Source organism: Molothrus aeneus, chromosome 4 (genome assembly GCF_037042795.1).
Source record: "Molothrus aeneus isolate 106 chromosome 4, BPBGC_Maene_1.0, whole genome shotgun sequence".
NCBI classification, from domain to species: Eukaryota; Metazoa; Chordata; class Aves; order Passeriformes; family Icteridae; genus Molothrus; species Molothrus aeneus.
In genome coordinates, this window is record NC_089649.1 from 25583657 (window position 1) to 25716976 (window position 133320).

The following is a 133320-nucleotide window of genomic DNA, read 5'->3' on the forward strand; positions in this document are numbered from 1 at the left end:
ATCTCATTTGCCAGATTTCTGTTTCCCTTCTCAACCCCTTACAATTGTACTGACTCAGCTGAGCTGATGTAATTATGAAGTTAAAATTACCTCTGAGTTTTGATACTGCTCAGTTCTTTGCTTCATCTTACAAAAAATGCTGGAGTTTAATGCACGCATTATGCATGTATGGTACCTCCAGTAGGAATTGCTTCAACTAGGGCTATGTAGGATTTACTTTGAACAGGAAATTCTAGGAGATTCTATGCAATCTAAGACTAGGTGTAGTAAATAATAGTTATATTTCTTTTATGCCTATAGTCAGGATCTCCCCTTCTCCTTGCAAACCTTGTCCTGGAGCATTTATTCCACTAAATTTTGGTCATGACTTACTGAAACCAGTGAAAAGTTTTTTTCAGTGACACAGCAGGGATGTAGTACAATTGTCTTTAAACTACTCTTGTTTTGTGTCTCCTTGTTGTTGTGATTAGCATTCTCAGTGTCACCTCTTAAGCTTACATAGAGTTCTCTTTTGGCAATAGAAGTACTGGCTGGCTTCCGCTAGGATTCCCAGGGTTGAATTTGGCCCATAACCTCAGAGTGCTCTCTGAGTGAGTGTGATTTCCTCCTGAAAACTTCGATTGTCCTAAAAATATCGTTTAAATATCTAAAAACCTACTTGCCAGATTCTTGGAAGATGAGCAGTGGTGTAGATCTCCAGAGTTCATCCACTGGCTGCTGCCAGAGTTCAACACCCAAATACCCTGAATAGCAGAACTAGATTGATGTTTGGATATGGAACTAGTGAACATTTGTAGCACCAGCACATAAAATATCACACTGCATCTTTTCCTCTTCCTCACAAGTACAAATAGTTTAGAATATCTTAAAAGTCATTAAAGAGGCAGAGAACTAACAGACCTAGTTTTAATTTAAAAATAATGGTCATTTTAAAAAAAGTTCCTCTTGCAAATCTATTAGATCAAATCCTCCAGTCTCACACCTCTGCATCCTAACATTTCATCTTAGTGTCATCACTTTCCACATAAATAGCAACAACCAAGTGTGTAATCCTTAATAGTTATGAGGAATTTCTCCTTTTCTGACTCTGAATTTTACTTGTGAGGAGCTGGAATTAAATTCTCATCCACCAAGTGTTCTGTCTTTCAAAATAACTAAGTTTTCATTTACCCACAGATTAACTCCATGAGTGTATCATCCTCAGGACTGATAAGGCTTTGATGTCAAAGAATTAAATCATTAATCTCTCTTGCAAAGTCAGTGTGCATTTCTAGAACTCTTTGGGGTTTTCCTAATTTTTATCAATTTATGTCCACATTTTACATTTCATGTGTCCTCTTTTTTTTCTTCCCTAAAACTTTGTACATCTTTGTCTGCTGATTGTAATTTCTTCCTTGTCTTTTCTTCATTTATTGCTTCTTTAAGGAAATCAATTCTTAAATTTTTAATTAATTATCCTACCACTGTCTTTATATTGGGCATGACCTTTGAGATTTTACAGTTTTGGCTGATTTAATTGGTCAAGTAACACCCTCCTCCTGTTTACTGAATTCCTCTCCTTACTGTAGAATCCCATTTGTTACATCTGGGTGGCAGAGTTCTCTCAGCTGCAAACCATGTCAGAAGAGCTTTTTCTTTCTTATCACTCTCTCCTTTCTTTCAAAGAAAAAAATTCTATTAATTAGTTTTTAAATCACAAGTTTGAGCATCTCTGTGTAGTCTCATTCTTATCTCTCAGTTCTTTACACTGAGGCTGTCCTCAATTAGTCTTGATGGCTATTTATATCACTCTGGAATGTTCATCTCCAATTATAAATCTGTACAAAAGGCCAAGTCTGAATTTACACCGAGCATACTTCACCAGTTCTCATCATATAACTGACTGAAATGTGATCAAATAAACTAAGAGAGACTTGTGAAGACAATTTAAGGTTCTCTTGAAGTTACTGAGGCTCTATTAAAGTGATGAAATCAGGATTTGATGCCAGAATGGGAATTTTACATTAGATTTGGTATCCTATCTGTCAGACTGTGAATTTTTCTATTATACAGAATAGAAATAAAAACAGATCTCTTAACATCATTGCAACTAGTTTACACAAAGATTTTTGTTCCTCTATACAGATATAAATTCTAATATTTGTCTTGGGATTGTTTTTTTTTCTAGCTGCCTAAGCTTGAAAAAACCCTCACCTGTCTCTTTTGTCCCAGCTGAGTATCCATTAACTTCAGGTGAATTTCATATAGTCAGTCTTTCTCATGAAACATTTATTTTTAATTGTAAATCTTGTTTTTAAATACAGTACAAGGGAATTGCATACTACATTTAATGTAATAAGCTTCTGGGTAAAAGGTAGATGCAATCAATAGATTCAACACAAATGAAACCTAGGTAAAGATACGTGGGGATATTTTTCTACTGTTATCCTTTCTTTCTCTTTCCTTCTTTCTCTCTGTCTCCTTCTACCTTGTTCTCCAAATATATTGCAAGCCAGGCTAAAAGATCCCAGTCAATGCCTCAGTAAGTGCCTTATATCTGAATAAGTTAAAGTTGGATAACTTTACCTTTTAAAGTTTATGAAGTACCTTACTTTGTCTGTATGTTGTTTTAAATTTTGCCAAGTACATTATTCTACCTTAGTGTTCTAAAGTTTGCAAGTAAAAGTTTGTCACTGAAGCTTCTGAGAATATTGTTGTTTCTCCCACACACCACCCAGAGAGAATCAAAGAACCTTGCCCTAAACCCACTGAGCAGACCAGGGCATAACAAGGTGTTTAAACCCTGTCATTCACCATATGATCCACCCACAGATGCCTTTTTCCTGCTCTTTTAATGGATTGGAATATATTCTTCAGTCAGATTCTGTTATGGAGGCTGATTTCAGGATTTCTACAGTAATCTAGAAATATCTACTGCACTGATTTTTAGCTAGAAAACTGCTTATTTCTGAATCCTTATTTTGCTTGGACACTCTATAGAGCTGTATTTCTCATCTGTGTCAAGACCAGGGATGAAATATCTATGGAAAAGCAGTGCCTCCATCACTTAGTCTATTTTATCCATTCTTTTTCCTCTTTGAGACCTGTGTGCTTCCTTGATTAGTCTCAGGGTGAGGAAATTAGTCTAACTTAAGTTGTAATAACTGGAAAGCCCCAACCAGTGGTTGATTTTCGTGCCTAATGTCATTGGGATTACACCAGTGATGAATTTAATGCAAGTTTAACAAACACAGTCCAACTATAAAAATGTCTTGTATAAAGCTGAAAATCTCTTCACCCAGTTCATTAAACAACCTCCATATTGGAGAGTGACACTTTTTCCCCATTTGTAAACATTTCCCTCTTGCTTTGAAATTCCCAGTTATAATGCATCCAATTGTAGATCTTATCTACAGTCCAGGGTGAGCTGTACAATAACACCCTTTAAACACTGCAGTGTCTTCCCTCTAAGCATTACTGTCTGGACTGGTTCTATTGTGAAAGCTCCTGCAAGGGCTAGGACTGTTTTCTTCAATACTTTGCACTAGACCACAGAATCTCTCTCCATTTTTCCTGCTAAACAGGACCCTGTCTGGGCTAGCATTGGCACTGAAGATAACTGATTCCTGCTAATGAGGCACTATAAATTTGTGTAGAATTCTTCCAACAGCAGAACTGCCTGGGAGTTCAGGCTTCTTCATAGTAGCCCCAAAAATATTGAATTTCTAGAGGGTTATTGTTCTTGAAATTATAGACATGTGAAAAATATTGTTCTATGAATGGCAGAAAAAACCAGCAGCTGCACTAATAACCCTTTTATTTCTTATTTTCCAAGTCAATATCTCTCAGGCAGTATGTTGGGGATCAAAGAGGAGGAGTCAGAATTCTTCACAACTGAGTCTAATATCCACCTTGGTGTGACTGATGTCGTGTCGGCAGTTAAAAGTAGTTCTTATCCTGGCTTGTGTAAACTGCAAAAGGTTTAAGGAATACTGCTTTAGAGTTTGTATAGAAAATGACAGTTTCCTGAAAACTGGTGAACTGTTCTCAGTCTAAAGTCTCAGATAGGATTCATAGAGATGAAGAATTTGATGTTAATTGTGAATTTTTATCTGAAACATCCTGTTGAAAATGTCTGTTTTGAAGGAGAAACGTGTATTTTCCTTTTCTCTGTGAAGACCTATAATGTTTTACTCAGTATAGCTGACTAGATCAACACACTCTTGCAAGTCTTGCAAGCTTTTCATGACTTTTCATGATTTTCCTACAAATCAAGTAGGAAACTTTCATCAATAGTTGCCAGCATTTTAATTCTGATTCCCACATCAAAACTAATCAATCCCCTTTATAAGTCTACCCACACCCTTTGTTTTCCTGTCAGCAGATAGCACAACAGAGCTGAGGGAAATAAATTTAAACAGACCTGAGGGAAAGAAGTTCAGTTTGAGTGATTATTATGTCTTTCTTTCCATTGTCCTTGTTTCTATCCTTTGCATGGAAGAGCAAATGGATTGTGAGACTGGGAGGAACTGAGAAGAAAAGCTGTCCCTTTTTTCTTTCTCCTGGTGAAGGACAGAGTAGCAGGTGTGAAGCAATATGTATCCAGCCTACTATTAGCAATTCCCATTCACCAGCACACTTTAGCTTGGAATGCACTGTGTTCATTTTGTACTTACATCTGCAATTGATGCACAGATCCTGTAGAGCACTGCCTTGAGAAAATAAATCCTCTTCTATTCCTCTAATGGTGCATTTGATTTCCTTTATTTGGGCTCAGTTTATTTAAAGCTTTCTGAGCATTGAATCTCTAGTGTGTAAATAACCTCAGGCAGTCCAATCTATTGGGAAGAGCATCTCCAGTTATTTATTGCTTTTCTAAAATGGCACATATGGAAAAGCAGACTGTGAAAAATATCACTGTGTAATAACTGGTTATTATATAAGTGTGTATATCATAAAGAGAGTTATTATATAAGTGTGTATATCATACAATGTGCTATGTACTCTTAATTGCCACTTCCACTGTAGTATCCTGAGGCACAGGCCTCTTCTTTCAGTAGTATACTTGTTTATGGAAGCAGTAACTCCCTGCCAGAAAAATGGTGCTTCATTATAACAACTTCATAGTCATGTCCTATGTGTAGTATTAGGGCAGGATTTCAAACTGCTTTGTTTATCTACATGTGTTTCCCTTGTTGTGGATATCTGTGTTTGTGGGAATAGCTAATATGAAGAGATTGGCAGCATTTTTGCACTGACCTCCCTTCAGTTTTGTAGGGGTCTGCCTATGGGTGGCTCAGTGCAAAGCAAAAGCTGACTGTAGATGTTAAGTATTACTTACTCTGTATTTTTAGTAGTGAGTGCACAGTGTGATCCTCTGTCTGAAACAGGCAAAAGAAAAATGAATTCCAAAGAAGCAAAGAGCAAACTGTGCCATGTAGGAGGCCATTCCAAATTGATTTTCTCTAAAGAAAAATACAGCAAAATTCTTCTTCTTGTACTTGTGTGAAACAAAAGGTGAGCCTGCATACTGCTGAGCTTTTTTGCTTTTCCACATCCAACTCCCTAGTAGCAAATGTAGTTAACGTGTTTGGTGCAGTGGGCTAAGCTCTGTCAGTACCTCTCAATAGAATCACAGAATTATTAAGGTTGGAAGAAACCTCTATGCTCGTCAAGTCCAACCATTAATCTAGCACCACTATGCTCACCACTAAAGCATATTGAGTGCTGCATAGAGCCAAGCTGCCCTGTCCCAAAGGCAACAAACTTAAAGCACATCTAGAGTTTCAAGGGGTACCAGGGAGTGATGATATTGTGTTGCCTTACCTCCACAGGTGTTACATTTGCAGGGAAGTGTGATTTTCTTTAGCTACTCTTTCTTAAGCTCTTTTAGGGCACCTAATGAAGTGAATTGGGAGGCTTAATAAACAAGACCTCAGAAACAAATCATTCTATTAGCTGAGCACCCTAGCTCTGTTGAGGAGGAAAAGATGCTTTGAATGAAGATTTCCTACATGAGACAGACCAGAAGCAGTGAAGATGGAAGGTCAGGCAGAATCTGCAGGATGGGCAGCTATAGCCCTGAACACTGAGATCTTAGTTTTGGCTGACCTGTATCCCATTAAGAGAAGTTTTGAGGCATTTCAGAGTTCATAGCTGGTCTTAGCCATGGGGACAACTGAGAGGGAGGAGGTCATTGCTGTTGTGCAGGGATGGCTCCTGCTTGTTTACTGAGAACATGTGTGTCTGCTTCAACTCTCTCAACCTGTCTTTATAGGAGAGGTGTTTCAGCCATCTGATCAGCTCTCTGGCCTCCTCAGAACTCACTCCAACAGGTCCTTGTCCTTCCTGTGCTGGGCACCCCAGAGCTGATGCAGCCCTGCAGGTGGGGTCTCACCAGAGCAGAGCAGAGTAGAGGAGCAGAATCCCCTCTCTGCCCTGCTGCCCACGCTGCTCTGGATGCAGCCCAGGACAGGTTTGGCTCTCTGGGCTGTGAGTGTCCATGGCTGGGTCATTTCCATCCTGTCACCCACCAGTACCCCAAGCCCATCTCAGCAGGGCTCCTCTGATCTGTTCCTCCCCCAGCCTGTGCTGGTACTGGGGGTTGCCCCAACCCAGGTGCAGCGCCTTGCTCTTGGCCTTGTTGAATCTCACAAAGTTCATATGGGTCCAGGTCCCTCTGGATGACATCTTATCCCTCAGGCATGTCAACCATACCACTAACCTTGGTGTTGGGAATTTTAATTTAATTCAGTTTCTTGAATAGTAATTTATTCAGCTGGGACTAGATCTCATTAAAATACCTAAAAAGATATTGACTGTACAGTATTGACTGTACTTTTGTCCATAAACAACTGCTATATTTCTCTTAAAATATGACAGTACAGTGCATGTTTGCAAGTGGAATTTAAGCTCCTTTCTAAGCTGGATTCTTTTGGACAGACATAGAGAGATTTGGGATTTCTTCAAATAGAATAAAACTGTACCTGAAAATATCGTCTCATGCTTGAACACAAGCTGAGTTAGAAAAATAGCATATTTTACAAATAGTGAGAATTAAACTTTAATTAAATAAAACAAAGGAGGAATTGCCAAGTGTAATATGCAACATTAAATTAGCAAAGCATCTGGCAAGGATACAGTATATTCTGGAATATCTTTGCAACAGCCAACTATTTAAATTGTTTCATTATCAGCAAGGTAAAGAAAAGTAAAATAGGATCATAAAGTTGGCAGAAAAGAGTAAGGGTGAAAAGAAATAGGAGAGAAAAGTGAGTTATGCAGCAGCAAGAGAAAGGAAGTAGGCCTCCACCCATTCAGCTGACTACACAGCAGCTTGAAAAAATAAACTCGAGCTGTGAAAGGCCACCTGTTACTGGCATCATCAGTGGCCTTTGAAGACATGAGGGAGAAAGCAGAAAAGCTGTCATGCATCATCCTGTGCTGTACCAATTCGTGTCTGCTGCTGGGGACAGCCCAGCTGGCAGTGGCAGCTGCCTTGGTGGTGAAGAGGTGCTGCTGTCCTTATGCCTCTGCCCCTCAAGGCTGGCAGAAGGAGCTGTGCAGCAGCGACTGTGTGACCCTGGGTGTGCTGGAACAAGGAACTTCCTTTTCACTGAGTCCAAAGTTACCTTCTCCTGAGTTTAACCAGGCTCATGCAAGTGGGGGGGTTTTGAAGCTTGCCATGAAAATAGGTCATTGTAGGAAACAGCTACTATGTCAACTCTGTGACACTATTTTTGGATACCAAAACTCTCAGAGTTACTTTTCAAAAAGTAGATGAGAGTAACAGAAGAGCATCCTGCTCCTGCAGGATATGATCAAGTCTGTAATCACACTACTTTTTTCTTATTAATGTCTTTGATAAACTTATTTATGAAGTAGTAGTAAAAGTGAATGTCCAATGTATGGTTTGAATTGCAGTACAGTCAAACCACTACATTTTAGCAGACTTGCAGCTATTTTTCAAGTGTTGGTGTCAAAGGTTCAAGTCAAGTGTGGGAAAACAAATATTCAAAGCACATATTGGGGTCTTTTGTAGGCTCTGCAAAGGCAGATGTAGCAGTATCAGGCAGAGCTGACCAGAGAACTCCTCCTAGCATGCTCTGAAGCCTTCCTTGAATCTGCCAGCTGCTCCTCTCATCCACTCTGTCCTGTCTCCTTTGGCGCAGTGGCTGTCCTTTGTCATGTGCTTCTGGTGTCCTGTGGCATCCCAGAATCACAGAACCTCAGAACAGCCTGAGTTGGAAGGGACCCACAAGGATCATTGAGTCCTACTCCTGGCCCTGCACAGGACACACCAAGAGTCATGCCATATATCTGAGTGTACTGTTCAAGAGCTTCTTGAACTCTGTCAGCCTTGCTGCTGTGACCACTTCCCTGGGGAACCTGTTCCAGTGCCTAACAAACCTCTGGGGGAAGCACCTTTTTCTGATATCCAATAACCTTTTTTCTAATTTTCAATTTCAACTTTCTAGTATCTAATAACCTAAACCTCTCCTGACACAACTTCGGGCCATTCCCTCAGGTCCTGTCACTGGTCACCACAGAGATCAGTGTCTGCCCCTCCTCTTCCTCCTCTTCTTCTCTACTGAGGGGAGACCTCATTGCAGTTGTAGACTGCAATGAGGTCTCCTTTCAGTCTCCTATTCTTCAGGCTGAACAAACCAAGTGACCTCAGCTGCTCCTCATATGGCTTTCCCTCAAGGCCCTTCACCATCTTCACTGCTGTCCTTTGGATGTTCTGTAACAGCTTAATGTCTTTTTTATACTGTGGTGCCCAAAACTGCCCCCAGCACTCGAGGTGAGCCCACCCCAGCTCAGAGAAGAGGGGGAAAATCCCCTCCCTTGCCCAGCTGGTGATGCTGTGCCTGATACCCCCCAGGACAGGGCATCCTGGCTGCCAGGGCACTGCTGACTCAAATTCAATTTGGCATCCACCAGGATCCCCAGGTCCCTTTCCACAGTGCTGCTTTCCATCATCTCATTCCCCAGTCTGTCCATACACCAAAGGTTGCCCCATCCCAGGTGCAGAATCCAGCATTTTCCTTTTTAGAACTTCATACCGTGGGACTGTTAGAGATATAACTGGGCTACATCTGGAGTTTTGGAGGAAGTCAGGGTAGGTAAGCAAACTTCAACTCCAGCACTTTCATTTAGTGGTATTATCACCTCTTATCTCTAAGCTATATTAAATCTAAGGGCCTCTCTGCCTTATCTGCTGCCAAATAAAAAGGGAGTCCAGATATTCTGGCAAGGTTTATAGGCAGGCTGTCGGATAAAATCTGAAGAAATACAGGCATAAAAAGACTACAGACTTTGTATTACTAGCCCTTCTTTTTATGAAGTTGCTTTACTGGAGAAAATGGTTTATTTTAGGTAATAAACCATCTTTTCTCTGTCTCTGTGTGTTGCAGGCAGACAGTGGTAGCTGTAAATGCCATCCTCTTCCTTCCAGTGACTTAGCAGAAAGGCAGCATGTCTGCCAGGCAAGTACAATAGAAGAAATTGCTAAGATGGCTTTAAAACACTGAGTGAGGTCACAGAACCTGGAATGGCAATGCTTCTGCAGGTCCTTTAGCACTACCTTCCTGATTCACTCAAATAATTCATACATTCAAGTCTGCTCCTGTATATTGTGCCTAGTGATTGTACCAGAAGGTCTTTGCTACCTGCCTACATCCATTTTTAGCAAGTACCTTTCTATTTTGAGTTGGTTTTTCAAGTGGGAAACAGTCTCATGAGAAGCTACAGCAATCTCAAAGAGCAGTAAGTTAGTTAGCAGTCATGAGATGCTGCTGGGAAGAAATGTAATTCCCACAATTTAAATATGCAAAACACAGCCCTGCCATTTTGATCAGAAAATAATCTTTCAATTCTGATTATGCTCCATTCAGACAGCAGGTCACCAGGCAGGGCTGCAGTTTTGTGTTAGCAGAAGGCAGAAAGAAACAAAGCCAAATATTTTACCACACTATTTCCCATTGCTTTTTTATCAGGTCTCTATAGGTTTGCTAAAGTATGGCTGCTGGAATCACCCATGCATTTAAGCCAGTCCTATAAACCTGTTCAAGGAAATAGAGTACACCAGATGTATTTTTTCATACCTTTTGCACTTAGTTGCCGAATAGTAAACAGGATTTGCCACCTATTTTTATCTGATTATATAAACTGAGCTTGGTAGTACTGCTAGGCACTGATTTAAAGCTGAGATAGTCAAGGTCACAAATCCACCATTTACTTGTGAGGTCTGTCAAGTGTTGAGGCATATTTATGGGAAAGTGTGGGAGGAAGTTTGTGCATTTCCAGTGACTCTCTTGGACTGTCGGTCAAGGTGCTTTGAGCACAAAATTAATTTTATGTTACTTTTAATCCCATTCATTTCTGCCATGGCAGTAGGGTTTTTTTCTCAGATAAGGTTTTGAAACAAGCAGTTATACTAAGGGGAAAATATGTGAGGTGTTCGCATTTTTTGAGACCATTGACCTCCCAGCCTCCCTGTCAGTCACACCAATGGAAGTGTGCAAGGAATTAACATTGGTTCAAATTTCCATCATACTTTGTAGACTTTTTTTTAATGAAACCTGGAAGCTGCTTAGCCTTAAATATCTTAATGACCTGGAAAAAGCAAATGCACCTTCTAACTGATTATGGATAAAATGTTATGATAAGCATCTCTGGGGGTTTTTTTAAAGAGTAAGATTGATGGTCAACTTTTAAATGGAAAGAGCTGGCTGAGTCAGACCAGCTTTGATGCCAAGTTCTATAATGGAAGGAGAAGATACTATCAGTTCCAAAGTATTACTACTTTATTCCTAAATTGACAACACCATGCACAAGGGTGAAATCTGTGTTTCCCATCAGGACTATATAATAGGAGTCAAGATGTGGTTTTTTCAGGACAGCGGAGTAGGAAATGTAAGAGCAAAAGGGCTCTTTGCATACTTGAATAAATAATAAATATCCAACTGACCTAAAGCAAAGAAGGTACTCACTCGTACCACAGAGTATGTTCACTCTGGGAGAAGAAGTGTAATTGATTTAATTTCAACTAAAAATATTTAACTAACCAATAGTTAATTACAGCCCACTTAAAACACTGTAGGAGACATTGGCATGAAAGTGCTTGTAGCTATACCCGATAGACAGTGATCTAATACAATATCCTTCAGCTGTATACAGCATCCAGCCACAAATTGGGATTTTTAATTTCAGAGTTCAGTTTGGTAGGAGAAAAGTGGTCAACAATTCTAGAAGTGTAACTTCCCTTTCATTACATGAAAAGGACTCAGGCATAACCAGTACTAGCACTCTCAGGGACAGCCATGGGCAGTGTTCTACAAGAGCAGCTAATTCAGTTCCAGCCCCAGTTCTGACTGTTAATTTCAGCTGCCAGCATTAACTGGGAAAAAAACCCATAATTTTTGAGTGGAAGTTGGCGCACAATATATACTCTGTGATGTTTTATTTTTTTAAGTTTTTCTAAATCTTCTAATGTTTACATTATTATAACGAACTTTCTCACACGCTTTATGTAGATAACTTATTATTTTGCATTCTTTTATGGAAGAAAAAAAATTGAATAGACTGTTAGTTTGCCCAGTGTCATTGGAGAGGTGGCACTATCATCCTCCAATCCACTGTCACTTTTAAAAATCTATAAATATTAAAGTCAGAAATTAAACTGCTCTCTTTTTTACCTTAGAAAGTTGCGTATCCGTGTCATTTTATTTCATGTCCTATAGCAACACTGTGATATTCAGTTTAAATTTTTTTCTGGAAATTGGAATTGAGCTGGGCCAATAACAGCAAAAATCAGCTTTTTGTTTAAGAAATTGCTATAAATGGAGGTGTAAAGTACTGGGCATATACATTTTTAAATAGATAAGGAACTGCGCTTGAAAGAGCATGTAAGAAGGGGATGGGATCTCCCTTGGCAAAGCACAGATGGAGCTCCATGACTCAGCTTCCTTGTTCTGCTGAAAAGATAGGACAAGTCCTTGGTAAATCCAAAGTGTTATTCTCCCTGTGCATAGACAGCTCCAAAGACAAATTCAGTTTGGTGGTACATGCAGCCTTCTGCCTAGACCACAGTTCTCTCTCCCTACCTGCTTACACAGCAGATGGAATGCTGTCGGCATTATGTTGTATAACTGTCAACATATTTTTCCCATACAGCTACTGCCAAGGTAAAATTGCTACTTATCCATAGGCTAAAACTCTAACTCATAGATCTTCATGCCCCTTAGACTCCTTAAACTGCTTGCTGAAAATGAAATATGCAGTCTGTATGGACACAGGCATTTATGACTGACTGGTGATACCAAGTCTTCAGAGAGAAACATTATGCAAGCAGATGGTAGCTGCTTTCAGCTGCCTTTAACCAGGAGAAGAAGGGACCAGCTGGAGTCGTACTAGTGCTTGAAAAGCAAAGGCAGCCACTCATTGACATTTCCCTGAGCCACCCAGTTTCCAGAAAAATGTATTTTGATGTCTCTTCTGCAGTGTAGAGTTCCAGCCAGGAGCTACAGCCCAGCAAGTAGAAAAGGAAGAAGAGGTTTTATCGGCTGGGACTGATACTGATGCTGTCACTGGCTGTGAGAGCAGAAGTTGATTGCCGTATAGGCATATGAGAGGGAGCCATCTAAATCAGGAATTCATTCTTAGCCAGGCAACCCACTGACAATGGTAAAGTGCTGATGGGGTTTCTACACTGAAATGTGCAGTAGTTTAAATGTGGACAGCATGTTCACCATGAAATCCAAATTTCCCTAGTGTAGGATGGCTCGCTGGTTTTTCAGACTGAAAACTGGAAATCAGTCTGTTTATTTTATATGTTACTCAGGAGTTTCAAAATTTCTCTGATAGCTTAGTGCTGATTGCAAACTATGCTATGCTGCATATAAATGGCCGGTTACAATATTAAAAAAAATACATGGAAACTTGGATTGCTTGGAATTAAGCCACCCAGGTTATTTCAATTATATATATATATATATATATATATATATATATATATATATATAGAGAGAGAGAGAGAGAGAGAGAGAGAGAGAGAGAGAGAGAGAGAGAGAGAGAAAGATAGAGAGAGATGTTTTCTCCTTTCAATTTGGACAGTCCTCTCTCTTATCCAAGCATCATGTATGCCAGGGCCAGCCTAGAAGCAAATCTCAGGCTCTTTCCTTTCTGCTTGCAATCCTTCTAATGACTGCAGGCAGTATTTTGGCTTCTGTTGAAGTACAAATTTTCAAGTAATAGGATGGATAATTTTGGAAAACAGCTGACTGAAGTTCATATGTATGCATGCAAGGGCAGTGAGGAGATATTGCTGGTTTGGAAATATTGTCAGCATCCTCTTCACTGCTGCCTGGGGAGCAGACTTCTGCTCTACTCCCTCAGAAGCTGAGAAGCAGGGGCTGGAGGAGCTCTGCTGCAGTGCTGTGCTCATCTCTGAAGCCTCCCTGTAGTGTGTGCACCTCACCACTTGCATAACCAGTGCCCAATTGACCACCAGATGGCCTCTGCAGAAGCAAGAAGCTAAGGTCAAAATTTTTATTTCCAATTTGCGGGGTAGACACTGTTTCCAGTACTGCATAATCAGATTCTCTGTGCACCAGCCAATTTCCTAAGGCGTAATGTATTTAGATGGGTAGAAAATTGCTTACATTTTTCCCAAAGCACTACAAAGGTAAGCAACAATCCTCAGTATCCCTCTTGCAGAGAGGCAGCATAGAGACATGAATTGTTAATCACACAGGTTCTCCATTCACTCCCAACAGGCATTGCAGGGTTGTGGTGCCTCCAGCTGGCTTAGGAGGGCTTAGTTTGCAACAGAGTGGGTAACATCTGTCTGTTGTATTCACAACATCAAGGACTGCAGAAAATGCTGCAAAATGGGTTGGAGAAACTGAATGAGCAGTAGGGTGGGTATTTGAACACTGAGTTTTACAGCTACAGCAATAGCTAAAGAGTTTTTAACTTATGTACATCTGCTGTATTCTGTCATTGTAGCAGCAGAGTCACTGTCAGGAAGCTAAACACTGAGCTGTGCAACTTTCACCATTGGTAACGATTATGAATCTGCACCTCAACCTTTACATCTGGTGTAAATAGAAAATAGGAGTGTGTACTGGACTGCACTGGAAGAAATTATGTCTGTTTTCAGGGAATTGGATGCTGAAAAGCATTTCCAGGTGATTTCAGTCCCATTTAGAAATTGCCATTCCTGCGTCAAACATAAAGCTCCCACTCCTCCTTCCACATGTCCCCTCAGATCTACAGAATCCCAAACCATTCTCTATTCCCATCTCACTTTTGCTTCTGCTGCAGCTCCAAGCCATCAGTCTTGTCTGCATGGTGTGTGAGTGTGCAGTATTGCCTCTCACAGCAGCCCCAGGTAGTCTAGGTGAATATTTCATTGTTCAGTTTTCTCAAGGACTGTGTCCTTCTTTCTCATTCCAGGTGAGGCAAAGGATGCTTGTGACTCTGTGTTTGCATTGCACGGGGTGCTGCTGAGGGAGGGACACAGCATTTCTGGTTATGAAAAAATGAGGATGCCTAGAATTCCCAGAACTATCTTCCCTTTGTCTTTTTCCTCAATGCTGATGGGTTAGCAGTCACCTTAAAGCCTTCAGAGATCCATAGCCAAGGGTGGGCTTGAAAATACAAAAAGATTAAATTGCTGTTTTTAAATTAGATGGCTGGAATAGTCTTCATGCCCTCTTCCAGGTTCAAGGAAAAGTCCAACCAAAATACTGGTGAATTTTGTCTTTCACCATCAATATTGATTTATGAAATGCTCTTGTATGTCCTGTGATTGTGAGTTTATTGAAGTGAATCACCACCTATTTCTTGTCATTGCCAGACATATGCCAGGATGTGTGAATGAGTAGGACTGCTTGTGAACTTCTACATATAGAATCATGGAAGCATTAGGGTTGGAGAAGATATTCAAGACCAAGTCTTGGACCAAACACCACCATGTCAATCAGACCATAGAACTAAATGCCATGTCCAGATGTTTCTTGAACACTTCCAGTCAGTGTTCAAGGACTTTGATCAGTCCTGCATTTCCCTGGGCAATTTCTGTTCCAACACTTAACCACCCTTTCACGGAAAAAAATATTTCTGATGTCTAATATAAACCTCCCCTGGTTCAGCTTGAGGCCATTTCCTCTCATCCTATCACTGGTTGCCTGGGAGAAGAGACCAACACCCACCTGGCCACAACATCCTCTCAGGTGGTTATAGAGAACAATAAGGTCTCCCTTGAGCCTTCTTTTCTCAGGCTGAACAACTCCAACTCTCTCAGCTGCTCCTCATGTGAGTTACTCTCTAGACCCTTCACCAGCTCCATTGCCCTTCCCTGGACACGCTCCAATGTTCTTCTTGTTGTAAGGGGCCCAGAACTGAACACAGCATTCAAGGTGTGGCCTCACAAGTGCCATGTACAGGGGGACAGTCACAGCCCTGGTCCTGCTGGCCACACTCCTGGCAATACAGGCCAGGATGCCATTGGCCTTCTTGACCACCTGGGCACAGGTGGCTCATGCTCAGCCGCTGTCAGCCAGCTGTGCCCAGGTCCTTTTCCTCTAGGCAGATTTCCAGCCACTCTGTTCCCATCCTGTAGTACTGCCTGGGGTTGTTATGACTCAAGTGTAGGACAGGGCACTTCACCTTATTGAACCGCAAACTGTTGGCCTCAGCCCATGGATGCAGCCTGTCCAGATCCCTCTGCAGAGCCTTGTTAACCTCCAGCAGATCAACACTCCCACACAACTTGGTGTCATCTGCAAACTGATTGAGGGTGCCCTCAATCCCCTTGTCCAAATCATTGATAAAGATTAAACAGAACTGGCTCCAACACTTAGACCTGGGGAAGCACCCTTGTCACCAGCCCCAGCTGGATGAAATCCATTCTCCCCCACTCTTTGGTTCCAGCCATTTGGCCAGTTTTTAACTCAGAAAAGAGTGCACCTGTGTAAGCCATGGCCCATCAGCTCCTACAGGAAAATGCCATGGGACATAGTAATCAAAGGCTTTTCTAAGTCCAGCTAGACATGTCCACAGCTTTTCCCTCATCCACTAGGCAGGTCACCTGGTCACACAAGAACAGGTTGGCTAAGCAGGACCTGCCTTTCCTAAACCCATGCTGGCTGAGCCCAATCCCCCAGCTGTCCAGAACATGCTGCATGATCACACTCAAGATGATCTGTTCCATAACTTTTCCTGGCACTGAGATCAGACTGACAGGCCTGTAGTTCTCTCCATCCTCCTCTAACCATTCTTCTTGTAGCTGGGTGTCACCTGGGCAGCCTCCAGTCATCTGGGACCCCCACAGGTGGCCAGGACTGATGATAAATGATGGAGAGTGGCCTGGCCAGCTCTTCCACCAGCTCCCTCAGCACCTTCATGTGAACCCCATCTCACCCCAGAGGCTTGTGAGCTTCTGAGTGGCACAGCAGATCGAGTAAGGATGTCATGGGTAGTGTTCTCCTTGAATATACCCTCCAAAAAAAAGTGAGGGCAGAAGGCTATGGAGGAGCTGCCAGTGGACTCCCACAGAACCAGGAAGAGCACAAGAAATTCTTCTCCCAGAGAATACCACTGTCACAGCAAAGGACAGGGTTGTGGTGCATCTTATGAGAGAAAGCATTTTTACAGTATTCCTTACCACACAGGTTAAGATGTCAAACGAAAATCCCAACTATTAAATGGATAAAAGTGGGAATCCTGAGAAGAAGCTATTATAACAGCTGAATTCACAGATCAAATCTGCTTAATTCTGTGCCATCACTAATTGTTGCTTCATAGGGTGCAATCAAGCTTTGGATGAACAAAGCCACAAACAGGGGTCTTACTTGTATAAGCTAATAATGTGCTTTTTGCTGGGTGGCAGACCAAAACTGTAGGAGATGTTTACATTTTTTTCCAGCTCAACTTGGAGGCCTGTTTTGGCACAAAATCAGCACATACCTCATTCAGCCAGAAAAATTCACCTTTTTGGCCAGCCAGGAAAATTCACCTTTGGTTTCTGAGCAGAGTTCTCCTCATTTCGTTTCCTTCCCAAAGCCAAGTTTCAATTAGCACATTGATAGCAAAGACTTGGGCCCCACATGACAGTGTTTACCTCAGTGTGGAAACCACAGGAGATTGCTGAGCAACCAGGACTGCTAAATAGTTCTTGGGAACTAGTGCAGAAAGAATAATTGAGGAGCAGATGAGGAGTTTGTGTGGAGCCCGTTCGTACAGGCATACACAAGCCTGCTCTCAGTTGCAGTAGCTGAAGTTGTGCCTATTAACAAGTCTCAGCTGAAAACATTGGTTTTATACTTGACAAAGGATGTTTGTGCAGTGTCAAATAGTTGAAACATAACAGGTTTGGGGTTTTTCTCCCCCATTTTTGTTGTACTATATGTTTTGTGAAAGCAATCACTTTAAAACCTCCATTACGTAATACTGTCTTAAAACGCTCTTAAGCTCCATGAAAAGAATCTCTTTTAATTACATGATCAATTTCTTCCTTTTTTTGCATGCTACATGCCTCATGCCTTCCTTTCTGCCACATTATCTTCATGGGAGGATAAAGAATAGCACTATTTACTGTTCTGGGATTACAGTTTCATACATAAAACATATAGTGAGAATTACCATATCTAAATAGGATTAGCATTATTTTTCTACTTATTTTTTAGATGGATTATTTTTATATAATTTATTCACACCCTTCTTTTGTGTAGCAGCAGAACAGTGTTAAGCCTCTAACCCTCTTCTTCCCTTCTCCTGCCTGCTGAATGTTTTCTTAACATAGAAGTTCCTGAATAAAGTTAGAGGCCAGTTCACGTATGAAATAGGATCTGAACCTTTTTTTTTTACTGGAGATATAAACTTAGAAGTCTATATCTCTCTCTTATCCTTCACTTCCCACCAGAAAACATGCACTAAATGGTGCAGTTCAGGAGGGGAAATGTGCCTTTCCTGAGGCTGAATTTCTAAGAGGTATTTTACAGGCTCTGTCTAGAGCATGCTGCTGGTGGGGCTCCACACACTCTTAGCTTGGGGACAACTGGGCTATAAGCAAATCCTGGAAGAGTGTCCTTGCTAGACCTTGGCCCCAGCTGTGTGGACAAATGCTTTAGGGAGTGCAGCTTGAAGCCTTCACCTCATTTTAAATCCAGGCTGGTGGTAATCCACTAGGGACACTCCAAGTAGGAATGGCCTCTGAGAATAAGGGCAATAGCTAGCTCCCATCTCCTCAAATCAAACTGAAAAGCCCCCAGGAGCAGGTGCCTCTGCCTTTCACCCTGCAGGTCACCTCCTGGAAAGGGCAGTGAGGGCCCCGAGTCCCCACTGATCTTGGTGCAAGAAGCAGGCTCAAGGGGCTGCTGGGAGATGCCTGGAGTGTTTGCCAAGATGACACCAGTGAGAGCTGCTTTTGCAAGTATGACACACAAGCAAAAGCACCAGTTTGAATGTTCAGAAGAGATTCATTTCAGAGACAGAAATACAGATGCATTGGGATACTACTGCTTCCAGGGGTAGGTGACAACTGAGAGAAATCTTGAGGGCACCTGCCTGAAACATGGAGCCATCACTGATGGTTTTGTTAGACAGTCTGACTGTGTTCCCAGGGAAGTCTGGGACACATTGGACAAAAACTTTGTTAAAATATCCATTAAAATGAGAGAAAGAGAGTCTTTTGCTTTCTCAACAGCCCAGAGTTTTAAATGAGCTGGTTGAGGACCTCAGTATTTCTAGGATGAATTTTAAACAACTATTTAGAGACAGAGGCATCTTCAGCTCTATGCCAATGTTTACAATCAGAAGATGGCATGATTCAGATGCTTTCAACTGCTATTTCTCATCCTGACATTCATTCTGTGTAAAGTATTTTAAATGGGATATAAAAATAAAATAGAGGAGAGAATTAATGAGTTTATAATTATTACTTCTTGCTATTTATTAAAGAGCTTAAATGGATGCTTTCATATTTGAAATAGATTGCTAGATAAAAGGATAAATTTGGCTAGCATTGGGGAATATAATGTGCTCAAACATCTGGTAAGAGTTTGATTAGATCTTACATAATATTTTGATACTAAATAAGACTGCCACAAAATTACCAAAGCACATCTTAAAAAAATAAGATGGGTGACAAGTCTTCAGCTCATATAAGCAGGTAACCATGACCAAACATATCTTCTGCCAGAGTGGTCAGCTGGTGGCAGCTTCTTGATCATTGACTAACTGCCAGAAACCAAAGAGGTTTACAACAACAGCAATGTTGAGCTTAAAAGACAGACAGAACAACGTGGTTCTCTGAATAATCTGAGAATAAGCTAAACAGTGTAGGTCTTAAACTGAAGTTTATTACTCAAATACATGGTCTGGGTGCAATTTATAATAATAAAAATCAGTGGAGGAAATCTTCCTCCATCTCAAAAAGCAGCATTTCTCTAAAGGATGGGAAGGGTAATTTGAGCTGCTGGGGTAATAAGCTTCTCCTTGACAGGATAGGGTCTAATGCAGTCCTTGGATGTATAAACAGAGGTAGTTCAAATAGCAATGGAGCAATGATATTTGTGTTTGGCACTGGAGAGAGCACTAATGGAATCTGTGTCCAGTTCTGTCATTAGAGAAGGATATTGGCAAACTGAAATGGGTTAGAGAACAATTAAGAAGTTGGAAAATACTTATTATGGGCAGAAAGCCCACAAGCCAGAAGCTAGTGTGTATTTTATGAAAAGAAAGTTAAAGGGTGCCTAATTTGCAATCCATGAGTTTACAGGGAGGAAAGCTTTGGTGATGGCTTCCTGCAGCCTTGAAGCCAGAAAAAAATGGAACTAGAAGCATGGCACAGGATCTAACAGTAGGGCTCTCATCAAAAGTTATGGTAGCAATTATAAAGCTTTTTTTTTTCTTGTTTTTTTTCTTACAGCTACACTTTAATAAGAGTCAACACAGGGGAGTGCTGCTCCAGAGTCATCCCCATTGGCCTCGGGAGCCACAAATCTAAGAAAACTACTGAGAGTATCTCAAACAATGAGTGAGTTAAAATTGCATGAGCATCCACACAGAGCCATAAATGCAAGCATGAAGTAAGTCAGGGTCTTACCTGAAACCAAATGCTTTGAATATTGAGAAAACTGTTCTAGACTGTTCACATGTACATAGAAAACAGGTACCTTATGGCACACTGGCTGCCAAGAGAGAGGTAAGAAAAAGTTCCAGTGTTTGAGACTGAAAAAGGAATCCAATATTGCAAGGGAAAAGGGTTGGTTGGGCAAATAACATGTGTAAGGTGTGGAGCAATGAGAGTAGCAGAGAAGCCAAGTAACTCCCTGCCATGAAAGGAGAACTGAGAAGAATGGGGTTTTATACAAGCACATAAGGGTGAAATTAATCCTGAAAGGAAAATGGATGAGGTAGGGATTTGTGTTAGGCTCAGTTTTTATGCAGGTGTTCTCATTAATGTGAGAGTAAGGAGAACTGCAGATGATGTGAAAGTACAAGTAACTGCCCTGGAGGAAATATAAAAGAAGATACAAAAAAGTGGTAGAGGATAATAACACAGGCACAGAATAACAGTGTGAGATTCAGAGGGAAAATATGTAAATTAACTCATTGAGGCAGAGGAAAAGATGGAATTAATCCAAAGGAAGGGAAAATTGTACAGAGCAGCTATGCTGAAAGATAAGAAATGTGCAAAGATGGAAATACAGAGCCAGTGAAATGAGTCTGCAGTGTGATATGGTAGCTTAAAAGATGGCATTAGTTCTGAATTTCACATGTAAAAACACAAGTTCAGAGTCTAGACCTGTAGGAAGGTCTGCTGCCAGGCCCTAAGCACAGCATGAGGTAAAGATGTCCTCCTAATGTTGTTTTCTTGGGAAGAAAAATACCATGCTGTGAGTTGAAATATCAATAATACAAGGCAATTTTGGAGTAACTGAAATTAGTTCAAGCAGGATCCAGCAATGGGTCAAAATACATTTGGATCAGAGTTTAGCTGAGGTATTTTGATATTGTACAGGCTCTAGCCAAATTCCCATTTGCACATTGAAGAGTGACACAGATTGGATTGAGGCATGTTGCTCAAGAAACTACAGGATGAAACTTGGAGAAAATTTGTTCTGAAACTGATCTGGAAATCTGAGTCTTCCTTGGTTGTCAGACAGGACATTTCCTTAGAAAACTTCAAACAACATTTTCACCGCCTTAGACACAGCACTTGTACAACTGTACCATAAAAATGTTTCAGAGGCAAGGAGATGGATTAGAGTATACCCAATGGGTTTTTTTCACGTTTGTGATGACTTCATGAAAGCACTTTGTCAGCCCTCACTAACTACTGTATACTTAGCTCTGATCTTTCCTGTCAGTCTATGGTTTGGGAAGTTAGATTTAGCTATAAATTCCAATCTGTCTCTCTGAAATCTAAAAATGGAATAGTTGAGAATGTATGGGCTGAATTATGGATCAAATGTGTCACTGCAGAAATCAAGGGCAAAATGTGTGACATTAAACTGATGTAAAAGAAAAACTCTTTACTTGACTATTTCTGTACTCATAGAGTACATTTTTCATATACAGAGCTCTGTGAAGACATTAGCTAATTAATCTTCACAGGATGTCAGGGGACCATTACTCACACTTCCATTTTTTAGGCAGAAGAGAAAGTTTAGAGAATCTTTCCATCTTCCAACTGGAATCAGGAATATGAACGTCTTGCGCATTGCCCCATGCTGAAGTCTCCAGCCCACACTGCCACCTAATGCCTGTCTCGTACATGTGAGAAAATGCAGCCTTGACACCTTGACTGAACAAAGTAGACATTTTCAAACTATTGACAATTTTTAGTATTTAAAAAAATTATATGCTAGATAAATTGGCTCGAAGGAGGGTTTGAACTGGTTTAAACTGGTCTGGACTGGTTTGAACTGGTTCAAACCGATTTGAACTGGTTTGGACTGGTTTGGACTGGTTTGAACTGGTTTGAATGGGTTTGAACCAGTTTGGACTGGTCTGGACTGGTCTGGATTGGTTTGAACCAGTTTGGAACAGTTTGGACCAGTTTGAACTGGCTTGGAACGGTTTCAACTGGTTTGGACCAGTTTGGATCTGTTTGGACTGGTTTGAACCAGTTTGGACTGGTCTGGATGGATTTGAACTGGTCTCGACTGGTTGGAACCGATTTGAACTGGTTTGAACTTGTTTAAACCTGTCTGGATGGGTTTAAACTGGTTTGAAATGCTTTGAACTCGTTTGAACCGGCTTAAACCAGTCTGGATGGGTTTAAACTGGTCTGGACTGTTTCAAACCAGTTTGGACCAGTTTGGACTGGTTTGAACTGGTTTGGACTGGTGTGGACTTCTTTGAACTGGTTTGAAGTACCAAAGGCCGATCCAGCACACACTGAGAAGCGTAGTTCCCTCTTGTGAGCGGTTGCAGGCTGCCTCCAGTGCTGGTTTGGTACAACGTGATCCACAGCAGTACAGGCACAGCCTCTGCTCATCACTGATGCAGCACTCAGATAACTCCTGGCTGTGGCCAGCAGTGATTGGAAGAAGCTTCCTCCTCACTTAGGGGGCTTCAACATTGATATTCCCCTCTATCACTGAGGCAAGCATTGGTGTATGAGCTCCACCTTTCTGGGAGAGGGGGAAACTAGGCCAGCCTGTGATTGCAAGTCTTCTCAGAGAGCTCAGGAGCCCAGGAGTCCCCAGCCATCATTCGTGATTACAGCAGCTGCTTTGCCCTACATACTGATGAGGCCAAAACTTGTCCTGGGACCACAACGCTGAATTGCTGCTCCCTCCGTAGCAGTAACTTCTACCACATCATCAGTCACAATTTCTTCAGTTTTCAGATGTGCCACAAGCAGTTAGAGTAGCTATTATTCACAGGTCCATCCCCAGCACAGTGATATTCATAGGCACACAGGCCTCCGTGTGCTGCCCCTGGATTGCTGGCAGCTGCTGAGGCACACACGGCCATGTCCACCCTGGGCCTTGGACCAGGGGCACACCACTGACACAGCCATCGACTGCGAGATGCCACCGTCCTCAAAACAGAAGGAGGTGGCACACTTGTTGTGCTGAGTTAACGTTCCTGATGCACCTACACCCTAGACTTGCTAAAAAGATATGCTTGTCACTACGGCATGCAAGTAGCCATTGCCCAGAGGCAGTATAAAGCAATTGTAAATCTTTTTTCTCAAATTCTCCAACAGTTAGAATATTCCATTAACAGTAATATTTGCATGGTCTTGCTACTCACTGAGCAATTTTCCTGTAACTATTAGGTTTAGTACTGGTTTAATGAACCCTGATATTTTATTGTCTCAGCAGTTCTGACAGCATTGCCACTGGAAGACAATAACAAGGGAGAATGAACTTCTATTGTCATCTTGTTGCCATTGTTATAGAGGTGAAATTCTGTTCTACTGTGGTTGAATAACCTTTAAATTGGGGGAAAAATCAGGCCTATACAAGTACTATCGTGTTTTCATACACAATATGATGAATGTAGTGGATTGCTGACAAGCAAGGGAAGCAGTCATAGTGAAAGCCAAGCTTTTTGCATTGGAGAACATTTCTTTATGACCATCATTCAGAAACCCCTTATTAACCTAATGCATGACATGTCCAAAGCTACAAACATATGCACAGAAACGTAATGCTATGCCTTTGAGGACTTGGAGATTAAACAGTTTGCTTTTGTCCTAATTCAAGTGGAAAAACAAAATGTTTGGAGTCCTTTATGTCAGCACTTGAAGGCATCCTTACCCTTGACTTATGTTGACTGCATAGCGGACATCACTAGAGCCTTCAGTCCTAAAAGTACCCAAAATTTGTGCCTGCCAGAGATCTGTGCACCAGGCAGACTAGCTTACCTGGCATCTTTTCCTTTTGAAGAGAGCTGCCAGCTGACTGGGAAATGGGACAGGCAAGAAACCTGCTGAAGAGACCTTGTTTGTTTTCTTTCTCTCTAAATTTCACTGGCACAGGCATGCACTTGCAAAGCATTTCAGGTTCAGTCAATTCAGCAGCTTGTAGTGAAAAGAGTTTTCTCTGTTCTGCCCTCCCCACAGTGGTTCTAATCTTACCAGAAGATAGCTAAAATTACTGAGTATTAACTTTCATTGGAAACTGTCAAAGAGAAAAATTCATAGCCTGATTTTTAAAAGGTAATGACTGCAAACTTTCCCATTGGAGTGCACATGCTTGAAGAAATTAGGTTATTTTCCTGTTTCAGTATCTTTCAAAATAGGCCTAATTCAGCTTGGGAGGAAATAATTGTATTCATTACAGAAGAACTCAGTTTTCTGGGAAGTCAGTGGCTTTTTTCCAGGAAAACTTCTGTTGTTGTTACTATTATTGTTAGTGGTGTTGTTTCTGTTAATTCTGTATGGCAGTCCCACTATGTTATATAATATAAGATAAAAAATACTCCTTACCTCAAAGGAGGTAGATCTCAGGAAGAAAAGAGCAAAGCAAGGAAAAGAAAGAAAAGGAGAGAGGAAAACTGTAGTTTCCCCACAGGATCACATGTATAGGCCTTGCTGTTTCTTATCAGTCATCTTCTAACTTTGCCCCACTGCCACTCGAGTTTAAAAAGGAAATGTTTTTGATGGCACCCACCCCCATCTCAGAGCACCACAGTGTCAGTGCTCTGTGCTGGGTTTCCAAGTGCATTCCCAAGCAGCCATTTAAAGCAGACAAGATAGGTACCAAAGGAAAAAATAAATATTCGTCAGCTGCCACCTCGTTATGGAATGCAAGTGCCTGTCTCCTGTCAGAATCACTGGAAGGTTTTTGCAAATGCATAAGTGCATAAATTGTGCCTGGGAAATTGTAGCTACCATTGCTCCCAGAGAAGTGCATTCTGATAGCTTGCTTTTTAGATAATATAATTAAAGACGTAAGTGAGGCTTGTGCAAAATTCAGACATACTGAATCTAGACTTTTTCAATATTAACAGGGCTTCCATTCTCCACATACCTTGGCAGATATCCTCCTTTGCCAAACTTTTCCATTTGCTGTTTACTAGACATGGGACAGGCTGAATTCAGTCCTGGTTTTGCCTAAGAGTGCAGACACAATTTCTTGCCTGCAGTCAGGTACATGTAGTAGCCACTCAAATGTTGAGACAGTATGTTAAGACACACAGAATTGCCCTTCAGAAGGAATAATATCTTACGCCTATGAGGCAGCAGACATCAATTTACATAATTTACCTTGGATCAGCCATAATTATCCTTTGAGCACATGATAGGCTTGAGCATTTTATTGACAAAGTTATGTGGATACAGTATTTGTATAACAGGAATGCTATGCTTTTTGTGTTGTTGTTGTTGTTGCTGCTGCTAAAACCAGCACATTACAGTGTTATTTGTACTGAGTGGCTGTGGGTAGTAGACCTCCTCTCTTCCCTTTGAGCAAAGGGTGAGACAGAGGACATTTTGGACTGTGATTTCTACCTTTAATTGCTACTGTTTTGTCCTTAGAGGCAGGTTAGACAGAATATGTATTTCTGAGCCTGATAAAAGAAGCTGAGATCAAAGTGTTGATCTTTTTCTTCTCAGCGGCATTGCTGTAACTCACTAAATTACTTGGGAATGGACAGATAATGAATACAGAAAATGGATTGGAAATGTTACCAGAATACCTTAATGAAATTAAAATTTTTAAAAAGCAGTTCAGCTACACACTGAATGTCCCTTACAAAGTCACACATAACAGTTAGTGTGCAGTGCAAAGTACAGGAGGAGGAAGGGCCTCCCACAGTGACCAGCTTCCACTAAGTAATAACACCTAAGGATGAAGGTTTTGTCCTTGACCTCACCTTTGATGAGCCTTGGTATTCTCCCTGAACTTACTTATGAAACTTTAGGTTTTTCAGGTCATTTTAGGGGACAACAGGAGTGAAAATCTTGCCATTGTAAATTGTTGATTTAAAGATAATCCCAGTTGCTAGTGGCCAGAATTCATGACTGTGTGACAGCTGCTTGCTGGCACACAAGGCCAATGCTGGCATCCAGGCTCTGGTGAGATAAATGTCCAGCTCCCAGTGGTCACCATGACTGGCTTTACTTGCATTTGCAAGGAAGGGATGTAGCTGGAAAGAGATCTGCATTTCCACTTTGGGACGCCAACATGATCATGCATACTGCTTTTGATATTTCTTTCCTGGAGGCAGATGATTTGCCTTCAGTCCTATTTGAGGCTCTCAAAGACACCTCACTGCCTTGATGGAATGGAATGGCTCGTGCAGCAGAAAAGCATGTTTTCCCACACACACGTTCAACTCTCTGACTCCACATAAACACAACCCTTACAGAGTGAGTACCTCGTAATAATGCAGTAGAAGTAGAGCAGTACTTCAACTCTGTCAGTTCCCAGGTGTCTTCATGTAGCTCTTAAAAGCCTGGCACGTTCAGCAGTAAAACCCTGCTTTGTAAAATCTGAGTTGCTGTTTTTCTGGCAGAGCTGAGGAAGTTGTTGGCTTCCAAGCTGCCCAGAACACCTTATTGTTCTGCTTGTCAGCTCCGATGCCGGGATCATTGCCTGCACGCTCCAGTGCACCTCTCACAAATTATAGCTGTACCTGTATGCAGGCTCAATTAGATTTGTTTGTGTACAGGGGAGCTGAGACATTTCAGTGCTGCCTCTGCCAGTGCCTATTCCCAACACTCTGACATGGAAAGAAAGAAGAAAAAGACTCCTTTTCACAAGAGACAGCAGAAAAACCAGAAAGGAGACCTACAGTAACACCAGTCACTGCTTCCCATTGTATTATCTACAGAACAGAAAGATCCAGGGTAGTAGCAAGGACCTGGGATGTGCACAGGCAACTGGGAAAGCAGGAAAGGGGCACCAGTGATATTGTGGGGAACCCAGGCCAGACCTTTAGGGCCAGAGAGAGGTTGGGAATAGAAGCAATAAGTTTGAAGTTGATTTATAATCATCTGTTTGGGGTTTTTTTCCTTACCTCTCCTCCCAGTTAAAGAATGGGACAACAAATTAATATTTCTCTAGTTTTCTGGTAACCAAGGTCTTTAATTTTACTCATAAGCTGAAAAAGCAATGAAAAAAAAATTTTCAGAATGAAAATTTGAACCTTTAGGTTTCAAAGGCATTGAGATGAAATTTTGGCTTATCCTAAAATATGTTATTGGGGCAGAGGAAAACATGGGATCCAACCTAATTCGGCTGAATTCGTGTGTGATCACTTGAGACTGAATTCTCTATTACATTTATCTGCATTTGCTACCAAAGCTTAATCCATCTTGTTTTTTCTTTTTTGTTTAATAATTAAAGTTTATGGTACAACTATGCTCATGTTGTAACCTAGATAGTTCCCACATGTGGATGTCTGGCTCTAATGCTATTTCTAATAAATTTGGACTCCTTTTTATTTCTCATTTCTTAGTACTTAAATGAAAATTATTTCTGATATGAAATAGTTCTAGATGTTGAAGAAAAGGTGCTAAAAATGATATATTGAATGTTTGAAGATTTGATTTCAGTAAATACACATGGGTTTGGACAAATTAAACAAATCTTGCCAGAAGATCCATGAAATATTTTTTATCTAGGTGGTGAGAGATGCTTTTAATTTATATAATAGGACTTGCCCTTAAAATGTCTTTTACAGTTAAGGTTCTTATGTCACCTGTATTTATGAATTATTTGAATGAAGGGGAAATCAACCAGTTCCTTAACATGTGACTGAGGGGAAAATTTGTCCGCCAGGCTCTGAAAATCTGAAGATAGTGAAGAAACAGTTGTTGGAGCAAGGAGGTGATTATTATGGCCAGCAGGAGGACAGGAGCTACAGATGTGCCACTGAGCCTGAAACCTGCATTTTCATCATCATGCTTGTACTTTGACTCAGTCTTCCCTGCTGCTTGAGCTACAATGCAGCTTTTTGCAGACAGAGTTTGTTCTGTTAGAAAAGAGGGTGGTGACCATTCAAGCTGGAATTACAGATGAATGCCTTGGGAAAGGCAGCAGGAAAACTGTCCTTAGTTTCAGCTGTCAAAAATGAAAGGCATGTCTATGTCAGTCATGATACATACAGGCACACACAGTTCTGAATTGATCTCTGGTCCTACTTAAGAGTAACAAACAGGTTACAATACACAAAATGCTAGGAGATATTTTACATTGAGGGTTAATGTTGTTTTCCTTCAATAATGTGTATGGTAAGGAAAGATGCATAGTAACTTAAAACACAGGCATAAAAAAGAAATTTATTTTTTCATTATTTCTATACAAAAAAATCAGTGGTGAAAAAGTTGAATACATATAACTGTCTAGCACTTTCCCAAAAATAATTCCCCTTCTATTTCAGTTTCCTTTCTCTCTGCTTTTCAAAGACCCTCAGTAGTTTTTGTCCCTGCTATTTTTCTTTTAGCTCAAAGCATGGCTTCCCTGCAGAGAAAACAAATGAAAGGAGTTTTGCCATTGATTTCAAAAAGGACTTGATTTGACTCCAGATCGTCTTCCTGGCTATCACAAAAAAGAGTAAGGACTGAAACACAGAGTCTAGGAGCTTTTATGGAAACTCAGGGCTTTATTCTGAATGTACTCAGGTGCAGCATTTCACAGGAAATTTCCAAAGGTTCAGCCAGATGATAGAAATCAAAAGTACAGTCTCACAGCCAGTCTGACCACTTTGCCTGAGACTGAAAATCATGAAGATCTTCTTTGAGCAAGGCTGATCCCAACAAGTGCATCAGGCCTTTGAGGTTAAATGTATTGAAAGGCAGTCATTAATGTCACTGGAGTTATAGCAGGGATGTATTTATGCTGAGAGAAATCTGTGTAGTAGAAGTACAAAATGCCAAGCTCAGTTGAAAGGTTTTGGGGCATGTGTGTGCAGATGGGTAGAAAGATGTGATTTCTTTCTGCTCTGTTTGGTATTTAGTTTTTTATTTTATTAAATTTTTGGAGTAGTAATTTATTCTATGCAGCACGTAGTGCTATTTGTCATCCTTATTCCTTCAACTATTCCAAAATCAAGGCTTACCCACTTTGGGTGGCACATTTCAGGTCACTAAATTGAGAAATGAAATGAAACTGGAAGGCCTGTAGAAGCAAACCACCAGGAAAAACTCCCAAAGGAGTGCTATTATCAGAGCATTGAAGAACAAATATGGAAAAAATATGCTTGTGTTTCCTATTTATGTGAGCAAAACTGACTGTGACCTACGTAAGTTGTGGACAGGACAATGTCTGTTTGTCTAGACCCCAACCACAACATGGACACATACAGCACTTTCTTCATGGCTCCTGAGGGAGCACCTTAGCCTATCCACAGCAAGCCAGGCTAGAAGCTTTCATTTATAGATGCCAGAATGCCAGTAATATGGGAAGGTTTTCCAGTTTCGATCTGCAATTGGAGCAAAATCTCTCCCATCACTACAGAGACCATAGTAATTGTGTGTGTGCATGAGTATTAGCTTTGTTGGAGCACAATCTTCCCACCAAGGAGTGTCCCTTCAAAATGCCTTATTATTCTAAGGCAAATTCAAGGTGAACCCACAACACTTCTTGAATGTGAGGGCAGAAACTAGCCCCAAAATGCAGATCAATGAAAGTGTCAATGAAGTATCTCAGAAAGAATAAGTCAGTTACACATTTTATTATTCATTGTGATCTCTCAGGGGTCTTTGCAAAATAATTTAATGAAAATGTGACTTGGGATGTTTGCACTGGATGTGGAGGCAATATAGACTCCTTCTCTACATTGCTGCTGGCAGAGGAAAAAGCTGTGATGAAATTCATGGTAGACTTGAACCAGCTGATGTCAACAGCCCTACCTCCACTGACTTCCACACAGCCAAAGTGGTTGACCCTCATTAAAAATCTGTCCCATAATTCTGGTCCTTCTCCAAATCTGTCTCTTATTAGCAAGTGAGTTTCCTGAAGTACCTTCATCCATCTTGTGCCCCTCTTTTTATCTAATATTTTCCAGAGTAAGACATCCTTTGGTAGAATACATTTCACTAGGTTCATTCCCCTGAGGTTTATAAATAATAAGTTGCATAAGTACAGCATCTTACTTGCTGTATCTGCTTCATTTATTTCAATACAATTCAGTTGTATTTCCCTGCATGGAAGCAGCAGGAAATAGCCTGCAAGTACCTAACAATACTCAAGATAGTGCAAAAGATTCTACTGAGTAACAAGCTCAGCAGAGCTCAAACATCCAGTGAAGCTGTGACAAAAGCCTCTCACAGACCACAGCTTACAGATCCAACCTCCAAACTACCTCTTGGTGCAAGAGTCTTGATTGTCCCTGCAAAATAGAGGAGGAAGCAACACTAAAAGATAGTTCAGCAGCTGGGCCCACTTATCAGGGTTTTTCAATCCTAAGGCTGGTGCTTGCCATCCATCTATTCAGTGGAGAGAAATGGAGTTGGCACTGGGGAAGAAAGCCTGCTAACAGGCTGGAAATTGATGTATAGACTGCAGGAATTAATTAAACTTCCACTGGAGCAGAGAGGAACCAATTGTGAGAGCTCTTGTGCTCTGCAACTAAAATTTAGCTGGGAGCAGAACACCAGAGCTCAGGTGCCTGACTCTAGGGTGTATTCAGTGTCTATCCCAAACCCAGCAGTGACACCATTGCAACCAACAGGACCTTAAAACCAGCGGGGGAGAACTGTTACTGGCCCCATCCCTTGAATCAGCAGCCTGGGAAAGCCCTCAGGGACACATGCTGCTGGGAGGGGGGCTGTGGAGGGCTTACTTGGATTGTAGCACTGACTGGCACTTTTGCCCAAGCCTGGTTTTGGGTCTGGTCATTACCCAGTAGTGTCCAAAACAGAGGCTCCAGCAGAGGGCACAGCCACCCAGCAGAAGCAGGGAGCAGGGCCAGCAGCAGGATGCTCCTGGGAGCTGAGATCACAGAATCACAGAATCACAGAATCTGCTGAGTTGGGAGATACCCACAAGGATCATCGAGGCCAACTCCCAGCTCTGCACAGGGCCATCCCCAAGAATCACACCTTGTGCCTGAGAGCATTGTCCAAACACTTCTTGTGCTCTGTCAGGCTTGGTGCTGTGACCACTTCCCTGGGGAGCTGTTCCAGTGGCCAAACACCCTCTGGGTGAAGAATGTTTTCCTAGCATCCAACATAAACCTCTCCTGACACAACTTCAAGCCATTCCCTCAGGCCCTGTCATTGGTCACCACAGAGAAGAGATCAGTGCCTGCCCCTGCTCTTTCCTTCATGAGGAAGCCATAGACTGCAATGGGCATCTCCTCAGTCTCCTCTCCTCCAGGCTGAACAGACCAAGTCTCTTCCTTCTAAGGCTTCCCCCTTAGGGATCCTCACCATTTCCATTGCCATCCTCTGGACACTCTCTAACAGCTCAGTGTCTTTCTTGTGTTGTGGTGGTGCCCAAAACTGCTCCCACCACTCAAGGTGAAGCCACCCCAGTGCAGCGCAGAGCAGGACAATCCCTCCCTTGCCCAGCTGTGTCTGATGCCTCCCAGGACGGTCCTGGCCCTCCTGGCTGCCAGGGCTCAGTGACTCATATTTAACTTGCCATGGACCAGGATCCCCAGCTCCCTTTCTGCAGTGCTGCTCCAGCCTCTCACTCCTCAGTCTGTACGTACATCCCAGGTGCCAAATCTGGCGCTTTCCCTTGTTGAAATTCATATGGCTGGTGAAGTCTCAATGCTCAGCAGAACTGGCTTCTGCTGACCCCAGATGTACCCTAAGAGGAGCTGGGGTCCTTTTCTAAAAACACTCTGGTCCCTGCTACTTCCAAGAGAGGTGCAGCATCTGCTTTTAGCACCACAGCATATGAGCACCTGGTCTGGGCAGGTTAAAGGAAGGTAGCACAGCCAAAATGTTGGGGTGGGGTTTTTTTGGTGGGTTTTTTTTTGTTCGTTTGTTTGTTTTTTTGTTTTGGGGTTTTGGGGTTTTTGTTTGGGTTAGTTTTTTTTTTTTTTTTTTTGGTGCGGGGGGGTTGGGGTTTTGGGTTTTTTGGGGGTTTTTTGGGTTTTTTTGGTCTTTTTTTTTTTTTTTTGGTGCAGAGGGTTGGGATTTTGGGTTTTGGGGGGGGGGGGTTTGGGGGGTTTTTTGGTGGTTTGGGTTTTTTTTTTTCAGTGTTATGTTTGATCTTATTTTGGATATGTGCATCAGGCAGGCTTCCTAAGCTGGCAGCTGAGGTTTACCATTTCTTCCCACTAAACTCAGATTCTAGATTCAGGAGTATTTGATAGTTAGCTGGTTAGAAATTTGCTTGCCTTGCAAGAAACAGAAAACCCACCAGCTCTGACCTGTAACTAGCTTTTCTGCCTAGTTCAACAGGGAGCCATGGGCCTGAGGTGAAGTGGGGCATGGAGGCCCTTCCTCTCTGAGCTGGGACAGCTCTGCCTCCTTTCTCCTCTATTAGCCTGTTCAGCATTTCAAAGGGACCAAAACAAAGGGAGGGCATTCCTCCTTTTCATGTGAGGAGAAAGTGATAAACGTCCTTCAGGGAGTTACAAATCAGGAGATGTGCCTTCCTTGTGCGAGGGAGACCTCAGGGACCACTTCTTCCTGTGATGGCTCCCAGCGCTCATTTTAGCTCTGTGCTCTCCCCAGTCAGGGCTCTCCCTCTGTGGCATGATTGAAAGCACACTGGAGCTTTCTGCTTGTCTCAGTAGAGCATCATGGCAAGTGCAATTGTCATATTATACAACATGACAGCAATTACCACCTAGCTACAGCACTATGGCATCTAGGTCTTTCTTCACTGATGACCACAAATCATAGACAAGCATTCACACTATGAACATGATCAATAGAGCACATTTTAATTATGGGGACAACGTATGTAACAGATATGCAGCATAACAATTATGCCTTGTACATAAACACTTTCCTTTTAAGGCTTTCCCTACATTTAAACCTCAGTAATGAATTTAGCCTTCTGAATCAGCTGTGATGGGAGAGTTTTGCTCTTTAGAGAGAAAATGAAGCAGAGAGTTTTGCTCTTTAGAGAGAAAATGAAGCATAGAAGTGACTTTTCAGAAGCATCTTGGAAACTCTGCCATTGACCCATTTAGGCTTAATGAATAAAACCCATAAAGTTCACAGGTTTGGCATGTAACCATAAATTGTGTTTGCATATGCCTGCTTCTGGGGCCTGACAGAAGCCCAACAAATATTCTGTTGATTTCTGTAATAAAGAATCAGCACTTTGACCTTCAGAGATCATGCCATGACACAAGTTATAAGAAGCAAGTGATGAAATTTCCTGTCTTCTGGGTGTTGATTTGAGCACATGAGGGGTTCAGATAGGAAATACATTGATTTGCTGTCCTTCCTAAGGGAGCTAGTGAAGAGGCCCATACAAAAATGCAAAGAATCTTCCTCTGGTCAGTTCCTCGTTCTGATTAGTGCTCATATCTGACCTATCCATATTCAAACCTTCATTCAATAGTCATATAAGCATGCTGGAAAATTCATCTCTCTTCTTTGGACTGTCCTAGACAAGGGAGAGAGAAATGACAGGGAAAAGTATCTTGGGATCAAAGACAGTGGTATGTTTCTGTATCTTCCTATGGGAAGGTAATTCTTATCCCTAGAAGGATCTTTCCCAATATCTGTACTTTTTAAAATGCTGGAGAAAAACCCCATAGTTCCAGATTTTATCACCCTTTTTTCATAGTCAGTATTACTTAAACTGATATAATAATGTCCTACCTTATGTCCATATGACAACTTATATATGTTCATCACACCAAAACCCTGAAACCCCTCCTTTCCAATTGAGAGCCAAACTTTAAACAGAGCCCTCTCCCACATAAGCTGAGTAAACCCAAACCTATCCCTCTCTGATCAGAATAGTTGGCCCAAGGCTAATCTATTTCAAGCACTCTGCTTCTCTGAGTGAGAAGTTGTGCCTGCTGTAAGCTTGCAGTGCTGTGGGCTTATCCTTGGACAGCACCTGGCTGTAGCAATATGCATTTCCCAGTTTACAGATTGGTAGATAGATGACCACTGAAACAGGAAAACAAGATTAAAACAAGCAGATAGCTGGAACTGAGGAACAACCTGTCTGCTCAGTAATGTATAAAACCCAGAGAGAGAACTGACACCTCACACTTTAGCACCCTTGCCATACTTAGCAGGTGGTCTTTCTTCCCTGCCCATCCCACAGCCCCTGGAGATGTTTCAAGAGTTGGCCACTACAACTTGCTGGCTCACTTGGCCCCTTTAGAAGAATGCAAGGGAGCATCCCAGTTCCAGCTGTATCACCCAAGCACACTACTCACCCTTTCTACGGGCCAAACCTGACCTTTCAGGGAGCCAATACAATTCATTGCACAAGCTATTTACCTTTCTTTTTTTAGATGAATTACCCACCCACTGTAATGAGCAGCATCAGCTGATGGAGGGGCCAAGGGAATGACAGGATTGCAGAAGCAGGGGGGATGCATGACCAACAGGAAAGCAAGGTGCAGAAACTCCCCTTCTGTGGCAACCAGGCTGGTTCAGCCCTTCCACCTGGGCAGTCTCTTCCTGCCAGTGTGGCAATCGGTTGGAGTGCAGAGAGCAAGATGACACATTATTTTGGAACACTCCCCAAATAGCATTCATCCTCCAAACAACTGTAATTCCTCTGGCTCTTCTGTTGGAATGCAAACAGCTTGAGGCACACAGGCATGGTTGTGTGCCCAACTGCAGGTGATTGCATCCACGGGTAGGTAGGCTAGGGTATCCAGCACATTTCTGGGGCTGGTACAGAGGACGTGAGATTTAGGGGAACAGCTGCTGGAAGCTAAGAAGAATACTGGAGGGTATCTCAAATAGCAGTACCAGACGCCTATCTCTCTGAAAATGAGTTGAGACAGAAGCAACTTCTGTTAAGGGTCCTCATTCATGATGTAAGATAGCTCCAGCTACACTGATGAAACTGCTGGGATATAGAATACCCCAAGGCTTGAGTAGCAGGGGCAGAGACTGCTCACAGACTTCCCCAAACCTCTGAAACAGTGACAGCAGATTTAACATACAGTTGGGTACAAAAACTTACCCTTGACCCCACTGACTTCCTACAAAAATTCTTGTAGTTGTATTAGCATCATAATTTGTTCTCCTTTCTTCATGTATTCAATCTAATGCTGTCATAGACCACTTTTTTATGCCAACAAAAAGTACTTATGAAGCCAAAAAACACATGTGCAGAAGATGTTCAAGGATGTGTTTAAAAATTAAATGAAGCCCTTTAAAAACAGCTTATGTCTGTGCAACTGTTACTATAAAGCATTTCTTTCTTGTACTTTAAAGTGCATGCATCTCTAAAATGCAAAGTAAAATTCTTTCCTGTAATATTTTTGCACAGATTCCAGATGGCACAGAGCAAGTGACTTTGCTATTGAGAACTAAAGGTTTTAGAGGAGGTGACTATAAAGATTTCTTCATCTTTTGCACTCCCTTCCTCATTGTCTGCAGGGTTTAGTTTGACTGATGAAGTGAAAGAACAAGAGAAAATCTCAGCAATCATTTCCCATTTTCAGTCTTGAAGAATCAGCCAAAGCATTATTTGAGGCACCATTACTTTTTTGATTAGTTTTGAATTCCCTAAATATGATCAAATATTTGTATGGTTTAATATCTCATTATAACATGGAAGAGCGAGACCTTCTTTTTCCTCTTTTTAATCAGTGAGCCTTTGTGCATACCTGTATGATCTCAGCAGCAGCAGGAAGATTATGCAGCACACCTATGACTTAGTTCTGCCCTTCATTTTGGTAATCTCTACATGGCACTCGTGTAGCACATTCGCATTTGATCTAATAACAGCAGTAAGTAATCATAACCTTAACAGATAAGCAATAATTAACAGAAATTAATCCTGTTCCTGCTGTGAAGGAGCCCAAGTGATAATTTTCATCTTCAAACAGGTAGCAAGTGGGCACCATTTCCAAATCTCTGACTCCATTACCTCAGACAGTAAGTGTGCCACCACATCTAGTCCCTGCTGAGAGCAGCAGGTCTTTCCAGAGCCACTGCAAGTTACAGCCCAAAACTCTGCAGCAGAATTGCAACCTCTTTGTACTGCAAGCTGAAACAGTCGGGATTGAGCCTGTAAGCCATTTGGCAACGCCACTGTTGCATTATCAGGGGTTTTTTAGGGAAGGGAGTGAACTGATTTGTTCAGGACTGATAGCAGTATCAGTTGCATTGGCTCTGGAAGCAGTTAAACCTGCACAGAGCAGAAGCAGGTGAAAAGTCCAGGCCTGTTTGATGACACTTTCCTAATCACAGCTGGCAGGCAATCTCACTGCTAGAGGGTGAAATCGTGAAGAAAAAAACCCAACCACAAGATTTTCAGGGTGCCCAGTATTTTGTTCTGCGGCCACTTTATCAAAGCACCTGTCAGCTTTTTCCTCCCTTTCCAAGATCGTGAAATATGCAGAAACAGGTTTTCAAGAAATCCAAACTATAAAAAAGCATGGAAGGTAAAGATTGAAGTACACACACTTGTTGCTACGTTTACATCTTTTCACTCTTTACCCAAAATACAGGCATACCTACCCAGACACTGGCAATAACAGCACTAGGCATCTGAAACCATGTTTTCTGCTTCTGTCTCTTTTGTACTGTACTGTAAAATTAAAATAGTCTGTAGAATGTGATTGCACAGACCCCATTACTTCAACCATATTTTTCATTTTTAACTTAATTCAATTAAAAAGTAATACATAGGAATGTCAAGAAAATATATGGAATATATGGAACATCAAATACCATAAGTCAGTTCCTATTCCAATCTCTGCCATAGACCTTTATCATGTCCTCAGCATGGAAACAGGTAGTTCAGCATAGGTATGCAGCTCCAAAATTATGTGCCCATATTTGAACTTTTTTTTCTTTTGCTTCTGCATCTTGCCTCCTTGCCTTACAAAACAGATTCTTTTTGTTGAGTTCTGAACAATGAAAGTCAATGTATTTTCTCTCCCATTTACTGATATCATCCTACTCAAGGTATTAGGGAAGGAAGGACGCTGTTGGTGTTGGGCTTTCCCCAGCTTGTATGGTTGCAGCACTCCACAGGTCTGCAGATGTACAGGCAGATAATGCAGAAAAAGACTGGTGTCTTTTGCCTGTGAATGAATACCATCTGGGATATGCTGCGAACTGCTACTAGTGTGTGCAAAGATAGCGAATACAAAATTGGTGATTTATATGGAAATGGCTGTAAGGAGGGAGATCTTGCTGTTGGATTGTGCTTTATATACAAGATGTCATGTGATCTAAACCCACAGATATTTTCCACTTCTTGCCACAAACCACAGGCTAGAGCTTCAGCTCAAACTGAAGAACACTTCTAGTCCTTATGGCTGTGGAGGAAATACTGAGAGGGCCCGAGGAGGCGAACCATGTGAAGACAAAGATAAAATTACCACACTTTCAACAGTAAGCTTTTATCGAGCCAGTCTAAACCATAGCCCTGACAAGGAGGAGAGGCAGATTTCCATCTGAGCTACCCACAAGGGCTGCTGCCCAGGCCTAGCATGCATTCTGCAGCTTGCTCCTGCCCATCATCTTTTATGTGATAACTGGCATGAGCTGCACTAAAAATATTTCAGGAGAGCTCAGATCTAGGTGGCTTCAGAGCACACAGGTGACTTGTAAGCATGTGATCGAGCTGAAGTCCCTGGGTTCTGTAGCATGACAGAAGGGAGTACATTGAGACAGACTATTTTACAGGCCTTAAAGATGACACAATGACCCTGCTTTACATTTCTTTGTAACACTGTAATTCAGGTTAATGTTTACTATTAATTTATTATGTGCTAACACTTCCTGTGTACATAGGGTTGCTTAGACCTAGCATGGAATTCATTCAAGCAGCTTCCCAGCTGCCCATGGTTGAGATCAGGAGAAATGCAGTGGCACAAACAATTTGCAGGCCTGAGTTATAAGGTAGACTTGGGCTGGACATCAATGCCCTTTGTCCATTTTTGGTTCATTGCCTGGCACTTGATGAAATCTTTCTCTATGTTAGGACCATTCATTCCTGATACTATCTCCCATTACCTTATCTAAGAGCATCACTGATTTGTTTCTAAATAATGGGGTATATAGAAGAACCCAGTTTTCCATGGCTTCCATTATTGCATGTTGCTTTCATTTCAAGTATGCCAAATCACAGACTGAGAGATTAAATCCTTTGATGCATTAATTGATAGAGCTGGAAATAAGCTCTTGAGCACTTAGGCCTCCTTCAAGTCTTTGTGTGTTTTAGTAATCAATGTCACATTTAAATCACAATGTCAACTCTCATTGCCACTTACTATACCTTATGTTGACTTAAGCAGTGTAGCATCTCATTTCCCAGCAGCTGCTAAGAGTTTAGTTGAGACCTAGCTATACATCAGCAAGACAAACTATTCAAAATTACTTCTTACAGCAATAGAAGCCTAATGGTTTTTGCAATAAATTAACTCTATGACACGGAGGGAAAAGTATTTGCTTAGTAACAGAAATGATAATGGTTAGGTGCCCAACCTGATTAGAGAGTTATCTGTAAATCCTGAATGAAGCTGCTTGCATTATTCAACCAAAAGGTCTTGGGTAAACAGAAACAGCATAAACATATATCTGGCAGAAAATGTATAATTTACCTGCTATGCCTTCTACACAGCCTTAGGAGACATGCCAAATAAAAGGAATTAAAAGTAATGCTCAATAACTATCCACTTACTAAACGAGATGGGCACCCCATAAAAAACCACAATATAGAGGTATGCACATGAACAAGCGCATAGGGACTAACATTGCACTCTCTGCCTCTTGAGACCACATAATTCTCCCCACCTCCTTTCTCCTGAGAGACATTTCCTACTTTCACTTCAAGTTTTTGCTGTTATGTGTGAACTAATTAAATTACTTCAAAAATGGTTACATAATAGTTATTTTCCTTTAAAATAGACTGTATGTTTTTGTTTGCTGTTCTTGACTGTGATCAGTTTAATCAAGTAGAAGCAGGTCTTACAAACTCCTCAAGGCTAAGAAGGTTTTTGCTCTTCCATTGTTCACACAGATTTTGCAAGTGACCCCCAAGCTTGAGGATTAACTTGTAGATAGTAACATGCTAGGGGAAATTTTTAGGTAGAGCAGGACAGGAAAGGAAGTAAGATTCACTGCAGATTGTTTAACCTATGCAGAAGTTGTGAGAGCTATGGAAAACTTGGAAAAGTCCCTAGTGAGTTTTTGAGACTCACATGAATCTCAGTAGGCTTTTGTATTTCCAGGCTGTTTATGTAGTTCCTGAAACTGTTCCAGTAAATTTTCAAGTCTTGCTGTGACTTACCCTCTACCTGATGTCTTGCACTCTGCAATGAAGGCTGAATGCCACATGGATGCTTTGCGAGTCTGGTTGGCAGCTGATCTCCCAGGTAGACAGAAACCCTGCAGGGGCAATAGTCAACCTCATCTGAAGCCCCATGGCCATCCTAATCCTAAAGGAGCCCTTGTCATAACATTTCATAACCTTCAGCTTCATCCTGTGCACTCCACCAGCTCTGGCACCAGCTTTAGGAAGCTGCCAGTCTAAGGGAGCAAGTCTTCAGACGTTCGGGCTAATGTGCTGAAAAACATGACTTTGAAGAGCATGGTAGTCCAACTGCAAGCAGGATCATCAGACTGGTTAGCTGTTGATGTCTCAATACTTGAGAGCTCTCTTTTTTCATTTTCTCAGTGCTTGGGTTTAATGATACTAAAAGCTTCCATGTCAATGAGTACTGAAGTCCAGGAAAGTCAAGAGAGTCCTGACCTTGCTGGACCTGCTTGCTTACACTGGCTTTGACCCTGTTTTCCTCTTGCCTTAAGACTGCAAGTTTAATGGGGGCTGGGACCAACCACTCTTTTAGCTTGGCTTGTACTGCAGTGCACGTCCAGGATGCTGTTGGAGTCGGAAGAGCACAGCTGGAAACATCAGCAAGTGGCAGATGAGACGGGAAGGAAAATTAAGGCTACATAAACACTGTGTGACCCAACTGCGAGAGCGGCTCAGCAGGTGATGGTTAGACTTAGGGTCTCTGCCCCATGCTCCACCAGCCCCATGCAGACTGTAACACCCAAAAGCGTGTCTGTGCACAGCAGGGAGCTCGGGGCAGCCTGGCTGCAGGACGGTGCCCCTCGCATGGGGACACCCAGCTACAGCCCCTGTCCCCGCAGCAAGCTGGACCGGCTGGGCAGGGGGGCCGAGAGCCCACTCCCGCGGGATGAAGGCAATCGCAGCAGGTGCGCTGGGGTCTAAATGCAAAAAAGGACATGTCGGGGGTGTGTAGGCTTCTTCTGGGGGAGGGTATGCGTCTGCCTTTCTGCCTAAATTCGAGCCCGTGCTTTTTAGCTCCCGGCTGGCCGGCAAGGGCACGCAGGGCGCTGCGGCATGGATTCAGCACAGGGGTGGGGGCTTCCTATTTTTGTAGCTATTTTTGTCAGCCTGCGGTGTGTGTGGGGGGGTTCCTCCCTGCCAGGAGCGCAGCCCCGGCGCGGTGCACGGGGGAGCGCCAGGGCTGTGCGAGGGGCGGCGGGGGCGGGTGTCCCGGGCGGCGGCGACGGCGGCGGCGGCGGGCGGGCACTAAGACCGCGCCGCCCCCGGGCGCTGCGCGGCGGCCGCAGAAGAGGAGGAGACCGGCGGGCCCGGGAGGAGAGGCGCGGAGGGGAGCGGAGCTATGTTAAACCCGGGGTACCGCTGAGGCGGGGCGGGCCAGGCCAGAGGCGGGGGCTCTCCGGCGGCGGGCGCGCAGGGGCCCGGCTCCCGAGGCGGCGGCAGGCAGCATCTCGGCGCGGGGAGCGGCTCCGCAGCCACCGGGCCAATGAACATGTCAGTGTTGACTTTGCAGGAATACGAATTTGAGAAGCAGTTCAACGAGCATGCGGCCATCCAGTGGATGCAGGAAAACTGGTGAGTGCCGCCCCCGGGCCCCGCCGCCCGCCCGGATCGGGGACGCGCTGAGCCCATCCGGGTGCGCGGGTTGCGCCCGGCCGGCGCGGTGCGGCTCGGCTCGGCTCTGCGCCGCCGTGCACGGGCACACGGGCGCTGCCGCCGGGGCTACCTGCGCGCCCGGGCGGGGTCCACCCCGCCGGGTTACACAAGGCCGGAGCATCCCGCCGCGGGCGCGGTGCGGTGCGCTGCGGGGCCCGAGCCCCACCGCCGCCCCCTCCCGCCGCGCCCTGGCTGGCCCGGCGGCGCAGAGCCGCACACGTGCCCCGGCTCTGCCCTCGGCCTCCCTCGCCTCCAGCCCTGCCCGACCCTGCCGCTCGCCGCGCTGCAGCCTCGTTCAAACAAGTTGCGCGTTTGCCCGCGCTCCCCGCGGAGCCCCTCTGCCTTCCCCCTCCCCTCCCCCAGCTAGTATTAAACTTCATTTGCAGCCATGCGGTTTTTAACTTTCCCGGCGTGTGCGTGCGGCCGGGGAGCCGGGGCGAGCCGAGCCGCGGCGGGACCCGGGCTGCGCATGGACCGTCGGGGCTCCCCGGGTGGCGGCGAGCCGGAGCCTGACGGCCCCGCAGAAGGACCCACGCTCCCAGGCTGGCCCGCCGAAGGGGAGTGGCTGTGCCGGCAGGCTGCTCTCTGCCAGGCACTGCCCCGGGGGCATCCCCGGGCCTTGGCCGGTAGCAGGGAAACGAGGATGGAGAGAGAGCCCCAGCTGCCCTTCCCCCCTCCGCTGTGCTTGGGGCCGGGATCCCTCTCTCGATGACACTTGCCCACCTTGCCCCGGTTCTTGTCCTGGCTTTGTCCACCTGCACGGGCCTTGTGTTCACAATCTGCCCCCACTCAGCTGTGCCTTGCTGGGGCACTGTCCCTGACCACCCTCTCCTAGTGCCCAGTCTTGCCCTTTCTGCTGCTCCTTTCTGCTGCTCCTGTGGTCTCTCTCTCCAGATAGCACCCAGCTTTTGCATTGCCTGCATGCTCTCCCCTGGCAGGGCTGTGTGCCCTTTTGAGCTCCTGAGTGAGACCTTTCCCCATGGCACTCTCATGGGACAGTGGTAGTATAGGACTGCCTCTGGGCCCAGGCTTTGGTGTCTACATTTGTAGGACAGAGTGGTCCGGGATCCTAGGTGGATCTCAGCCAGGGATGTGCTAGAATCCTTTAGTGATTTGTCTGGGGAATTTTAAGGACAATATCATTAAAATGACCATTTAAGTGCATGTATGTCTCCCTCTGTTCTGCAGGTGAGCTCATCACCTCTTGAAGGGTGCCTGGTGTCACTCATGTTTCAGGAGAAAGGAGGCCACATAGATATTCTTGGGCTGGGAGTATTGGATGCTTCCCATTCTGTCCATGTTCCAGAAGAAAATTGGCATCAGAATAGGACATGCTGGTGAAAGAGGATGGAGGGAGATACATGAGTATATATAATAATCAACCCAGGAGAGATACAGTTTATTTTAAAGAACATGCCTAGCAACTAGCACTCCTGCATCTTCTCCTTGACTCTCCTGTGCTTCATGATGTGACCTTGGGAACATTACATAACCTCTCCTAGGCCTCAGTTTCCCCAGCAAAGAAAGACCAGAGGAGTGGGGGATAATAATGCTGAAATGTTATGGGGTGCTTTAATTACTTAAGTAATATTTACCGAGTGCCTTGAAGATGTCAGGTACCACATAAATACTAAGCAGTGTTATTGAAATCCCTCTGGCAGTTTGATGTGCTGCAGAGGTTGTCAGCTGGGATTCCGTAACGCTGGGCTCCCACTTCCCGGGTTCAGAGGAGGAGACTGTCAGTGTTACACTGCTGCTGTACAGCTAGAGAGGCACAATCATACATGTCCACATGCTTTTCAGTCTAGTTTCACCTTCTCTGAGGAAACTGATCCGTTAATGTCTTTTATTCTTGTGAAAGTGAAGGAGAATGATCTTCCTGTGTCCTGGGAATGTTTTTGGAAATTAAATAGAGCTGTAGCCTCTGAGGTCTCTGTTGTGGCAGGCTTTTCCTGAAGATGCTGCTGAGGACTCTTAAAAGTTTCAGGTTAAATTGTGCATTTTTATCTTGAAGAAACACTCTTGCTTAATGAAACAGGTGCTGTTCAAGTATTTGGGTTTTGCAGGGAGCTGAACTGGTAAAATACAGCAGATTTTTTTTACTTCCTTGAGGATGACTCAATAGGTCTGTGTATGCAGACATCAATGTCAGAGTACATGGCTCCTGCACTTTGTAGGTGTAGCCTTAATGTACACATCCTTAACATAAGAGCCATCAGACATGAAGTTGTCAGACAGTAGTATGTAGGGATAAGCATGTTCCTTCATTCTTGGAGCAGGAAGACAGACTGGGGGACATGCTTAAGGAAAGACTGGCAGGATTTTATACTGTAATTGTTACTAAAATATTTAAATCAGGGTGCCATACCATTACAATGTCTAACATGAAGGTAAACAAATTCTCTAGGTGTGGCATTTGCTATTTTACTCATCTCAGAACTATGTCTTGTTACCTTACAACATGCACACACACACAAAAAAAGGCAGTAGGGTGTTAGGGGGCATGAATTGGCTCTAAGGAGTTGACCATGACTTTTGGATTTTGAAATGTCTGACTAGGTTGCATATGAAGATGTAGCCTAGTTCGAGGAGGGATGTGAATCCTTTTACATATCCTCTTGAGTTCTGAGCTGGTTAAAACACCATCATGCCCTTTTAATTAAAACTGTGTAAGCCTAAAGCTGGAAAAGCTTGAACTCAAAGCCTGGGGGTAGTGGCATACACCCCTAGGTACTGGTATGGTTGGTCAGGAAGGATCATGGTGCAAGGTCTGGTTCTGTTCAGCCAAGGCTTGCCCCTCTTTGCCTTGGTCCTTTGAGCCTGATCCAAGTTTCATCACTCCCTGAGGCAAGTGTATGTCCTCTGCCCTCACCAGTAGCTGGCACCCAGTCTTTTCTTTCCCATCCCAGGGCTTGTTTCCTTACTGCCATTTGCCCCTGAAAATCCCATCTGAGGGCATATTGGTCTAATGGCAGTGAATGAGCTCCTCCTTGCTTCATTCCAGATGGTCCTGCTTCACTAGATGGAGGACCCCATCCTGAAACATGCATGGCACTGAGACCTCTTTAAAGCTTGGGCCTGGATTAGCAGTGCTGTAAAGAGGCTGCTGTTTTTGAGGAGAAATGAATAGTCTGTTGCCTGATATTTATGAGCAGATAGGTTTCATGCCTCCCTGAGTGCCTGGCTTTATATTTACGCACACCTTTATGGTATAGCCCCCAGACTGCCTGGTTCTCATGCAGGGAGGCAGCTTGGAGACTGCAAAGATGGACCTGCAGTCTGCTGGTCTCTGATAACAAGAGCTGCCAATTAGTTGCCTTCCCTAAATTAACAATGGCAGGATTTCAGGAGGTTAAGGAACAGCAGGTCAGCAGGTCCACTTACTCTCATGAAACTCCTTATACTTTATTTGGTGGGAAAGCTGGTATTGGTACATGTTTAAATATAGTGCCATAGAGTAGCTTTGCATTTAAAATAAAGTATCACTTTAAGATATTGTCACGTTGTACTCAAATCATGGGAGGTGTGATTTCAGCATGTTCAGGATTAAGTCAAATGTTTATTAAAATAATTGCTTTAAATGATTTCTCAAATCAAACTCTCTCAGCACCTCCTCCCAAACTTCTTCAAAGAGGGAATTGAATGAAGTAAATAGTCTGCAAAGGATTTTTTTTTCTTTAAACTGCTGCATGAGAATTAATGCAACTCTAATCCTTTATTTCTTATGAGTAAGTATATTTAATATTTGTGGAGAAAATTCACAAATGTTCTGTCAGACATGCAGCAAAAAGTGTTGTAGCACTGAGATACTGATTCCCAGCTGCAGCCAGTGAGGCAGCAAAAAGCTGGCGGGTGCTCAGGAAAGGCAAAGTGACAGAAATGCCTGGATGGAGTAGTGACCGCCGGAGTCCTTCTCCATCGTGCTGCAGAGCACCAGGTTCAGGCAGCAGCACGAAGTGACAGTCGTTCCTGTTATAATTGTCTGGCCAATAATAATTATCTTCAGATGTCTGCTGACGAGGGGCTCGCCAATGGGGAGGCAGGAGGCCTGTGCTGACTGCGCTGAGATTATCTGGGAGAGCTGACGTCACACCGGGGCTTGCCTAAAATGACAGAAACTTTTCCTCTGCTCCTCCACCGGCTGCTGCAGCGCTCCGGACATCCCTGCCCCAGCTTGTTGTCCTCCTGCCAGCTGCTGCCCTGGGCAGACTCTCCTCACTCCTCTCTCATTCCTCTCCTGTTTTGCTTCCTAAAAAGCCAAGGTTTAACCCTTGGCAGCTGGCAGCATGCTCGCAGGTAGTATTGGGAGGAGGGATGAGCAGGATGAAAGTGAAACTGGTTATTCCCTAAATATGCTGTTGGGCACTACTGCACAAACTGGCTGGTTTTGTTATTACCTGAAGTAATGATTCAGTAAAGAGAGAAGGACTGCTGGGAATTTTTTGGTACCTGACAACTCAATTCTGAAATCAACTCAGTGGACCTTAGATGGGGATAACTGTTTATGTATTTGAAAGAAAACATCTGTGCAGGAAGTTATTTTTAACCTTTTGTTACCAAAACTTTTATGTGAAAGAGGCAGAAAATGGAGCCAGTGCTGGGAGAAATTTGTCCTTTGGTGTTATTTTCTTTCAAGTCAAAACTAGAGATAAATGTGGAAAGTCAGAGGGTCAGCTAATTTGGATTTGTAAATGCACTTGCCTTTTAATAATTCACACAAGCACCATCATCCTAGACAGGTTTGTTTCCTAAATGCAGAACAAGCTCTTCTCATCCACTTAAGCTGCTCTTACCTCATGCAGAAATCAAGAGTGAGAGGCTGTGAGCGTATCTCTCCAGGCATATGTACGTAGCAGCCAAAAACTGATGTAAATTACTTTGCCCCCCCCCAGCCCTGAGTTCTTGCTAGATGCCAAGTGAAGGATGTAGAGAGGGATGCTGCAGTCACCCTGTACTTTCCTCTGTGCTGCAGCAAGGACTCAAAGAGAAGATATGAATTGGTTCTTTTCAACAGAGAGACTGTTTTACTTGAGCAGAATTCAGTTGGCCCAAAAATTTAGCCTACCTCCTCCACATGTCATTCTCCAGACAGGATTTTTCCTGCTCTCTTGTGCAAATTGGCTATAAAGCTGACAGAGCCACCAGTGCATGGCAGAGATTAGAGGATCCCACTTCTTTGCCTTTCTTTCATCCTTCAGGCCTTTCTGAACCAAAAACTGGTGTTTTGGACTACCACAGGGTTTTGGCTCTTTGAAAATAAAAGGATGGAGTCTATGAAGAATAAGAGTAGATGTCCTTTCAGAGTTCAGGTGTTTTCTGTCTCTGTGGGTTTGGGGAAGAAAAATTTTTAAAATATGGTGGACACCAAAATGTCATCCTGAAGACAAAACATCAGTGTCTTCTTGATTCAGCCTACCACTGAAACATAGGCATTGACCTTTTGTTTACTCTGTTCCTATAATATGAATGTATCAGTCATCATGTTGCCTCCGTGATTTTAAACCTCTTGAGAGTGACAACTTCTCTTCTACTTTGTGAAACACCACATAGTTCTGGGAATAATAAACTTATAGGAGTGGAGCCAAGAGTAGTTTAGGAGCTTGCCATCATCTTCAGAAGTGAATATGACATTTGGGAACGTTGACGTTCCAAAACACTTTTTGGAGAGCTTTGTTAAGAATTTAAGTGCTTTTTCTTTTAATGGAAAAGAGCAGAGATTAAAACATTATTTTTAACTGTAAATTTGTCTGAAATATGAAATAAATTTTTCACTTGCCTAGGCTATATCAATATGTGAGATCTTTGTGTAACAAGATTACCCGTGTGGTGCTACCCAGTAATTTTTTTCTTACCAACAGTTTTGTCAGCCCAGTTGAGCCTTCTCCTAGGTTGGCGTGGTAGGGTTTTTTTCTTCTGCTGTGCTGCCAGAGTGTCCCAGACTGCTGCTACTACAAGCTGTGCTGTTCCTGTATGCATCCCAGCATCACATCTCCTGGGGCTTCCTGGATTCACTGGGGAAGGCTGGTGCAGCCCCATGGGGAGCTCTGCGGGGACAGCCAGGTTAACGTTTCGCAAGCTGTCAACAGAGCGGGAAACAGAGAGGCTGTGGCTGCACCCAGGCTAATAGAAGGAGAAAATTGTATCAGTTTGTGTGCAAGGTTTGCAAATAGTATGATTGCTTTCAGTGCCAAAGTAGCAATGGTACTGATACTGCCCTTCACGGTGTGCCTTGTACTATGTGCTCTGTTGCAAACCATCAGTTGCGAGACTTGTTTGTTGACTTTTGTGAGGACACAAACTTTTTTTGGTGTGAATTTTATTTACGTACTAGGAGCAAGGTGGAAGGACTCCAAAACCAACATGACCTCAGTTTGCCTGGAGAGGGACCCAGGTCCCACAGAGCAGACATGCCATGAAATGATGGGCAGAGCTTGCATCTGCTGAGCAGTCTTTGACCTCCTGTGGGAAGAGCTGGTATTCAGAGTGGGGAACAAGAGGGGGAGATGCAAGTCAGTGGTTTACCTTATGCCAGGGCAGTAGGGACCTTGCAGAGCACAGGCAGTGGTTTATGGGGTGCATGGCATGCAGGGGAATGATATCTCTGAGGATGTGGAGAGCCTGACTTCAAACTGAAGGCAGCCATAGCCACTTTTTAGAAGATGGGCATCAGTCAGGTGCCTGAGTCCCATTATTTCAATGGAAATTAAGGACCTGTGTCATCTCTGAAAATTTCTCTTTGTGCCTTAGTTCCTCTGCTGTGAAATAGGGAATAATAAATTTGTGGGAATAGTCAAAGTTGGCTTTCTGCTGTGCCACAGAGGTGATCCTGAGGTGGTAAGATCTGTATATAGCTACAATACAGCAGTACAGAAAACATAATGGTCTTACACTATTGCTATGCACCTTTACACTTGTATAGCAGCAAAGAATACTTTATTCTTGCCAAGGATGTGGGGCAAAGTTTGTCTCCTTGATTGTGGTAACTGAGGACTGAGAAGAGCTGCTGTAATATTAGAGGCAAGACAGTTTATCATGGGATTAAACTGCAAAAGTCTAGACCATTTCTAATTGCAAATTTATGAAAGGAACTGTCCTTCAAATTGTCCAGTAAAACTTCAGGCATCAACATCTGATGATAACTTTTAAAAAGAATTTTTAAAATTTGTTAGTAAATAGTTTCAGTATGTGAAGTCTGCAAACTGAATAAAAAATGAATTGGACGTCATCCAGGTTGTGAGCTCATCAGATTGAATGTGTTGATTTTGGTATCTGATGGCCTCAGTTACCCCTGGACATAAAATTTAAGGTCAGTCAAGAGTGTTATTAAGGCCAAATGTCTGCTCAATATGTCTTGAGCCATAAGTAGTATAAATACACCTGGAAAGAGCAATCCCAGGGAGTGCCAAATAATGTTTTAAGGGAAAGAAACAATGGGCCAAGTTAATTTTTGAAAAAAGAGGCCTCTTATCTTTTGACTAATAAAATTTCCTGGGTTTCAGTTCTCTTTTTTTTTTTTTTTTAATATTTAGAGCCATTAAGAACTACTTAAGATAGCAGTAAAATCCCCTAAATATAAACAAAAGTGGGATGCCAAAGTTGTTGCACTGTGCCATTCAGATAGTGGGTTTATTAACAAATGTTTAGAAAGTCTGTCTTTTTCCTTATGTGATTTTCCTTTTAGCTTTAATTGGGGATTTACCCTCTGGGTCCCCTGATGTGATTCTTCTGACTGCAGGTCCTCTGTAAACATAATTAGGAATTTTGTTGTTGCCAACATACATCATCTCCAGGCAGCTGAAAGCCATGGCTTTTCTTCCTTTTTGTTCTCCCTGGTGGAGCTGGCTGTCCAACTCCTTTTCCATGTCTTTGCAGGTCACAAGCAAAAGAAACATTAGTTATTAGCAGGACATTATGTAGACACCTTGCGTTTCAATTTCTTCTTGTTTCCTCACTCACCTTGGCTTGACAGCCAAGCAGAAAACTCCAAGCTGCTTTGTCCACCACATGGATGTCTAGATGCTCTTGTTTACCTCGACTTTCACAAAGACTTTTGCTTGGCTGGCACAGTAGCTCTGGGGCTGCCAGCTGCCCTGGACTCTGTTGCAGCTCAGCCCTGGTCCCAGCTGTGGACAAGGATCCATCCTGTTCCATGTGTTCATGGCATCTTCCGTGCTCATGAGCATCCAGCCCAAACCCAGCCAAACCTGTGGATGATATCACTGCCTTTCCCAGGTAAAAGCAGAAGCTGTGGGGATGTGCTAAGGAGAACTGCTGATGAGAGTGTGCAGCATTCATTTCAGACTCATGATGAAACAGGTTGTTTAGCAGGTAGAAGTATTTCAGGATGCATAATGTTGTCTTTACATTATTTGGTGAGGGCATTTCCCCATTATAGGCTTTCATAAAATTCTGCTATTGGCACTGTCTGAAACAAAATACTGCCCAATTCAACCTTTGATCTGACCTGACTGCTCCTGTGTGCTTAAATATCTTATTTTGATCACATGTCTGATAAAGAAAATACTATTTTTGGTCACACAACAACTGTCTGGAAGTGACATTGCCTCTTGAAATGGCAGTGTACACAGATGATCAGATTATTTTGTTACGCCATTATTTGGTGTTTTAGCACTCTGTAAATACTGTGGACTTAAATACATTTTTTTAAAATCTTACTTGGGAGTCTTATGCTAGGCAAGATTCCTTCTGGGCAAGGCACTGCCCATGGATGCAATGAAAAACTCTTATCTTGCCCCTAACTTTGGGTTTAGTTTAAGACTAGTACTCCAAGCAGACAAAACTCACTATTTTTTAAAAGTTTAGGCAAATTATTGCTTGGACTGTCACAGCCAGATCTGTGCTGCTACATTGCCACCATCTCTGTGACCCAGTGGGGAGTTTTGCTTCTGTTCCACTGGGGAGAGAATGGCTCCAAACAGCCAGAGACCATGAAGTTATATTATAGCACTGAAAGAAATCTTCAGTGTCCTTGTTCACTAACTTCTAATATCAGGACTGAAATGCATATCTTTCAGTTTTAAGAAATGCACATAAGCTTTCCAGCATTTTCCAAGATCTCCTCTCCTATATCAGTGCTTAGATCATAGACAAATTTTAAAATTTTGTTTGAAAGATAGGATCAACACCAGCTATTCCTATTGTAATTCTTGGAGCCTGACTGTCTCAAGGCTGTTGTGCCCAGGATGCTCACACTTTTTAGGAAATAAAGGAAAACGTTTTGCTGAAAGAAAGATTCTGAAAACCAGTCCCCTGATGTTTGTCAGAGGTGGTCCTTGTGTAATGGTGCCCCTGAAAAAAGATGGTAGTTACAGTGGATGTGCTTCCCAGATCCTTCCAGATGTGATGTTTTTTGATCCTGCTTGGGATGTTTAACGTCTGAGATTCTGGTATTTGATGATTACAGACAGCTTGTATTACTGTTCACTCAGTCAGGTCCTAGGAGCATCTTGCAGGCACTGGTGATGGCATTTGTCTGACCACAGATGCCTGCCATGTGAGGTGTCTTGACTCATCAGGAAGTGGGCAGCTGAGAGAACTAAGTTTTATTGTAAAACCACTCCCTCCCTTACCAAATGTAGAGACTCAGGGAGCAAACTAGACCATAGTTATTTCTCCTGATCCTTCTTCCTTCTTCTCCCTCATAATGCATTTTTCTCTTTTTTCAGGTACCTATTTGGTTTTTACTTTCTCCCACGCTTTTCCCATTCCTCTTTCATTTTCTGTATATCTTTTTCCCCTTTAGGAGCAGTTAAATCAGCAGCACAAGTGGCTGGGGAAGGCCCTGGATGTTTCTGCATAACACCCTGCACAGTGGGAAACAGCTGGTGCATATTTTGGTGTTGGGCTGGTGGAGCTGGGCAGCACGGGCCTGGCCTTGAGCTGTCTCTGGCTGAACGTAACAAACACTGCATCAGGGTAGTCCCACTGCCATCTTCTGAGAAAATCACTTTGTTTCTGGAATAAGGCAATAATAACCGAGGAAGAGTACTTGCTTGTACCTTTGCACAGCCCCATGGTATACTGGTATAAAAGGGCCCTCTCTTTTAAAAGCCACTTCCCAGTCACTAAGTGGAAAAATACTAAAGTTAGTCTGTAGTAAAACGTAAAAGATTTAGCTCCCGAACTTATGTGTGTTGGCTAAATGTAATGTAGCATCTGGTATGTAAAACAATTATGACAATTCACATATTTTGAAATGGTCATTACTGTAAATGGAATAATTGGAAAAGATGTTAGGAGAAAATGAAGAGAAAAGTTGTGCCTACATTTAGAAAAAAATACACCAGGCTGATAATATGGGCAATCTGGAGATTGGAGAGAAACTGTAACTGGAAGAGCTACCACAGCTTTTTATTGTGGGGTGAACAAGCAGAGCTCCTTCCTCTGCTTTCTGTAGTGGCATGCCATTGATGGGAGGAAAATTGGATGAGGGTAACAAAACAGGATCTGTTAGCATTGATCGTGTATTGGCATTAAAGCTGGGAATGCAGATTTTGACCTCAGGCTTTCCAATTGTTCTTGGCTTAGCAGTTCTTCTGACTTCAGCTCTTGGGGTGCCATGGAGCATCTTTCCATATAAATTCTGGTGGCTCTGGAGTAGGCATACTAAGTGTGTAAGATACTGAGGGTGGTCCTTTGCTGTGCCTCAATGAACTGTTGCAGGTACTGTGACCAGTTTTCATTGCTTCCAGTAAAATGGCATATAGGATTGAGGGACATTTTTGACAGACCACAGGTGTCTTGCCTATGCTTTTATGATTGTGGTCCAGCATTTTGTCTTTACAGGCTGTGTCCTGATGACCTTAGTTACGATCCATATTTATTGCTGGCCGAGTTAGACTCCTTTCCATAAACTAGATAGTGTTGTATCTGTTTGCAGGGGGTACGAATTTGGCTTCAGACATCTTTAACCCACTTACCTTGTTTAAATTTTCAAGACTGAGTCTTGACTCAATGGAGTTTCAGGTAGTTCTTGTGTTGTAAATTAGCTGTACATCTTGAAAGAGGGACACTTGTGTTCACTGTATTACCATGAAGAGTTATGGTATTTTAAGATTCCTTTTCCCTTTGCTAAGATCAAGACAGAATCCCACAGTCTCGTTCCTGGTGTTAGATGCCTTAATGACACAAAGTTCTGTAATGTAGCATTTCAAAGAACAGGAAGGATGCCTTGAAAGTGGTGGATCCACACAGCCATGAGGGCTGGTCTGAGAGCTGCATGAAGCCATTGCAGCTGGAAGTCTTTCCCAAATGAAAATGACCATTTCCACTGCCTTTCCCCAGAGGTCTCTCATCTTAGCTCCCAAGTCCTGTGTGACAGTAAAAGAAGGCAAGACTTGGGTTCCCAAAACTTTGGAGAGTCTCCCATTGCATGGACAGACATAAACTTGGTACCATCATGCATTTTTCCTGGCTGCTGGATCAAATGCTCCCTCTTGAATGTCAGCCAGTTTGTGAGGCAACAGGGACAGTCTCCTGGTCAGCCAGGTTGCACAAGGGGGTGACATCAGGGTGGGATGCTTTGGGTTTGCTGGCAGTGGAGCAGTTTCCCAGGGCTGAACTTTGGCCCCATGCTGCACACGTGGAAGCACTGCCACAGCTGGGTAAACTGAGCTGCCTTTCATGATTCTTCCTGGGACTGTGATCTCCTGTGGCCGAGTGGAAGGGACCAGCAGAGGCAGTAAACTACCACACTGCTCCAGCTGCCTTGCCTGGAGGCTGCCCGTGTAGCTGTCCTGAAAGCAGTCCTGGAGGAAGCACAGCATGGAGGTGATGTGTCCTAGGTAGTGTAGTATCCATGGTGGCATCTGCACTCAGGTGCTTGTGTGCCCAAATGTTGCACTCATGCAGTCTGAGCTGTTTTGTTATGGCTGCATGAGGGGGGATAAACACTCTTAAGTGGTGAACTGAGCAAACTTCCCTCTCTAACTGGATCCCACGGTCTGCTGTGATAATGCCCTGTGGTGTGGTTCATAGACTATCCTGCTCGACCTGCTTCATTCAAAGAGTGGGTAAGGCACCCATCCAGAGACCTAGAGACTGTCAAGGACCTTAATTATTAAAATTGGAGCCTGGGATTCATCCAAGTCAGTGGGAGACATACCTGTGATGGGAATGGGAAGAGGATGTAAATTTTTGAGGATGAGTAATGAGATGGCTCTACCATTACCTGTAGCTTTGGTGCAGACAGAGATCTGAGTGCTGCTGAAGTTGGACTAAGCCACCTTCCCACAGGCTTCCTGCAGAAATACCGATGGAGAGTTTTAAATGCAGGAACAGGGTGGGGAGTAAATGATTAAATATGGGAGAACGCTAAGAAAGCATGGAGACTAAACTGAAAAGGGCTTGTTTCCCAGAGTCAGGCTTAGATGCAATCCTCTCTGTGCAAGTGTTCTTCCTCCAGCATAAAGCTACCCAGTGTTGAACGAGTTAATATGAGCAATGGCTTAGGCTGCCTTCTGCTGCGCTCTGGGGTAGTGGCTGTACACTGCAGAAAGCCTTACAGAACAGAAAGAGGAAAGATGTCATTTTAAGTCAGGCTGTGTTGACTCATAGGAGACATTCTGAAGGTTATGGATATATGTTAAGCAGGTATTAAATAGCTCTTGCTTTATAAATATCATTTACAAAAGCAAGTATTCTTCAGGCACCAGAGTATATAAGCATGTCAGTTAATTAGAGCCTGCATTTTCAAAGTGGCAGAACAACAGGATTTAGATCAGAAAAACTGCAATAAGTTTGCTGATGACGTGAAATCCAGTGACTTCTGTAAAACTTCCTGGCTTTGTGCCTTGCTTTTTCTCCCCCCTCACTGCTTTCTGCAGCTGTGTCCCTATGGACTCTGTGCAGTGGGTTGTGATGTGTGTGACCCCAGAGAGGAGCGGTGCAGTCCCATTCCCCATGGCTGTTGTACAGGTTCAGCACCGATGGGGACACGGCAGCACTCTGAGGCACTCAGTCACTTCTTTTGCAGAAAAAGCAGGCTGGCAGGAGGAAGAGCCAAACCACAGGCTAAACAGGCTCGGTGGAGCATTTCATGGCCTGCAAAGTGACCTGGCTAATCCTGGAAACCTGCAGCCTTTATTGTGACACCTGACACAGCCAGCCTCCTCCAGATTTCCATGCTCACATCTCTGTCTTTCTAAACATGGCACAGATTTTTTCCTTTCTCAGGCTTAATGATGGGGGGAGGGTGGGGGCAGTGGAAAAAAATCTACATTAAAACCTTCCCAAAAGCAGTATGAAAATTTAGAGGTCCCTCTGCAAAAGGATGGGGGTCCTCACATCAGGATGGTCTTCCAGGTTATCAGGGCTGTGACTTTGCAGCGTGAGCAGCCTGGTGGTGCATTCAGAAATGCTTGCCTGACTAACATATTGCTTACATTTGCTGACTCACTCTTGCACTGCCTTTTCTTTCTTGTTCCCTGCATGTGTTGATTTTTATCTCTGCTACTAGGGCTGTGTCCCAGACACTGTATAATCATCGTGTTTGTGTTCGGCTCCTGTGTCGGTGGGAGGTATTTACATTTGGATACAAACGTTAATATCGTTCACTCACAAGTGAATAACAACAATGAAATACAGGGGTCTGAAGACCCCTGGGATGGGAAGGAGTGCAGGGGCACTCTGCTCTTGGACAGGGCCATCCCCAGCCTCACTGCCTGGCATTTCACACCACCACCTACATTCGGTCTTGCTGTCTCTTCAAGCCCTACTCGCCCAAACTGTTTTGGACAATGAATTTAAATTCAGAATCACAAAATATTTTGAGCTGGAGTGGACCCACAAGAGCCATCAAGTCCAACTCTTCATGAATGCCCTGTAGGCAGCTTCGTGTTTCACCTGCAGAAGACTCTTAAGACAGGCAGCCTGTGTCTGAAAGCACTTTCTAAGTGGGAGCCGTACATGGCATGGCTAAGAATGTCAGCAGAGCTTCTGGGTCCCACTGTACTGCTTTTCTAGGACAAGTGTGGGTGATCAGAGGCCCTGCCCTGGTTGTAGCTTGCTTCTGGAATGGATTCATCTGGCTGCTCTTCACCAGCTGTGCTGCAGCAGCCCTGCCTCCTCTCTTCCCAGCATGCTTTCCCACTTCCATCTCTCACCCAGAGCCATTTAGTGTCCATGTCTCTTGCCACTTCAGAGTGCCTGTTTTTGATATGCAATGTCCATATACTTCTGGAGGTACAGCTCATTTCTGAGATGTCTTTTCAAATACCAGTGATCCTAAGTGATGGTCCTAAAATGTTTGAGGGTCCAGGTTAGTATGCAAGGACATTTTGTCTTCAAGTTCTTTCCCTTTAAATCCCAGGCTCCTAAACTTTTTGTATGAGTAGCACAGATGATTGCAACTATCTTGTCTTCTCAATGGTGGCTTCAACAAGCCACCATTTATTTTTCTTGTCCAGCTTGTTTAGGTCTAGTTTGAAGCCCATCTCATTAAGTTGTCATTACATGATGCCCTTTCTCTTGTTTTAATCAGATGATGTTCAGTATATTCACATAGTCCTCATGCAAGGACATTGCATGGCCAATTACCAGGGAACTAATTAGCAGCTTCTTCCTCATGGTTCAAAGAGCACTATGTATGAGTTCCCATAAGATCATACCACACAGCATCACCTTGCAGCAGCATTGCTGTAAACAAAACATGCTGTTTGCCTCTCTGCCTTCTCCTTCCTGCTCACCACTTTTGTGTCAGCCTAGCTGCAGACAGACAGCGCTCCCCAGCAAGAGGAATCCAGCTTCCATGGTGCCTTCAAAACCCTCCCTGAGTTGGAACTGCAGCCTCTCTGTGCTGGTTCTGCACATCAGCAGCTGAGCAGAGCCAGGCTTCTGAGTGCCTGGACACTTTGAGGGCCTTTAGCCTGGAAAGGGCTGCCTTTCTGGTTCTTCTTAGGCATGATTGTTTTTCTCAAGTTAAACAGTATTTATAGGATTTCTTTTTGCAGGTTTCAGTATTCCAGATTCAGTGAGATCAGTGATATTTAGCATCTGCAAACAGAAACTTCAGAAAAATCTTGGCATTTTTGATTGTGATTTTGTAAGTGCTGGAGGGAGTTAAACATGCAGCTTCTCTGGTGTCTTCTGTTATCTGTTTATTCATAGTGGAAATGACTGTCAGCTTCTTGAATCAAGCTCTGAAAGCCCTCCAGGCATTTCAGTGGCAATGCTAAGGACTTGTGCCCAGTTTTACTCACTTTACCATTTACATTTTTGTCATTGATTCTGAATACATAATGGACTGAGTATATATTCAAACAATATCAGGACAATGTGTGCTTGTACACATAATTTTGTACACTTGTTAATGCACTTTTCTCAATCCCTTTGACAGCAGAAAGCAGGCTACAGTCTGCTTTCACTTGGAGGGGCATGCGGTATGCCTGAAATCCACTGTCCCAGTAGTAGAAATACAGCCCTACCATCTGCCATGGACTTACCCAGACTGCACTGGAGTGGGATAAAGCTTTGGAACACCTGCAGTACATTGATGGTATCATTGTGGGGGGCAATAAAGCAGAAGTTTTTGAAAAGGGGAAGAAAATTGTCCAAATCCTTTTGAAAGCAACTTGTTTTTACTGGGTCTCAAAAGCAGTGCCTGGCACCTTGAACCCCTACGGTGGGAACTAAATGATGAGCAGAGCTTTTGTTTTACATTAAATTAGCCCATCTTCTCTATCCCAGCTTCCTCTGAAATTGTGTTGTACTTACTGGCAAAGAGCATCTAGCATGACCCATTTGTAAGCCATATATTTAGATTTATTTTGCCCAAGTGAACAGAAGCCAGTTCCAGAACAGACAATAATACAAGGGCTTTAATAATGATGCCTTATCTTTATCAGTTAGTGGTAGTGTGTATCCTGGTGAGGTCTGCTCTACTGAAATATTTCTTCATTTCTGTTGCCTAAGGTGAGCAGTAAGCTTTTTCTTCAGTGTGACACACTCTCACAGGACTGGGTGAGCAGTGGTGCTGGAACAGATGAACCCCCTCCAAACTGCAGCACCTGCTCCCAGTAATGTTTTATGTTCCTTCGTGCAGCTGGATGATGAATTTCTGCGATGAAAAGCTGCTTCAGTGCAGAGTTTAAAATGGAAACCAGGACTTTGCCACCCAGCTTTCAAATCCCCTCTTTTAGAGAGTTGAGGAGAAAGCTTTGTTGCCTTACCAGAGTACCCAGTAGCCTGGAAACCCAAAGCCTGCTCCCACCCTGGTTGGCCTCCAAACTGCCGACCCTTCAGTTTTTTGCCATATGCCTTCCCCTGGCAACTTGGCTTCTTCTGTAAGAAAAAGAAAGAGGTTTGTACCTCTGGAAGGTGCTTTAGGCTGCCAGGCAGCATCAAGGAAATATCCATATATTAGTTATATGGATAGTTAGATCAGATTTTCCAGCTGTTTATTTTACAAGCCTGTTGCGGCATCACAATGCAGTTAGAGGTTATTAAGTCCGAGTTGTTAATTTTAATGATTTTAATAGACCTGTAGCATTCCTATTTGATCCAGTACTACTTACTGGCTTATGTTGCATGTTGATACTTTAAAAGTGTCAGATTTGGCAGCTCTCTGAAAGAGTACCTGTATTTCCCAGATACTTGGATGAATTTCTTTCTGCTGCTGTTAACCAACATAGACTTCTGTCTAGGCATTTATATCTGCATTTGGACTAAAATTGAAAGCCATCTGCAGAAAGAACCCTGATGCTGTTGCTGTAAGCAGCGTCACTGGCTGATTTTGAAGATGGTGTCTGTATGTGTCTGCCAGGTAGAGGCATTGGGTGGAAGGCTCATTGAGAGAGAAAGAAAAAGATTTGGTTTGGTTCAAATGAGGCATAAAATATTGTACCAGCCAAGGAGGCCTAAGAAGCTGCCCAACAGACCATGCGACCTTGTTCACTGAAGTGAAGCCTAGCACAAGATGCTTTCAGCCCTCTCCAGATTCCCTGGGAGAAACATCCTGCTGGCTAAAGCACAACAGAATAAGTATCAGCCACCACTTTTTTCTGTGTTAGTTAAACATCTTTTCTTTAGGCTTAAAAGTGCTTCTCCACTAATTCAGTTTTAAGTTTCAAAGTTTCTAGAATACATTAGCATTTAATCTGCCTTCTACTAGCTGGCAATTTCTATCCTGATTTGCAGTGATTAAAAAGTAATCTAGGTAGGATTTGGTGGTACTCCAGGATTCAGGCATTTTGATCTTTTAAGTCAGATTTTAAACTAAATGTACATTACATGTACACCTTATTTAAAAAAAAATAGAATCAGATTTTTAATGTAAGAACTATTGATGGTTTTCTGATTTACTTGCAATTGTATAACTGTAGCCACACAATGAGTACTTTTCATTTGACTGGTGGCATCTTCTGGGGCTGGTATCAAAAAAGTACAAAAGCAGTTTGAAAGTCTTTACCTGTGGCTGCTATGTTTTTGCTGTTGTGTTTTAGGAAACAAACTCAGGCAAAGCTTTCACTAATGCCATAAGGACAAGTTTTTTCTATACCATGAGCAGCCATAAAAGAATGCTAACTCAAACAGAGACTCGAGGCCATATGAATACTTGTTTCTCTTATAGAGATTATCCCAATGTGGCTTTCGTAAATATTTTGTCAAGCTTTTCTGTCTCTTGTTTTCTTTAGTGTATGTTGGCACTACATGTCTGCTGACTTATTAAACAATGAAGGATCAGCCTTTGTTGTTTAATAACTTCAGGTAATGTGTGCAAATCCTGGACTTTATTTATTTGACTGGTTTATGAGTAAATCCATCTCAGTGTTTGTTTAAATCTGCTTGAGTCTTAAGCGGTGAGGATGTTGATACCCTATGGATGTATTGCAGATACTTGCACATGACAAATTTTGTTTAATTACTACAAATTACTACGTGGGAGTGCTGATTGGGGTACATGACGTGGACCTGTTGGAGTGAGTCCAAATGAGGCCATGAAGATGATCAGAGGACTAGAACACCTCTCCTGTGAAAAGAGATTGAGAGAGCTTGATTTGTTTCTTCCTGGAGAAGAGGATTTTCTGGCGAGACCATAGAGCAGCTTTCCAGTGCCCAAAGGGGGGCTATAAGGGAGAGGGACAGTTTGCAAAGTCATATAGTGGTAGGAGAAGGGGTAATGGCTTTAAACTGAGAGTAGATTTAGATGGGATTTAAGGAAGAAATTCTTTACTGTGGGGGTGATGAGGCACTGGGAACAGGTTGACTGGAGAAGCTGTGGATGCTCCATCCCTGGAAGTGTTCAAGGCCAGGCTGGGGGGGGGCTTTGAGTAATGTGGTCTAGTGAAACATTTCCCTGCCCACAGCCAAGGAGATCAAGGAGATTGGAAATAGATGACCTTTAAGGTCTCTTCCAACATCAGCCATGTCGTGATTCTATGGTTTTCCATAAATACACCATAATTAGTATTCATCTAAATTCTTCCTGGCTGCTTATTAGTTCATAAAGGGCTACACAGCACTTTTACCGGGTAAATTCAGTGATTAAGCATGTATGAGGAAACCCATCTAACCAAAGCTCTAGTCTTTGGTTCCTGGTGTCAGTGCTTTGTCCATATGACTTTCATCGCTTGCCTCTCACTTTCTCATGTTATGATCTGTTTAGCTTAATATATCTTTTGATCTTTGGCTTGTAAGCGGAAGCAATAAACACTTCTTTAATGTGTCAAGGGCTTTGTAGAGAGAGGAGTCTGTTGTGCCATTAGGTAACTTTTTAGTGAAATAGCTTATCCCACTGGACACTGAAATGCATTGAAATGGTAATCCTATTTCTAACCTAGGTTAGGCAAAAAACTGTATTTGGACTCCTCACCAAATGTTAGTGTGTTATCCAGTAGGCTGCAGTCACACGAATGTGAGACATTGATTTATCACCCTTGAGTAGAGAATAGTGGCATCCTTGAGTAGCATCATGCAGTATCTCAGTTTTACGGCACCACTCAAAAGCAGATGTAGTGAGCATTGTTTTGTTTTTATTGTGCCTGCAGTCACTGACACATGGGGATAACCCCTGTTTCCATTTCACTGTGCATGGTGTGTACTCTTGTGTTTTATATCATTGCATTTTACTTGGTACCAGCCTGGACTGTGGTCCTGAATGAGGTAGTACCCTTTCTCTCACTCTGGGAGCTGCTTCCAGTTCACGTCAGGGTGAAGATGCTGCAAATCTGCATGCAAAAAGTGAAACATTCAGGCCCAGGTTTCAACCATATTAGAGTTTTTGAATATTGAAAATCTTTGATTTACATTCTTCAATCCTATTGTGAATGTGAGCTACGTCTAAATTTGCAACATGCTGTACATTTTAAAGTTCATATAAGTTCATTGAATTCAGAGAAGATTTAAAACCTTTTAGGGTTACTTTTTCAAGTGAAATACAGAACAATGCTGTTACTGTTCTTTTGTATATAATTCCATTCTGTGACTTCTTCAGTTATGTACAGTACATTTTTGGTATTACTTGGGTAATGTTCCTAAGTCTGATAAGAGGTTAATTTAGAAGATCTAATTTTTATACTTCTGTCATTTTAGCAATGTGGTCTGGAATATATTAGCAGAGTTTTCAGCATTATAAATTTGTCGTCTTCTGCAAGTAGATTCATAAGTCAGAACCAAGTTCTAAGTCAAGTAAGTAAGAAATAAAGTATCAAGTACAGACATCCAGAATCAAAAAGCACGAAGGTTTAAGAAAAAAAAAAGCACAGGGTTTAATGAGATGTAATGTTCTTACCTTGTAGAAAAAGGTCTCTAGGGAAAGATCACTGTTGTCTTTAGGTTATTATCTAGAGTCATATGTTTTTCTACTAACAGCTTATCTCTAATACAATTGCTGTTCAGTTATAAAATAATTTTCCTTGAGACACAAAGGCTCTCTTTTCTTATTTAGTGTTTCTTGTTTTTGCTCTCCATAGGTGGGACCATAATAACTGTCCTACTACACAACAGACATAGCAGACCAAATAATGGCACAGCAGTGTTTTGCCAATTTTCCAATAGATCAAATAAGGCAAAATCAGGTAGCCAAATTCCTGAGGGCATTGCAGCTTCAATGTGTGATGTGTGTGAATCTGGATGCTCTGCACAGGACTTCACATTGGAGTTAACTATGAAGACAGACTTTGTATTTAAATGGTGATCTTTCAGAAGGTGATAAAACAAGATCTTAACATTTACATAAGCTGTTCCTCAGCAACAAAAGGTGATGCAGGAACCTGCACAGGATGATGTGACTAGACTAGAGTGTCCAATACAGAATGACAATAATGCTGTCCCTTTACTATCTGTTATCAGTAGAAGAATGATGGACAGCCCAAACTGCAAACTCATGTAGACACTGCATGCTCTTTCCCCATTCCCATGCTTGCAGAACTGTGCAGAGATCCATCTGTTCTTCTCTGCACTTCAGTGTGGGGAGAGAAAAATCACAGGTTTGCAATGTTTTTAGGCTCAGTCACAGTCTTCACAGAAGGCAAATTTTGAAGCCATTTTAGAAGATCATAATGAATGAATCAGCTAGCCCTGTACTTTTCAGTTGATAGAATGATTACATAATTCGGTATTAGATTTAGTTCAATTCAGTGTAGTTTAGGCAGTTAAAATATCAGGGAAATAAGCAGTAAGACTGGAGAATGAGTCCAGGAGGAAAAAAATCCCCAAAACCTGGTCAGTATCACAAAGGCTTAAAAAATTAGCTTATTTGCAAAGAACTTCAAGCTGCCATTTCCTGTAAGACCAAAAGGGATTTGCTGAATTCTGTCTGATCTTTTTGGGTCACTCTTTATGGCTCCAAAGTGTAAAGGCGGCTAAAACTAAATTTGCTTAATTTAGAAAAGGGCCATGTATTTTTTAACCTCTTCTTTCAGTCCAGGATGGAGAGAATTAGGAAGAGAAGAAGAGAACAGCCTATGAAGCATGGTCTGGACCTTTCTTTGCAGACCTGATTAACCTGGGGAGCAATTATGGGGTTTGTCTTTATAGGGTCTCTTCAGTGCTGGGCTATGTAAACAGGAAACAATTGGAGAAGAAATACAGTGCTCTATTTCCATTGCATTTCCTGTGCAACACTGTGGGCTGAGCCATTTGCGAATTTCCCCTTAATTGCACCCTTGGTTGTGAGAGGTGTGTTGATTGAGCATCAACAAGACCCAAGTTCTGAGTCCCAGACTTCATCCGAAACAACCCTGGGCAGTGCAACAGGCTGGGGGGAAAGAGAGGTTGGAAGGTGGCCCCATGGAAAATGGCATGGAGATCCTGGTCAGCAGCCAGCTGAACATGAGGTCACGCGTGCCCAATGGACAAGAAGGCCAATGGCATCCTGGCTTGTACCAGCAATAGTGTGGCCAGTGGGACCAGGGCAGTGGCGAGGTCCTCAGGTGCTGTGTCCAGTTCTGGACCCCTCACTGCAAGAAAGGTATGAAGGTGCTAGAGTGAGTCCAGAGAAAGACGATGGAGCTGGTGAAGGGTCTGGAGAATTAAATCCTATGAGGAGCAACTGAGGGAGCTGAGATTATTTAGCCTGGAGAAAAGGAGGCTCAGGGGGACCTAATTGCTCTCTTGTACAATTACCTGAACAGAGGGTACAGTCTCGTGAGGGTTGGCCTCTCCTCCCAGGCAACAAGTGACAGGACAAGAGGTCCTTCATGCCATGGTCTAGTTGACATGGTGGTGTTTGAAGGTTGGACTTCATGATCCTGGAGGTTTTTCCCAACCTAACTGACTCTGTGATTCTGTGGCTGATTTTACCTCACACACCTGCCAACACACACACCTGCTTGGAAGTGAGTAGGGCAAATTGCCATGTGTAATGAATGGTGTTTCAGCTCAGTTTGCTGTCTGAAAAAACTGAGGGCTGAATTCAGTCCTCAGTTATGCAAGATGAGTTGCAGAGAGATTGTGACCCTCTTGCCAGCCGTGGGAGGAGGACAGCACGATATGAGCTTGGCACCATCCTTCCTTCAGGCATTCCCAGAGAAGTGTCCTCATGATTATGGCTTCTGCTGGTTGCAGGTAGCCACACTGTGTGGCTGGGGAATGTGCCCCTGCCCTTTGGTCACACGTGAAGTTCTGTGTGTTGCACAAATAAATCTTGCCATATATAATCCTCTGAGCTCTCTGGGATGAGCACTGCTTGCCTTGGGGCTTCCTGATTGTTGCCATGTTGCCATAGTAATAGTAATGACCTAACTTCAAATCAGAAGAGAAAGAGACCGTCTGAGGCAGGCAAGTCCTTTGAAAGTTTAGTGAGCGCCAACAAAATGAAACTGGGACATCAGGGTATCCATAACCCCATGAAAGTTCAAGGAATTTGTGCATAATTAATAGCAGTAACCAAAGCAGAGCAGCAGTTGAACATTGGTCTTGGCTTTGTTTTGGCAACTGCTTGGTATGCCCATTTTCTTGACTGAGAAGGAGCAAGGCTAGAGGCAGGTTTCATTGCTATCAAACTCAACTCTATGCCACTGGCAAGCTTTATCACTGCTGAAGATCTCAGAATTATGTTGTTCTGTCATTTGCCTTCAGAGATGCCTTGCTTCTGAGATATCCAAAGGATAAATTTGGCTGCATATACAGTAGAAGCTTCTAGATTTGCCCAAGATGAGTAAGATCTTTCCAGATTTCTGTAGTGCTGATTCAGAGGAAGATGCAGGCAGTTGTTCTCAAACTCCTGTAAGTCTGCAATTAAAATCTATAGGGTTTTGTGATACTTGCTGGATTATTCATCTGGATTATCCAGAAGATGTAGCTGTGCTGTAGGGATGGATGCACACATACATGTAAACTTTTGAAAGGCAATTTTAATGGAAAAACTATGAAATGACACCGCATGGGGATTACTGTCAAAAAATGCTTTAAGCCACAGAAAGGTAAGTAAAAAATAAATGCATCGTCAAACTTGAAATAAATTCTTTTACGTTGGTTTGCTTGGCTGCTGATCATACATGCACTCTTTGTTAAGATGATTTTTCTTGGTGTGATTGAGATATGTATGCAAAGATCACTGATTGGATTAGAGGTTTCTGTGTGAAATGCCATTTGGCTTCTGCTCCCTAAATTTTCATTAAAAAGCACTTTATTATCATCCAACACAAAATATGAGATTGGATTGATAATATATCCATAGCTATAGAAAATAATACTTTTTTAACCTATGCACATGACGCAGAATTAATTCTTTTTATGTAGTGGTATTTGGAGGGATGGCATTTAAATTACAGCCTAGAATAATTACAGGAAAACAAACTATTACATTCATGCATCTGATATTTTAGAAGTGCAGTTTCTTAAATCTATTTGCTAAATAAATGTCACCTTGCTGGAACTTGCACAACCTGGTGATGTGTTCACTTGCACAATCCAGAGCAATTCAAACAAGGCAAGAGGACAAAGATAAACTTGGTTTTGTAATGATAATGCCAAAGGCCTTTATTTTTGTGCAATTAAAATTTCACCTCAAAATTGCATAGTGAGTTGTTTGCAAAGCATTTCTTTTGATTCTTCAGCCATCTTATTCCAAGAAAGTTATGTAAAACATGTGTCAAACAGGTGCTCAACTGCACTTTCTTTGGAGCTCTTCTGGGCTGTGGTGCTTGCTTCTCATGAGCTAGTGGTTAAGGTGTCAGGTGGTGCTTTTAGCTGTAGTCATCCTAAGTTTGTCTGCTTTCATATTTCTTCCCAAGGGCTGAGAATAACCTCCAGTGAAACATTTGTGGGTACCTCAACCATTTTGCAGTTAGTCTTGTGCCTCTTGGCCTCTGAATGCTTTGGTATTCGTTTTTTATAGCAAGAAGGAGGAAGTCCCAGCTTTTCCTGATTGTTTTTAATCTTTGGTGAAGTGCCTTGTAGAGAAATCAAGCATACACAGCCCATGTTTAATGGTACATCCATTATGCTTAGGGGTCCTCTCCCTTGCTCTTTGGAAGCTCTTTTGGAGGATGTGCCAGTGCATCAGCAGTTGTTGTTATAGTCAGGTCAGGTTTTTCCTTCCACAGAACGTGCTCAAGCCAATGTCCAAAGAGACCATCATGGAATAAAGTCAAAAAATAGTTTTGGATATTGAAAAAAAAAATTTGTAAAAAAAAAATTTGTATGTATCCAGCATTGACAGTGTTATTGCAGAGATGGAAAAGTTGTGCAAGAGCTCTCAGATGATTCAAGGTCCACAGAAGATGCCCTCTGAGGAAAAATATAAGCATTTATCTGATGATTTTATCCCAAATTGTCATGTTAGCACCAGAAAAGAAAGAAAATACTGAGCACTGAAGAATTCTCCCATCTTGTAAAGGGAGGATGAGCAAGGGTCTGTGCCTGAGAGAGAGATATGCACAGTATTTGTGGCTGGTAATAAGCCTGATTATGCATTGGAGCAAATTAGTAACCTACATAAGGAGACTACTGTAAAATGTTTTGGCACCTAGGAAAATTTTGTCCTTTCCTTAAGTGTTTTCTGTCAGTTCTTGTGATTAGCATCTCTTTAGAAAAAGCCTATGTTTTTATCAGTCCCTAGGAAGAAGCCTTTGATGTAGAATTTCTGGAATTTCAGTGGTGGAAGAAGGTTCAGAAATGGTATTACTTTAACTGCCAAACACAGTTCTTCATGTGTACCATTTCACGTGTTCCCACTGTTGATGATGGCATTCTGGGACTCGTTGTCACATAAGCAGCTGCTGGAGATGAGATGCATCCCTTTCCTTACTCTTGCTCACTGTTGTTCACAGGTCAACTTAAATGTATGTTCAGTCTGTTACCTGTATAGTTTTATTAGATTAGTTTTATTTATTTGTTGCTGTGGATGTAACAATATCTAGAGATACCATTGCCTTTAATTTTCCACTGTATTATCACATTTGTTTACTTATACCTTTGACTAAATTAGTCAGCCAGAAGGTGAAGCTAGAATGAGGAAAATGAGGAAACTAAAAATACTGAGGCCACTGAGCTTTGGTATGGGTTGCAACCTTTTTTTTTTCTGAAAGCAAAAAGTGTTTGCAGTGGGTAAAGCCAGGGGATGACAGAATTTTTGATCAAATACTGCTGCTCAGAACTGCCGCTTGGGTTTCAGAAACCAAATTTTCAGAGAAAATAAAACTAAATACTTGGGAAAAATTCTTAAACCTTGTGAATTAAGTTTGCATCAGCATGTAATTTTCTGCTCCATTGCTGGAACTGAATTGAATGCTGCCTTTTTTTTTTTTTTTCTGTAAGGCACTAGTTCTGAGAGTTTAATTATAACAATTTAAAAGCATTCTTTGCTGATTCCTTTGTGGGCAAACACAAAATAAGTGGAGTGGGGACATCATATATGAATGCTGTCTGCCATCACAGGTGTGATGGGCTGGGTCTGAGAAAGCAGTTTTAGGGTTTGTTCCAATTAAATTCCCTCTCCTTCCCATACATCCCAATATCAGTATGCACACAGTGTGTATATAGGGTGTGTGTAGGTGTTGCCTTTGCTCAGTGCAAGAGACATAGATGTTCCAGATAGTAAATTTTGCAAGCTTGTCTTTTCGTAAATGCTTGTGTTTGTTAATAAAAAGCCCATTATTGGCTGCTTCTGGAGCAGAGGCAGGACAGTTGATGGTGGGCAGCAGAGAGGAGCCTGTCTCTTATGTAAAAGATGTTTCCCTAGTCCAGCTGAGCTCTGGGCATTCCCTGTGGGTGCTCTGCTCCAGCAGCAAGTGACCTCCTGCTATCTGCAGGGACACAGTGACTCAGTAGCAGACACATCCCATACAAACACCCTAGTGCTGATGGGGGAGTGCTCAAACACAGCAGCCAACAGGGATCTGAAAAGTGTCTGTTCTTGAGAAAATGAATCAGAGGCAATGAAAAAAACCACCCTAAATGGCTGGAAATTAAAAAAAAAACCCAGCAACCAAAACCAGACCCCACATAACAACCATAGCACACTGATCTGCTTATTGAGACGTGTGTGTGTCTGTCCTTCTCTCTCTCTCTTTCTAGTAATCTTCTCCACTGTTACTTGGTATGCCTGATTTTTGAAAGACTAGGATTGTTTTTTATTAAGAAACTAACAAAAGCACTATGTCAATTAGTCAATTGTTATGGAAGCAGGCTGCTTATTTTAGTTTATTGTAGGAGTAAAATATGCAGTTAGGTCAGCAGAGACTAGCTAAGCCTTGTAAAGCTGCTTATGTTGTATTAGAGAACCTGTAAAGTAAGGGGAGGCTCATTATTTCTTATTCAAAGTTATTTCAGGAATGTCACTGTGAAGTGCAGAAGATCCCACTTCAGAAGAATCCCAAATATTTGGAAAAAAAAGAAATTATCATTGCAAACAATAAAAAGATCTGTCAGTAGTACAACAGTTCCATACCTTGCTGTTTGAGGAAAAGTATAAATACAGAATAAAGTGCCCCATTTCTAGAGAATCAAAGCTTTGTGTTCAAGCAGTGCTGTTAAAAGTGCACATTCTTCCTGTCAAGTCTCTGAATTCAGACAGATTTGGTTTTGATACATTGAAGTAATTCTTCTGTTGCCTTTGCCTTGTAATATCAATATGTTTTGGAAGCTGCCATCCAATCTGTTTAGAATAACTATTTAAAATCAATAAACAAATAATTTGATTGTGGCTGTAGTTAAGATGACTGATGGTGTGGCTTCCTAGAGTAAAGCTGTAGCCACTCACCAAGACACTCTAGTGTGTCAAAGGTTCTTTTGGTTGGAGCCTTTTTTAGTGTGGAGGGTTTTGTCTAGGAAGGTTGTCTGTGCGCAAGTAGGTGTTTATGCAAGGACTGCAGGGGTGACTTCATAACCCAGCTGGAGACGAGCAAGTGAAAGCACAGAGCAGCTGGGTTATTACTGAAGGGTGCATGTGTAATTTAGGGAAAGCCATGTTTGTTTATGTGGTGTCAGATTTGGAGGATTCTTAACTAATTGAAGAATTATTTGTTTGAATCTTAACACATGGCATTCATTACTCTGCTGCAGTATTTGTGTGAAATCTGGAAATGGTGGGAAAAGAGTGCCTGTGTGTGGGTTAGTATCTATGGAGTTATGGCTACACCATGTAATGTGAAAGTTTTCCTTTGAAATGTGCATGAAGTCAGGTGCTCAGTCTTGGATATCTACTGTGTCTCAAGGTTTTCAAAGTGACTAATGGTTATAATTCTCCCCAAGAGTTTCCTAGTCAGAAACACCTTATGAGAGTCTGCAAAAGGTACTGAGCAGCTCTGCTCTGAAAGCCAGACTGGCCGCCAAGATCTTGGCCACAAGCATTTACAGTCACTGTTCCCTGCAACATCTAAGACAACACTGCTCAAAAAGTTGTTCTTGGGTCTTTCATGTACTGCCAATTGCTGAGGCTCAGTCATATATATGTAAGTGTAAATATATGACAATTTCTCAGTTAGATCAGTGACTGGTTTTTACCCAAGCTGCAATCCTTTTTCTTTAAAAAAAAGGTGAGCTAGAATTACTATCCTATATGACATGACTAAATGCTAAGTATTGATCCATTATTTTTTAAAAATTCATGAAATAACAACACCCTGGAAGCATTTAATTTATCCTGCATCTGCACCCATGAACATCGGAAGGCTATAGCCTGTAACTACATTTGAAAGAGTGCTCTTATCACATTGTCAAATCCACAGAGGACTGGGTCCCACTCAGCAGTTTTAATTTCATTTTTCATGGCCAAAACAATGGTGAGGGTTTATGAGATCTCCCACCAGTAATCTCTTGCAGAAAATAATCCAGTCCAAATAAAACTGTTCTTAGGAGACTAAAGAAGGGGAAAGCTGAGGTAAGCTAGGGAATTGCATTAAGTGCATACATTGCCTATTTTGTCAAAATCAGTGCTGGAGGAGGATGCTTGTTCAGGATTCATTGCATGTCTGTTGTGACTCCATGTAAAAGCAAGAGTTAGATGGCAAGGTGAAGGAACATGGTGCTGGAGGTATCATCCTGTTAGTGAGACACGTAACCCTGGTCCAGCCCATGTACAGTCACAAGAGAAGGGTTGCCAGCTTGAGTGCTCAGAATTTCTGTTTGAGTAATTATGGTGTGCCTCCCCGTCCTAAAGCTCCCCATGAAAATGTAATAAGTCCTAGTTCATTTAAGTCCTTGAGCAAATAATTATGTTGCTTGTCCATGTCACATTTTACTGTCTGTGAAGAGGTAGCAATATCTTTTAAGGCTTGCACTGGAATGCTGTCAGGGTGAATTTATTAATTTTGCTATGTACTTATGTATGGGCTGAATTGTATCAGTACCAAACAGAGGACTATAAATTTTTAAAGGGATGGACACAGTATGTGTTTGCTACTGCTGAAAGCTGTATGTGTATTTTGGTTTGCTGGGCTGTCAAGAGGGCACAATATACCAAGATTAACATGGATCACATCCCTAAATGCACTTCTGAACCTAATGAGTGACTAGCTAAACCTTAGATGCAGTATGATCTTTTATGGGTTTAGTATTTATTTATTTTTCCTGTTCTCTTTACAAGTGTGCTAAAAGCAAACAATCTATGGCAGTGAGTCACAGAGGCTAATGGTGTTTTGCACAGAAAATCCACAAGCTTTTTCAACTCCAATTATTTCTCTTTCACCTTCATTGAATTCATTGCTGGTGAAGGATGCTGGGTGAACAATCCTAATGTCTGAAATGTTCTGACCACAGCTGTGTAAAAGCAGCAGTGACCTTCCTCAGCTTTGTGTTTCTGCTGAGAGGAAATGATAAGGCTGTTTCTTGCTAAGCACGGGCTTAATGCTACCAGCTCGACTCGTGCAGATTATCAAATAGTCTTCAGGTAGTAATGACCTTTGGTCATGGTGGACATGGGCCAGATCTAAACTAGCAAACTGTAAAAGGATCTATATCCCATTACCAAGCCACTATCTGGTCTTACTCATTAACATTTTAGTGGCAAAAGTTCAAATGAGTTATTTCATTAATAGTCATGAAACTAATTACATTGAAGTGCATCTGTCAGTGGTAAAGACAGCTGACTTCTATGCATCTGAATAAATTCAGTCTGTGGTAGGAAATGTTATTCGGCTTCTAAATGAGATAAATACATTGCAAATCATGAAGATGTATTAAAAAGGAGAATGTAGATGTGCCCTACATGTAGATGTGCTTGATGCTGCAGTTCCTTAATGCTGTCAGTTAATGAAGTGAATAATCAGAAGTGTGCTTGAGTAGAGGCGGGGTCTTGGGCAATATTTTGTGCCTCATTTCCTCCTACAGACACCAAAAAGTCTGCAAGATAATAAGGGTTATGGAGCAGGAGTGTTGTCACTGACAACCCTCACATTTGGTAAAACCAAATGCATCCCAGTATCAAGACTAGTTTTGATATAGAGAGACCTGAGTATAATGAGAGTGAGTCAGGGAGGAGAGAGGAAAGGGAAGTCTTACATCTGTTCCTCCTAAGTTTTGCCATTGGACAGCATTTCTCCACAAAAGAGACTCAAAAGCACAGGTAAGACTGTGGCCAGGCCTATTTTTGCAACACAGTCTTCTGTCTGTAAAATGGCACTGGCCTGTTCTGGGGTGAAGTAAAAAAGCTTGTGAGAAGAATATGAGCAGTAATCAGATTACACAGGCATTTAAAGTAGATGAACCACCTTATGTAGTAATTATGGCCAGAAGTCAGCTGCATCTACCAACAGTCCACTGTTAGGAAAAGTACTGTATGTGGGGAGTTGTTATTGTGAATCTGTCCATACTAACATGTCTTTGTGTGTCTCATAATGCTGTGGCATTTTGCACAGGTTTGAGAAACTAGCAGAAAGATACAGCTTTCCCTCTTGGCTCTATTGTCTCTGATTTTTGTGTTGTAAGCAGGCTCCAGCAAACTGTTGTGTACCAGGACATTACAGGAGGTGGGGGTCTCCAAAGTTTTAAGATGATACAGACATAGAAAATATAATTACATATTTATTTTACTTCTGGATAACTAAATTGAGATACTTCAAGTGACCTACAGTAAAGTTCATGACGTGGCACTTTGATATGTAACATACATGCTGCATCCAGTAAGATGTTGTAAACCAAAGATGAAACTCAGTTACTTCTGCTCCTGGTAAGTTCTGGTTTTATTTCTGTTCTTCAGACCTACTCTAGAGAAACCTCCACTAAGGTAGATGTACAGTGGAGTTGTACAATGCAGATTCACAATGCAGACAACCTGGCACCAATGCAAATTACAGTCTTGTAGCAATGCCACAAATGTTAGTGAAATGAACTTTAGTGGACACAGCTAGGTTGTACAGGCCAAAGATTAATAGAAAAAGTAAACTGGGTTTTTTCTTTAGTGGAGTGCAACTTGCACCTGCTTTATATGGAATGTTCTTCAGCAGCCTGGGAACTTCCAGCTTTTCTTGGGAAGAAGCTAAGCTGTAGTGGGACCAGGGATGATGCCACCTGTATGCAATGAGTGGTAGTCTTGCAAGGAAGCAGGAAGGCAAGCCTGCATTGATGTCTATCCCCTTCTGACTCCCAGCTAATGCCTGTTGTAAGGATGTGGAGGCTGTAAATGGCTTGGACTGACTCCTGTGGTTGACCAACAGCAGGAGCATGGCCAGATACGTAGTTCCGGCCTTGAGATACCTTTGTTTAATTCACTCTTGAAAGCCAGGCCACGTGAATTTTTTAGATGAGAAATAGTTTTTGAATTGTTTCTTTTTCACTTACTAAGCAATATAGATATAATCAACACACCCATGCAGGGAGTGGTAATCTTGCCAATCCAGTCAGGAAAAGGCAGAATAAAACACTTCAGAGGTACTGCAAGAAACCTCAGGGAAGGGGAATAGGGTTCAACACACTTCTGCCTGTGAATAAGTCACACAGAAAGAGAGATCACTGGAAGCTGCTAAGTCCCTTAGGAAAGTTTGATTAACCAAGAAAAAGCATTGGATAGGGACTTGGGGGACTAAGAAATAAAATAAGTTTGTAAAGCTGTTGAGTTTTGCTGTCTGACTTAGGGATGTCAATAAACAGGGTCCACCAATTAATATGCAACTTCTTCAAAGTGCTCTGAAATTTTAAGGAATTTCTCATTGACGCCCCTAAGCTTGCACCAGACCTAAGTGTTTCTTTGGCAGTCAGACAGAGGTGAAATCTTTTCTGGCTTCTGTACAGTTTCACCACATTTTTTGGCAGTGTTTGGCATCCTCTGTCTGTTATTTCCCACTGGGCCTGTGCAGATAAAAAGGGCAGGAAACAAATATGTTTGTTCTTTGACAGGCAGTAGAGCAGCTTTGCCTGCAGCATTTATGTTTGGCTTGGAGTTGCTGAGTTGTGTTTCTCAGATATAGAAATAGGTGCTTTCTGCCAGCTTATGCCTTAAGCAAGGGTTGTTCCCTACCATCTCTTCCCAGTAAGTTGTACTAACTTAGAAGTGTGTCCAAGGAAGGGCAGTGAAGCTAGTGATGGGTCTAGAGGGTAAAGTCCCATGAGGAGCTGGGGGTGTGTAGCCTGGAGAAAAGGAAATGCAGGAGTGACCTTATCACACTCTACAGCTATGTGAAAGGAGGTTGAAGTGAGTTGTGGGGTGGTCTTTTTTCACAGAGCGATTTATGTTGGAAGGGACCCCTGGACATCATCTAGTCCAGCCTCCCTGTTCAAGCAGGGTCCCTTAGCACATGTTATTCAGTTATGTCCAGATGGCTTTTAGTATCTCCAGAGAAGAGACTCCAGAACCTCTCCGGGGGTTCAACCTGTTCCAGTGCTAAGTCACCCTCATAGTAAGGAAATTCTTTCTCAGATGGAACTTCCTTTCTTCCAATTCCTGCCCATTGCCTCTCATCCTGCTGCTTGGCACCACCAGGAGGAGTCTGGCTCTATCCTCTTTGCATCCTTCCCAAGTAACAAGTGATGGGACAAGAGGAAATGGCCTCAAGTTGTACCAGAAGAGGTTTTGGTTGGATATTAGGGAAAATGTCTTTACAGGAAGTGTTGACAGGCACTGGAGCAAGCTGCCTGCGGAGTAGTTGAGTCACTGTCTTTGGTGGACTTAAAAGTCATGTAGATGTCACACTTAGGGACATGGTTTAGAGGAGAACTTGGCAGTGCTAAGGTTCTATGATTCTATTTTTTCTTGGTACATGCATGGCTACAGCTAGAGAATTATGTGGAAAAGCACATTTAGCACTGGGAGCAAACACCAGCTTGGTATTCCTTTGTCCACCCTTACAGGTTGATCAGTGCAGGTCTCTACATCACCTCAGCTGCCACCTGGGCTGACTTGAACTGAAGTGAGAGAGTGACTCATTTAATTCCCTGTCAGCCCTTTTGGCATTGGCTGCCACCATGGCTGAGCTGCCAAGTGCTGTCAGTGCAGTGCCATGCTATCCTTAAGGAGAAACTACAAAAGACTTGTCAACGTCTGTTGGTAAAAACTTCTAAGACTTACCAAGTCTTGAGCTCAGATAAATGTTGTTATCACTAAGAGCCAGGCTCCCTTTCTCTCTCCTTTCTGCACAAACAGTGTAGGGCCAAACCCTGAAACCACTGATCCAAACCAAACCAGACAAAAACGTGCTCTTACTACAAGTGACATATTTGCTAGGAATGGGCTGGCAAATAGTTTTCTGTTTAGTTCTCAGGAACACTGTTGTCAGCCCAGTCAATGCTGCACTGATGCAGCAAAGCATTTTGGTGAAACAAATAGAAGGAGGAATCTGTGCAGGGGTACTGCTCAGTAAGCTTTTTTGAGTAAGGGGTTTAAACATTTGGCTCTGAGTTGCCTTCTAAATGGAGTCCTTTAAACTGTTTGTGTAGCTGCAGGGATCTGGAGTGTTGAGCAAAGCTGGGCTTGGCTTGGGGAGGTGTGGGAGCCTGTTCACTGGTGAATTGTAGTTCTTCACTGTTCTGGTGTGCTGGAGGCGAGCACACGGGGGAAGGGAAGCACAGGCCAGTAAAAGACCATATTTCTGCTATGAGTCAGCCCCAAAGGAATCCTAATTTTAATTTATTCGTTTTAGGTTGAGCTACCAGTTATTATCAGTGCAGCCAAAACCCCTGGGTCTGCAGAGCACTGTGCTGGAGGCAGACTTGATACCATGACAGGGACCACTTTGGGATCCTTGCTGATCCCACTGCCACTGCAGCCACTCCAGCTCATCTCAAGGTGCAGAGTAATGAGATTTTCTCAAGCCTCATCCCAGGACCTGGTCTCTGTCTGAGTGGTTTAGACAGCACTTGTCTTCAGGGGCCCTGGAGATAGAGACCATCCTTTGTAACCGGTCTACAAGGATGCAGAAGATGATGTAGCAGATAGGCTGGCAGTCACTATGTGGCTGTGCAAGACCAGATCTTTTTGTCTCTTAATGCTTGCAAACTTACTTTTCCTTTCCTTCTTTCCTTCTCTAGATTTGCCTTCCTTGCTGATAGCTCTGCAGCTCTCCTGGGTATGCGGTTTGTAGGAAGTTTTCTGCCCAGAGGAGGGCTGTATATAATTTTTATGCTGCTGTACTGTGCAGGAGTCTCAGTCAGAGTTTCACTGTGTACATCTTGCTCAACAAGTCCCAGCCTTGCAGCCTGGGGGATTTGTGTTGGCAAAGTGCAAGTGCTGGAAGGCAAAGGAGAAGCTTTTGCAAATTAAAGGTGCTAGGCTTGCATGCTTCTGTTTGCAGAATGACTCTGTTGTAGGGTAGAGGTGAGACTTGTCTGCCACCTTTGTGCGTCACACCCAGCTGTACCCAGCAGCGCTGAGCTTTTCCTCTCTTGGGTCTGTTTTCCCAGTGATCACTTTCAGCACAGTCATGCAGGAGGTGATTGGGTGCAGGCAGGAGTGCCCAAGCCCAGTTTAATTTTGTAAGGAACCTGAAGGGTCATGCAGCCCATCACCTAGTCTTTAATTATTTTTCTCCCCAAACTTGCCAAGCCCCATCTTTGAAGCAGGCAAACATTTTTGCACTTGGAAAGCAGAGTCTCCCAGAGTTTGGATGTCCTAATGCCTGAGAGTCATCTTCCTGCCTACACTTAGTGGTGGCTGGCGTCTGTGGGTTTGTTCTGCTGCCAGGAAAACTGAAGTGATTATGTACCTTCCTCACCTTCCCTCTTGCATGAGAGCAAACTCAACCTGCCAGGGTTTTTTAATAGAAGTTAGTCAGGGAAGAGTTGTGTGAGCCTATGTAAGGCATCTAAAGATACTTAAAAAAATAATTAAAGCATGTGTGGTTAGTGCAGGCTGAGGAGCAAGATTATCCTTTAGACCTTGTCAAATCAGCCATCTACTTTGTCTGTTGTGATAGATTTGCCTAGCCCTCATGCTAGAAACTGTTTCTCGCTGTTATTTTGTTAGTATTTATCACTATGCAGAAATCCTCAATCATTTAAGATGCTCGCTTGTTCCTCCTCTTCCTCCCAAACCAAAGAAGGCTGAAAAGTAAGACTGTACTTAAGCAGAAGCAGCAAAACCTTTTCCTATATTAAAAATGGAAACGTATTACAAAAAGCAACTGCATTGTTTGTTTGTTTTTTTCTTTTAATGCACAGAAGCATGTTTCCTTTTCATTTGTTAATTACAAAAGAAAATTCACCAAGGAGAGTCTTGTTAAACAAGTCTGGCATTGAACAGGGAAAAAAAGCAAAGAAAAGGACCTGCCTTCACTCTGTAGCTGCTTGATCCAACTCACAGCCATGACCTGAATTTAGTTTCCTTCCAGCTTTTTGTTTCCACATTTTTCCTCCAGTTTTTTTTGGTCCAGTATTGACAGCTCCAGGAAGGATGACAGAGCCCTATATTTTGTCCCCAGGCACCACATGGAAACGCTGATTTAGAAATTTAATCGTCAGGTGTGGACTTATTTCATGCGACACACACTTGCTGCCCAGGGAGCCATGGGAGCAGTGATGCATGCCCATTGCTGGCAGGCAGCTGCAGGGACTTTAATTTCCCAGCCTTCTCACTGCCTCTCTGATTTCCTCTTCCTCAGACCCATCAGAGATAAATATTTCCCCAGCCCAGTTTACCTCTCTGTAAAATGTTTAATTTGGGGGAAGCTGAGATTTTTTTTTTCCAGGCAGACTAAGAGGCAGTGGGTGTGAGAGAATTTGGGATGATCTCCCTTGCAGGTTACTGACCATGGAAACATCTCATGAAAAGCTTTTGACTAGTGAAAGGAAAGAAGTGCAGCTCTAGGTCTAAAATTCTGCCTCCAGAGACACCATTCAGAAGGCTCATAAAGTTTGCTGGAAAACCAACTAAATAGTGGAGAAGCCTTCCTTTTGTGAAGGACCCCTAGTCCAGGTGGGTTTGTGGAGCTTTGGATGCAGAGAGTTTTCCAGGAGTGCTCACTCTATCCAAAGTGCATTAGCATATAAGAATCAGCCATTCAGGGACATCAAGACATTATTCTGTTACTTTCCAGTTATATTAGCTGCAGGATGATTAGGTTTTGTACCAGGATTTTCACATTTTCATTTTGGCTGCAGGATGTATGCCAGAAGGGTGCTTTATGTCCACTCCTATAGTTTAAACAACTGTATGGTTTAAAGTGCTTCAGTGTACAATGGTGAGGAAGAGAAGCAGCTGCTTGAGAATGTTTTTGCACTGTTGCTCTTTTGGATCAGTGCAGTCACTAAATTCACATAGACACATTACCAGCTTTTTCTTGGTCTCAAGGAGCTCCCAAACCATTGCTTATTAACACATCCTGTCATCAATACGTTTTAGAAGGTCTAATGGAATTAATTCATGAGCCTTCTCAGAAAGCCATCAGCCTAGCACAGCCTGTGAGCACCAAACTTAGGCAAGTTGTTTGAATACAGTTTTACTCAAAGTTTGTGGTCTTTTTGTGAATGCAAATTTAGCATTTTTAGGGGTTAAGTTTCTATTACATGGAGCCACATTCTCAACTAGTTACCTCTTTTGTGAGTAAATCCATTTTCTTTAATTATTATTTAAGAGGCTCATTTAGCATGTTACCAGTAGTAGTATTATCAGTAGTATTTAATTTTTATCCGTGGTGCTGGTGTTATTTAACTGGAGTGAGTGAGGAGTAGAAGTGGGATTTGTTCTTCACACCAGCCAAGCAAACAAGCACATGTGAGATATGAATAAAGTGTGTTATAGTGCTATAGGAAATTTGGTTTATATCAGCACATTGTTTAAATACCAAGATAGAAGAACAAGGAAGCACAGTCTGATTTAAGTGGTAAGGACTGGTACAGTTGTGACTAAAGTCTAGTTATGTCCATCATCTGGTTTGTAGCCATGCTAATAGCCTTGTTTTATTTAGAGCAAAAGCTACCGGGGTGGGGCAGGATGGGTGCAGTGGCAACTGTAACACAGATCCAGCATTTTCCAGAAACGTGGATGAGAAGTTCAAAGCAGTGTTTATGAGAATTCAGTTCCCAAAAGAACAAACTTCTGCAACTAGAGGCTTGATATATTTTTGAACAAGTCACCAGAGTCCTGTGAGATTGCTAAATGTCTAAGGCGGGGAGTTGCTGATTGTTTTTGCTGATAGGCAGGTGCAATGACTAAAACATAAACTGTAGGCTGAATTAAAAAAATTGCAATGAATCACAAACTAACTGTGCTTTTGCTTTGCCCAACCTGTTTTACCAATGGGACTGAAACTGCTAAACCAAAACTTTGAGCATGAATGTTGTTCCTTCTTGGCAAAAGAGAGAGGACTCAATTGTTTTTCTTCAGAGGTTTCTCTCTGTCACTTATCCCTCTGTACTTGCTGTCACCTTGGTGATTCAGACTAGTGGGAAGGACCAGAATGAAGGGCTGCACTGGACATGTCCATGTGAGCTGGTGCACCCTGCACTGTGCTGACCATGGGGACACAGCAGCCTGGAGACCCAAAGAAGCGAAGCAGAGCTTGAGCCTAAGACCATTGCTGCTGGCTGTCAGTGCAGGTACAGGCTGACTGCAACACAGCAGAACCACGGCCAGGATGCAGGCAAACACAGGGGCATGTGTCTGTGTTGGTGGTCACTTGGTGGTGGTGCAGGTCCAGGTCTCTCAAATGTTTTTTAGTGAGCTGGAGTCCCAATGATCTGGAGAAATTGGATAAAGTAGAAAATCTCTTGCAATGGGGCAGAAGGGGAATCACTGGCATAGCTCCCTAAAATGTGAGTAAACTCTTTCCCCTTGGTGCTTTCAATTCCAAGACTATCTGCCTTTTGGAAAACAGGCTGGAGTGAAGTGTCAGTCCAGATGCAGAGTAATTGTGGAAGTCTCTAATATGCATTTATAGCATGCTTACACTCATAAATCTCAAAGCAAACTACAGCAACAGAAGAAGCAAAACCAAAAGCAGTAAACATTAGCAAGCTGCCATTTGCTAGGGTATCATGGAAGTGGAAAAGCTTGTTGAATGCACAGCTGTGCAACTTTTTCTCCAGGCAGTTATGTTAGCTGGGTGGCAAATGTGCAGTTGCGTTGATCATTACCAACCTCAGAGATAGCATTTACCTTCCCAAGGAGAGGCTCATAAAAGCAGGCTACTGTTAATGTGTACTTAATGCCCAGAAACTGGAGTGCCCCACCCCTGGAGAGTGTGGTAGGTGCTTGGATCATGCAGGTTTAGCAAGAAAGCATCAAATATTTCCTAGTTGCATGTGTGGGTTTTGTGATGGGGCCACCCAGTGCCTGGGTGTTGATTTTGTTCAGATGGTGGGCTCTGGTGGAAGAGTTGCAAAGCACTGGAGCACCTCAGGGCATCCCCTGAGAAAACACTGTCTTTGGAAAGATCACCTTCTTCCCCCTCCCTTGCCCACCAAATCCTGCATGCAGGGGCCAAGGGACTCTTGTATTCTGTTTGCAAAGGGAATAGAGCATCCTTGAATGAGATACTGATGCAAATGGATTCATGTGTCATCTAATCATAGAATGAGAGAAACAGTGGGCAGATACAGGAGGCAGATTTACTGCTGACTTTACAACAGCCCCACGAAAGAAAAGTGTTAAGCATAGGTGATGAGAGTGGAGAGTATTCTACTATGGTAGCTGTGTGATACAGAAATTAATGTAGGACTAGCCTGGCTTTTGGCTGGAATAGATTTTTTTTAACCTCTTTATAGGCCACCCATAAGTTAGTAAACCTGCCATGGAGAGAAATTTGAGCAAAATCCACAAGTTACAGTTGTGTACAATCCAATGAAGAAAAGAACAGCAAATGGAATATATTAGGAGATGTAAAACAAATTTTGCTTGTGTGACGTTTGAGAACAAACCAAGGTCAGGTAACTTAAATAAGTTCTTTACCTTCATGGGAGGCTGCTTCCTGTTTGAAAAGAATCTGAAGCAGGATCACTGATGTGTTAACAGCTCTCCTATTCATTTGCAATGATCTGGTTCTGCTTTTTGTCCCTTAGTGATTACAGCCATTGAATTCGGACTGCTGATATATGTGAATTGTTTAAAAATTTATTCATATTTATGCCCTTGCTTGCTCCATTTGTCTGCCTGTCCAGAAGAGCCAGATGTCAATCATTGCTCTCTCCTCATAATGCTCCTTTTCCTTCTCTAGGGTCAGCCACTTCCACCCTAGTCCAGATTCATCACCTTGTTTGTGATTTCTTTCCTTTTGGCATCTGCTCTCTTTTAACAGGTCCCCTCTGAGCAAGATTCAGCACAGACTATGACAGGCAACTCCCTTTGTATATGTAACACTTTCATGTTACACTTCCTAATCCTTCAGTAACCTGGTCTTCTTATGCTGCCATGGAAAGTGAAATACGGCTAAGCAGTTTAGTATCCCATCTCATTAGGTGAGGGGGTGGCTGAGGGCAGAATGCAGTCAGTCAGAGCGTCGTGGCTGGAAGCAAAAAGCGACTCAGACTCTTTAGTTTGGGACAGCCAGTGGGTCCTGCCACCTGTTGAGAGAGACAGAGGGGCGTGTGCCAAGCCTGACGCTGCAGGCAGAGGTGGGAAGGCAGAACAACTGTCACAACCATATTGCTGACAGGATGGAGATAAGCTACATTAATGCCTTGTACTTTGTACTGCTTTGTGCACTCCTGCTGGTTTATGCCAATTGTTTTGGACTTGTTCAGGACTGCAAGTGGGATGTCTGCAGGAAATGGCTAAAAAACAGCCAGGCTGTGATATTTAGTTGAGGAACAGGTGTTGGTGATTGTACAGTGTACAGCTCTTGCTACATTCCTTTGTCCCACTTTTTCCACAAAAGGTATAGGAATGTCATCCTGCTTCTTAAATTTTGTCCATCTCAGATCCTGAAAATTCTGACAGTAATTAGAAAATTTCTTCCACTAGTTTATTGCTTGCAGTATTTCTCATGGTGTTTTATATACTCCTCAAAGACTTATTAGTTGGATTCAGGCCAGTTTGCCTCTACCTTTGCATTTGAAAAGGTATGCTTTAAAGATACTGCCTTGACTGAATCCAAGTAAAACAATTCTGGATTTAATGGAGAAGCTATAGGTCACGATCAATCATATGGGAATTGTGGCAGGTTGAAAGTACCTGGAAATTTATTAGCAGATTATTCTGGGTATTGAAGCCTCCACTGGGAATGAAAAGCAAGAAACTCTTAAGTAAGTAGTAGTGAGGTTTAGTTCATGAAAATGCCATTTGGTAATGGCAATATAATCAGATAATGCTGCCTTCCCTGCCAGTGGACACATTGGACAAGTGGCAAAGCATTGTGCTGGAAGGAGGTAGCAGCATGTAAACCTGCCTCCTAGCTACTCCAAACTGCTTTCTATTGCAAGTTTTGAGCTCTGCTGAAACACCTTTCTATTTGTTCTGACCCAATTCCCAGTTGATTGAGAAGCAGGATGGCTGTTGGGCAAAGCTCTTTGTTTCTGAGAGGTAATTGAAAAGATTATGAAAAGATTGCCCCATTTTTTTCTGGATTTTGTCGGTTTCCAATTGGTCAAGAGTTAGGTCTGGCTTCACTGCAGCATGTCCATTAGCATCCTTTATCACTTGCTCTCTCACCCATAGACAAAGGTCACATGTCCTTGAATTCTATTAGATTTACATCAAGCAGTCCTTGACATCATGCATCAAAAAGTACTGTGGGTGCCAGTCAGAGCAGGCAGTTGTTCTCAAGATGACCTGATTTTTCTTCAGTAGGCGATGCTGGAAGATATTCTTTTATTTGCTTCTCCACCAAAATGTCCTTTTTTATGAGCTCCATTTGCTGCCTTCTCTTCCACAGGTTGCCTGGACATTCAGAAAGTTTGAAAGCAAGGCATTTTATTCCACAGTTCCATTACTGCAATGTCACTGGTACCACTATCCCCTTCTAATCAAAGCTAGGCCACCAAATGATATTGCTGGCTTGCTCTCATCCATGTGTATGGCTTTAGGTCTTTTGGTGGTGAAGAAGAGTGGAGTAAGTGTATATCTGACATGGTTTAGGGTATGTGCCAGTTTAGAACTCCCACTAAAACCCATACTCCTCTAACTCGCTCCCCTCCTGGCCACTCCCCTGCTGCAGAGGAGAATTGGAGGCACGACAGGTTGAGATAAGAACAATTTACTGGAAAGAGCAATGAGAAGAGAAAACAAACAGTAGCAGCAGCTACTAATGACAGAGGGTACAGGAAAGGAAGGATTCACACACAAAACCCCCAGCAGCCAACAGGACTGGACAGCTCCCCCTGCCATGCTCACTTGACCAAAAAGAATGCCTTCTTCCCAGAAGAGACTCCCTTACCTCCAACCTCAGCAGTGACATGTGGTGGTACAGAATAACCTCTGGGTCCCAGCCATGCCCCCTCCTGGCTACTGCAAAATTAACCCTGTCCTGGCCAGACCCAGGACAGCATTCTAAATTATTATGCTTTTCGGCATCCCCTTAGTTTGGTTTCCTCTAGGATAATTTAATGTTTTCTAGCACTGAAAAAGTTATATGGTGATGCTTTTTATAAGGTGATCAACAAGCTCTGGCTGTGAAGTCTTAATTGTGTATTACTTTTTGCTATCCTGTTTCTGCCATTGCTCTCTGCTCTATGGGAAAATCATGCGTGACTCCTTTGGCCGAGAATGCTCTCAGGGAAATCAGAACAGTTTTATTTGTTTGTGTTTTGCAATCCACTGACAGTTGTAGCAACATCATTTTCTGAGGCTGTGTTGCAGAAGGCTGGAAGGGAGAAATGTCTGCTGGAATGTCTTTTAGGGCGGATAGATAGAAAAATAACACACTTGCTGCTTGCAACCCCTCCATTTTCCATGCTTCATCTTAAATGACTGCTTTTATTTTTACTTAAATATTTTTGGGATCCAACAAACACTTTCCCATAATAGTTACAAATTGCCTTTGCAGTGGTAGAGAGACATGAACTTGCCATTGTGGTGCTGAGGCTTTCTGCAGGTGCACAGGCAAAGGCATCTTCAGTAAAGTATTCTTATTGATCTGTTGGTTGAGTTGTGTTTTGTTCTGTTTAATAAACAAATATCTATTTGCTAAACAGTTTAAAAAAGCAGCACCTGTCTATATAAATAACATTTTGAGTTTCTTCAGGGATCTTCTTGGATTTGAAGGATTTACATTGACGTACTCCTTTAAGTGTAAAATTATGAAATGTCATAACCACTGATTAATTTGATCAGATAAAGCAGATCAAATGAGTAAGGCAGTTTGGAAATCTAGTTATTTTCAGCTATGTCTGTATGACATACCTCTATTAGCATCTTCATTAACTGCTTTCAGGTGAGAGGTAGGAACAAAAGAATGATTTCAACTGGGAAGGATGTAGGTTAGTAGTCCCGAAGTTCACTTGCAGTTGTGTTTACTAGCTCCAGGTTTTTATGGTGGAGGCCAGAGGTTTACATTTACATTGATGAAATTAAAAGTGAAAGAACTGTAGCTTTTCATCAGAGCTGCGGTGCCTATGACCTACATTAGCTTCTCTGCTTTCTGCCATCTCTCCACCAACTGCCTGAAAGTCTCAGCAATGCCTGGAAATATCAAGTGGAATTGGGACACCCTGACTTGTCACCTGTTATAACCAAAAATCTTTGTCTTAAGAACTATGTATGTTGTCAGAGTGATATCAATGGATTTAGCAGAGGCTCCCAGTCAGGGAGTTTCTCTGACTACACTGAGCTTCTGTAAAGGCTCTTAACAGGGACAGGGATGGTCATCATTTTTCCAGTAGGATCCTGTGGGGCTAGATTCAAGTCTTGGCACTGGCCCTGTAAATCTTGGAGGGGGTTGTGCAAAAATGGTTTTTACCTATGATCAGTGTCAGTAACAGTGGGGTCAGATGCCATCCCTGGGATGTGGCCCATCCTTGGGATGTGTGGTGGCACTGAGGATGGGGTGGTGCAGGCTATGACTTGGGCTGAACTGTGTCACTTGGGATGCCAACTGGGTAGGAGGGTATGGTGTGGCTCACCCCAGTCACCCAACCCACTGGGCTGCAGCTTCCACTGTTGTCTGTGCCAGGTGAAAACTTCAGGGGTGGCTGTTGTCATGGCACACTCGCCTGCCAGCTCCATTGGGTGGGTCCCCATTCACAGCTTAAGTGGAGGAAGTCAGGGGCAGAGCCAGAGATGAAGCTGATTTTCCTTCAGTGATAATTTCGGCAACTTTGTTTCAAAACCCAAAGTTTTGGAACTTGTTTTGGGGTCTTTTTCTGTAGTGCTTTCTATTTGAGAGGTTCTTTTCTCTCGTGACATGGCTTATATTTGGGATTGTAACTTTTTTACAGATTTATGGTTTGTTCCATCAAGCCTGTATGAGACTTATAAAGAACAGGGGACTATGCTTCAGAGCTGAGTTTGCCCTTTCTACCTGAAAAAATCCCCAAATTGTTCCTGAATTTTAACTTTGTTTTCCCACCCTTATGCTTTTCTTATATTTTCCCACTCACAGAGAAAACAGCAAAAGTTTGCTGCTTTCTTTGTCCCTAGCTGCGCACATTTGAAGTGTGTGGCTAGTACTCTCTAACACCTATGTTTTACAAACATGAGTATTACAAATTACTGGCAAACATTTCAACAAAACAGATGCAACCATCAGGGAGGTGCAGGACATGAGCCACCTTCCCCCATGCCCCCACACTTCCGTGCCCTTGTTTCTCCTCTCTGTAATTTTAGGGCTGTTGGCTGCCCTGCCAAGGCAGGAGTGGTTTCCTGCCCCTGGGTCAGACTGAATGCAGTGTGGGCAGAGGCTCAGGTGGGCACAGCCTCTTGCTCCCCTGGGACAGTGTTGTATTGCTCCAAATAGTTTAGCTCTTGCAAATTGGCTGGTGGTGAACTGGGGCTATCTCCACTGGATCAGAGCAGGCTATGAGCTGGTGATACACCACAAAAAAATAGTTGCTCTGCTCTTCAGAGGTTGCTGCCCCTGCGGTTCTCACCTTTGGCACGCTGACCTGGGCAGTGGGGACCTGGGTTTCAGGCTGCCCCTCAGCTCAGCCACTGTCACTCATAGAGCCAGACTGCATACACAAGTCTTCCTCATCTTCCATCCTTTTCAGCAATGTTGTGCTTGGGACAGGTCCCACAGCAGTCCTCCTGTCAGCTTCCCAGCTCCACGTTTCTTTCCTTTGTGTGGGTTAAGGGGTCGGGACAGTGACACAACTACATCTGGCAGTAATGACAGAATTGGGTGATGGGAGCAGCACCCCAGAGAGAAGGCACATGTGGGGGAATAACAGTCCCTGGCCATGTGTGTTCCCAGGGCCCTGACTCCTCTTCCCTTGCTCTCAGACAGGAGAGAGGTGCCTGGAGAGTTGCTCCAGCCTTGGGGGAAGCACAGACTTGCACATCCAGCAGTACCTGTCAGGAGGAGGCTGAATGGCCTTTGAGACACAGCCTTTAGGAATGAAGGGATCAGATGATTGGTATGAGATACGTCTGTGGTTACTCTCTGATAGCTTTTTACGTCAGAGACCATCATCAGTGAATCACCTACGTGTCTGTGTGACTGTCATCATTGCTGTGCTAAATATAAATGTCAAAGGGTATTGAGCTGCAGGAATAAATCAGACTCTGTTGGCATGTGGGTATCAGACAGGTCTTCCTCTTCTGTGTGTCCTTCTCTCTCTATTATGAAGGCTGCTCTCGTCAATGGGAAGCAGCTGCAGGAACTCAAATCTAAGCCAGGAGTACAGGTTATATTTTCATACACAGATCCACACATTGGATCTCTTCTTGCTGGTTCTGTCAAAATTGTATCAGTGAAGAGAGAGAGAAAGGTTTGCTTTGACAGTATTTTTGAGGTAGAAACACTGAGAGACTGAGAAGCATTTTCACACCCTTTTTTATACAGAATGTGTGATTTTTAAATAAGCACCAGAGAGAAAGTAACTTTGCCAAGGCTACCAGCCCTGCTGCCTGATCTGTGGACATGGGTATGTTGTGTGATTCACATGGGTTCAGGTTAAAGCACTTGAGCTAGACTCTCAAGTTAGCAGTTTCAATTATAAACACAAATTATTGTTGTTATTTTCTGTTGAAAGCTGGGAGAAAGCAGTAGGAAAATTCCCTTATATTTCATATAGCCAGACATTATTTTCTTTTTTTTTTTTTTCAGTAAATCTGGTTGGGTTTTTTTTACATCAATAAAATGGTGATGAAGAAGGCCAAGAGAAAAATGTCAGGAACCTGAAACTGCTTGTTTACTTTCAAGCAACACTCTGCTCTGGCAACTGCAGTGGGGTTTTTTTAACCTGTTGTGCTCCTTTTACAACAGATGAAGTGGTAGTGAATTTAAAAATGAGCCTTGAATGTGCAAAGTAAATACATCTTGATTTAAAAAACCTTTAAAAATCCTATGGAATGTAGAAAGAGGGGGCTAACACCACTCTACTACTCCTTTACTGAAGGCTGTTATGCAGATAATCCTGTATTGCACGATAAAAGAGAGTTTAACAATCTGTGATAAGGTTGTCTTTTGGGCATTTCTGTAAGGACTTTCCTTAATGATTAAGGAAAATACTGTGGAAATAGTCAATTTTATAGCACACACACATACACACACACATATATATATCAGTTTCAGTTTACTCATTAACATCAGAGAACTCTACAATAATGAGTCAGGCTGCTATTTTCAGGGGGGGAAAATGGCAACAGTGCATCTGGGCTTGAAACCACCTCCTTCAGCAGTAGTGCAATATTCAGGGCTATTTCACTTTGCATCACAGACAGGGGGATGTCTCATGCTGCTGCACATGAGGCTCACCCTCAGGCTTTGGCCCCTAATTTTAGAATACTGTGGTAACGTTATATCTTACATTTTCAGCATTTTATAAATAAGTGCTTCTGTGGAAATTAGGATTTCTTAATCCTTAGCCATTTGTTTACAACTGCTTTCCTCTTTGGATTATTTGCTGCCACTTCCCAGAGCTGTGTTTTCCTGTCTGAGGCTTGGGTGGCTGATCTCTTCTTGTCACTCCATGGTGCCTTGAGTGGGCATTCCTGCGTGGGTCTCCTTGGCTGGAAATGAGGAGAAGCTTTGTTTCTGTCTTTCTCTATCATTCTCAGTTTCTGCCTCCCTCTTCTCAGCTGTACTTTTCCTCTTTCCTGTCTCTGTTCCTCTGCCTCAGGCATGCCCATGGATGCGGGAAGGATCATTCCAGGGGCTCCAACACAGAAAGAACTTCAAGCCTCCTTGCCTTCCATGCTGTCCCATCTTTATGTCCATCTCATGGCTGCCAGCTCCCATCATTTGCTGCCATGCTTACTGTTCATCCTTTCTCTTCTCTTTCTCACATCACATGTCCCAGCTTCTTCCTCTCCCTTTGCCTCATGACACAGCCATCTCTCTGCTACTGTCCTGGAAGATCTGTCCTACATCTTTAGCCCATAGCCCCTCTTGCCTCCCTCTCTTGTGGTAAGCCCAAATATACCTGTTAATATGTTCTTCAGAAACCTATCCAGGGGGAAAGAGCTGGCAACTTTTGTCAGAGGAGCATGGAGTTGTATTCAGCACAGATAGTACTTAGTCCCTGAAGCCTGAAAATGTAGGAAGGTGGGAGACAACTGTGAGAAACAGAAATGCCAGAAAAATGTGGAGGATTTGGCAGCCCTGTCTTTATGTCTACTGTGTTATCCTGCAGAACAGAATTGAAGACAAACATATGAATGTGCTAACATTTAAGTTATTGATGCAAGTCTGTTACCGAATTACTTTGAGGAATTTTATTTTTTTTAGTTTCAAGGTTAATTTTTTTTGGTCATTATTCTGCTCTGTTTAGTTTCTCTTCAGGTAACAGTTTTGAAAAGGTACATTACAGAACAACTCCAAACCGCTGTCTTTCAAAATGCTTGTTCAATATTGCTCTTCTTTGGCTAAAATCATACCAGACCTAATTGAATTCTGTCAGATTGCCATTGCTTGATGTCACTAGCCCAGCACCAGACTGTAGTGTGAACCTTTGGGAAAATCCATCATAAAAACACTAGTAGGAAACTGGTTAATACCAGTCTAATGGAGTTTATCAGATTATCTTAAGAGTACATACCTCTGCAACCCCTTTGTAACTCTGTCACCTGGACTGCCCAGTTCTTTTAACCATTGTTAGGCTGAAAAAATGGGGAAAATTCAAAGTCCTTTGAGTGCAAAAAGTAGCAGAGATCAAAACAGTGGATGATTTCAAGATCAGCCTAATCATTATTCAGTATTGTGCTTACCTCTGATGGGAGATAATACTACTGTGTCCCTCCTTGTCTGAAACTGCTTACAGATGCTCTCTGCAGTTCACATCATGTGTGCAGTCAAATCTTGCCATGTCTGCCTCTGCTGATACAAAGCTGCCACTGCTGATACAAAGCTGCATACTCTGGGAGTACCATTTACCATCATTGTAAATAATGCTGTACTCATTACAAAGCTCTAAAGTGACCTAAAATTTATCTATTCTAATTACTGTAACATAACTATTGACATCAATAAATTGATTGAACTCACAAAAGATAGTTTCAGTAATAAGAAGCAAAATGAAATGTTACTTGATGTAAATATATAGATTATCTGGCTCAGGAAGAAGTGAAGACAGACAGGACATAGACCTGAACTGCTAACTCATTCAGACAGCTTTCCTTGTCTTGAACTGGAACTGAAGTTGAATCATTACTTTGAAGTCTCGGCTGTGTTTGATCTAGAACTGAACTGTTTCCAACTTGCCTTTTGCAAAGTGTCTCTAGCTACTGCTCTTGAATCCTGACATCGTCCTGTGCCAGCCTGCATGGCCTGTGCTGTGCTGGCAGCTGCATGGCAGCACTGCATGGCAGTCTTTTCCCCTGCACTACTTGGGGTGTCATCCTGCTCTGCTCTCAGTTGCTTTGGAGATCAGTGCGAGACAGACCTCACCCATGCCCAGGGTGGCATTGAGCTGGGCTTCACACTGCTGCTGGAAAGGCTGCAGAGGGAAGGAGTTGGGAATGCAATCCAGACTCACACTAAGAGCCTGCTTCTATCTTTCAACCCATAAATCTTCTGTAAACAGTTAGGTGGTTCAGTACAAGCAAGCTTGAGGTGGTTCATCATTACCCAGACTGGCTAACAAATATTTACTGATCTCCAGCCAAGTTAAAGTGCAGTCATGCTTTCAAATTGGTGATTCTGTCCCTTCCCTGACCAGTGAAGTAAAAATAAATGGGTTTTTTTCTGTATTATATGAATAAGGGCCGACACTTTGTCATTTTCAAACCCTGGTCATGATAACCATTGCCCTAGCAATTAGACCATCTCAATGCACAAGGTGAGAGGGTGCTGGCTCCTGGGTCTTCCTGGGGCTTTTGCCAGCATGGATGCTAAAGCTCACCCAGTGGATTACAGGCACTGTGTCCTCCCCTTCTCAGAGCATCAGGTGTATCTTCATGCAGTTACCTGCATTTTACAACACAGAGCTATAAATATATCAGTAGAAACAGAGTTTCTCAGTGGGCAGAAAATGGCATGCTGCAGAATGCTTATTGATGTGCATCTGACTCTCTTGGGTTAGTTTTTACTTTGCTTTCAAACTTATATAAAATTCAATTCATTTATCTTGATTGAAGGTTGCATTGAAGGTTCCAGTCAGATGTGCTACAGCTTTCTTAGTTTTTCTGAACCTTCCAGGAAGACCCTTGGCCATCGAGAGTCTCATGATCCATTACCAGGTGCCTTGAAGGAGGCACAGGCACATGCTGTGCTGTGCCACACTGCTTGGCCCTCAGGACCATGCTGTGCTGGGCAGATTCCTTGCCACAGGGTAACCTCAGCTGGCCAGTCACAATGGAAGAGCCCCGAGGTGGCATCTACTTGGTACCAGTAGTGACACCATGGCACATACTTGTTTTTCTCTTGAGGTGAAGCAACATACTGTCATTTGAACATCCAGTTGAAAATCCTGTGAAAAGTCTGAAGACCTCAGTATGGGTGAGCCTCTCTCCCAGTGGGAAGCCTGGGCAGTATGCCATGCCCTGATCATAGGCCTGTCTGCCCCTGCTACCCTCCAGTGTCAGAAAGAACTAAAGGTCTTGTAGCCTGCTGCTGTCTTTTCAATCACATTAATGAAGTAGTTACCTTTCTTGAGAGTATTTGTCATTCTTTCTTGGTGTACAATGGGAGCCAGAAACTCCTGGTTCAAAACCATAGTCCATAGTTCCTATATTTGTGAATATAATGATAAATTATGTAGGGAAAATTCTATTTTTGAATAGATGCCCTTCCAGTTAGGCCACCATTAATGGTGTACATTATTAAGCCTTAGTCAGTATAATGTTGTGCTGTGTGGGAAGGAATCCCAGGCTTAGTCTATTTTAGACCTCTAATGGTTGATTTAAAATGAGTTATAGTAGCAGAGTTCAAATATTTGGTGATTATTGCTGAGCTGGACTACTACCAGGCAGTTTTAAAAATAAAATTCGCAATTTGAAGAGTATAATTGAAGTTCCTTTAGAGAGCTCTGCTTGACCTTTCAGCAAATGCACTGGATTTCCTGAACCAGCAGTCACAGGCAGGGCGATGCCACAGGGCAGTGCCAACCAGCATGGTCCTGCTGCTTGATGGGGCTGTTGACCTCTCCTTGCTGATCCTCTGCTTCTTCTGAGGCTCATCATGGTGGGTTGCAGGGCTGATGATCTTTAAGTGTCTTTTTAGGGGAAACAGTGGGAAACTTAAATTGCCACATAGGGAGGATCTTCCAGGAAACAAAAATTTGTATGAAAAAGATAAATGAGGCACAGAATGTGATCAGCTGGTTCAAGTTCCAGCCATGTTTTCCTTGCAGAAGGGTGTCTGGGCTCTGCCACATCTATTCTGTTCCTCACAGAAGTTCAGTCTTCTGAAACTGGTAAAGAATGCGAGCCAAATTTGTCTGTCCTTTTCCAGAAGTTCCCCAGGGTCAGTTTTGCCTGCACCCAGCCCTTAGTGTGTGCAGGCATGTAGTTTCATACAGAAATTATAAGCTCAGCTGGGATGCAGAAATGTCTCTGAACGAGTTTCCTTTCAAGGAAGCATACAAGCCCTTAGCCATGATGTCCATACGTGACTCTGCTGTGTATCTAATATTAATTAAACATTTGACAAGTGTTTTTTGGTTTTGTTTTGCAGGAAGAAATCATTCCTGTTTTCAGCTCTGTACGCTGCTTTTATATTTGGTGGTCGGCACCTAATGAACAAACGAGCAAAGTTTGAGCTGAGGAAGCCGCTAGTGCTCTGGTCTTTGAGCCTCGCCGTCTTCAGGTAGGCACTTCCTCACACCACCTGCCTTTGACACCAGGCCCTGAAGAGGTCTGGGCTTCTTCACCTCCAGCAGCACTGCTAATGCAACAACAGGCTCACACAGAAGTGGCATTTCTTTGCTTCTGCTATTCAGGGTTGTTTCCTGATCCACTCCTTAACATTGAAATTATCCCCTTTGACTTAGCAGGTCATAGAGTGTTTGAAGAGGGGAGAAATCAATAACAAAGGTGAAAACACGGGAGGACATGAGAAAAAGCACTTACCATTGCAGTACATTTACCATGCAAGCTACAAATGGCAATAAACACATGAAGATGTTAGTCTTGTCTCAGGTGCTAGTAGTATTATGTTTATGTGGTGTGTATATGTGGAATATTTAGTCAGGACTCTGATCCCCATTACAGTGAGGTAAAACAAAAGTCACTGCTTTGATGACAGGTAAATTAGACCACTGTAACTGATATCAGGAGCTGACTTCTGGTTATTCCATGACAAATTGCTTGTGACTGTAGCAAAAAGGTGGCTCCACAGGGAAAGGCTGTTTCTTAGTGATGCACATCTCTTGGCTGTGTGTTGACTCCATATTTAGTATGGGGAGTGTCATGTTTGGATTGTTGGTAGTTGCTGAAGTCAAATTGGCCAATCTGAACTCCACTTTACATGCTTAATATGCTAATTTTTAATGATGCTGAAGATGAATGAATGAATAAACAAATGGTAATAAAAATAGCCCTTACAAACACATGATTTTTGGTACAAATTACTAGTAACAGTACACAGATGACCTTAGGACTATCCTTCATTTCAGGGACTATGGGGACTGTAAGTTAGAGCTCACTGAACAACATACAGACCATCCACAAACCATTATCAAACGCTGCTACTTGTATCTTTCTAATTTCAATATAATACTTACTGATTAACATGTTTGCTTACTGACCAGGTGTGAATGGTGCATTGGTTTTCACAGGATGGGAATAGTTTTTGCTGAGAGACTCTACAGAGTAAAATAAAGCAGGAATGGGGAAGTTTGGATTTTTTCATGGCTTTTCCTTTTGTTCTCCAAAATTGTATCGCCTTGAAACTTTCCAAAACTCTGGAAGGGAAAACAAGTTGCATTTCTAATAGCTAGAGCATGCTAACAAAAGAACTTTAATTTGGCTTGGTTTTAATAGTTCATCAGCACATCAAAGAATATCTCAGAGCACACAAAACTTTTAGTGGTCTGGATAACTTTGAGAGCAAGTTCTAACACTGTGGAAATTTGTAATTTTCATTTGATTGCACTTGGTGCTGTATTTCTGGCTGTGTGTCTAACATCATTTTGCTTTAAGGTCCTGTAAGCAATTGTCATTGTTTGTTCCAGAAATGACTGAATCTCAGCAGCTGTTGAATTGGATCCTAGATGACATTTCGGTTTTGGATCAGTTTGTAAAGTTGTTTGTAGCCAGCAGGATCCCAATTCTGATAGCACTTTCTTAATAAATGTGGACAGTAGGAACTAGCACAAAGCATTTGTAGTTTAATTCTCAATCTGAGGCGGGGAAGCGTGATTTTGGAACTTTCCTTTGCATAAGATATCTAGGGAGAATTTTAAAATCATATTATTTTGAGATGTGGCTGACATTCACAGTGTGGGATTTTGAAACAATTTCACTGGCTAATTTCCTCCCAAAATCTCAAGTAATCAATGCACTAATCAATGAATAGCATGAATTTACACTGCACTGCCTAGATGGACTTTGAAATCAACAGATTCATTACTTGCTGATTGGAGTTTCCCATCATAATCATTTGAAGTAGCTAAAAACTCATGGCCAGCATGAGCTGCTGAGTGATGCTGGGTGACATAAAACTGTGGACTTCATGTTTTGAAGCTTCAAGCTGCCAGGATGAATCCGCCACAGAGAGCACCTCAGGGCAGGTGCTCAAGGAGAGCTCTGCTTGTGCAGATGAGAAGCATTGGTCAGAAGGGCACAGTTGGGAGAGGGATTCATAACTCCACAGTCTGCTTCCTCTGTCAGCTCAAATAGCACCACTCAGGGACAAGGGTTCCCAAAGCCCTGCAGAACTCACCCTTTCCTCTGTGTGTTAGGAAAAGAGACAGCAGAGTGGAGGAGGTGTGTCAGATGTTTGGTCTGCACAGAAGCACTGTGCGTTTAACCTGCTGGATTTGCTATGGGCATCAGTTGATTATGAATATTAGATGACTATGTTTTGCTCTTCTGAGGTGCTGAGTAGTGTGCAGAAGAGAGAAATAGGGAAAGGGGAAAACTGACCCCAAATGTTTGCAGTAAGACAGCAGGAAACCTTTGTAGCTTCCATAGCAACATGCAATCCCATACAAAAACCCTTGACTTCTTCCCTGGAAAACAGGAGAGGTGACAAAGAATTCATGAAGACATGAGACAAAGTGATAGAAGTGTTCACTAGATAGAAGTGTTCACTAGAACATCCATTACCTGGTGCTTCAGCACCAGTGTCCTTTCTGGGGCCATTTGTCACCACCTTACTGACTGTCTCAGCAAGCAGCACTTTAAGTGCTGTAAACTTGCCAAGTAATTTGGATTTGGTTTTTTTTCTGGTTCCTGTTGTAACTAGGTGTTGTGTTTATATATGCTTGGTCTGAAAGGCATTCCAGCTTCCTCCAAAGGTTATTCAGGTACATTTAGAGGACTGGATACTTACTATGGATCCAGGAAAATGTTCCTTAATTTTCAAAATATTTCCTCTTTGGCTTTCAGTGATGCCAAAATGCTCTGACTTTTACAATACCTTGCAGAAATTCTAAGTAATGTATTTGTCTGCCATGAGTGGTTGTACTGAGGAAGAAAAACCTGCCTGGAGAGCCCTCAGTATTCTGCCTCAAGGTCAGTGTGAGGATTTTTTCTAGGCTCCTTGCTTATCTCCCTTTTAACACTCCTACCATTTTACCTGCTTCAAATATCCTTGGAAATAGTAACACTTTGCAGAGGCTGAAAAGATGTGTTTTGGGCTTTAAAAGAAAAGGAAATTGCCTGCCAGGCAATCACATGGTCCTTCTTCAGAAGGTATCCTGTATGCCCTCATGCTTGCCAAGATCATTTAAATGTGGTAGCTCCTACAGTAGCAAACTCGCCACGCTTATAAATAAACAAAACAATTACACCACCCTGCTGAGCTTGCTGAGCATTCAGGAGCCTGGTCAAGAGGGAGTTTTGTGTCAACACTGGCAGCCAGCAGGATTTCTGAGAGAAAAAGCAGTTTTATTTCCCTTTGAAAGCATTGACTAATTTTGAACATTTTGTCACTGAAAACTTCAGTAGGAGCAATGACAGTAAATCTTGCTTTTCATTTGGAAACCACTGTGAAAACATCATCTCCTGAAATCTTTGGCTGAGAAATCATTTTGAGATACTGGGCTTGCTGGGCTGGTTTGGTGTTTTGGTCCCTAGCAGGTTTGTTGACTTGTTTCAGTCATTGAAGATTTGTTCTGTTTTGTTTTGGTTTGTTTTCTACACTTTATTAAGTGTGTTTACCCAGCCTGGTTATGTACTGAGGTCATTGGGGAGCAGAACCATGTTGCTCTGTGGTAACAGGAACCTGCTGTTAGGCAGCTACACAAAAGGTCCTTCTTCAGTCCCATAAGACCCCAAGGAAACCATTACTGTTTCACCTACACAATTAAAGGGACAGTCAGTCCTGTATTTTTGAATATTTCTTGGGGGCAAAACACATCAAACCTGAATTGCCAGTTTTTATTTGTGACACTTTGAAGGTAAAGTCGGGGCCATCCATTGAATGTTTTACTTGGAGTCTATCAAAGCTGAGGCCAGGACTCACAGAAGGATACAAGTCATTAATTCATGTTTTCATTATATCTCAGATGGATTTTTGTAATTCCTTTTATAGGCCACAGAGCCTGTGTATGGGTAGCTTTTCTTTCAAGGAGCTTAAACGTGTTTGATCACCTCATTTTCACAGAGGACAGCAGCATGGCACCATTTTCCTATGCATCCTTAAGGGGCTGACAACAGAAGTTTCAGGGTCAAGGCTCTAACTAATAATAGTAAAAGGTTGTCTTCCCTAGGGAGTGCTGTCACATCAATGCAGGAGGCAAGGAAGCTAAAGCATCTAACGTGATGCAATCATTTGTAGGCAGAGGCTAAGCTTGACTTTGGCTGGTGGGTGCAGTGAAAGGAAGAATATCTCTTCATCTAGCCAAGCCACACCACTATAATGCTCTTATCATCTCCTGAGATCACTTAGATTCTAATCCAAACCCAGCTGTGCATTGTAACTGTGGTGGAAATGCGTAGATGTCAGTACAGGGTTTCTAAATGCCTTTCTCCCACTTTCTCTAAGCAGTAGAAATAGTATCAAATGTAGCTAAAAGGTTGCTACCTGCTTGCCACAGAGGTAACCAGAGCCTCAAAAGCAAAGTAATTCCCACAACAACCGGTGTTATAATTGAAAGACAAACCCCAAAAGACACACTAAAGGAAGGTGACTCGCTTTGCCTTTACAGAACTGGTGTTGACTGCTTTCCTACTGAAAGCACAGCAGCATGTGTAAAGGGGTTTGCAGCCACAGAGGGCTCCTGACAAGGGAATCTGAGACATGCCTTTATGTGAAGAGCTCAATTCTGAGCTGAATTAAACAGAAAACACAAAACATATCTTTAAAGAAAAGATTTCAGTTGCTTGGATTTGTGACTCTGAAATACATTCTAGTTTTCATGTGTGTAAGTAGGAAAATCAATTAAAGATGATTGAGATTTATGTCCCATTGTAAGAACTGCTGTTCACAGATACTTGCTGTGGAGATTTAAACACAACTTAATTTCATATGTTGCTGAGCAACCCATCAAAATCTTAAAATACTCTGAAATTCTATAAGGTCCTGACAGTACATTCAAAGAGAAAATTAATTACTGAAAAAGGAAAAGAGGAATGTTTGCCAAATAACGTTGAAAATTAATAAGCACATTTAGGGTGAATTAATAATCTTCTCACTTATAAATTTAAAAGGAAGTTAATTCAAAGTGAAACATTCCCTATATTTGTAAAGCATTTGTTATGCATATTCTCAGGACATTTCTCAGAACCCAAATCAGTAAAAGGCTTAATATACAAAGGCTTAATATACACCAACTTAACAATTTATTTCTATAGAACCATGTTCATCTTTACATACTTACCTGATTTTCTTGCATGACAGATAAAGACATCTTTTTAATTACCATTTTGGAGATGAAGTTGAATGTTGGGTAGAACAGTAGAAATTCAGAATGATTGGAGAGAAGACAAAATTCCATTGGATAAGATTTAACAGTTTAAGAATAAAAGTTTTTTTTCCATAAGTTATTGTAATTCCAGTAGGAAAATAGAAACAGCATTGTGTAGAGTGAATTCATACAGTGCAAGACAACTGCTAGCTGGCATTAAAAAGAACTTTGTAGAGGTGATAAAAATATACAGACTAAGAAAAATAAACTGTTACAAAACAAAGAACTGTCAAGAAGATATATCTCCAATATCTACCTTATTTATTCTAACTAACCTTATTCCCAGGTTTGTAACTGATGCCATGTGGCAAAATACTGAGCCCATCTTCTAAAATCTCACCCCTTTGTTCACTCTGCTGTTACTCTTGTGGACTCCTGTGTCCATCAAAGTAATTTTGAATGTAAGCTGATTTTACTGTTTTTACCTACTCAGGCCTAATTAAAAGTAAACCAAGTAACTGTGAGACCTGGCTGATTCTACTTTACAGGAGATATGGAAGGGGCTTTCTAAAAATTATTATGAAAAGTCCCTTCTCAGTGCTAAGCTGGGCCTCCTTTCTTTAAGAACTTTTCTTTTTCTCTGACTTAGCTTGCTTGCCTTTATTGCTGGAAAATGAACATCTTAGCAAAGTGAATTCAGTACATCATTTGAAAAACTGTTGTGCTCATTTTGCCCCTGTTCCTTCCCCTCTCTCATAATCAATGAGTGTGTTGACACTCAGTGTATCACCTTGAATTTCTTGTGAGTTCATCCTATCCCAGCCCACAGGAGCCCTCCCAGGTCACCCACCACCTAGCATGAATAATACCCAAAGCAAAGCTCCTGAGAGTGAAACTTTGCCTATCAGTTTTATACAGGGATCAGACTGAAGTGCACATTTGAAGAATAAAGATCATCTGTCTGGTGGCTTAAGTAGGGAACTGTACTAGAGTGAAAGTATATAATTAATTTAAAAGGAATCAATCAAATCCATCAGTCAAATTCTCTGCCTGTGTGGCAGCACTTCTGCATTTTACTCAGCCTCAACACTTGGTTCATGAGCATGGTGAAAGGGCCTCCCCCATGCAGAAATCCCTGGGGAACTGTATCTCCATGTGTTTCCTTCTGAGTAAGTCTCTGACAGCTTGTGCTTGTTGGAGGCAGTGGGAATACAGCGCTGAGAGGTGTTAACTTGCATGACCTATCAAATCCAGCGCTTCCTCTGCAGCCAGGCTGCCAATAAACCCTGCCAGAGCCAGCAGGGCTCGCACGCAGGGCTGGGCTGCGCACGGGCATCGGCCCGCGATTTAGCAGAGTCACAGTTTTGTCACAAGTTCAGCTTCTTCCAAACAAATATGTCTCCTTGTGCCTGTACCATTCAGCATCCTCCCCCCAGGTTGTTGAATTTAAAAGAAAAATAAATTATTTGCCAACTGTAGGCAAATCCCTGAGATGTGAACTTCTTTAGGTGCTTGCAGGAGCATCACCCCACTGAGGACAGAATGAAAAAGAAGATCAGTGGCTCCAGGCCAGCAATTGGTATTAAATTATGGATCTGAGCAGCTCATTACAATTGTATTATAACTTCTAGCTTCTTTAAGCCTCCTTTATTCTGTCAAATGCTAGTGTTTCCCTGTAACTTAGATTTTTCTTACTTTGTTATCTGCCAGTTTTACAGCTTTACTGATAGCTGGCTTCATTGGTTGGCTTGATTCTTTGCTAAATCTTTTACTTTATTACTGTTTGGCTTTATTTGCATAGGATAATTTCAAACTCCTGAATACATAAATTTCAGTGCTATACATGACAGTTCCTCTGCCAACTTGATACTTTTGATCCTGTAAGTATCTTTAATTTATCCTGCAGAACTAGATAATGCCACTTTTTTGGATTATCATTTAAATCACTGCAATTCTGTACTTACTCTAAGATTGCCTTGAGATGATGTTGGATGCTGAGAATAATTTTCAGTAACAACACAGGAACAAGTGCAAATGCCCCTGATGCATTCATTAAGGACTGCTTAAGAGGCACACTGTGCTTATGAATCCTCATGGGCTACTTTAGAAATCCTCAGATGGACTCCTTAATTCCTATGAGATTTTGCACCAAACACGAGGCTTAAGTAGAAAATTGATTTTTTTTTTCCTTTCTAGTAATTGAGCCACAGTCCAAACTTGTTGAAATAAATATCCAAGAACTAGGAAATACTTTTTGGAAGAAAAATATCACACTGATTATGCAGCCTTCACAGGGTGCCAGAGAATTTTAGCTACAGCAAAGTCCACTTATTATTTACTGATGGTATTGCTCAAGAAGTAACAACTTTCATCAGGAAATACTGTTCCTGCAAGTTCCCACCCTCCATGTGCTAGGTCACCAGGAAGCAATGTCAGGTAGCAGCACACTGAATAGGGTAAAACCAGGTGATAGGTAATTACTATTGATTAGCTTATAACTAACTCTTTGGAAATCAGAGGAGATGCAAGGATGCATGGTTAGAGCTGGAAAAATATTTTTCATTCTCTGTAAGAAAAGAGTTATGTGATTTGTGGCAGTGTGTGGGTACAAGAGTGTCCCTCTGGTGTTCCCCAGGCGATGATTGTGTGCAGCTGCCCTTCAGCCTGACCACTGCTCCCTGCTTATCTCTGCCAATACCCTGGCCTTGCACAGCTGCTGAGTGCTCTGGGTAGGGCTCTCCATGCTAGAATAACTCTCTTCACTTTTGCCAGTGATCTTCCCCTCTGTTGCACAGACTACTGGTAGGGATCTACACCCCAGCTTTTTTTTTTTCAGCTGTGCTTTTTAGGCAGTGCAAGTTCTTCCACCAGCTCACAAAGCTTCACTTATTGAATTTTTGGTTTTGTGCTCTGCTCTTGGGATTGCCTGAATATAGCTATTCCAAATCATAAGGAAGGCATATCTGGAGAATCAAACTACATTTATTCAGGCTCCATGAGGAGAGACTGGAAGGTACCTGTGGTAGATTGATTTTTATCCACACATACAAATAAGCCTTACAAATAGTAGTTGCAGCAATTGGCAGATTTGTTGAGTTTGCCACTTTAGCAGGGGAGAGTCAGATGGATTTTCCTCTGCTGTTAATGTATTTAAAATCTCCAGATGACAGTGTCCATTGATCGGGAGCCCTGCAGAGATGTCACTGCTTGGTATGCTTAATGAGGTCCCTGAGGAAGGAAAGAAATAAGTTAGGTCTGGCTTTCCTTCCAGTTTTGTCAATAAAAAGGACAAAGAAATGGTTTGGGGAGCCAGGTGAGTTGTGACTAAGAAATCTGCCTACAAGAGGGAAGAGCTGAAGGGAGTGGCCCCATACTGAGGAATTTATTGCAAGAAGAAAAAAAAAGCTGATGCGGGATGCACAGTATCTGCCCTCACTTGGAAACCACAGAGCGAGCCATCACTTTGATAGACCTCATTACCTTCCCCAAAATTTATCACATGGGATCCTAACACCACCCAGGCGTGCATGCATATGCTTATGGGTCTGTATAGCTGTACACATGATATATTATTTCTTGGAGCCCTGTAAAATATTTGCACAATTTCTAAATCAGTCTGAGCTGGCCTGACTTCAGATTTTGGTCCCACCTGAAAACTCAATTGATTTGCATTGCAAAGCTTTCTAGACATGCATCTGGATCACTACAGTAGACAGGTCTGAAAAGCAAGGCTTGTGTGCTTGGTTCAGTGGTAGGGGTCTTTTTTAGAAATGGAAGGGGAATTCTCTCAAATTTGCTTTAGATTTTGATAGGACTGAGCCCAAACCTCAAAGTATGTGTGAGTTTATGCAACAAGAAATTTTCTGCCAAGAAGACTGATGATAACTGCAAAGATCAGCACAAGTTGTGCTCACACACATGGTTCTGAAAGCCAGAGAACCTCATTATAAAACACTTCCAGTGCTGCTAACCAGCAGGTTTTAGGATAAGAAAGTACCATTCTGTAAAAAAGTTATTCGTCATCTTCCCCTATTCCTACCTTTTTTTTTTTTTTAACTACTGTGGCTTGGACTTCGCCCTAAATGAGTCTCCTTCACCCTACAAGTCTGATAAAGGAGGACTGTGTGGGTGAACTGCAAGATTGACTTGTTCTCCTTCCCAGTTAGGAAATGGTCAGGGGGAGAGGCTGAGGAGCAACTGGGCAGCAAAACATCAGAAGGAAGGTTTCACTGTTGAAGCTTGTTAAGTTCTTGGTGTTTTCATGCCTTTTCATTTGTGTATGTTTTGGAGGGACCCATTTCTGTTATTCAGAGCAGTGGATTATAGAGATAAGAGTCTGTAATAAACATAATGGTACCTAATACAGCAATGGTACAGTTCCTGCTGTGCTCTCAACTGTAGCCTGTATATTTCTGAGCTTCCGAGTCACTCCTGGGATTTTCTGTCACCTTGTAAAGGAGCATATTTAAAACAAGATCCAGCAGAGATTCCAACCACTGTCTTGAGTTCCTTTTTAGTGACTTCCTAGAGCAGAGAGCTGCTCAGAGCACAGCACATTTTGAACTCTCTAGTGCCAAGGCTGGCTGGAAAAGCTCCTACCTTTCCCAGTCTTTGTTTTCCCCACAATGAATGAGAGCAATGAAATCATGTCATTAAGAACTGGAGGAGAGACTGTTTTAGCTGCATCATTCACCAGTCCAGGTACATGGCATGGCCCTGGAGCCAGCAAGAGCAGCACAGCGGGGTGGGCAGCAAGGCACTGCAGGCAGCACCTGCTTGTGGGCTGGGTGGAGGGGCTGGAGAGCTGCAGCAGGAGAGGGCTGGAGCTCACTGTGGGGTACATGGATACAGGAGCTTAGAGCAGAGAGCAGCCACAGAGAGTGCCCATTGCTAGTAATCACATTCACCTCCCCAAGGAAAGCCAACATTTTCTAATAGTGCGTTCCCTCGCCGCTCTCAGCTGGAGAGGTAAAATTGCAAGTGGGAACAAAGGCATTAGTCATTGCAAGCTCTCAGGCAGTTTAGGAAGTTAAAGACATTTTCTAGTTGGAAACATTTGTGAAAATAGTGCTCTTAATTATAATGATTTAGTCATTTTATAGATACCTTGTAGCCTTTGAGACACACGGGATGAAGAGGATGGGTACTGTCTTCTTTCTAAAGAATGAGATTAACATAAGTGCTGTTAAATGACTGTTACGTTAATTTTTGGAGAAGTGCTTTTAAAGGTGTTCAGTCACCATAAGAAAAAAGTGTATCTTGGAACCAGGGTGCTTATTCCATTATTTTTTCTTTTTCCTGCCTGTTGTAAGAGAATAAATTATAGTCACAAATTATTTTATATATAGGCTAGGCCTTGGAGGACACAGGCATGAGGGAGTTGTTCCTGTGCTTTTAATTATCTGCTGCAACTGAATTGTAGTAACTGAGCACATGGTTGTCTAAACACAGTTAATAAGGTGTTGTCTACACACAGTTAACGAGGGGTAAAATATGGTGGCAAAAACTTCCTTCTTTGTTTTGACAGTTTTACACTAAAATTGCTAGATATAGAATGAGCATGTAAATAGTACCATAGTTCATCAGCACCAGAGAAAACTTGGTAACATTTTTTCACATCCGTGCCCAAAATTACTTTTCTTAAAGGAAAATGTGAGAAAATTATAGCCAGTGTGATTTTTTTTCCCAGTGAAATGCAAACAATGTAGAGCAGAAGGGAGTTCAGTTTAGGTGCTCTGTAATGTTACAATGTTCCTAAATCCGAGACATACAAAAAGAAGCAGTCCTCTGAAAGACTGAGATTGAAATAATCAGATTTTTTCATTTTACAGTGAAAGGGTTCTGGTTTTGTCCATAGTTGACTCAATGGTTGTGTCTTCAAGCATTTCCTTCATAGATGTGGCTGGATAGAAGCCTTTTAGAAATGGATTTTCCACATACTCCATTGCTGATGAATAGGATTAAAACTCCATTTTTGTAGTTTTATCAATTGAAGGCATAAGTAAAGGAGAACAGGAGTTTTTAAGAATATTGGCATTGAATTTTCCACTTCACTTGTGTATCTGCTCATGTCACAAGCAGTTAAGCACCCCATCATGGATTCTGATCCATACCTGATTTTATTCTGGAGCTGACTGGTGCAAAACAATGACAGTAGTTAAAACAGCTGCAAAACTTCCATAAGGGAGAAAATCCAAGTATTTTCTGCTACAGTTAAGGTCAGTTGCTGCAGTCTGGTCCTGTGCAAACTCAGGAGGTGTGACAGTGGGGAAGAGGTAGAAGCGCAGAAGCTCTTGAAACTCATTTCGTAGGTTCACATACTCTGTCACTTTTGTCCAGCTGTGTCAGGCCAAATCTACCCTGGTGTTTGCCTAACGTCCTTTCTAAGGGAAAACAGAGGGAAGGTAAGGGTCTGACTGCCTCTGTGGAAGGCACATCTGGTGTTCAGGCTAGGTCAGAATGTTTTCAGCTGTTGGGTGTTTCTAGGACAGCACAGCTTTGTAAACTTGCACTGTGTGTCTCTGCACAGCACTCTGTATTTTTAGATCTTGAAAGTGTGCTGCCAAAATATCAAATGTACAAGCAATGAAGTGTTGTTAAGAGGTGTGCCAATAGCTTTTATGTCTATAAACTGTTTATCTTGAAAGGTATAGGTGTACCTTGAGTAATTAACATGAAGGACTCTGGACTTGAAGGTTTAGAGAGCAAGTTCAAAAAGTTAAAAGAAAATCTGTAGTAGGTCAAAGGACTCTGAAGAAAATTCCTCCTAGTGGAGTGTGTTTACTGTTATTTCAGCTATACTGTTTTCAGTGATACAGAGTGAGGTCAGACCTCTTTCTCCTTACATCAAACAGACCTCATGGGTAGGGCAATGAACCACAGCTCATAGATTCACAGAATAACCTGAGCTGGGAGAAATCCACAAGGATCATCAAGTCTAACTCTTAAGTAAATGGCCCATACAGGGATTCAATCCACAGCCTTGGACTCATGAAGTTGCACATCATTTCTTGTCCCAACTCAGATACAGATTTTTGACAAGACAAGTAAAATTCAGTTTGCCTCACCTCTCTTTGAAATGGGTTTTATGCTTAACTACCTTACAAGGCTATCACGTAAGTAAAGTCCATAAAGTTCTGTGAGGAATTCCTACATAAAATGTTAAAGGCCTTGGAGATGTCAACACAGACAGAAGTCTGAAGGAAGTTACCTGAGTAGACCCCAGCTCATGAACAGCTTTGTACCTAGCAGTTCTTCACGCAGGACTGTCTGACCTAAAGCAGTTGCTGGCCTGAATATTATTTAGGTTGGTAACTCTGGGACAGCCCAGGCTGGAGGTGGTAGGTCTTGGCTGTTGGAAAGCAGAGAAGACCAAGATTTTGGAATGGCAGAGAAAGGTGGAGAGAATTGAGATGCTCTTTTCATCTGAAGTGGATTCAGTAAGGAGGCAGAGCCTTCTGGGGAGGTATCGGATCAGTTCTAGGAGGTAAAACAGAGAAGTGCTTTACAAATGTCTTAGAACAGTCTTTCTGCAGGATCAGGTCTCCCTCTTCATCACTAACCTTGGCATTGCTTGAAAGCCCTTTGGAAATCTTGAAAGATGATGAAACAACAACCTAATTGCATTAATTTTGTTTGCCATTTCTTACAAAATAACAGTTGGGCTGAGTTCAGCAGCTGTGATTTGAAGAAGTGTCTTTCCAGGATTTCTACATAACTCACTGTTAAGAAGTGCTATCTTTTAAATGCTTATAAAACACCTCAAAAATATTACATTTAGAGTTAAGAGTGACCAAATCAATACTCAGTACCATTCTTTTCAGACTTTTCTGTGAGTACTATATTGCTGTGTATCCTTCACGGACCAAGAGACTGATTAATTTTGTTTGGAAAGTTAAACACTCTCCCACAAACCTAGCAAAATATTTTTAATAACTAGGCACACACTTACAAAGCTGGTTCTTCTAGTCAATTATTAATACAAATTAATATTTCGTATAGACTGCCCTTGTGTCACATTGACCTTTTAGGATGTTGGGTGCCAGATCATTTTCTAGGCTGTTTTTTGTGATTTTCGAGGACTCATTATTTTGCAGTGACTTAACAACAGATCTCATTAACTCTGTGAAATCAAAATAAGAGCCATTAATGCCACGTAGGTCACTACGTGGAACAACAGTCAAATGATAGCTTTCAGTCATTGGTCACATTTAATTTGTGCTTAATGATCGGCTTTTCACCATACAGTACAAATATCATGATTTTGCAATCAAAGGTAAGTCTAAAGAAACCATGTAATTTCTACACCAGTTTAAATACAGGAAGATCCAGGACTTACAGCAGTTCATGAAATTTATGTGACCTAAATTTTATTGAATATTATCAAGACAAACTACAACAGGAGTCACATCTGAGACCACATTTAGGTGGTCTGACAACCTTTTCGTGACACTATATATTAAGATTTTTGTGGGCATAATTGAATCATTCTCTCTTTTAGAAGATTTGTTCCATAAATTTTTTTGTTCCAAGATATTTTCCTCTCTGGAAAATCCAATTTTTTTTTTTTTTTTTTTAGTACTGCACCGTCACATATTGCACATTGTCCAGTGAAGTCCGTGCTGCTCCTCCCTTCCCCCTGCAGAGCTGGCCAGATGTGGCCAAATATGTCCATCAGTGGAAAAAAGTCATAACAAGACATAAGAGGTGATTCATTAAAAAAAAAAAAGTGGAGGAACACCTACAATGAAATCTAACCAATCCACAAACACCCAAGAGCAGCTTGGATATCAGAAATCAGATCAAAACAATTGCAAATTCTCATGGGTTGTGTTGCCCCTTTGCCATGTTCCTGCACACGTCAATCCCCCAGAAAGTGGGGCTCACAGAACCCACATTCTCTCAGTGATACCTGTAAACATGTGCCCATGGACACACCAAAAGTTTAAGGAAACTTAATTAGCCAGGAAACATACTTCTCACTTGTCCTTTGCTTCAGTACACTGGAAGGTTGGTGTGTGACCATCCCTTATCAGTGGAGGAAGGAATGCTGTGTCTGTCAGAAAGACTCTTAAGGAGGCTACTCTTGTGGTCTTAATTCATTTCCCAGCCTTGAAACAGGCTGGCACATCTGCCCACAAAAGTTTTTGGAACAATAATCTTTGAATAAGCGCCCAGGCACCAGTAAAAGTCAGTAGGGTGTTGGTCCATAAGTCTGGTCAGCTCAAACCAGACTGTAGTGTATCCTTTCCTCATTTGTCATTACCCAGATAAATGCTTTAACCTGGACATTCCCTTTTGGTATTGCTCAACTTTAAAAAGAAGCTAGTCGCTCTATAGCCACATCCTGGGAGAACTGAAAAAAATGCAGTTCCTTATTTTTTTTTTTTGCAGATGATGAGGACAGACTCCCATAAGCATTCTGATTTAACAGCTAAAATTCTAAAATTTCATTTGACTGCCTTCTCTTTTTGCCATTAAGATTAGCAGTTTCACAGAGTACTCTGCTCCTAGGGGACCTGAAACTACCACAAAATATAAAGACAGATTTTAGATTAGGAGTAGGCCAATGGTTCATTAAATCTTCCATCTTTCCCACTGGGCTGATAGTATAATCACCACAGCAATAGCAATACAGCAAGCACGCTGTGATCTGACTACCCCACCTGTCTACACAGGTAATAGTTTAGGTTTATCTTTCTACAGTACAGCTGTAAATATATATTTAGTATGTGGTTGCCATACAAATGCATATTCCCAGAACTCAGAATGCACAATGTGGTCGCCGTACGAATGCACATTCCCAGAATTGCCCTGTTTGCTAGGTAGGAACTGTCATCTCCTTCCCCCCTGGAATAGGCCATTTCCCAACACTGGTCTGCCAACTTTATCTCTAGTCACCTAGGAAAAAATAATACAAAACTTGAGAAAAACCCTTTTCTCTGCTGTTTGGCAAGTGCCCCCTTCAATGCCAGCATCCTCTGGAAGTGCCCCAGTGTCTATTGAGTCAGCCAGAACTACTGGTATTTCTCACATGGCCAAAGCAGGGTCTTATGGGAGACCAATAGAAATCTCCTACAAAAAGCTTAATTTTCAGCAACAAAATCTGTCAGTTTCTTAAGAAGTCTGTCACCTAGCCCTGTCTGCTGTGTTATTTTTGTGGTGCACATCTTTGATGGGCTGGTACTGTGAGATTGCAGAATAAGTGAGTGATTGGAAAGAAGCTCACCCTTACCAGGCAGAGAAGAAAAACTATAAGTACTTCCAGAGAACTGCAAAACAAACCTACCACTCATGTTGAAAATGCAAACTTGTTTTTAGAAATGAGTTAAAAGCACAGCAAGGGAACGACTGAATGACATGAGGTGTTCTTTGACATGGAGATGCACCCACCTTGGTACATGGTGCTTGGTAATACCAGGAGTTCCTGAGTTTCTTTACTCTTTTGACTACTGTCCTGTTGGGGACTTCAGCAGTGTTTTATGAAGCTGCATTTCTTTTCAGAGAGTTGTTTCTGATATGTGCCTCCTCCCTGCATTTTCCCAGCATTGGTTCATAGTTTGTGTTTGTTCTGTTGCTTGGCTAAGCACAGAAGGACTCTGCTGCCCCTTTGTACAGATACTGCTGCCTCCAGGTGTGCTCTCAGGACTGTCTTGCTGCTTGGAACTGACAGACTGAGGGGTCACTGTACTTCCCACACTCCTGTGCTGAAGTAGTGCATCTCCTTCCTCTTTCCTGAGGACTGTGGGATTTAAATCAGAAGGGCACAGAAAGGCCATTTTATTATGTTGTAACTCTTCAGCAGCAGAAGGAAAGCTTGGAATGACTGCCAAGGTACTGCTGCTGACGAGAACAGGAAAGTGAACATGGTTTGATTTTTCATGGAGGAAGATGTAGGAAGCTCCACATTCTTCACCTGCTGCCCTTTAGACATTTCAGAGTGCTGCCTCTGTAAATATTTCACATGCTAAAATAAAAAAAAAAAAAGGAAAAAGAGTCAACAAACAACTAAAGAACCTGCTTCCCTGCTTTTCTTGCTGTTATGGTACAAGCAGGCTGCAGTCAGTGTGGTCATCTCAGCTGCTTTCCCAGGACGCTGTCTGCTTGATGTGGCTTCCACAAAGGAGGACGTTGTGCTTTTTGCCATAGCCTTGCGCTTCCAGGGCACAGACTTACCTGCCAGAACTCCTGTAAGTCACCATGACAGCAGGTGGGGGCAGAATTAATATTTTTTCTCTTTTCCAGCTGGGCCTAAGGCTGGGAGCTGGAGCTGGACCTGTGGGAGCTGGCTGGGTCACTGCTGGACTAGCCCAGCACACCCACAGCACACTGTAGTCCAACACCTCAGAGACTGGTTGAACCAGCTGGGCACTGCATATACAGTTTGCATGGTTTGTTTGGTTAAGTTTTTTTAAAGTCAGAGCAGAGACTTTCCACTCTGTGATTATCCTTTAGGACATGTTGCTATACTTCGTGCTGCGCTTCTAAATTTGTTCTTATTTGCAAGTCACATTCCCTGCTCAGTTCTGCAGTGTTGATCCTAGAGTGGAGTGTCCAGAAGTGTCAGGAGCCAAGTGCAGGGATGTGTCTCCATAGAAAGCAGCCCTAGCAAAAATGTGCAGTGACCTCCACTGTGAGGAGGAGCTGAGCCTGCTGCAATGCCATCTGGGGCTGGACTGAAGGCTTGAGGTACCTGCTACTCACGTGGGCTTTTGACAAAAACACACTTCACTCCCTTCTGGCAGGTAGCATGGAGACAGCAGAAAGTAGCAATAGTCTTCATACAATAACACCTGCATTGTCTACCCACCTCTCCAGCCAGCTCTCCAGCCCTTCTTAATTCTGCACATAACCCATACATGGGATGTGTTTTGAGGTCCTCTGAGTACTGGATTTCTGTGGCCAGGTTTTGGTATCAGGAGGACCATTCCTCATCTCTCTCCTCCCCTCGCCACTGGGGAAGAAGAGGTAGAGAATTCAGGAGTAAAGCTAAACCCAGGAAGAAGAGAAGATGGGGGGTGTTTTTAAGATTTAGCTTTTATTTTTCATTTTGATTGGTGATAAAGGAATTTCCCCAAGTTGACTCTGTTTTGCCCTTGATGATAACTGGTAAATGATCTCTTTTTGCCTTTATCCCAGCTCAGGAACCTTTTGATATATTTTCTCTCCCCTGTCCAGTTTTGGAGGAGATTGATAGAGCAGCTTTAGTGGGCATCTGGCATGCAGCCAGGGTCAGTGTTTTGAGACAGTGAAATATTTGTTTGTATTTTACTCATGGATATATTTTGATAATACTATGGAGACTAAAATATCAATTGGGCATTTTTTAACTTACCAGAGAAGTCACTGCCTGAAGGGAGGAGAATGTAGGGCACTCTGAGCCTGAGTAGATAAGAAAGCTGCATTAGATGATGCAGTTTCTGATCAGTCTCTCTAGTTGTAATTGTACAGACTGTAATTGTACAGTAATTCACTGCTACCTTATTTTGAAAATCCCTGCAGATGATTCCTACCAGACAGACTGCTTTGGTAAGCAGTTCATTTCAATACCTCACAAAAGCTACAGCAGAGAGCAGGGCAAGGACAGGATGAAGCAGAAGTGATTTACTGAGTAAGCAATGTCATCACTCTGCTGCACATCATGTCTTTGCAAGATACAAATTTGTTGGTTGATTTTACCTTACAGAACAAACAAGATTAAGTGGCAGAGGCACAGAAAGCAGGCTTATTTCTCTGGCTCCAAGACACATTTGCAGGCATGCATTAGATCTTTTTCAGTCTGGAGTGGCAGATACTTGTTGGCAAGGCAGTGTTTTGGCATGCAGCACTTCTCAAAAGCTTCTACCTGCTCATAGTGTCTATTTAGGTAATCGAATCAGTTACTTGGAGTTTGCTATCCTTCCTTTGCATCAAGCCTTCCTTGGTGAATTATGTGAAAATGTAACTTGGTTTCTATTGAGAAAAAAAATACAGATTAGTTTGACTCACACTATGTAGACCTGTAATTGGGGTCACTTCTAGAGTCATGGAACTAAAGGATGCCACCATCCCGAGGAATTGTAGAAAAGTGTGTGAGTGAGTGAGTGAGTGAGTGAGTGAGTGAGTGAGTGAGTGAGTGAGTGAGTGTGTTCCAAGGAGAGCTCTGCAGTAGCTGCTAAATGGAAAGAAAGGCAGAATTACATCAATATAATCTCAAAGACAGCAAAGGGACACTGTAATGCCCCCCAGGCAGAGACTCTGTGTCTCTGTTAGCAGTCTGAGTTAGATCCCTGGGTGTCCATACCAAGTCACAGTTAGATCATTGTTTGCCTGCTGCTCCAACAAGTGTTCTTCTCATTTGCATTTGTGTTCATGGCACAGAATTTTCTTTAGTAGCAAACAATTTTTTAGAAAAGCAATACAGCTTCTTTATAGAGAAAGACATATTGCTTGCAGCTATTTGATTTCATTATTTAAAATTTCCTTTTCTCCCCCCATTTTAATGTCAGCACTGAGATACTTGCTAATGGGAGAAACCAGTGTATCATTAGGTATTCTGCCTGATCTTCCTCCACCCAGTTTTGCAACCACCCAAAACATAGGAGCAGGCAGCAGCATGCCCTGGCTAGCCTGAGGAGTTCACTGCCTCAGGAAGTGATCAGATCACATCTCTATCAGGATCTCCGGTCTTCTTCTGGGAATGAGAGATGCAGTTCCTGAGAAGAAGAAAAAAAAAAAAAAAAGGGCAAGCTTTAAACACCAAAGAGAAGACTTTGGTGTTTAAAGACAGAATGAGTTGCACCTCATTTCAAAACTCCTCCTGCAGGTTTTGGCACTCTGCTGAGTTTAAATAACCAATGTCTGAAAGACGTGAGAAAAGTGTGCTGAGAGAACATTTCTGGGTGGAAACCACCCTATATGGAGAGAGGATGCACTGTGAGCTGTGTGGATGCTCAGAGCTCTGCACTCTCTCCTCTGCATGCAGGGGTGGGTGAACATGGGAGACTGCAGTGGCTCTCTTGCCTAAGCCTGGGAATGTGTGCATTGCTTTGGGCAATGCTAATGGGAAACCCAGACTCAGCTAAACTTCTTCAGCACACCTGGAAGCCACAGCAGGGTGGGTTTTAACTTGCACATAGCACAAGAGGACTCATCTGGCAGCAGACCCAATGAGCAAATACCACTGTGCAAATAGCAGATAATAATAGTAGCTTTGTAAGTGCTCACAGTCGTCTGAATTTCCTGATGGTGCAGTGAAACCTCAGGCATCAGAAGGTAATGGTGCAGGAGCCAGGATGCAGCATACCTCTGTGGGTATGACCTGGCTGTAGAGCCCCATCTGTGATGCCACTGACAGCCCAAAGAGCAGCAGGCACTGTGGCACTTCACTGGGCTGCAGGTTCCATGCAGTGGACAGGGGAGAGCAAGCTGCATTGCTCCTTAGCAGCAGGCAGATTTTACTGGGTGTAACAATGCTGCAGATTTGGAAATTGAATACTCAGTGCATATTATATGTAAGTTAGGTAGCAGTTTTAATGTGCAGTAGGCTTGCTAGAACCATCTAGTCTGACCAAGAAGCATAAAAACTGCCATCAAACTCAGCTTTTGAGGCTGCCTGATGATTGTAAAACAGCAGGTTTTTACAGAATACTGACTTCACAAGAAAAGGGCAAGTAACAGAGAACCTGCAACTTCAGAAGAACAGTTCCTTCTTTCACACACTTTGCATAAATGGTAGCTTGCATTACCCACATGTATTTATACACCAGTTTGAGGTGGCTTGTTTTGCCTGCTGCCATTTAATGACAGTGAGGCAGAGTGGGAACCAGGTTAGGTCAAGGTCACAAAGAAGTTAGAGGGGAAATAAGATGGAGCTGGGTAGAGGGATGAGGATGTATGATGTAGGCATAAAGAAAGATATACTCAACCCCTAGATAGATTGTATCTGTCTTTGCTCTATTTCTTTTTGAAAGCTACTCCCTTCACCCAGTATTCATCACAACTTATGTGGGGCCTCCAAGCTACAGTAGTAGACAATGGGTAGGCATGTTCTTGCCATAAAACAATAGGCAAATCTCCTTCTGCAGAGCTCCTTGCTGGTGAGACAGAAGCCTTTGTTCCTGATATGAGCTGGATGTCAACCTATCCCCTCTGTAATTGCAGTAATTAATACTGTTACAAATCTGTTGAAGTTTCCCATTTACAGAACACTGTTATCTTGCATCTCACTTTGATGAGGTGAAGGTGCATCTGCTGTTTACAGCTTGATTTAACTACCTGTTTCCTCTGTTAGCAATGACCTGTTCAGGGATGAAGTCAAGCATGTGCACCAAAACAGTGGCTCTGACTGAGATTCCTCATCAAAATCTGTGTGCCTAGGTATGGCTCCTGTGGATGTAACAAATACAGGGAGAGATGAGAGGAAACTCTGAGGAAACCAGAAGAGTGAATTGGTCCTGATTATATTGCTAATACAACATTTTATCAACCCATTTCTTGTATTTTCCCAGCCATCAGTATCAAAACTCTACATGTTGATTTGAGCTGAAATAGAATGTTTTCCTGCTCCTGAAAGCTGAAGGATCATTCCTGTGGTAATGAAATAAAAAACACTGATGTTAGCATTCCAGACTTGCACCCGGAGATGTGGCTGCAGTCCAGTTTACAGGTTTGAGTTCAGAGTAACTTCCTAGAAGCCAGCAGAGCTTCTTCAACTTTCAAGCTGTCTCAAACTTATTATTTCAGCACAGTTATGGTCTTTTCCTCATAATGGTTTGAAGTGATGGCATATAGATTTCAAATGTCCACTGACCTTTCCTAATTTTCTCTTTTTGTTTTAAAGTATATTCGGTGCTGTTCGAACTGGTGCTTACATGCTGTACATTTTGATGACCAAAGGCCTGAAACAGTCAGTGTGTGACCAGAGTTTTTACATTGGACCTGTCAGCAAATTCTGGGCATATGCATTCGTGCTAAGCAAAGCACCCGAACTAGGTGAGTACTCTCTCTCTTTCTCTCATATGCATTTGTGTATTTTGAGGGAAGAAATGTCCATGCAGACTGCACAAGAAGGGTCTCATCACTGTCAAAATCCCATTTAAGTCTCAGAAAAACTGAGTAAGCATAACCAAGCTCAAACTACATGTTTTAGCCCAGAAATAAACTGCAGTGATTATACACAGCAGTGTAGTCAAGAAGTAAAAGCAATCTGGTCCATACCTTTTCCTGAGCTACTTGCAGGCAAATAGGAGTAGCATAATTGGCAGTAACACCCTGTGGCTACACAAGTGGAGGGTGGGTTAGAGCAGCTGTGTCAGCAAGAAGCTTTGAGTCAGGCTCTGCCTCCATTCTGCAGCTTTCATTCCTTAATACACACCTAGGGGTACAATTATGAGCAGTAAGGTGCTTCCTCCCTAGACTATGAAAGCTGTAGCTGCCTGCTTCCTCCAAGTAGAAACCAATTTCCCATAATATCCCTAGCTTTTCCAGTCTTGATTTTTGTAAACTTATATCTCTCCAGCAGTTTCTTGACAAGGGTACTTACGATATCCATGTGAAAGCCATCTTGAAAGTCAGGCTCCATGTGTTCTCATCCATGGCTTATTAGTGTAAGAAAGGATTGTTTTAATGGAAAGGAGCAGCCCTCCAGCTTTCATTTCAGAGGATGTCCTTATTAAACCCCAAAGGACTGCAGCTCTCACTGTGTTCAGGTGTACAGCAAAAATGAGACTTTACCTTTCAGCAGGTAATTTAATTCAGCAAATTCGGGGACAGCAATTCATCAGCATTAAAACTAGAATGAGACAGACACCAGTTGCCTTGCTGTGTCAGGATCCCTGGGTTTCCTGCTGCTTAAATTGCTGGAAACCCACAGAAATTTAGTTGTTAAAAATGGGGAACATCAGCTAGAACTGCACAGCAACAATAAATTGAACATATGATTACTTATTAAAATATGAGTCAACATCATGCAGTTAATGAAGCGAACAGCAGTGTTACGGTTTATTGCAGACCTTGTGAAGACAGTGCAATTTTGCTTCCATCCATTACTAATATTCAGGACTTAGATTTCCTGGGATACTTACACACCAAACTAAGTCCCCAGGTTCAAATCTCAGGGATCCTTTTGGAAACACTGTGTGTATAACAGTGGAAAACAAGTAGCATACATATATATCCATAAATCTAATTGAGATGCTCATTGCAATATGAGAAGCAGACGGAAGAAAAAAAGCAAGAAAGATGAATAGTACTAACTTGTCTACAATAGTAAGATTGATTTGCAGAAAAGGAATGTTTCAACCCAAATTTCCTCTTGGAAGCATCTCTTTCAGTATGGTAAGTTGCATATGCAACAGCTTTTTTCTGTACTATTTCAAAAGGCTCTAGCGATTTTAACTAGGTTCAGTTTGCACTTAGACATTTGAGCCAGAGAACACTGTGCTGCTTCCTCTAGGTTTTCTGCTCTCTGTCAAGCTGCATTTCTCTTCCAGTCACAGTATATAATGGGCAGTCTCACAGTAAGAGATGCTACACCTACATCCACCTACCTCACCCCAGACTTTTGTGGAAAATGTTTGCAGCAAAAGGCTACCAAGTACGCATACGGAGTTTTCAGATGGGGTTATCCATACAGGAAAATGTCAATGCATTGGTTTGCTAAAGATTGCATAGGGATTAGGAGCCAAACTGGCTCTCAGACAGGCTCTCAGATCTAGAGCTGAGGCGGATTTCATGCTCTAAAGTAGTGTACACTCCAGCAGCAGCAAAGGCAAGAGAAGGCAAGAGAGCACTGCGTTAATTATGGAATTGTTTGATATGTTTTTCATTTCCTTCCTTTTTTTTTTTTTTTTTTTTTTTTTTTGTGTGTGTGTGTGTTTTGTTTTCATTACAGGTGATACAATATTCATTATTCTTAGGAAGCAGAAGCTCATCTTCTTACACTGGTACCATCACATTACAGTGTTACTTTACTCTTGGTACTCCTACAAGGACATGGTGGCTGGCGGGGGCTGGTTCATGACCATGAACTACGGAGTGCACGCCGTCATGTACTCCTACTATGCCTTGCGGGCCGCCGGCTTCAGGGTCTCGCGCAAGTTCGCCATGTTCATCACCCTGTCGCAGATCACTCAGATGCTGATCGGTTGCGTGATCAATTACCTGGTCTTCTCCTGGATGCAGCACGGCCAGTGCCATTCCCACGTGCAGAACATCATCTGGTCCTCTCTCATGTACCTCAGCTACTTTGTGCTCTTCTGCCATTTTTTCTTTGAGGCCTATATCGGCAAAACCAGAAAAGAAAGGAAGGTTGACTAGAGGTAGAAACGAGAAGCCATAGCTCAGGGTCATCAAGAAAAACAAAATTATAAGAAAAAAAAAGGCACAAGGAAACACATATATGTATGGTGCAGCTAAAACTTGGCAGCTTAGGGAAAGTTAGCTTGGTTTAACCCAGTAAGTTTATGATCCTATCATGGTGAGGACTCACTGAATTCTACTCTATCTCAAAGGACTGCTGATGAAAGACAACTTCCTTCTTGTACCTCTCTGCTCTAGAAAAGAAGGAGAAAAGAAGAGAAAATTCAAGAAAAAAAAAATACAAAAAGAAAGAAGAAAAGAGAAATGGAATAATGTTAAGGGGGGAGAAAAAAGTACATTAAATAAGCAGTGTGTTTCCCCAAGGTGGAGGAGAGACTTCTATTTAAAAAAAGAAAAAAGGTTTCTAAATCCTTTCTAATAATTTCTCTGCATTAAACAAAAAAAAAAAAAAAGCAGAGGTGACAAAAAAATCTGTCTATAATAACAAGATTGCAGAATTAAAATTTTCTCCATAGAAGGTTAATACCTTCAGCCAAAATGAAGCCCAAAAAGATGTTTCCTGCATGGAAACTGGCTGAACTCCACACTGTGGTTATGTATGGAAAAGAGAAGAGATTGATTTCTCTGCTATGTACTCTGCCAGGAGAGCAGATCTGGGATACAGAGTGACCTCCCTCAGAAGGTGGAAAGGAGCAGTATTTTTTCAAGAGTTTAATGTGAAAAGATGCACTGTTGCAATACATATCTCAGAGAGTGCATTTCCAAGTGCATTTTTCAGTTAAAGGCAAGGAATTTCTGCAGCAGGATAAGTCATAGAGGGTTAAATCAATCAATATTTGCTAAATTACCAGGGGCTAATAGCGGAGGGATGTTCAGAAAGGAGAGGGAGACAACTCCCCTCACAAGATTTTTAGGAATTATCCATTGCTCTTAATTTAGCCCACAGCAACACCGAATTAAACGGGGGAAATCGGGAGAAATCGCAGTTAGCGAGAAGAGAGTGATTTATCTGCCCACTGGTTTCAGAACAGAGCCCTGTGGTACAATCTGGATTCTGTGTTTTTGCAGACACAAGGATGCCTGCCTGAGTCGGGAGAGGTGGCAGGACTGTGCGACATTGGGTATCACTGTGCTTCTGCATCTGCCTCCTGGGCAGTGCAAAGATGTTCAAAGTGCCCTCCTCTGGTCATGTGGAGATACTACTACAAAACATACCTGGAACAGGTTTTTCTTGAGATTTGTGTAGGAAAAAAATTAGTCTAAATGAAGTAATTTTGCTGCAACAGCTTGACTCTAAAGTCCAGAGAGAGTAATCTTTCATTAAATAAATATATCTCTGCAGAATCTGTACTGTAACATCAGACTGACCGCTTAAGAAGACACTCTTTCTTCTCTGAAGTCAGCTACAGATGTAAACAGAAATGTATTTCACTCTGAACCTTAGAGAGTTAGTTGAGAACAGCCATATTCTTTCAAAGACAAGTAGATTGCATTATCTGTGATATTCCAGTCCTTACAAAGCCAAATAAAATGTGTAAAAGTTCCTAGTATTTCAAAGACGCAAGTATGTAAACTTGATGTTAAATGTGTTAATGTAGTATTCTAAATTGTAACAGCTAGGTAGTTTAACTAAACAATTAGAAGAACTAGATCAACAAAATAGGGACTGCTGTTCTGCATAGAATATACACACACCTATAACTACACCCATATACACATTCTGTGAATTGTCAACAACAAAAAACAGCCCAGTGGCAGAGAATCACATTTCCTGGCTAATGCAAAAGATTGTCATTATCTTTCTTGCTTTAATTTGAGATTGTACAGTACAAAGGGGTTTCTTTAATTATGATTTTTAGCTTTAATTGTGCTGTCATTCATGAAACAGAGCTGCTTTAGTATCCTGTTAAGAGATGACAAGGGCTTTCGGTGTCTCATTATATACAAAAGAAAAACAAATAAAGTTACATTCCATATTATGTGAATGGTCTTACAAATCAAAGGCCTTTTCAGGCTCAAATCGTAATTATAACAAGCAGAAAATGAGTTTACATTTGTGTTATTTAAGTTATTGATGTGCTGACATTATTTTATGGTACAAACCATCGCAAAATGTGATATGCAGTAATGAAGCTATGATACTCATTAATAGGACTACTGTATACGTGGAAATATTAGACAAAACCAATTAAATGTGTAAAGCATTTTGTTATACAGCTTGGGAGTAGATAATTATAACGCTGAATAAGCCTTTTTCCTCATGTTTAATTTTGCCCTGGCTAAAAAGCAGGTTAAGAAGACCAGTAAAGAGTGGAAAAGGCAAAATAAAAGTTAACTGCAATTAGCTGATGAAGTGTTAGTAGGAGCCCACTATTGTGCCATTTAGAGCCTCAGTCCCATGTGTCTTAAGTCTCTCAGACAGAGCAAGAGGGGCTGGAAATGGTCCAGTGTCTGGAGCTGAAGCTGTAGCAGACCTCTTGGACTCTATGAAGTCAGTGGAGGCTTTGCTGTGCTTTGAACAGAGCCAGTGTGCCTGACTGCCTTTATCTGAGCAGAGGGGAAGGAGCCCTGCAAATCTCCTGTGAATTTGAGGCTTATGGCTCATGACTCAAAACCTTTATTGATGGCAAGTGACATCACAGCATGGCAAGAACTTGCTGCCCAACTTTAACACAGGCATGAAACAGGGTGGGTTGCAAACAACAATCAACCCTCTTTCATACTCTGTTTTCCTTGATTGCATAGGATTAAACCCCCATATTTCTAGGTCCTGGATGGCAATGCTGGCAATGCCAACACTGATTTCAGCAGAGCAAGAAATTCACCTGCTCTTTCCCCATCTCCCAAAGCCCTCATGGGTACCTCTGCACCGTTCCCATGCCCAGTGCCCTCCCAGACAAGGCTGGCTGTGGGGGAGGCAGCTTCCCTGCTGCAGCTTCCCTGCTGCAGCTTCCCTGCTGCCTGGGAAGCAGCTCCAGTGCAGTCACCAGCCCGAGTGACCTCCTCAGCAGGCAGTGCAGATGCACCCCTGGTGTGGAGAAGCTGAGCACCAAATGCAGGGGGCATACTGGCAGGTGACTGGGCTGCAGACAAGCACACTTGTAGGGGTGTGGCAGCAGGATCAGACATGCGTAAGGTACAGTGACAAATTAGGGAGCATTTGTTGTCACACTGGGAGCTGGCTGTGACACTGCCATTTGCTTCAGGAAATTAGAACATCGCACACACATTTACACAGGTCCTATGGCTCTACTGTACCAGTGGGCTTTTCCTCTGAGGTTTTCCACTGGAGCCAAATGGCCTAACTGGCATTAAAGAATTTGACAAAAATATAAAATAGAGCTGACTCTGTTTTTCTTACTTTTCTTCCCCTGAAACATATTTATACATCACGTTTAATCCACTTGCAAATTCTTAAACACTGAGCTTGTCATGTAATGACACCTCACAGTACTCCTGCTGTTCCAACCTTTGAGCCACAAGATACAAACAGCTAATTGGGTCCTACTTATTTCCCCTGGCTTGAGTCTTGGCGTCATATTTTCAGATTTTTCTGTCTAGTACCAGAACTCTTTGTTCCCTAATTATTTTAAAGAAATCTGTAATTCTATTGTGTTCACACATGCCATGGGGAACTCAAACTTTATATAAATTTACCGAGGATTATAGGACCTGTGACAAGCGTGAGACATGCTAGAAATGCTGTTATGGGATCCACTGTTAAAAGTCAGGAAAGTTCCACTGTTGATGAGGTCACTCTACCAGCGTTAAAGTCTGTGTTTTATGTTTTGATGCAATAATCCAATGTACTGAAATAAAACCAGAAAGGTCAGTATGGATTTATGCTTAGGCAGCTGCCAGCAGAATTTGGCTCTTCCTTAAAACTACTTCTGTGTAGTGAACACTTTAAGGAAAATATTTTAAACTAGTTAGTGAAAGAACAAAAACTTGGATAATTCTGCAGCCTCCTTGAACTGTGCCTGTGATGAGAAGGAAACCCCTGGTTCTTACAGACCTTCTGTAACTCAGTCACAGATGATTTATGTCTGGGCTCACCGATAACACCCAACTAGGAGCAGCTGGCTCCAAAAGAGACCTCTCACCAGCACCTCACAGTAAAATGATTCGGGTTTTTTGCAAGATAAGGGCCAAAGTGTGCAAAAAGGAATCACTCAAAAGAGTCAGGCAAGGTAGCAGGAATGGAATATTGCGCGCAAGTTGCAGGAGAGACACAGAGGGAGATCTATTCCATATCCCAGGACAAAATATTTCCAGGGTGAACACTCACTCCTTTCCAAGATGAGGAAAGGCAATGTGGAAGGAGGGTGGGTTGCACAGTGCCAGGTGCTCAGGATGGGGTGGCTGGTGGAATAAATCTTCCATGTAGGGGTCCCTCCTGCAGAAGTTAATTAGGCAGTTGCTCCCTGAATGCGAAGGTGGGTCTGTGGATTTGTTTGGAGGAACATCTATGGTTTGATAAGTTGTTCAAGTCCTGGGTGTACTTTATTTTTTTCATCTGAAAGTAAAAACTTGGGACATTTTAGTTGAAAGTAATCATACCTTAGGGTACAGGCAACATTCAGGTGGTTTCAGGCAACAAAGAGCATAAGAAACCAATTCTTGTGACCGTGAAACAGCAGCCTTTGTAAGCAGTGCCAGATGCAATGCAGTGGTGCAATGCAGTGCAATGCAATGCTGTAATATCTCTAGGAGTCGTAGCCTATCGTAACCTACTTCAGGACCAGAAGCAGAAGTACAGCCTCTTTGTATAGAAACCATAAACACAGACATAGAGTAATGAAGATTACTTTGATCAAGGAAGACATCAAAACCAATTTCAGACCATACTGCATAAGTTCAAGACTTATTCCAATGCCTGCTTAAAGTGAGATTGTTGGTGAGATGTCCAATGACTTCGGGTAGCTTTGCTTCAGCCCACTGAGCCCAGTTGCAGAGGGTGATGTAAGACCTAAATTCCCTTTTTGCTTAGTGGTGACATGAACCATCTAGGGCATTACTCAGCTCTGACGTGGGTCTTCAGTCATATTTTCCAGGCCAGCATCAATGAGCCCTCTGCAAGGGAAGATTTGTAACTCAGAATTGTTGGTGGGTTTCCACTGTTTTATTTCAATACATTTTCCATTCCATTTATTTTATTAAAAGCAAGATAAAGGACAAGTCCCTGATCCTGCTATCATGAACGCTCCCTTGCAGCCAGTGCACCATACACAGGCTTTTGCTTACAGGGGTAAAGGCAGGATCAGGGTCTTGTTACTGACTTAATTTCTAGCAGAGCAAACACCACAGGGTAGGATTTGATTTCTTAAATTGAATCAACTGTACCAACACAAATAAGATTGGATCTGCACATTAACTTGACAGCTAAGGGTAACCAGGGCCCTCCCCAGGACATCATAATGTAAAATGCTGCATGAAGAGGGGTTAGAGTGTATTTCCCAATGGGTATAAAATAGTACTTCCCTGAAACAGTGACCTTCCTGAGAAATCTCCCTTCTGTCCAGTCCTGGACAGCTTCAAACAGGCCTGTCTGCTGAAAAAATGCAGCTCTGATTGACTTATCTGCTTTCTCAAAAGGGCCACTACATGCTTTAGGCTTTTTGGAGCCTTAAAGCTCAAGCTAGATTTATATTCAGAAAAAGAAAAACAACCTTAATATGTGTACAATAACTAGAAGAGAATAGTATGATAAATATCTTTATTTTACCATTTTCAAATGGCTATTTCATTACATAAAAGGAAGTTTTTATTTTTATTTTTTGGGGGTATATTGATATTCCAAATAAATTTTAACTTTTGGTTCAAAATAAAATCTGTCTCTGTGTCTTATTAATCTGTAACATCCATTTTTTTCCTTTTTCAAGTCCATCTATTGAAAAAGAGAAGTCATTCTCCAGATATGAAACTACAGCATGACTACTGTGTCACTTCCCAGCAGATCCCTACCAAGTTCATATTTTTGTGCACCACACAGAAGCATCACTTGTTTTTTTTTTCTTTTTGTGTGCATCACATCTGTGTGATGAGAGTGCATATCATACAGGTGTTTAAATGTCCTGACTGTACACACCTACATTTTGGAAATCCTAATCTTTGCATCTGTGGTAAGAAACAGAATCCCTGTCCACCATGGTAACATCTGTGCAGGGAGACCATGAGAGCAGAGCAGCACATGCCAGTGAGCCCTGCCAGCACTGTGCTGTTGTACCCATGGCACTGACTGCTCTGCAGCCTCTCTCACCAGCCATTCTCTGGACAATCCTGTGTCTGTTGTTCCCTGAACATCCCAGTTACCCATCCCTGCCAGCAGCATGGCTTGTGCAGACAGGCACCCCTGCTGAGTAATGGACACAGCCAGCCCTGCTCTGCACAGCAAGAGCAGTTCATGGCTGGTTTTGCTCCTGCTCTTTTGGAGTTAAGCTAAAGCAGGCTGGAAAGGAAAAGCTTTGTTGTCCTATATACACAATTCAATGAAGTGACTTGGCATCTGGCATCTATTGCAGGACTAATCAAAATCTGAGGCAAGATCCAAAGTGAAAAATGTTTGGGCTGCATCATCACCCTGCTGAACCCTCACCACTCCCCGCTGCCTTCCAGCCCCACAGCAGTTTTCTGAGCAAAGACAGCAGAGGGAGGAGGGTAAAGGAGTGGGAAGCCCACAGTAGGGACACATGGGGATGTGAGAGACCCTGGTGACCTTCCTGAGGACTGGCTTGGGAATCAACCAAGGAGCAGTCTGAAAATGAAACAGCAAGAAGAGGGAATTGCACATATGGACTGGGAAGTGCTGTCTACCATCTCCAGTATTATCACAGGGAGAGTGAAAGAGCATATAATGTAGCAAAACAGAAGGTGGTTTACAAGGTAGGTGCAGCTCAATAACTGGTTCAATGACCAAGCAGAAAAGAAAAAAAGCATTATGTGGGCAGTATAGGGTTTCTTCAGGCTTATGGCAGAAACTACATTTTCTTTCCTCCAGTTCTCTATGCTTCTGACAAGTACCTGTGACACTGTCTATGCCCCCAAAAGTCAGCTCTTCTTTCTAGATTCTTCTGACAAGCTGCTGTGGCTTGCAGTGAGCTTCTGCTTGGAAGTCCCCAGCAGAATTAGTCATCCTGGCATCCCACTAAACATGGGCTGCTGCTTACCCAGAAAGATGATATCAGGATGAAAGGAATTGTGTTGTGCTTGTCCTTCAGCACTGAGTGGACATGCAGGCATCCATCACCACGAGGCTCTAGCAGTGCTCTGTTTATTGCCATCCCAGCAAGAAGAAACATTTTCCTAAGCTGAGCGCGTGCAGGAGCCCAGCCACAGTGGAGGGGAGCCGTGGAGCTGGAGCTGATGCTCTCCTGCCAGCTTGTGCAGGGAGCAGGGCACAGCCCCACCTTGATCCGTGCTCTGTCCCTCATGCACAGAAAGTGCCTTGGAGACAAAGCTGAAGCACTTCACAGAGTTCACATTAAGTCCACGCGAGCAAACACAGATTCTACAGTGATGTTGGACTTGGCCAAGAAGTTTCTTGAGTCTTTGCCACATTGCTTAATGTCAAAATGCTGAATAAACTTTCTTCATCCATTCTCCTCCAAGTAGCTTGGTGACCTCTGTGCTCCCTCAGAGTGATGTGCCCACAAAATCCCTGCCAGAAACCCCCACATAAATGCCTTCAGCTGTGCCTGCTCTGCCACCTTTCAGCCCTTTGGAGGCCTGAGAACTTGTCAGGCAGCAAACCCTCATTGCTGCTCTGTCAGAAGCTCACCAGAGAAGACTTAAAAGGGGTTATTTATAATGACTTTTACAGTGATGGAGCAGGCTCTGTTGCCTAAATTATTGATCTGGGGGAGAGAGGTGAAGCCAGCTGAATTCTGCTAGGGGCACAGTGCTCTGTCTTGCCTCTCACCTACACTGCTCTTCACATTTTCTCTCTGTTTCGCCAAGCCCCAGGTCCTGCTGCTTCAAGGATTTTGAGTCTGTCTGTTCAGCCCAGGCTGAAATCCATTGCTTTGTGTAACAGAGGATGACTTTTCTGTCCACCTGCTCCAGTCCCCATCCCACTCTTGCCAGCTGCAGTTTGCAATCCAGTGCTCAAATCCTTTCTGCTGCTGTGCTCACGGTAATTCTTCATATTCTTCATGCATCACATCTCAGCTGCTGCCCCCCAGCACAGCTGGCACCTCCACAGAGTGGGTGATGAAGAAAATCTAACCACAGAAATGGCAGGAGGTGAAGGTACAATAAGGGAAACAGTAATAGAAAATACTGGTTTTTGAACATTAGAACAATTTCCTTTTGCTGAAAGGACCTTAAAGGTCACATGTAAAGGATTTTTGGGGTCAGTATTTTTTCCTTTTAAAATTTTACTAGAAATGCCAGGGATCTGAGGTTTGTCCAATGCAATGCTGGCACTGGGATACAAATGGTGCCACTAGAACTGCTAAAAGCATTTAAACCCTTTTTCCTTAGTGTTTGTTAGACAGACAGCAAAATACAGTTAACAAAGACTTTGCTGTTCACCTCTTCTGCTTTCTCACTGCAGGTTTTCTTTCAACATGGCTTTATCCATGTAAGATAAGCTTATCCCACAGAGACTGATGGGCATTAAGGGTATCTGTCTGTAGGACAGGTAAGATCATGGCTATTTGGGGCTGTGCTGTCTGTTTGGGAATGTTTTTTCTGTTGTGTAATGGAGTCTTTGTCTAGGGAGATAAAAGCTGTTCAGGCCTGTTGTCACTTAAGAGTGGTAACACTCGTCACTTATGCATTTCATGATGACAACTCTGTACCATTCCAGTATTTAATTCACAGCTATTGATGTCCATAGAGATTTAGGCTGGAAGGATGTTAAATCACTTCAAGCATATCTCATGAAACTGTTGCCTCAGGTGGAATTTTGCAAGCCCCAAGCAGAGATGGCCTCCTTTGTTCCACATGGCAATTGTTCCAAAGCTGGAGGGTGCATCTGCAGGTGAGCTGGGCCTGGCATCCTGCAGCTGTGAGAAATACCCACCCTGGGGGATCCCTGGCCCTGTCTGTGGGCAGTGAGTCTCCACAGAGGGGTGCCAGTGCTCCCAGGGAGCTTGGAGAAGGTCTAGTCAGCCTTGCACCACGGGCTGACCACAAGGCACGGTCTGTGGGCTCCTCTTGGTGGGGTTTCTGCCCCTCAGCTTGCCCCAGGCAGCTGCTGGCTCAGGCTGGCAGGAGAGGACCTGGGCACAGCCAGGCAGAGTGCCTGGAGCTCGGAGATGCAGTTTGGGGGCGTGTGCCTGGTAATGAAAGTCATACAAGGATAGCACTAATAACTTCACAGGGCTAATTTAAATCAGAAAAGTACAAAACATACAGGAAACTTGGCTTCTGAAAAACATCTGCTGCTTTTAGCTGATGGAACATTCAAGAGAAAACTGGGAAAAATCTCAAAGACTCCAGCTTAAGGTTTTGGTCTTATCTGAGGTCCTCTGTGAGCTTCCACCCTGCTTTTGCAGCCAGCCCTGTCAGTACAAAGCCATCCAATGCAATACACTGTGTGGGCCAGGAGAAAAATTTGCATGAGTTAAAGAGTTTAAGTATGAACTACACCCAGGGAACAAAATTTCAGAGTATCTGCTCCTATGCAATATGTCTCTTCAAGAGAACACCTTTGAGCTGCTATTCTCCCTGCTTTATCCCAGACTCATTTGAATTAAATCAGGACACCTGTTCCTTCAAGCAAGAGAAGAGCACAAGAAATGAGATGTGGCAGCTGGCCAGGACCATTGCATGCATGTATAATGTTGGTGGCTTGTGTGGATCTGCATCCAGAGGCTGGGAACACCTGGCTTGCTCAGTGTGAGGAAACCATGCAGCAATCCCAAACAGGCAGCTACCATGGGCTTACACAGCCTGGGCACTGGGTCGCTCTGTCCCATGCAGCTGTGAGCACTTTTCACCTCCCTTCACTAAATTGCCCATCCCTGGTGCCCTGGGAGGTGGTGAGCAGCATGCAGCAGCACTCTGACACTCAGGGACTACTCACTTCTTGCACTGCTTTGACAAAATAGTGTTTACTCCCTGCTCTGCCACCCCATGGTGTGGCCTCGGTATGTGCATGAGGCAAAGGGCTTTTCCCTGAGCAAAGGAAATGATTAATTTCTAGCAGGGAAGGAGGGAGCTGCTGTTTTAAGGCGGTGTGCTGTCCTGGAGAGCAGCAGAAATGCCACTGGCAGGTCCTGCATGCTGCCCATGGGACTGGTATGGGCTCCAGGCCACCACACAAAATGGCATGGCTGAGAGAGAGCAAGCTTGGCAAGGCCACTGCATGGAAGCCTCAGGAACAAAGACATCTCTGTCTTCTAAAACCATACAGCACCACGGGGAGGATTCAGTGAAGGAGCCAGCAAAAAACTGGGCAACAAAAAGGCTCCTTTCCCATCCACCTCCCTCAGCAGGGTAATGCTTATGAACTTGAGGGTCTTAGGTTGGAAAATAAAAGCATTTAACTTCTAAAAAATTAACTTCAGATATAAAACAGAAAGAAAAAGTTGCTGGTATTTAAAAGAGGACAAACTGGTTGTCATCATTACCCAGCCAGGCTTCCCCAAGCCTGTCTTTTTTATAACCGCAGATGCTGCACACCTGACCAAAAGCCTCTGCCACAGCTTGGCAATCCAGGACATGCTGTGATGTCTCTGGTCCATCAGCACAGCCAGAGCCACCTGCTGACCCCTGAGTCCCAGAGAGGCTGAGCAGCCCCTGAGCTGGGCTCTCTGCATGCCCAGGGCTGGTGGATGCGCATCGCTCCTCGGCAGGGAGATCTTTCCACCCTTTTAAAGAGGTGAACTTCAACCATGTACAGCTTCAGTAACTCCAAACTGTACAACTGTCTCTTGAAAATTCAATTGCTCTCAACTGTGTAGACTCTTTTTTATATTCTTTCTTTCTTTCTTTTTTTTTTTTTTTCTTTCTCAAACTCCTTTGTGTAAAATAGTGGCAGTAAGAGGAGCCAGGAGCTAACTTTGCTGCTCAAATTCTGTGAACTCTAGAAAACTCATCAAAAGTATGTGTGTATTTATAGATATATAAAATACCAATATTTTAACTGCAAAGGTCTCATAGGTGAATATTTGATGTATAGAACTTCCTGGAGTCATTTTCTTAAAAGGCAGCAACTGATTTTTTTCTTAAAATCAGGAGATTTTTAGAAGAACATAAAACTTTCATTATGAATAACAGCTCACTGCTTGAAAGTATCCCATGCAAACTTTGAACTTGCAGTGTTACAAGCAGTGCTGTGCAATGGCAACCAACTGTAAAGCAAGTTTAGAGAATACAGTTTTGTTCCTGAGTGTGCCTTCAAAAAGGACTTGTATAACTCCGTGTGCAGCATGCACTTGCCAGTCCTTCATGAATTCATTCTTCAGTGGGAAAGTTCTCAGCAGTCAAAACTCCACAGTGCTGGTCAGCTGCCTGCAGAGTGAAAAGTGTATATCAGACACCAGCAAGTTGGTAATTCTGCAGCTGACACTTTTTAATTTTGAAATTAAGTAATAATGCTTAAAGGAAATTGTTTTTTACTTGTACTGATAAGCTTAATCCTTCAGTATGGCAGACACTCTGGGTTTAAGATCTGTAATGTATTTTTGTGGACCTTTTTTTTTCTGTAAATTGCTACCTGTTGTAATTCTACTCACAGCTGCTTGTTCCTGAGTCATCCCCTTCTGAGTTGGAGTGAAGCACACAGATCACCTCTGGCTTTGTGTCCCTACTCTGAGCAAATCCTTCTCCTTGTACAGCTCCTCTCTAATACACTGGCAAGCCTAAAAGAGGAGAAAAGAGGGAAAGAGCATGAATTATTTTTCCAGAATGATGCCTGGTGAAACAGTGAAAGAGTCACTTTAAGTCACCACATGTCTGAGGAGACACTCACAGCCACTTTGTTGCTACCAATGCCAGGACTGCCAAAAGCTCAGGATGTCTGGGCACTTGGGTCCTCTCTGCTGCAAGAGTTAGAAAATGTGAGTCTCAGGTGTGCCCCCAAACAAACCACAGAAATGGAAGCGCTAAGAATGACAACAAGGAAAGGCTTTGCACATGCAGCAGCCCACAGAGATGTGACTGTGGTATTGTGATGTACTGAACCAGTTCATTTACCAAACTCTCCATGTAGGGTTGTTTCTATCCATTGCTTAATGACTGTCTGCTTGGTGAGATGCCTGCAAGTGCTTGGGGCTGGTCAGTTGTGAACCTGTTGTTAGCCACAATATGTTTGTTGATGAATTCTTTTCTTTCTATTTCTCCCCCTGATAACACTGGGCTTAAGTGCAACTCTCAACATTGATGGTCCTGTTTTGTACTGAACCCAGTCTTTACCCTCTAAATCTGTGTTAATTAGACAGGTAAAACTTCTACTTTTTACTTATTTTAAGATTGCCTGGATTAGACAGACACCATCTGGGTAAGGCAGTAGTAGTCATTCTACATGTCTCCAGAATTTAAGCTACTTATTTAACTTCCTCAAAGTTCTTGTCAGGTCTACAAGATATTTCTTTATTTCATCATTTGTTACTCTTTTTTTTTTTTTTGGCATGCTCCAATTAGATGCCTTTCTCTGGTTCCAAAAAGTAAGATAATATTATCCACCACCTTTCAAAATCCTTCACAAGAGCAGCAAACGTGAAACTTCCAGAAAAGAAACTTGCTTGCTATTTGGTTGAGCTGTTCCATAGCAATAGTCATAAATTGTGCAAGAGGAATACAAATAGTTCTTCTTGCATTCACAAAGACTATTTATGCTCTTGAGCAATATATACCTTACAGGGATTACAGCTCAGTAGAGGGTGGAATAGTTAGAATAAAAAATCAAGTTAAACTATAGACCTTTAACTTTAGAAAGTAGCATCCAGTAAAGAATGACTCATCAGTTCTTTCTTTATATCCACATTTACAGTTTGAGCTGAATACTGCTATAATTAAATGGGAAAGCTTCCAAAACAAACATAAAGAAAGATCCAGACAAACATACTTTTATATTTTAGCTGAAGCAAATCTCCTCATTGGTCATGTCAATGGTAGAATGGGAGCCAATGTTTTTCTTAAAAATAGATATTTCACCAGCAGAACTGTCATGAATTCTATGCTTTTGGGTAATTATTGCAGCAGGACCCTTGAACCTTAAAAACATTTTCAAAGACAAAATTACAAAATTAAAATCTTGATGTCATAATTAGAGGGCAGGGGATTTGTGTGACCTACTCTCTAGGCATGAACCATCTTTTAACAAAATTCTTGGCACTCATTACTTTACTCTTGTTTCACATGGATACACATGCCCTCACTTAGCCTGACAGCTCTCCATTTGGAGAGGAGTTAGAAGATGTGCACAAAAAATGCCTCAAAGAACCTCTCCTGATTGATGAGAGGCTGTGCTGGTGTTTCCAGTCTCTGCTCTGCAGTACAAAACTACCACAAAACTACCTCTGTCCATCTGCAGACCCTCTACTGCTCTGCCTTTCTCTGTTTCTTCCAGTCCTCCCAAAGATGGGATTTGAGGATCAAAGACACTGTGTCTATTGCAGCCTGCCTGTTCACATGCTTAGCCAAGAGGGCAGTGGGTGCTGTGATCCTGCATTTGGATTGCACCTGGCTGACCAGTGACTGCTGCTCTTCACAAGTTCCTTCTCTCCAGAGATGGTGTTTTAAGGGATGAGGGATTATTTACCTTCCTTCTACCAGCTGGACCTGGAAAAAAAAAAAAAGAATTTTTTTTACCTTAAAAATTTCTGGAATCTGCCATATCAGGAAAAATACTTCCCAGCTTTCATCACAAGCTCGGAGCCTAAGCTAGTAGGTTTTCAACTTTCTCAGCTTGAACTTTACAAGAAGCTAAATTTTGTTCTTGTGGTAACTCTTCTTCCCCTTCCTCTGGCACCAGGATTTAAAGGAAACTTTGAAAAAATTATCTTTGTTTAAAATTCAAGGAAAAACTGTCTCTACTCCTGCCTGGAACAAACTTTATTCCCATGAAGGAAGCCATCAAGTAGCTCCTGGGGTTTCCTTGCCAAAAGAGAGCGTGACTGGGTGATCAGCTAACCAGAGGGGTGACAGATCTGCAGACAAAGGACTCACTTCAAACACAAAGTATGTGGAAGAAGTTGGCCTCCAAGATTTTTTTTCCCTAAGTTGCTTTCCAACTGAGAAATACCATGCCCTTCCCAGCTTCAGCTTCCTTTTTGGCACACAGCATGGAGGTGAAAGCTCTGTGCCAGCCTTCCATCAGCTGTTGGCAGCACATGGATTGTGCTGACCTGGATGAGCAGGTCAACATGAGTGTGTGCCTTGGTGATTGGAGAGCTTTGCCTCCTGGTGCACTGCCTGCAAGCAGAGCCTGTGCCACCCAGTCCCTGGGCAGGGAGGGCAGGAGCAGCAGCATCTGGGCTCTTCACAGCTGTGAGGGTCACCATGGGCTGGAAAAATTGGTTTGATCAGCCATACTTCTTCTCCCTAGAAATACATTTTGCTACTGAACTCCAGGCTAAGAGCAGAGAGCACCGACCCTAAAAATCACAGTGTGCCTGGGCTTTTGCTGTTGCAGCTCAGGAGGAGAGGGAGTGGGTGCCCCAGCTGAGCCCTGGAAGTAGTTACTGTGGAGGACCAGGAGCCCAGGGTTTGCAGACAGAGAGGGAACTGGAGTAGCTTGGGCAGGCCAGCCTGCAAGGGGAGACAAGCAAGCCCGCGCAGAAGCCTCTGGAGTAGGCATCAAATGGGCTTTTAGTTTGCCTGCCCTGATGTAATTCCTTACTCTGTCTCATCATACTCAGTCACAGATGGAGGAAAGAAAACTTCCTCAGGATCTGGAAAGGGATTGTCCCATGTTTGCATTTGTACAAACTTTCAAGTGTGTAAAGGGATTTCCATGTGAAAAGTCAGCCCTGATGGAAGAAAATATGGATACTCCAGGGAGCACAGCAGGGAAGAAGGAGTGTTTTCTCTCTTATGCTCCTTTTCTTCCTTCACACGTAAGCCTACCTGAGGTTTTCTGGATAGAATCTGAAGGAAAGGAAAAGAAATGAGTTTCCACCAGGACTGGGTTTTGATGAAGCTGTCCTGAGAGGGAGTGGGTGAGATGCAATTCTGAGCACGTGTCCACCGTGCAGCCATGGCTCTCTGTGACCCGTGAGCAAAGCTCACTGAAAGGCTTATGCAAAAGCTGGGAGAGAAAATGACTGGCAGGGTACCTGACTGCTTAATGCTGCATAGCTTCCAGGGGAAAATACCTGTTTGACAACCCTCTCAGTCACTCTAATAAGGGGAAAAACCTCCTATTCCCAAAAACTCCTGCTTTCTAAACAAGAGAGCTGAGATCAGGCAGGAGCTAGGAAGTGACTGCAAAGGAGTGAACAACAAATATCTGTGACAAGACATGTATCATGGGAAGAAAGTGAATGTCTCTGGGGCTTTCTTTAATCATCCACATAGGAAGCCCTCAAGAGGAGCTCAGGGGACATTACAAGAGAGAAGGAATCTTTATTTTACCCTGCCATGGCAATTAAAAGTGAAAACGAGTGGATGATGTACGCTGCAGTTCTGGACTCCTGCCTTGCACAGCCTGGTGACCACCTGAAGGCTCTCCCCAGGAAAGGTGGGAAGCCCCCTCTGAGCTGCAGTGCAGCCACAGCCCTGCTCTGTTACAGCAGCACTGTCAGTCATGCCAGTCTGACCTGTCTGAAATGCAAAAGAAAGCCCAAAAATAATTTGGATACTCCATGGGACACCAGCCTGAGTGTAGAGACCCTGCTAAAAGTAATGTGGGCCTGAAAAGTGACAGCTGCTCTGTTGTTGTTTTCCACAAGTGCATGGCTCCTGAGTTTGCTAATCAGGCTGCTTCACTACCTAGTAAAACATCAGTCCCTTGAATAGAAATTTACAGACTTAAAATTAAAGAAAAAGTCATGTTACTCCTCTTGTCTGCAGACTTCTCTTAACAGAGTTTTCAGATGTTCTGCTGGAAGAAAATGGCTAACTAAACTGATTCCCTCTCTAAATCCTCATGTAACAGTACAAGGTGACAAGTGCTGAACATGAAAAATTCAGAGAACAGAACCAGGTAAGGGCTGGCTCAGTGCCACTTGTCCCACAGTTTCCCTAAGCACTTTTGATTTCCATTCTTTTACACACATTAACTAGCTGCTTCCTGCTGGATAGTTTAATTTGCTTCTAGGAAAACCAGAGAGAATTTGCAATGGAGAGGTTCACTCTGTAGCCTGGTGTATCTGGTTTTCCTGTGTAAATGGCCATAGTTCACATTCCTGCTCCCATAAAATATTTTGTATATAAAAGGGAATGCAGCAGCTGTGAAGAAAACCTGCTCTGTTCACTTTCTCTTCAATTAGTGGACCTTGTCTGATTGATGAGCAGATGGTAAGAGATGCCTTCCCTTATCAATCCTGATATAAATCAAGGAGAGCAGGGTGTGGAAGCAGCCTTTCCCACACCTTTGGGAAAGCCCCACCCAGCAGCCAGGCTCTCACCTGCCCAATCACACCAAAGCCCTGTGCTGCCTTCCTTTGACAGATGGGCCACACAGCTGGGAGTACCAGCAATTCCTCCCTGCTGGTGCCCCTGAGGAGCTGGATCGCTGGCAGAGCTCTGGCATGGAGAGCACCCCTGGTGCCACCCCTGGTGCCACCCCAGCCAGCGTCCTTGGCCCATCAAGGAGAAGGGCAGTAGGACATGGAAAAACATGGCCTGCTTGCCCATAAGGGGACTGATAAAACCATCATCCAGAGATAAGCGTGGCTTTGTAATTTATTTGGCTGCATTCAGAGCACCAGAGGGACAAACAACTGCAAGCCAAACTAACGTGTATCAGCTTAGAGCTGGCAGCATGGTGAAACACTCTCAGGTGTGTCAGACAGGTCCCTCCATGACTCCTACTAAATCTGTGCATTTCAGATGCACATTCTCACTCCCACCTGCTGTCCCTTTCCTCCTTGCTCCCTTCTCACTCCTCCTACCCCTTGGCCCAGGCAAGCAGAGCAGGGGATGATTGCACATCGATGGTAGATGGGTCAACCCAGCAGTTCTCTTCTTTCATCAGATGCATGAAACAACATTTCAGATATCACTCATGCTTTTGAGTTAATCTTCCAAACCTACAAACTAGCTAAGCTTGGGAGGTAGCCCCAGGGTTTTCTCTACATTAAATGTGGTGCTTATGTGATTTGGGGGAATGTTTGACAGAGTAGGAGGTGTTCACATAAATAATACAGGCCAGCCAGAAAGTCAGTGGGGAACTACTTGCCCAATGGCAAAGATGGCAGCATCCCCTTGAGAAGAGTCAGAAAATTAAATTGAGGCAAAAAGCTCATCTTGTTTCCATTCACTAGGACTAAGTACTCCAGTGTCACTTTCTTTCTTAAGAAAAATTTAAAGACTTCTTGGTATTTCATCAATCAATGTTACGCACAGCTGTTAATAAGGTCTTGGGAAGGTTTGTCCTTGAAGGAGCCACCCTGAAAGTCAGCAGCCCAAAGGGACAGAGCAGCCCTTAGGAAACGGTGAAGGCAGAAGTGGTCTAATCCTCTGGGACTGTAATCCTGCACAGACAGTGGGAAGATGGATGCACTGAGGCTGGAACAAATGTGGGGATGGGCAGTGAGAGGAGCAAACAGAGGCTCTGACTGGGACTTGGCCTCCAAGTGAGCATGAGTTCATCTCACAGGAGGAAACCAACCAGCACAAATAGCTGTCCCGTGTTTCCAATGCTTTCCATAGCAGAGGTGAGCAGTTATGCAATGATGTAAGGAATTTTCTCAGGATTAAGTAATTTTTTTTCTGAATTGAGAGAGTGATCTTTGATCTTTCCCTCTGCAGAAAGGATCTGTACAAGCATGGTGAGCACGTAGCTAACACGAATGGCTTGCATTGCTGTTAGCCAATACATCAGCCAGGAGACCAACCTCCTGAGAAGTTAAACACTTAATTTCTGCAGGTCTATGCTTTGCCACAAGAAGAAATGTCAGTATCAATATTTTTTGCTTCAACTCAAAAAGCCAGGAGACCTTTCAGTATTTTCTTTCCTTCTCATTTTCCTTCTTCTCCTTTCTGAGGAGTCTTTGTTTGTCTCACACTTCTTGCAATGTTGTTAAGGCCAGAACAAAGTAGAGCAAATCAATCATTTCTTCATCTTTAATGAGGTGATCAAGGAAAGAATGACCATACACAATCAAAGCAAAGTGGATGCTCAGAGCTTTCAACAAGACAGACTCTTGTTTGGGAATAGAAACCCCTCTTTTCCTTTCTTATGATGTAGTTACTTATTTTACAGGAATCTGACATAAAGTATATTGAAGCAAATATATCTTTCCTAACAGCCTGACTACCACAGGGATTTTCAGCAGCTGCACTAAAAAAACAAAGCACGATATTATTGATCCAAAAAAAATTTGCTTTAAATGGCAATGCTAAAAACTGTCAAAAGAATCCTTTTTCTATGACAATTCACTCAATTGCAGTTTATATTGTAAGAATCTTGCCAACAGAGAAAGATCAAAGAGCATTACTAGAATTAAATTCACAGCATTAACTGGAGTATCTAGGTGTAAAACACAGCAAATTAGATGGTTTGTTATCCTTTTATTTTTAATCCAGAAAGAAACAGTGAAAAAGAGGCAGAGATCTGCCTCCTAGGCCTATCCACTCCCTTGCCATTACTCCTAGCAGGTGGGTATTGCTGTGGGAGTTTGGTGGGTGATCTGGGGCAGTGGTAAGGGGGGCTTCAATTTTAATCCAGCCAGGCAGCACCCAGCAACACCACCCTGCAGGGCTGCACCAGCTCAGCCAGGCTCTGGGCATGTATTCCTCTATTCTTCCTCTGCCAGGGCCTTTGCTCTCAGTGCCAGGCTGCGGGGGTTTGGTCAGAAGGGACCTTCTGGCCCTAGGCACACTTGAGATGCTGAAGATGCCTCGTGCCTGCACTGAGGTAGCATTTGCAAGCCTCAGCTAAGATGTAGGGCTGGTTGGGCTTTGCTACAAGGTGGTCAGGTCTTCAGTTGCCCAAATGTTGGCTGTCTGGTTTTGTGTAAAACTTTGAAGGGAGGCCATTCTCACAGTTGCATCCTTTCAACACATTTTTTTTTTACCCCTTGTCAGCACACCAAGAAATAACACAGCCTGAGCTCTTCTCTTGATTCACTGTATAATTTTCCCCTTAGAGTATCAAACCACA

The 133320-nt window shown here is 42.7% G+C and overlaps 1 protein-coding gene across 1 annotated transcript; it reads left to right on the top strand.

The window, feature by feature from the left end:
• Positions 1-40718: 40718 nt before the first annotated feature.
• ELOVL6 (ELOVL fatty acid elongase 6) lies at positions 40719-119931 on the top strand. Its single transcript, XM_066548118.1, has 4 exons — positions 40719-40910; positions 90464-90595; positions 111622-111773; positions 113674-119931. The coding sequence occupies exons 1-4, from the start codon at positions 40822-40824 to the stop codon at positions 114096-114098; spliced, it is 798 nt and encodes a 265-aa protein (XP_066404215.1). The 5' UTR covers positions 40719-40821; the 3' UTR covers positions 114099-119931.
• Positions 119932-133320: the final 13389 nt, after the last annotated feature.

Bases quoted from the DNA above. Each gene is read 5' to 3' on its own strand.
- ELOVL6 (XM_066548118.1), top strand. From the start codon at position 40,822: ATGAACATGTCAGTGTTGACTTTGCAGGAATACGAATTTGAGAAGCAG. The intron at 40,911-90,463 runs GTGAGTGCCGCC...TTTGTTTTGCAG, and splicing joins CAGTGGATGCAGGAAAACTG to GAAGAAATCATTCCTGTTTT. The intron at 90,596-111,621 runs GTAGGCACTTCC...TTTGTTTTAAAG, and splicing joins TTGAGCCTCGCCGTCTTCAG to TATATTCGGTGCTGTTCGAA.